This window comes from Myodes glareolus, chromosome 11 (assembly GCF_982192425.1).
Source record: "Myodes glareolus chromosome 11, mMyoGla1.1, whole genome shotgun sequence".
Lineage (NCBI taxonomy): Eukaryota > Metazoa > Chordata > Mammalia > Rodentia > Cricetidae > Myodes > Myodes glareolus.
Genome location: NC_142036.1, coordinates 2,278,383 through 2,422,561, shown reverse-complemented (window position 1 = coordinate 2,422,561; position 144,179 = coordinate 2,278,383). Strand labels below are relative to the sequence as shown.

At 37.7% G+C, this 144,179-nt stretch overlaps 2 long non-coding RNA genes across 2 annotated transcripts; one reads left to right on the top strand and one right to left on the bottom strand.

The window, feature by feature from the left end:
- Positions 1–41,603: 41,603 nt before the first annotated feature.
- LOC146892535 (uncharacterized) lies at positions 41,604–85,685 on the bottom strand. Its single transcript, XR_015004380.2, has 3 exons — positions 85,577–85,685; positions 63,331–63,428; positions 41,604–41,817 (listed from the first exon to the last, which is right to left on the bottom strand). It is a non-coding gene; the product is annotated as an uncharacterized LOC146892535 (long non-coding RNA).
- Positions 85,686–93,504: 7,819 nt separating this feature from the next.
- LOC146892536 (uncharacterized) lies at positions 93,505–131,423 on the top strand. The gene is made up of 3 exons (XR_015739321.1): positions 93,505–93,629; positions 123,584–123,675; positions 128,891–131,423. It is a non-coding gene; the product is annotated as an uncharacterized LOC146892536 (long non-coding RNA).
- Positions 131,424–144,179: the final 12,756 nt, after the last annotated feature.

Sequence of the window (144,179 nt, the reverse complement as noted above, 5' to 3'; positions counted from 1 at the left end):
TTGTTTGTTGAATCAGCCCTGCGTCTCTGGAATAAAGCCTACTTGATTGTAATGGATAATTTTTTTGAAGTGTTTTTGGATTCTGTTTGCCAGAATTTTTTTGAGAGTTTTTGCATCGATGTTCATGAGTGAGATTGGTCTGTAATTCTCTTTCTTGGTTAGGTCTTTGTGTGGTTTTGGAATCAGAGTGACTGTAGCTTCTTAAAAAATGTTTGACATGACTCTTGTTTCTATTATGTGAAACACATAAAGGAGTATAGGTATGAGCTCTTCTTCGAAGATTTGATAAAATTCTACATTGAAACCATCTGGTCCTGGGCATTTTTTAATTTATTACAGCTTCTATTTGCTCATTACTTATAGGTCTATTTAAATTTTCACCTGGTCTTCATTTAATTTTGTTAAATGGTATTTACCTAAAAACAAGTCCATTTCTTTTACATTTTCCAACTTTGTGGCATTTAAGCTCTTGTAGTAAGATCTAATGATTCTCTGAATTTCCTCTGTGTCTGTGGTTATGTTCCCCTTTTCATTTCTGATCTTATTAATTTGCGTGTTCTTTCTCTGCCATTTGGTTAGTTTGGATAGGTGTCTGTCAATCTTGTTGATTTTCTCCAAGAACCAACATTTTGTTTCATTGACTCTTTGGATTGTTTTCTATGTTTCTATTTTGTTGATTTCAGCCCTCCGTTTGATTATTTCCAGTCTTCTACTCCTCCTGGGTATGTCTGCTTCTTTTTTTCCAGAGCTTTCAGGTGTGCTGTTAAGTCTCCAATGTGTGCTTTCTCCATTTTCTTTAATGTGGGCACTTAGTACTATGAACTTTCCTCTTAGCACTGCTTTCATAGTGTCCCATAGGTTTGGGTATGTTGTGTCTTTATTTTCGTTGAGTTCAAGGAAGACTTTAATTTCTTTCTTTATTTCTTCCCTGACCTAGGGGTTGTTCAGTAGGGGCTGTTCAATTTCCATGAGTTTGTAGGCTTTCTGGGGGTAGCATTGTTGTTAAATTCTAACTTTATTCCATGGTGATCTGATAAGACACAGGTGGCTTCTAATATTTTTTGTATCTGTGGAAGTTTGCTTTCTTACTGAGTATGTGATCAAATTTCAAAAAGGTTTCATGAGTTGCTGAGAAGGTATATTCTTTCCTATTTGGGTGGAGCATTAAATAGATATCTGTTAAGTCTATTTTATTTATTTTCTCCATTAATCCCCTTATTTTTCTGTTAGGTTTCTGTCTGATTGACCTGTTCATTGGTGAGCATGGAGTCTCCTACTATTAGAGTGTGGGGTATGATGTATGCCTTGAGTTCTAGTAATGTTTCTTTTACATAAGTGGTTGCTTTTATATAAGGGGCATAGGTATTCAGGATTGATACTTCATCCTGATGAATTGTTCCTGTTGTGAGTATAAAGTGTCCATCTCCATCTCTTTGGATTGATTTTAATTTGAAATCAATTTTGTTAGATATTTGTATAGTCACACCTGCTTATTTCTTATGTCCGTTTGATTGAAAAACCTTTTTCTAACCCTTTACTCTGAGTAGATGTCTGTCTTTGTGGTTGAGGTGTGTTTCTTGTAAACAGCAGAATGTTGGATCCTGTTTTCCTATCCAATCTCTTAACCTGTGCTTTTTTATATGTGAATTGAGTCCATTGGTATTAAGTGATATTAATGACCAGTGGTTGTTTACTGTTTTTTATTTATTTTTTATTTTTTATTTTTATTTTTATTTTTTTGGTGGTAGAGTTTGTGTGTTTCCCTTCTTTGAGTTGTGCTGGTGAAGGGTTGTTAGATATCTGAGTTATTGTGGGCATTGTTGGGATCCTTGGTTTTTGATTTTCCTCTATTTCTTTCTGTAAGGCTGGATTTGTGACTATGTATTGTTTAAATTTGTTTTTATTCTGAAATATCTTGTTTTCTCTATTGATTGTGAATGAAAGCTTGGCTGGGTATAGTAGTCTGGGTTTGCGTCCATGGTCTCTTAATTTGTGCAGTACATTGATTCAAGACCTTCTGGCTTTCATGGTTTCCAAAAGGAAGTCAGGTGTAAATCTGATAGGTTTACCTTCATCAAAAACTTGATCTTTTTCCTTTGCAGATTTTAATATTCTTTGTTTATTCTGTATGTTTTCTGTTTTGAATATTATATGGCAAGGGGATGGTTTTGTTTTCTTTTTGTTTTTTGTTTTTTTCTCTTGTTTTTTTTTTTTTTTGATCCTGTCTATTCGATGTTCTGTATGCTTCTTGTACTTCCATCGGAATATCCTTCTTTAGGTTGGGAAAATTTTCTTCTATATTCGTTGAATATATTTTCTGGTCCTTTGAGCTGTAATTCTTCTCCTTCTTCTACCCCTATTATTCTTTGGTTTAGTCTTTTTATGGTGTCCCAGATTTCCTGGATGTTTTGTGATGAGAATTTGTTGAATTTGCTATTTTCTTTGATCAGTGCATTTATTTTCTCTATAGTGTCTTCAGCATCTGGAATTCTTTCTTCTATCTTTTGTATTCTGTTGGTTATGCTTGTCTCTGGAGTCCCTGTTCATTTACCCAGATTTTCCATATTCAGCCGTCCTTTGTTTTGTGTTTTCTTCATTGCCTCCATTTTAGTTTTCAAATCTTGAATTGTTTACATTATCTGTTTGGTTGTTTTTTCTTGGTTTCCTAGTGTATCTTTTAGGGATTTATTCATTTCTTCATACTTTTTGTTATTCTTCTCAACCATTTCTTTAAGGGAGTTTTTCACATCCTGCTTGAAAGACTCCATGACTTTCATAATGTCTATTTCTTCTACTTCTTCTGGATTATGGTGTTCAAGTCTTCCTGTTGTATGTTCACTGGGTTCTGGTGTTATGTTGTTTTTCAGATTATTGGAGGAATTCTTGCTTTGGTGCCTCCCCTTCAAATGCTGTCTGATAGATCTTCTGATACAGGATCAGGGCCACTTGTTGGCCAAGAACCTTGCAGACTAAAGGGCAGGCTTGCAGAGTGCAGGCTCAGTGAAACAAAGGAACTCCTGTGTCCTTGTATTTCCCACTTTTCCCCCAGATCCTTAGCTCTAAAGCAGGCTTAGTTGAGGGATCCTATGTCCCCTAGGAAGGGAAGGGGTGCCTGAGAGCAAACTGGAATGGGATAGGATAGGAAGAGAGAGGCAGTAGCTGGGGAGAGAAGCCCCTGCTGAATACCCAGATAGTTTAAGATGATACAGGGTGACAGTGCTGAAGTGAATTTCTGCGGTGTCCGCCGGACGTTTGGGAACACACTCACCTCTTGGATGGGTCTTCTAGTACAGGATCTTTTTTGCTATTTGTGAAGGGTGTTGTTTCTTTGATTTCTTTTCCATCCCATCTGTGTACAGAAGGACTAATGATTTTTTTGAGTTAATCTTGTATCCTGCTACATTACTGAAAGTGATTATGAGTTGTAGAAGTTCCTTGGTAGAATTTTTGGGATCACTTATGTAAACTATCATATCATCAGCAAACAGTATGACTTTCACTTCTCCTTTTCCAATTTGTATCCCCTTGATCTCCTCTTGGTGTCTTATTGCTTTATCTAGGACCTCAAGAACTATATTGACTAGATATGGACAGAGTGGACAGTTTTGTCTTGTCCTTGATTTCAGTGGCATTGCTGGGAGTTCCTCTCTACTTAGTTTTATGCTGACTGTTGGCTTGCTGGATATTGCCCTTTATTATGTTTAGATATGTTCCTTGTATCCATGCTCTCTCCAAGACATTTATCATGAAGTGTTGTTGTCAAAAGCTTTTTTGGGGGGCATCTAATGAAATGATCTTGTAGTTTTTATTTTTCAACTTGTTTATATGGTGGATTATGTTGACAGATTTTCATATGTATCTCTGGGATGAAGCCAACTTGATCATGGTGGATGATCTGACGTGTTCTTAGATTTGATTTGCCAGTTTTGTATTTTGTATTTTTGCCTCAATGTTTATTAGTAATATTAGTATGTAATCCTCTTTCTTAGAAATGTCTTTCTGTTGTTTGGGCATCAGTATAATTATAGCTTCATAAAAGGAGTTTGACAATGTTCTTTCTGTTTCTATTTTGTGGAATAATTTGAGGAGTATTGGTATTAGTTCTTTTTTGAAAGTCTTGTAGAATTCTGAGCTGAAACCATCTGGTCCTGGGACTTTTTTGGTTGGGAGACTTTTAATGACTGTTTCTTTTTCTTCATCAGTTATAGGTCTGTTTAATTTGCTTATCTGGACTTGATTTAATTTTGGTAAGTGATATTTATCCAGAAAGTTGTCCATTTCCTTTATGTTTTCCAATTTTGTGGAGTACAAGTTTTTGAAATATGACCTGATGATTCTCTGTATTTCCTCCATGTCTGTTGTTATGTCCTCCTTTTCATTTCTGATTTTGTTAATTTGGGTAATCTCTCTCTGCCTTTTGGTTAGTTTGGATAAAGGTTTGCCTATTTTATTGATATTCTCAAAGAACCAACTCTTTGTCTCTTTGATTCTTTATATTGTTTTCTTTGGTTTTATTTTGTTGATTTCATATCTCAATTTGATTATTTCCTGCCATCTAGTTCTCTTAGGTGAGTTTGCTTCTTTTTGTCTAAAGTTTTCAATGTTCTGTTAATTCACCAGTGTGGGATTTTTGCAGTTTCTTTATGTTTGGTGCTATGAACTTTCCTCTTAACACTACTTTCATTGTGTCCAATAAATGTGGGTATTTTGTGTGGTCATTTTTATTGAATTTTAGGAAGTCTTTAATTTCTCCCTTTATTTCTTTCTTGACCTATTGATGGTTCAGGTGAGAATTGTTTAATTTCCATGTGTTTGTTGGTTTTCTGGAATTAGTATTACTGTTGACTTCTAGTTTTAAACCATGGTGATCTGATAAGATACATTGGGTTATTCCATTTTTTAAAATATTTGTTGAGGTTTGCTTTTATTATGAGTATGTGATCAATTTTTGAGAAAGTTCCACGAGGTGCTGAGAAGAAGGTATATTCTTTTCTGTTTGGATGGAATATTCTATAGATGTCTGTTAAGTCCATTTGAATTATAACATCTGTTAGTTCTCTTATATCTCTGTTCTTTGTTTTTATGTCTGACTGACCTATCTAGTGGTGAGAATGGAGTGTTGAAACTCTCACTATTAGTGTGTGGCATTTAATATATGATTTAAGCTTTAGAAGTGTTTCTTTTACATACGAGGGTGCCCTTGTATTTGGGGCACAGACGTTCAGTATTGAAATTTGAAATTTCCTCTTGATGGATTTTTCCTGTGACTAATATAAAATGACCTTCTTTGTTTCTTAAGACTGATTTTAGCTTGAAATCTATTTTGTTAGATATTATGATAGCTATACCCGCTTGTTTCTTAGGTCCGTTTGATTGGTATATTTTTTTGCTAATCCTTTACTCTGAGATGATGTCTACCTTTGAGGTTGAGTTAGAAGGATGGATTCTGTTTTCCTATTCAATTTGTTAGCCTGTACCTTTTTATATGTGAGTTTAGTTCATTTACATTAAGGAATATTAATGACCAGTGATTTTTATCTCCTGTTAATTTAGTTTTTATTGTTGGTGATGTTAATTTGTGCATTTTCCTCTTCTTTTGGATTTGCTGCTATGAAACCATCAATTGATGGTCTGTGTTTTTATTGTTGTAGCCAACTTCCTTGGGTTGGAGTTTTCCGTCTAGTATTTTGTGTAGGGCTGGGTTTGTGGCTAGGTATTGGTGAAATCTAATTTTGTCATGGAATATCTTGTTTTGTTCTTTTATGGTAATTGAAAGTTTTCCTGGGTATAGTAGCCTGGGCTGGCATCCATGGTCTCTTAATGTCTGTTCAACGCTTGGCCATGACCTTCTTCTGGCTTTCATTGTCTCCAATGAGAAGTCAAGTGTAATTTTGATAGGTCTACCTTTATATGTTACTTGGCCTTTTTTCTTTGCAGCTCTTAATATTCTTTCTTTACTTTGTATGTTTAGTATTTTGATTATTATGTGGTGAGTGGACTTTTTTTTTTGATCCAGTCTATTTGGTGTTCTGTAAGCTTCTTGTATCTTCATAGGCATATCTTTCTTTATGTTGAGAAAGTTTTCTTCTATGATTTTGTTTAATATACTTTCTGTGCTTTTGAGTCAAACTTCTCCTTCTATACCTATTTATTCTTAGATTGGCCTTTTCATGGTGTACCATATTTCCTGTATTTTTTGGGTTAAGCTTTTGTTAGATTTAATGTTTTCTTTAACTGATGAGTCTATTTTTTTCTATTGTATTGAAATTCTCTCCTTCTGCTGTTCATGCTTGCATTTGTAGTTCCTGATCATTTTCTCATGATTTCTGCTTTTATAATTCCCTTAGCTTGTGTTTTATTATTATCTCCATTTCACTTTTCCAGTCCTGAATAGTTTCTTTCATATGTTTCATTTCTTTTTCTTTTTTTAAAAATGATTTGCGCTTGTGTTTCAATTTTTTGTTTTTCTTTTTCTCCATTTTTTCAAGGGAATGCCTCATTTCTTCTTTAAGAGTTTCAAACATTCTCTTTAAGTTATTTTTTTAAGTCATTTTCTTCTGATTTATTCATATTTGGTTGTTCAGGTCTTGCTGTTTTAGGTCTTTATGTTTGACTGGTGTTCTGTTGCTTTTGTGGTGTTGCATGTATTCTTTTATTTTCTCTTCATATTTTTTTCTAATAGGTGTGGTTGGGGCTGTCTGTGATTTTCTTGACATCTTGAACCTTGAATCTTCTAGGTTCCAGTGAATCCAAGGCTCAGATGATTGTTCCTCATGATACATTCATGTCACAGTTGTAGTTACCCCATTTGTTACTCCTGTTCCTGAGACAGCTCAGTGCTCCTGTGCTTTGCTCTGTTTCCATGGAGTTTGCAGTCTCAGGCTTACTTTGGCCTAGGTTGCTGGCTTTGCCTTGTTACTGCAAATCCTGGTCTGGATTCCCTCCTGCAGAAATCCCTGGCTTGGATTTGGACCTGCAAAGGTTTCTGGCTCAGGTCTACTGCCTTGATGTTCCCAGGTTTGGGTGTGTTTAGAATCGTAGAGAACCTGGCTCAGGCTTACTTCCTCAGAGGTCCCAAAATCACACCAGGACCCAAAGAGCTTCCAGATTCTTGCCTATTCTCTTTGATGTCCCAGACCAATTCCCAGACCCACAGAGGTCCTGCCTCAGGCCTTTTCCCTCTGTGGTCCCAGACTCATGCCAGGTTCTCACATGCCTAGACTGGCAGAGGTGCTGGCTCAGGTCTAGTTTCTGGGAGGTCTTAGACTCATGCCCAGACCCACCGGTGTCCTGGCTTAGGTCTACTACCTTGAAGGTTCCAGATTCACAACGGAAACCTCAGCAGTTTCTGGCTCTGGCTCACTCATTCAGCAGTTACTTCCCTGTACCTGTTCCAGTGGAGATCGCTGAGTCTGAATCTGGTTGCTGCTCAGTCCTCATCCACCAGTGTCCAGGGACTGGGTTTGCTCCTGGGACTGGATTTGCCCCTGGCTTCTGCTCTGGTGGAGCTTGCTTACTCAGGCCCTCATAACTGTAAGTCTTTCTTTCCTCACTTTTAAAAATGGAGTTACTGATTTACACCTCACAGAGTTGTGTGAACTGTAAGGGGTAAAGAAGATTAAAATAAAGTCATACAGTGTCTTTCCATTTAGATTCTATGGGGTTACCAGATAAAACACTTCTGCTTCAACTCATTCCAGCTCTGAAATTATGTGGCTCTTTAACAAAAGAAAGGTAGACTCCTGGTCCTTTCAGGGTTTTCCTGGTAATTTATTGCAATTCTTTGGCACCTACTGCATTTTCTTCTACAGACCTGACAAATCTCTCACACACATTGTACTCATCCTTTCCTTTTCTACTAGGTTTAGTAGAACAGCTTTAATTCAAGTGTCTTTTATATTAATGCATTTATTGTAGTATTTTTCAGTTAAACTGTGATTCTTATAATTTACAAAGTCACATGCCTTACATAGGATGAAGACTTTACCTTGGGCCTCTAGTATCCTGCCTTTCACTTGTAGTATGGAGAGTCTTCAAGAGGCTAGAGTTAGGTTACTTTTGTCCTCACCCTGAGTGGTGAGCTTGTTCAGTGCATGTACTTATTTGGAAGCAGGTATGAAGTACAAAGTGGCAAATGTGAGGTAGGAAGACCTGTAGAATCAGTCCATTGTATTCCAATTCTCGAGTCTCTAATTCTACAAACCACTGTGGTCATGGTCAGTAGAATGCATTTCTCCACAGTAAAGAAAAAGAGGATTCGTTGGCTTTGAATTTAAAGTTAGATTTTTTTTCCCCTGTAGTGGAAAGCAAATCCCTTTACAAACAGAAAATGAGAATGTGATCCTTTGGTTCCTCATAACTTCCTAAGCAAGCCTCCAACTTGAAGGTCAGGTAATTCATGCAGTGAAACCACTGGGAAACAGAATGAAAGCAAAGTTTCCCTCATGCAGGTAGAGGAAAGCCCAGCCTGTCACAGAGCAATAAAGCCCAGAAAGAGAAAAATATTTATATATGATCAAATATACCAAAATGAAAAAGCCAAATTAAGATAGATTGTGAAGGTCTAAGACCATCAAACTTATTGATTGCTTCCCCCAGAGTAGAAACAAGGAAAATGTCAAGTTTCAATAAGAGTCTCCACACCTCTGAAATGCCAGATGATAAAGGATGCTGAAGTCTAGCTACAGAATGCATCCACCTTCAAGTGGTAAGGATTTATGAACTCTGAGGTCCTGGAAATGAACTCTGAGGACCAGGCCAGACAATCTCAACTCAGAAGGGCCCTCTGTGTCCGTGTAGCCACCCACTATTGAAGCTACAATGGTAGAGACTGTTACCCAGACAATAAACATGATGGGGTAGATCACCTAGAGACTTGTGTCCTGCTGCCAATTCTGAGGACTTGCTCATTCTACACAGAGTTACTATATCTACCTGAGCACAATAAGACTAAATAATGAGAAAAATGTAATAGTAAGGTTGAAAATTTATATCTATCTTTCATGGAAAGGAGGGATAATGGAGCAGAAATAAGCAGACATTAGCTATGAAAACACAATAATGTTGCATATCTCAAATGGATGACGACACACTGAATACATATGTGTCATATAAGGAAAGGGATCTATGAAATCTGATCACATTGTTTTAAAGGTAAAATTCTTTGAAAACATAAAAAAGCTTATTTTTAGTACATGTTGAGAGCATAGCATGAAGGTCTTGTTCCCACAGATCTCCAGTAGAAATCAGGAATGTTAATTAAGCACACAGGATTGTCTTTTCAATGGTAAAGATGAAAAATCTGTTCTTGGAAGAAATGACATGTACCCTGGGTAAAATTTTAAGGTCATTATGCTTCTCTGCATTATATGAATCCTAAAAAAAAGTATTTGAACTATACTAATGTTCAGATCTTTTATGATTGATTTCCTTTGTTTCTTGAATTTTCAAATGTGCTTTGTTTGATAAAGTCCTGAGTTTTAAAGTATGAACCATTTTCTTCTTGGTTTTTACAGAGTCCATAGTGGAACATCATGAGAATGCTCTTTCTAGAACAGCTCTCTGGAAGCACCTTTGGGATTCTCCATCCAGGGAATCGCTCAGAGTCCTTTCTGCTCCATCTTGAAGAGAGTTCCGTGCTGCTTAATCATGAGGGTCTTCACTTAGCAGTCCCTGTGACAGTGGCAAGGAGTTCCCTTGTGTGTCTTCTTGTCTGGCCTTCTCAGTTAAAGGATGACGAGATCAAGAGCAATTGTTAGAATAATATGCAGCTGCCTTCACATCTGTGTTTACAGATAAAGCTAGGTCCTATGATCTGGTTAGGCTCAGAAGGTCTGGAATCCAAGGTGGTTTTGTTAGGCATACAGAGGGACATCTAGAGAGCCATGCGAAGACTAGGTGAATGATCAAGTTTCAGGGAGGCACAGTCTTTAATTGATTCTACTCTATAAGAGGATTTTTGGATAGTGGGAATAGACTCATACATAAATTTGTAATGGTATCTGATATCAACAGATTAAAAATAACAGTATTTTATTTTTTAGTACTGTGACAGTAAATTTATATGCAATTTTATTTAAGTGGTGGGAACAGATATGTTAATGACCGAATGAAAGCTACTTCAAACTTTTTTCAGAAAGACATTTTTCTGAAAACACAAGTGCCAGTTGGCTGCTTCAAATGTTTTTGTTTGTTTGTTTGTTTTGGGGTTATTTTGTTTTGTTTTATTTCTAGTTGTGGGAGCATAGAAAACAGGAAGTCTTTAGATCTGGTGCTTTCTTACCAGTTTGTGAACAAAACACAGGAGCAAAAGTTAACTGTGAAGAGAGACAATGGAAGACAAGGGAGGGAAAGGGAAGTTGACAGTGGTGTCACCAAGTGAGGAGGGAGAAGTATTAATGGGCAGTTGTGCTGAATTTCCCAGTTTGTTGTGGAAGCATCTAGAGGGGGAATTGATTGGATAAGGAGAGAGAGAGAGAGAGAGAGAGAGAGAGAGAGAGAGAGAGAGAGAGAGAAGAGAAGAGAAGAGAACACTGCTGTATTTGATGCCAGCTTATGATACAAGACTTTATTTAAACCAAGGAAGAGAGTAGAGAACAATACTTATGGCCTATTATGCTATTTTATGGTTTTCTTGTGTGTAATTTTTAAAAAATTATTTATTTTATATCCAACTGCAGTTTCCTGTTCCTCCTTTCCTCCCAGTCCTTCCCTCATGTCCCCTCTGTCTTGCCTGCCCCTATACTCCTTCTCCGAAAGGGAAGGACCTCCAGTGAATATCAACAGAACATGGTATACCCAGTTTTAGTAAGACTAAGCATCTCCCTTTTATTAAGGCTGGGGAAGGCAACCCAGTATAAGGAATAAGATCCCCAAAGCCTGCAAAAGAGTCAGAGACAGCCCCTGCCCCCATTGTTAGGAGTCTTGCCAGAAGATCAAGCTACACAGCTGTAACATATATGCAGAGGGCCTACCTCAGTCCTATGAAGACTCCTTGGTGGTCATTTCAGTCTCTGAGAATTCCTATGAGTCCAGGTTAGTTGATTATGTGAATTTTTTTGTTATGCTTTTTTCCCCTCTGGCTCTTTAGCAGGATTACTAGAGGTATACTGTTTGACTGTGGGTCTCTGCATCTGTTTCCATCAGTTGCTGGAATGAAGCCTCTCTGATGACTATTGGGCTAGGCACCAATCTATGAGTACAGCAGAATATTATTAGGCATCATTACATTGACATTTAGTTTTCCTCTAGTTGTGTTTCATTCTATCCCAGGTCTCTGGACTGTGAAGTCTCTGGGTCCTGGTGCTCCAGGCACTGTCAGGGGTGCTGTACACTGTACACAGAGAATACGTATTGCTCTAATTGGTTAAGAAAAATCTGACAAGCTGGTAGCTAGACAAGAAGTATGGGTGAAAGAGCAAGATATAGAAGATTCTGGGGAAAAGAACGGTAGAATCAAAAGTTGCAAGAGATGTCAGCTAGCTGCCAACCAACTTTCCAGTTTGCATGTCTGCACCATACTCATTGCTTGGTACCTAATGTAAGTGTCTACACGTTTTTCATTCTCCTTTTACTATATTTAAAATGGTAATAACATTCACTTATTTTGAGAATTAAACTGGAAAATATATGGAGCAATTGATGGCACAAGGCAGAACCCCATAAAGGTGGGACTAAAATCCAATTTTTATTAGAACTATCATGTCAGATACAGGATGCTGCTAAAATTGCTCGACAGAGGTAGACATAATATCTGTCCCTTCTCCTAAGGTTTCAACAAAAAACTAAGGCATGATTCCTCTGAAGTTTACTCTAGGGAACCAATGAGTTTATTGGGCTTCTTTATAGAGTATAGCTGAGGGATTATTTACAGGAGTAGGGATGTGCTTTTTCCAATAGATCACATCTAAAAAGCATTTATGAGGGCTTTCCTATAGCCAACTAGATGGAACAAACTCCCTCAAGTTGCACTGACCTCTATAATCTGTTACCTTCAGATACACAATGTAAGAGTTGCATACACCAGGTGGTAGGAAGCAGCTGAATACTTTCATGAGGGTCTTGTGACCTTCACTTCCCTTGATGATAGAATTCAAATAGCCAAAAAGCCCAGATGAAATAATCTTATTGTAAGTTAGTAAAGCTAAAATCCCCAATGTGATGTTTGCTTGATTCAGATGGTCATTCATAACACACAACAACTCCAGTAATTAGAATTTTAACATATGTGATACACTTACCATCTATTTTAAAATATGAAGTTGGCCTAAGAAATAAGACATCATTATATCCTAAACTATTCTTGTGTTATCCAGTTGCTTTCACGCCAAAGATATCTAGATAACAAGAAAGTGGGTAGTCCAGGAACCACTTTAGGATTCTGTCCACCAAAACTTTTCTACCTTGTTAGATTTGTATGTCATCCTAGAATGTGGGAGACAGAATGAAATTTGATGAAGAATTCTGACAGACTGATTACTTCTTTTGACAGCAACATTTCTTTGTAACTTTGTTATTAAGCAGATGTCAAAATAAACTTGAAGCTTGAAGGTCTCTAACTCTATAAAAGTATTCAAAGTGCAAATTAAAATGATGTTGTACATAATGGAAACAATGATATTAATTACTCCACTGGGAATAATATTTTCCAATTTACATATATTATCAAAGACAATATGGATGTATTTATAATCACAGATAGTAACAAAATAAAATAAAGAACAGATAAAACAACTTCAGAATAAATAAAAAATATTGTTTGGAAGCTAGGAAGTAAACTCTAAGAAAATAAAGCATACTAATAAATTCATGTATTTCAGATAAGTACACTTTTCCCTATAACAATGTTTATAGAAACACATCTTCTAAATCCTTGAATAGGAAAATAATGTTATTCATTTCATGGCTTATTCATTTGTGCCTGACACAAAATAGAGCAGGTAATGTCAGCTGAGGGCCTGCATTTCTACATAGAGCTCTTTTTACCTGCAAATGTAATTTATTCTGATTTCAGGATCTGTGTTGGTTGCCAAAATGTGCTGGTACTGCCATGACTTTGAGTTAATACTGCATATGAGAATTTTATTTGTAGGGATTTATTTTATTACATGTAATTTAGGAAATGTTTTTGCATGGTTTTCTCATTCTTGTCTAGAAAATTGTATTGGTTTAATACGAAAGAGCATTATCTAGTTAAGAATTGTCAAGTTAATAGTGTAATTATAACTTTGTTACATAGTAGAAAACCTTTGCTTTGTGTATAGTTCCCAAGTTTTATAATTCCTTTCCAGAGAAAACCCATCTTTATGATTAGGTAATATTTACAGAAGTGTTGCTGGTGTGGGATCATGTGGTAAACTTTGTGCTTACTGAATTATGCCCATTTTGAAACAGAAAATCTATGCTCATCAAATCTTTTTTAGGTACAGATTTGGATCTGATAGGCTCTTATGATATGCTTATGAACATTCATACTGTGTACCTATCTGTTCTATTTGGTTCTAAAATGAAAATGCATGATCTTTGTCATGTTAACATTTTAAAAATGGAGTTGTATCACTAAATTGAGTTAGCATAATGAAGCATCAAACAAAAATAAGGAAAGTTTAGCTTCTACTTTTTTGTTTCTTTTAAAAGCCATTTTTTATTTTTTTCATTGAACTATATATTTTTCTCCACTCCCTTCCATTTCTACCCTCTCCCAAGGTCCCCATGCTCCTAATTTACTCAGGAGATCTTGATTTTTTTCCACTTCCCATGTAGATTAGATCCATGTATATCTCTCTTAGGGTCCTCATTGTTATCTAGGTTCTCTGGGATTGTGAATTGTATGCTGGTTTTCCTTTGCTTTATATTTAAAAGCCACTTATGAGTGAGTACATATAATATTTGTTTTCCTGGGTTTGGGTTACCTCGCTCAATATGATGTTTTCTAGATCCATCCATTTGATGGCAAATTTTAAGATGTCATTATTTTTTTTCACTGTGTAGTACTTCATTTTCCTTATGAATTTTTTGGTTGAGAGTCACTTAGGTTGTTTTCAGGTTCTCGATATGACAAATAATGCTGCTATGAACATAATTGAACACATGTCCTCGGGGTAAAATTGAGCATCCTTTGGGTATGCCCAAAAGTGGTATTGCTGTGTCTTGAAGTAGGTTGTTTCTGAGAAATTGCCATACTAATATCCAAAGTGGATGTATCAGTTTACACTTCCATAAGCAATGGAGAAGTGTTCCTTTTAACCCACATCCTCTCCAGTATAAGTTATCATCAGTGTTTTTGATTTTGGTCATTCTTACAAATGCAAGATGGAAGCTCAGAGTTTGATTTTCATTTCTCTGATGGCTAAGGATGTTGATCTTAAGTGTCTTTCAGCCATTTGAGAGTTGTTTGTTGAGAGTTCTCTGTTTAGGTCTGTACCTCATTTTTTATTGTATTATTTGTTCTTTTGATGATCAGTTTCTTGAGTTCTTGGTATATTTTGGAGATCAGCCCTCTGTCTGATGTGGGGTTGGTGAAGATCTTTTCCCATTCTGTAGGCTGCTGTTTTGTCTTGATCATTTCATTTGCTTTACAGAAGCTTCTTAGTTTGAGGAGGTCCCATTTATTGTTTCTCTCAGTGTGTGTGCTACTGGGGTTATATTTCAGAAGTGGTCTCCTGTGCCAATGCGTTCAAATGCACTTTCCACTCTCTCTTCTATGATGTTCAGTGTGGTTGACTTCATGTTGATGTCATTGATCCATTTGAACATAAGTTTTGTGTATGGCAATATCTATTTTCATTCTTTTTCATGTTGATATCCAGTTATGCTAGCACCACTTGTTCAATAAGCTTTAATTCTTCATTTTATATTTTTTGGTTTTTTTCTTAGTCAAAAATCAGGTATTGATAGGTGTGTGGACTGATACCTGGGTCTTTGATTTGGTTGCATTGGTTCTCCTGTCTGTTTTTATACCAATACCAGGCTGTTTTCAATAATGTGGCTCCTCAGGGATTGTGATGCCTCCATAAATTCCTTTATTGTACAGAATTGTTCTGGTTACCCTGGAGTTTTTCCTATTCTATATGAAGTTGTGTATTGTTCTTTTGAGGTCCGTGAAGAATTTTACTGAGATTTTGATGGGCATTGCATTGAATCTGTAGATTGCTTTTGGTAAGGTTGCCATTTTCACTATGTTAATTTTACCTACCCAAGATCATGAGAGATCTTTCCATTTTTTGGTGTCTTCTTTAATTTCTTTCTTCGAAGATTTAAAGTTCTTGTGATACAGATCTTCCATTTGTTTGGTTAGAGTTTCTCTGAGATATTTTATTATTTGAGTTTTAATAGCCATTTTATGAACCAATCCAACCTTTAATTTTTAAAAATGGCTTTTATTTGTATTTTAAACTCAAAATTAATGAGTTTGTTGTGAAGCATCTGAATATATTTTAAGAATGTAGAGTAAGAACATAGCTGACCATTGTGCTTTGTCTATCCCAGTGTCCCTGTTCTTTTTTTTTTTGTTTTGTTTTTTTGAAAAACTTCATCTTCCCTTGCCTTTGAGCAGCCACCTTCTTTTTATAGGTTCTAGAGGTGATTACCCCACAACTGGATAAGTAACTGTTAGGAAAATGAACCCTTTTATTCGGGGTGGACTAAGATAGAAGAAGCAAGTTTGAATGTTCTGAGGCCTTCTCAATACTTGTGGAATAGACATCCTTTAGAATAAATTAAGCACAGAACAAGGAATGACAAAGATAGAGTGATACGTGTTCTTTGTAGGAGTACTCAACACCAGCTGTAGCCAGACTTTCCTTGGACTTTAGGAAAGTGAGCCGATAAATCGCAGTTTTGTTTGTTTGTTTTTGTTTTAGTCTGTCTGAATTAAGTTTCTGACTTTTACCACTATAGAAAAATTAACTAAACAAGTGGATGGATGATGGAAATTTCACTGTTTCAGTGCCACTGCATACATAATTAGCAACCGTGGACTCTCCTGAAGTTGTATTGAACCTTAAGCATGTACAAAGGCTTTTAATTGTTGCTGTGCCATAATAGTGACTCTTTATTAAATTACTTTTAACTAGATACATGGTTATGTACATTGTGCACCCTTTAATGGATTACATTTTCTGTAACACTAAGCTCAAGGTTCTACTTTGAATAAACTACAAGAGAAATATATTTCTGTGAACAGGTCCAGATTTTTATAAGATTTTATGAGCTGAATCTTGAGGCAGTTTGAGATGTATTCTCAAAGTGGGAGCCTTCCTGTTCAGTATCTGAGTCAATTTTTCTTTCTTTCTGTCCATTCTGAACATTCTTGATGGTCCATTCTGTGCTAAATACTAGCCCAAATGCAATAGTATTGGAAGTAAACTAGTGTCATGTGACTTTAAAGAAGTTTCAAAGTTTTATCGGAAAACAGTTTTGAAAAAACTAGGGAGGTATTCCAGGTATGGTAGTTGGTTGAGAAATGGCCATATAATCTCATGGATTTTAACACATGATGCCCAAATGTTGGGTCAGTTTTGGAAATTTATGGAACCTGTATGAGGTAGAATATTGCTGAGGAAGTGTGTCACTGGAGATGACTTTGAGGATTTATAAAACCACCCACTTTCTATTCTCTCTCTCTGATTATTGTGTGTAGATGCAAACGTCATAGGCCAACATCTTTCTCCTGATGCCATGCCTTTCCCTCCATGATAGGCTTTACTCTTCTGGAATAAAACCCTCTCCTCCCTAAGTTGTGTTTTTCCAGAATATTCTATCACAGTGAAAGAAAAGTCACCAATCAACAGTTTCTTTCATAATCATGAAAGCTTCCTTTCTTCAGGAAAGATAATTTTGTAATTATTTTTTTCTAAAACATAAAGTAGACAATGCAATATTCCACATATATCAGTGTTGGGTTAAGAAGTGGATCTTTGGAGAGTCTTTTTTTTAAAGAAATAAAAATTTCTTTTATCTTCTACTTCTTTGACACCAAGTAATTTGAACAGTTCTGGACCCTAAAAGGTGTGGCACATGTGACAATCAAAACAGATGGGCCTGAAAATATTGCCCAAGTGATACTAAAAGAAAGCATGTGCAAGCTTCTTCAAAAAGAAGAGCTATTCTGACCCTCTCACTACTCTCTTCTCAGTAGATATTTTTGTCTTTATATCACTACCTACTTTACATAAGTTATCAGATGCTGATAAACAAAATCCATGTTGTAGAATATTATTTTAACCTGTGTTACATTTGTTTATGTTGTGGAACATATTTTTAATGATGCAAAGGTGTGTTGGTATAGGAGGTCTTTCTGTCTTTGTGTTGCTTTTATTGGTAAATAAAGAAACTCCTTCAGGCCTGTTGGTAGGGCAGAACTTAGGTAGGCAGGGAAAATTAAACAGAATCCTGGGAGGAAGAAAGCAGAGTCAGGGAGAGGCCATGGATCTGCTGCCAAAACTTAGCCAGTAAGCCACTGCCTTGTGGCGATACACATATTAATAGAAATGGGTTAAAGTAAGATGTAAGAGTTATCCAATAAGAAGTTAGAGCTAATGGGCCAAGCAGTGATTTAATTAATTCAGTTTTTATGTGGTTATTTCTAGGCTAAGTTAGCTGGGAGGCCAAGACAGCTCCTTCTTTGACAAATGATACTCCAATGTGTGTTAGCTAAATCCACAACAAACCTGAGAAAGCTTGAAAAGAAATTCTAGAAAAATATTACAGAGTTTTACAAACAGCTTTTTGCTGTTTGCTGGTGGCATGCTGCAACTCCTTAAGAGAGATTTTTGTTACTCAGCAGCAGCAACAAAAATAAAAAAGCCATGCTGTTTTGAAATTCAGGCTTTCTGGACCAGGCTGCCAGCGTGACCTCTTACTCTTTCAGGCAGGAGATCCAGGGATAGAGCATTTGAGTTGGGTTTATGAGCAGAGTACTGCAGCTTGCTTGATAGTAACATGAATTCTCTATGTGCCTGGAAGTGTGGCAATATGCACAGCTCAGAGGCACAAGTGGCTCAGAGGTGCAAGAGTCTCCACCACTGCTGGACTGGGCAGGGTGGGCAGGCACTACTGCATTTGACCTAGCAATGAAGCAGCTTAAATTTTTAAGAAGCACTTAGTATTTTAAAAAGCATTCCTGTATAGTAACTACCGATTCATAATAGGACAGATTCAGACATAAAAGAACTTTAAATGGGTCACAGTGTTGGATCCAGGCTTGGGAGAGAGAAGAAAAACAGTATAGAGAGTTGGTAAAAAGTAAATCATTTTAAAAGTCTTTAAAGAAACAGAATACAGATATTCATAGATTTAAAGGAGTAAAGAAAAATAAGTCACATAAAAATGGAAAATTCAGAAAGAGTCTGGATTATTGTGTTTTCTTTGATTTTTTTTGACTGTGAAAAAGTTAAGTACAGAGAGGCATTTCATCATATGGGCTGTTAAGCTAAACCAGCACATATATTACAACGGTATCTTGACTTCAGAATTTGGGTCTAAGGATATGGTGCTTTGGAAAAGAGGTTTTTCTTTTGTTTCCACAAAAGATGAGAACCTGTGGATTACTTCCAGGCAAGTATGGTTTGATAGATCACAGTCCCCTGAAAGATTGCTGTGAACACCCTCAGGAAATTACTTTACCCAACTGCTGACTGAGATGAATATTGCACACAGGATACCTGATTAACAGCATGCTCAAACAGCATGAAGGACTATGGGCAGAACTATGCCCGTATTCCCAATATTGTTTATAATCATTTGTTTAAATTTAAAGAGGGAATATGCTATAAAGATGAATATTTTGTTTTGGTATAGATCTTGGTTTATTGATGCAAATTTAAAGTCAAGTTTGTTATATGTATTTCTGTTCTTTATTAAGGTATTGTGATTGTGTAGCTCATTTAAAAATGTAATATAAAATTAAGAAATATATTTTAGCTGAGTGGTGGTGGCATACGCCTTTAATCCCAGCACTCGGGAGGCAGAGGCAGGAGAATATCTGTGAGTTCGAGGCCAGCCTGGTCTACAAGACAGGCAACAAAGCTACAGAGAAACCTTGTCTCAAAAAACCAAAAAAAAGAAGGAAATATAGGTTAATAGATAGTCATCTATAATAGTCAAGTTTGTAGTCATATTAGTTAGATTTTATAGATGTACAGAGATATATTTCAGTTAGATAGGTATTCTTCAAATCTTTCAGAGACCTTCAGAATATGGCACTTCAAATATTTAAGAACTTAAGATGTTTTTGACAGTGAGACACGTCTGTTCCTGGCTGTACCAATTACTTCAAGAGGAATATGAGCATTAAAAAGACTCCTGATGGAGTTTGCTAGTCATTTGGGCAAGAAACTGCTCTTGCCTGGACTGCTTCACTGGACATGCAGGACTTGCAGAGAAATGTCTGCTGAACTTGCCTAAAGGTGAGATGATCCTTCAGGATTCCTGCTTCATGAAAGAGTCTGCAAGACATTCTGCAGAATACAGAAGAAAGTGCCTGAAATTTTGTGCTTCATGGAAATGTCTGCTGGATACTATGGACCTGTAACATGAATATGGATACCCCAATGGTATAGAAGAACTTTGGGTGACTGTCCAGGCAGTGAGATTTCTCTGTCAGTTCTAGAGTTTTGGAAGTTGCTTACAATACAGTTTCTGTGTGGTTATTTCAGGGCTAAGCTAGCCAGGTAGCTGGGACAAGCAAGCAGCTCCTCCTTCTACAGTGTATTTCATTCTTTTATGTTGCATTCATTTAACTCTGTGAAGATGTGTTACTTTGCCTGTCTAAATCACCTGATTGGTCTAATAAAGAGCTGAATGTCCAATAGCAAAGCAGGAGAAAGGATAAGTGGGGGTGGAAGGTAGAGAGAATAAATAGGATGAGAAAGATCAAGGAGCAAATAAAGAAGGGGCTAGTGACCTAGTTACTCAGTCACCCAGCCACACAGCCACCCAGTTACACAGACAGACACAGAATAAGAAGGAAACAAAAGATATAAAAAATATAGTAATGTAAAAATGTTCAGAGATTAAAGGTAAATGGCATAATTTAAGTTAAGGAAAGCTGTCAAAATATAAACCAAGCAAAGGCTGGGCATTTATAAGTAAAAATAAGTTTTTATGTGTATTTATTTGGGAACTGTGTGGCAGACCTCCAGAAAAAGCAAAGAACAAAAAGAATAAAAAAGAACCAATAATAGATTCCCCTGATTATTTTACGGCAAGCCAAAGATGCAAACAAAGAGATATGAACTACCAAGCAAAACAAATAAGACCAGTAGTTGTGTTGGGATTTTCTTCTAATTAATAATATATGCTACTTTTAGAAGGAGTCATAGTAGTTACCATACTGTTTAAGAATAATGGAGAACTGTAATATTAGAGTTTTCATTATTTTCTTTAATGGAATAAGTGATCCCCATATTGTGGTGTAAATCAAAGGTTTCCTGTGGAAACGAAAACCTCTTAAGAATTGATTTCATACCTACTAAATGGAAATTCTACCTCTTTGTCAAAACTATGTCAACTATTTCTCATCTAATCCTGGGTAAGATAGTGTTTGCTGATTGATTTACTTATTTTAAGATTTTTTACCACATTAATCATGCAAATATAAACCTTCAATATACAATAGGAACTGTATATAGTTTTGCCAAGGTTATTTCATCGCTGATTGAGTCTTCCCATGGAATTTCTTAATGCCAACATTTTGTAGACAGTTACTATGATATTAGTTGAATGAGAATTATATTTGATGAAATAATTCAATATTTTCCCTTACAAGTAGTATCAAGAATGTTGCTATGTTTACTTTGAAATGAGTAAAATATTTATGAAAGAAGTGACCGCAGATTCTCAAGCATGATAGATTTAAATAATTGTTTATTGAAATAATAGGTAACAAAATGAAGACACTATATCTAGCCTTAGCTTTCCCTCCAACTTGTTGGCTGGAATGAATACAGAGGATCCCCGAGCAAATACCATTTTGCAAGCACCAATGTAGCTTCATTAACTGCTGCGTGAAAGACCCAGGAACTTTCTTACTTTCTGGAACTTGTATATATTAATTTCTGCTTCCAAACTTTTCTTGGTTTCCCTTTTCTTTTGTCTGTTTTCCATTTCCCCCCTCCAATATCAGCTTGGCCATCTTTTCTCAAGCAATCCTTTCCTGACACTTAAAGATTAGGACATGTGTCTTTTCCCCATGCTTAAGTGACATTTGCTGTAGCCCTTCAGATTCTATTCTAAAGATGTCTTAAGCTCCTGTGAGCAATGGCACTAGTTTTTTGCCCTCTACATAGTACTAACTGCAGTGCCTAGCACAAGACAATAATATTTTACTGTTTTTCATTTTCCCCAGAATTACAGTTAGTGAGTGGCAAATCTACCTCCAGGTGCTCTGTTGAAGATTTGATCCTACTGTGCTGAGAAACAAATCATACTCATATCTAAACATGGTTATTTAAATATTTCCTTGAGTGTATTGCATTGTACATTTCTGTTGGAAAAAGAGTCACAACCCAAAGGAAAAAGACAGAAGTCCTTTCATCAAAGGGTGACAGAAGAACACAACATTTGGTGTTTTTGCTTTGTGGTTTAGTTGCATTTCTCATTTGATGGAAATGCAGTAATGCCTCTGATCCAACCATGTGGAATGATTAGTTGTCAGTGAAGTGCACATCCTTCTCCTCTCCGAGTATAATTATGGGATCCACCACTAACTGCTTTCTGAAATTTGGCAGCCTGTACAGCTGTGTTAGCAAAAGTGATCTGCCATTTGCTGTTTCTCATAATGAAAAGAGTAGCATCTTAGATGGTTTCACTTCAATATATTTTAACTGAATTTTCATTTTGGGCTATGCTCTGAATTGTATTTATGCTACAGGACAAGGGGCCTTTCAGGCTCAGCTGCATTGATGAATTATTCAAGAGTGTCTAAGGATTTTTTTTTAACTTCTTAATCATTTTGATGTTCAATCAGAGTCCTGGCAGAGAGGTACAGATGAAGTGAGAAACAAAGAATGTGACAATAACTCTCACAGCTGTGAAGAAGGTTTGACATGCTTGTGGATGATTCCCACAGCTGCACAGAATTCATCTTCTATGCAAAGCTGTGTGTTTGTAATTCAGATGGCAAGGGCTGCACACGTAATCCATTCATGGTAATTGCCCACTCCAGTCTGAAAACTTTGCTGAATTTCTAGGCTGTCAGTTAAGTTATATTTACAAAGTAATTGAGTTAACATTTTAAGTTAAAGTTTTAGACTAAAAATCCATATATTTGATCTAAAAAAAAACCCCAGGTAGTCTTGATGAGTTACCTACTTACTACAGATTCCTCCTAATAGGTGCTCTTTACAGCTCTTTGCCTCTGAGCTTTTGACATCTGGATTAAAGTATCCCAGTTTGTATACAAAATGGTGGATTTGTTTACAAATCAGAAAAATCCAAATAATGTCCATTCACTTTTTGATTTGACTTTAGTTGAAATCAGGGTTTCATGTATCTCAGGCTGACCATAAGCAGGTTTCACTACACCCAGAGGTTAGTTTTCACAATCAATTAACTTTAGAGGTTTTTAGTACAACTTTTTAAGTATCGCAGAGTGGTATGTTTTGTTACAAAGTAGGGTAATAACAAGATTCAAGTAAGTAAACATGTGGCCAATGTTATTGACTCAGAGCAGTAAAATTTTATGAATGCCTAGGAAGCCCTGGGTCATAGCATCTGCTTTCAAAGAATTAGCAGTTTTCTCTCGCTGGTCATCACCAACTCTGACAATCTAGAAATAGGACTGTGATTTGGGATGCAACGTTTATACAAAGCGTTTGGGGAAAAAGAAATTTTGAAGCTTGTGGTTGGAGAGATAGCTCAGCAGCTAAAGGCATACACTCCTCTTAAAAGTACGTGGGTTCAATTCCCAGTCCTACATGACTATAACAATAGTTCTAGGGGATCTGATGCCCTTCTTCTGGGGATCATGGGAACTAGGTTTGTATGTAGTATATATATATATATATATATATATATATATATATATATATATATATATACACATTTGGGTATTCACACATAGACATAAAAATAAATCTTTAAAAAAGAAAATTAGATACCTAATTAGAATTGTTAGTTTATAAGTAAATATTTTAGACTTTTCACCATAATTTAAAGATGCTGAGAACTTTGCTTATGGTATTTAGGTTTGAGAAATGTATTTTGTGTGTAAACATTTTCTTTAAAAAAAAATTCTATGAAAATTAAGTTTTCACCAGGCGGTGGTGGTGCACACTTTTAATCCCAGAACTCGGGAGGCAGAGGCAGTGAGTTCGAGGCCTGCCAGGCTCCAAAGCTACAGAGAAACCCTGTCTTGAAAATCCAAAAAAAAAAAAGAAATGAAAAAAGAAAATAAATTTAAGTTTTCACATGTTGAAGAGTTGGCTTAGCAGTTACGAGTGTTTGTTGCTCTCACAAAGGACTCCAGTTTGATTCAAAGCACCTACATGGTGGCTTGCAACCATTTATAATTCCAATCTTAGAGCATCCTATGCCCTCTCCTGACTCCTTGAGTGGCAGGCATGCAAGAGGTATACATGTAGACATGCCCACAGAACACTTATATACATACATAAATCTAAAATTAAAAAGAAAAGAACACTTCACTTGTTCTCTCTCTGAGCAAAGAAGCAAAAAGTAGGTCATTATTTTCCTTCATTAAATTAGTTAAATGTGTTAGCCCTTGAACTTAATTCACATGTGAATGCTGGAATGGCCTTGGTATTCTATTTCAATTAGAAAATAACTGCTTTCATCTTGTTTTGCCCATTTTGTTGCTTTGAAATGGTACAAGGCTTCTGCTTCCAGTGAGGAGACTGGTCCATCCTGGCTAAGATGGACATGTGGCACTTGAACTTTGGAATTTCTCATTTGTCCAATCTTAGTTGCTAAGTGGTATCAACACAGGAAATAAATCCAGACAAGTGGATAGACAAAATTATAAATCAGTTACATCTAACTTGACGCCCATCTGTTTTGGGGAAGTGTTCAGTTCCAAAACTGTTTCTTCATCCTTTAAGAAATCTCTTCCTAAGACTAACTTGGCAGTTCTACCTCCACCACTTCACTGGTGCATCTTCTTTGGCTGAGGTCTCTAAGGAGAAACAGCATATTGCTGAATCCAAAAATGTATTCCTCATTCTTTGTCCTACTTAACCTTCGTGTATTACATGACCCTCCTGTTTAAAGTTCTGTTATCCTGTGTGATTTACATGGTTTCTCCTCTTTCCTATCCTACTCAGTTTCTTGCACAGCATTCTCTTCCCCTGCACTTTCTTTAAATAAAATGAAACAATTTTTGGGTGTACTCATTCCTTGGGTGATGTGAGCCTCATTTAGAGCTGAAGACACCTTCCTGCGTCCCCAACTCTCAAGCACTATCTTCACTCTAGATCTGTCTTCTTACCATACATGTTCAAAAGGAAACCTTGAATATATTTTCATTAAAAATGGAGTACAAGTACTTCAAATTCAACAAAAATTTTATACCTAAGCTAGGATTTTCTTTTTGTCCTAGTTTCTTTTTTCTATGCTATGATAAGATTTGGAAAAAGAAGCAAATAGGAGGAGAAAAGGTTTATTTTAGCTCACAACTTCAGATAAAGTCCATCCTGGAGGATAAGTCAAAGTGGCTGGAACTGAAAGCAGCTGGCTACATGAGTCTGCAGAAGGAAGAGAATGAGGGAAGGAAATTAAAGCTTGCTACTGTTCAGCTTCATTTTTCCATGTTATGCAGCCAAGAATCACTTGTGCAAGGAATGGTCCTGTGTTGTTGGATTTTCTTTTACATGTTGTAACATCAGAATGTTGTCTGTTTTTCACTCATTGCTCTTTAGGGAGCCTGCGACCCAGCTCCCAAATAATTAAAATGGAGGCTTATTATTTCTTATAAATGCCCGGCTTAACTTGGTTTATTTCTAGCCAGTTTTCCTTACTATTTTTTTGCCTTCAGACTTTTTCCTTTTATTACTTCTGTATATCTTAATTCATTCGCACTCCATGGCTGGCTGGTGGCTGGCCCCTAGCATCCTCCTCTTTTTGTTCTCTTCTTCCTTCTCCTTTCCTCAGATTTCTCTTCCTATTCATACTCTTTGTTGCCAGTCCCACCCATTCTTTCTCCTGTCTCACTATTGGCCATTCAGCTTTTTATTAGATCATTAGGTGCTTTAGACAGGCAAAGAATCACAGCTTCACAGAGTTAAACAAACGTAACATAAACAAAAGTAACACACCTTCAAATAATTTTCCTAGGACAGTCTTATCCACATTTAATCCACATTAAATTATATGTTTCCATATCAGTTAAAATTATCAAGGCAGTCCCTCACAGCCATATTCAGAGGCTCATCTAGATTCTAGCCTTTGTCTAGTAAACAATGCTGAGCATGTTATCTCCCCTACTGTTTACATTAGTAAAGAAAACCGGGATAAGAGCAGATATTCAAACCAAAGCCTGTGAGTAATTCTGGCATTCTTAATCATAAGTCTAATGATATATTCCTGAAAAATGAGGAAGAGTTTTAATGACCCCCACCTTATATAGCACATTATTTATCTCCTTACTGTATCGTGGTGTAACCCTGGAATCTTTTACTTAGGCAGGATAATGTTAAGACATGATCTCAGGTTCCTCCATTCTGGAAAGCTAGGCATTCACTTCCTCAAATGTCACTCTATTCTTATTAGCTCTACAACAGGGCCCTGTATCTATACAAGAGGTTAGAAAATACATTACCTTCATATGGAAATATATCTTTGGGCTGAGGCCTCTTGGGCTTTCCCCATGTGCTTAGTCATGTCTGTTGTTATTGTCCTTGTTCAGCTAATGTTGGTGAGATTTTATGGATGTTCCTTCTGACATTACTAGGAGACCCAGTCTCACAACAAACTCCCTTATTCTTTGGCTCCTATGATCTTTCTTCTCCATCTTCTGCAATGTTTTGAAGCCTTGTGTAATAGCTGTTTTGTAGATATATTCGCTATAGTAGTGTGGTATTTTGATTGCGTTCTGACAAAAAGTTCATTTTGAAACAGAGGGCAGAACTAGCCGCTAGGTGACCAAAATTAACCTTAGAGTTTTTGGAGGACTGAAGAAGTGGTAAGGCAGGGCTTAGGGAGGATCTCAGCCCTATTGGAATAGGTAGGCCATCACTGTTGGCTGCTCCTCTGCTTCTCTGATCTTTCAGGTTCTTATTTTGATTCCTGATTTTTATTGATAAAGAATAATTAAATAAATGCTTAAATACATGGGGACTGGATTATCTACTATCAAATGGCCAGCCCTGAAAATAAACAAAAAAAGTAACCTTACACAAACTGAGATGGCTCTGTGTGTGTGTGTGTGTGTGTATGTATGTGTGTGTGTGTGTGTGCGTGTGTGCACTCGTATACAGTTAATAACAAAAGAGGCCATTAATTTGAAAGAGAGCTAGAACAGACATATGTGAAGTTTTGGAGTAAAAACTGGAAAGGGGAATGGTGCAATTACATTATAATATCTAAGAAATTAAAATCTTGAAAATATAATGTGGAATTCTGTACAGATAAAGGCTAAGAAGCTTTTACTTCTCAACATTCTCTAAAGCATCACTACTCCTTTTAATTTGAAAAACACTGTGTTATGAAATCTAATTCTTCCAGTCACCCAGCAAGTCCCCTCCAATGATACTATATACCCTACCACATTGTATTCCTGTCTTTTCACAACCTGGTCCCTGTCACTGTTAGCCTTGCAGATCATCCTACTGTTGCTGTCACTGCTTCGAATGACTTGTCACTTGTAAGCTACCTTTAAGATGTGATTTGACTCACCAATCAGAGCCATTGCTCAAGGTTCTCTATGCCCAAACCCTATTCCCATGACAACAGTGGTTGCTTCTAATATTGAACACCACAGTCTTTTTATTTATTTATGTTAATAAAAATCATTTTATTATAAAGAACTTGCAAATTTAAAATAAGTCACACTGCTAGATTAACATAGCCACTCAAGCACTTTTCCAGACTAAAAGTTTACACATCTTTATTTTGTTTTGTTTTTTGTTTGTTTGTTTGTTTGTTTTCAAGACAGGGTTTCTCTGTATCCTTGGAGCCTGTTCTTTAACTGGCTCTTATAGACCAGGCTGGCATCAAACTCACAGAAATCTGCATGCCTCTGCCTCCTGAGTGCTAGGATTAAAAGTATGTGGCACCACTGCCTGGCCACATCTTAATGAATATTTTGAATTTAAAAATTTCATTATAAATTATAGCTTTTATGTACTTACTCATACACATGAAAATGAAAAATCCACAATTGACTTAAAATTCAAAAGATCTTTATGTCATTTTTCACAACTCATGTATCCTTTCGCTGCATTCTGTCTTTTCTTTACTAGTCCCTTATTGTCCTCCTTTCTTTTCAGATACTTTTGTGTGTTTTGTGTGTATGTTACTACTTCTATATGTAATATATATATATATATATATATATATATATATATATATATAATTAGCAGTTAGGCTAGTCTCATCTAGTAGACAAGTACAGACAGGCTTTCTATAAATTTTCATTACTAAGCAAAATGCTTAGGTTAAATTCACTCGTGACTTTTACATGATTTTGTGAATTTACATTTTTAAAATTGATAATGAACAACATCCAAACCTTTTCTAAAGGGACGAATATGTCCACTCTTGCTGCACAGCTCTGCAGTCTTACTGCAGTTTGTTGTGGCTATGTTCCAGTTAAAGTTTTCAATAATTTTATTGTGACCTTTATGCCAGTCATGTTATAAGAAGGCCACTTGATCATTCTGGCCACTTGGCAGCTCAGACCCAAAATAATCACACAAAAACTGTATTAATAAAATCACTGCCTGCCCTATTAGCTCTAGCTTCTTATTGGCTAGCTCTTACATATTAATTTAACCCATCTACATTAATCTGTGTATTGCCATGTGGCTGTGGCTTAACATGTAAAGTTGTGTCCAGCATCTGTCTCCAGTGGAACTACATGACTTCTCCTGACTCTGCCTTCTTCCACCCAGCATTCAGTTTAGTTTTGCCAACCTAGTTCTGCTCTACCCTATCACAGGTCCCTAACAGCTTCTTTATTAACCAATGGTATTCATAGCATACAGAGGGGAATCCCAAAAGTCATTCATTTATTAACACATTTGTTGAGAGTCTGTATTATCCACAGGCACAGAGAAGTAACATAAAATAGGAATCTTCATGTCCCTGTGTTAGGTTTGCTGTAATAGACTTCATTGTTAATACAATGTGGGTCCTTCAAGAAAAAAACGAATCGGTTTTATAAAGCATTAGTTTTTAGGGTCTTGGCAAAATTCAAGAGAGAAAGAAGACTTAGCCATTCTGCCCTTTCTCTTGAATGTGTCTATCATGTTTAAGTCAGTAACATTTCAGATAAGATACATTCAAGAAGCAAAATTATAACTACAATCCATTTCCTGTCCAAAGTTTTATTTTTTTAATTAAAGTTATATTAAGGATATTTATATTTTTGTTTAGATCACAGAGGTAGCTGAGTGAGTTACTTTTTCTATCTTAATGGGATCCTTTATGCAACTGCAAGTCATTAAACTAGAACTAGGAATATCAGTTCCCATAAAAGTATTCAAATTATCATTTCTGAAGAAAAACATCCCCAATAAAAGATTGTTTGTAGTGCCAAACAAAAGTTATTTGTTTTTTCAACTGTTCAAAATTTTATGCAATAAGTGTGGGAAAAAACTTCTCTTTTCTTGTACTGTTTTATAATTTTAGTCAAGAAAAAGGAAATCTAGTATTTACTGAATGTCAGTTATGTGCCAGGATCATGCCAGGTGCGTTTTCTTACTCTCAACATTGAACCTTGGATCAACGGGACTGGTTTTGTACATAGAACAAATGAATTTCATGGGGAGTGAAGCAGTTTGCCTTAAATTCCTGACAAGAAATTGGCAGTCTGACTTAGAATTCAAGGCTACCATATTTGTCTAGAATCTTTCTAACAGAGACAGTGTTTCTCATACAAGTGATCAAAGCCAGAAAAAAACAATGTTATATAAAGAAAGAATCTGGATTTTTTATATTTTCAATGATACTAGCTTAAGTGCACCTCTTATTTGCCCTAGGGACACTTACCATCTATTGCTAACTGTGATTCTCTATGGGAAAGTCATTTCTAGTTCTTTCCTAAGATTGGGACCTTGTCACACATGAATTTTTGTGATGTTATTTATAGCACAGATAAAACTAGTGTATTAAGTCAGAATTAAAGTGATTTTGACTACTGTTATAGCAAACAAGTATTTTACTTATTTAATGGTAGAGAGATTGGACACTTAAAAGAAAATCCCACACTATCTCAGAACTGAGAGATAGATATTTATTTAAGGGGAACTCTGCAGCAGTGTCCAGTATATAGTGTAAGTATATACTGTATATAAGTATAAGTATATAGTATATAGTATAGTATATAGTGTAAGAGGACATGCCCCAGTAGGTAATTACTAGCTATAAACTGGTATAAGAGTTAGCCAATAAGAGGCTAGAGCTTATGGGACAAGCAGTAATTTAATTAATACAATTTCTGTGTGATTATTATGGGACTAAGCAGGCTGGGCAGCCAGGAACCAACAAGTGACCTCCCTTCAACAGATTTGGGTAACTACATCCACATAAAACTCGACAAATCTTAAAAAGTAATCCTAGACACAAAAGAAGACAGTTAAGCATAGTTTTGTAGTGGCATTTTCTTGGGTGGGCTCTGTTTGCTAGAAGCAAGCAGAGGCATGGCTCTTCAAGAGAGGTTTTCCTGATTCATCCATAGCAGAAAAAAAAACTGTGTGGTTTTAAAATATGGTTTTCTGGACCTTGTTGTCAGCGTGACCTCTGGCTCTTTCAGGAGACAGAGCATTTGGATGGGGTTTGTGAGCAGACTGCTGCAGCTTGCCTAATAGTGACAATGGACTGGCTGTGTGACTGAGAATGGGGCTGTGTGCATGGCTTTCAGGGGCACAAGCATCTCTACTATGCTGGACTGGACAGCAAGCAGAAAGTACCATATATACCAAAGTAATGGTGCAGCTTAAGTTTTAGACTGGGCATGGTAAGCAGGAAGTACCCTTCATATCAGAGTAATGTCACAGCTTAACGTTTAAGAAGGACTTAAAAACTTAAAAAGTGCTCCCAGACAGTAAGGAATTACAGATATGCAATAAAGGCAAATCCAGATGAGTCATAGTGTTGGATAAATGTATGAAGGCTTGGAAGAGAGAAGAAAAAAAGTATGGAGAGTCATAAAATAAAGTTAATGCTTTAAAAAAAGATAAAGTCTTTAAACAGACAGAGTACAGATAGTTATAGATTAAAAAAACCACATAATGGAAAATTCACAGAGAATCTGGATTATGTATATTATTGTATTATCTTTGAATTTTTTGACTGTGAATAAGCTAAGTATAGAGAGACGTTTCATTGTATGGGCTGCTAAGCTAAAACAGCATATATATTATAAAGGTATCATGACTTCCAAATTTGGTTCTAAGTATGTATTGTTTTGGAAAAGAGGGTCTTCTTTTATCACACAGAGGGTAGAACCTTTGGATTGCATCCAGACTGGTGTGGTTTAATGGAACAGATCCTCAAAAGGTTGCTGTGAACACCCCCCCAAAATTATTCTGCCCAACAATCAGCAGGAAGCACTAAAGAGAAAACTATACTCATAATCCCAAATATTGTCTATAAATGTTTGTTTACATTTAAATGGGGATATGAAATAGATATGAATAATTTGCATGGATATGGATTTTGCTTTGATGATATAAATTTAAGGACAATTTTGTTATATGCCTATGTATTTCTGATCTCGATTAAGGTATTGTGATTGTGTATCTCATTTAAAAATGTAATGTATAATTAGGAAATATAGGTTGTTAATGGATAATCATTGATAATGATAATAGTCAAGCTTACAGTTATGTTAGTTAGATTTTCTAAATATATAGAGATATATTTCAGTTAAATAGACATTCTTCATATCTTTCAAAGACTACAGAATATGGTATTTATGATGTTTTAATAACTTAGGGTTTTTTGTGACAATGAGACATGTCTGCTTCTGGCAGCACCAGCTACTTCAAGAAGAAGATGGGCATTGAAGAGGCTCCTTATGAAGTTGATTAGCCATTTGGGCAAGAAACTGCTCTTGCCTTGACTGATTAACTGGACATGCAATACCCACAGAGAGATGATTGCTGATCTTGCCAAAAGGTGAGATGATCTTTCAGGGTTCCTGAAAAGAGTCTTGTGATATATTTTGCAGGATACAGAAAAAAATGACTGAACTGTCTTGAAAATTTCCTGCTTCATGTCAATGTCTGATGGATACTATGGGCCTGTAGGCTGAAGATAGATGCCCCAATGGTACAGAGGAACTTTTGGTGACTGTACAACAGGCAGCGGGATATCTCTGTCATTTCTAAAGTTTGGAAGTTGCTTATTTCTTGTTTACTTAGGTAATTTTATATCATTCTGGAGTCTTTGATGGAGCTGAAGAATAGATAGATAGTTATAGTTTTTCTTTGTTATGCTAAAAGATAAAATAGATATAAATAATGTAACTATAATTATTGCTTGATAACTGTTTTGTTATATGTATTTTTACTATGTTAAAGTGAAAACCTTTCTTTTTTGTTTAAACAGAAGAAGGGGAAATGGTGTAGGATGTCCTTCTCAATTTGTATTACTTTCATTGGTTAAATAAAGAAACTGCTTGGCCTGATAGGGCAGAAGTTAGATGGAGAAGATAGAACTGTATTCTGGGAGGAAGAGAGCAGCAGATGGAGAGAACTGCCATGAAGTCACCAGGTCAGAGATGCTGAATCTTTCCCAGTAAGCCACGACCTCATGGTGACATATAGATTATTAGAAACTCGTTGAGTCAAGATGTAAGAGTTAGCCAATAAGAGGCTAGAGCTTATGGGCCAAGCAGTAATTTAATTAATACAATTTCTGTGTGATTATTTCGGGGTTAAGCTAGCCAGGCAGTGGGTTGCAACCTGTCACTCCTCTTACTACAGTAAACCTTCCTGCAGCATCTCCCCATTTTGTTTAAATAAGAGAGTTCTAAACTTAAAACAAAATTATATATGATAAGAACAAATATCTTATTCTGACTAGCTTAAGTCTTGTCTAATAAATAACTTGGCCAAGTATGAGAGGAAAGTAACTACACTTATCTAGTCTTCAACCCCATCGAAGATCCAAGAAGGGAAATAATGTTACTTGAGTGACTAGGAAGTGCAATCAGGCAACCTCAAAAACGTGCAACAAATGATAGAGACAACTGGATACTTGGACAATCACCCAAAGTCTCCTTTGCAACGTTGAGGCAAACAACTTTAGCTAAGGCCTAGAATAACTGACAAACTATTTTCAAAGGCAAGAAAATTTTTAAAAACTGTCTTACCCTGTCTTGGCAAGAATTTGCAGTCCTGCTTATCCATTTCTGGATACTATGTGTTTTGTCAGTGGTTGAGGCATGGGTATTTCTTTGCCCAAAAGCTGGTTTTGCCAAGAAGGAAACAAACTACAAGTGGAGTGTCTTTGGTGCTCAACATTCTCTCAGGAATAGATTGGTGCTGCCAGGAGCAATTGTGTCTCACTTCAACATAACTCTAAGTTAATTAAATGCTGTTTTCTACGGCTCTTGGAAGTGGCTGAAGATTATCTATCTATACAGAATATAATATCTATGTACCTAAAGAACCTGGTTAGTCTAACTCTAAGTATGACAAATATAGGTGACTATTGATCTATATTTCTTAATACCTATATAGCTTAAAGCTAAGACAATAAACAACTGTACAATAAATGAGGACAATGATCTCCAAATGTAAACAATGTATACCTATTTTGATCAGAGGTAGAAATGTACACTGCAATATGGCAAGTATATATCAATTTATAAAAAATGTTTTAAACAGAGGTAGAAACATGGATGCCTACAATATTCAATATTATTTAACTTTGTATCAATTTACAAGAATCTATACCAATGTCTTTAAATAATAACTCACAAACCAATTTTTATCCCATCCAATTTTCCTTTTTTTTAACAAAAAGATCCCTGAGCTTATAAAATTTCCCCCCAACCCTTAACCATATGCCAATTATAATCAACCCCTAAATGATGTCCCTGACCCTGAAGACAAACTTTGCTGGGAGAGGGGACATCATCTTCTAGAATTACTTCCAGCTGTCATGAGTAGTGATGTTTATTCCACAGGATCCTGTGAAAGTAAGATGATGTTTAAGTTTCAAGATTAATGTCTAGTAACATTGCAAATAGTCTCTGAGTATTTTGTAGACATCTAATCAGAATGTTGTAAAAGATGTGCACCATTTCAGCTAACCAAGTTGGAACCATTTTGTGCAGCTGGTACCCAAAACAGGTCTTATGGTAGCACTATCAGTATCATGATGTGGAGTTGTTGTTTTGGGGCCCCATCTTCTTCCTGGAAACTTCAAAGATTACTGCAGGTAAACTTATTGTTCATTGTGGAAACGTAAGCATTATTTATATAGACACATACAGACATATATATTCAATGAAGGATATGATAGAGACAAAAAGAGATATGAGGAAAAGTAAAGATTTTTCCTAAATTCTTTTTTCTTTCTCTCCCATATCATGCCTCCTGACATGAGACAAACTCTGGGCTTTTCTCTTAACAACAGTCTTGGAAATAGAGAGGGACTGAGCCAGTGTCCAACTCCAAAACCAGTTCTATATATTTATAAATATAAATACACACACACACACATAAACATATATTCTCAACATTTATGCTTATGGAACATATTCGGTTTTCTTGATGATCCTTGTTGGGTAGTTATTGTTCCAACTGTCCATAGTCAAACATCTAGGCTCCCTTGAATTCTTTGAAGATGAGTGTTTTTCTACAAATACAAGAACACTTCTGCCTATATGTTGCTTTCATTGGTTAATGAATAAAGAAACTGCCTTGGCCTGATAGGGGCAGAACTTAGGTAGGTGGGGAAGATGGAACTGATTTCTGGGAGGAAGAAAGCAGAGTGAGAGAGGCCATGAATCTTCTGCCTAAGATGGACATTGGTTAGAATCTTGCTGGTAAACCACAGTCATGTGGCCATACACAGATTAATAGAAAAGGGTTAAATTAAAATGTAAAAACTAACCAATAAGAAACTAAAGCTAAGAGCTAAGCAGTGTTTTAATGAATACAATTTTTGTGTGGTTATTTCGGGTGTAAGCTAGCCAGGAGGCAGGGATGAACGTGCCCCCCTCTCCTTGTAACACTTATTGTATGAAATGAAGCAAGAAATATTTATTAAACAATCATCATTTCTACCTTTTTTATCCAAACGCAAAATTAATTTTTAGTTTTCTTATTAATTATTGTGTGGTTTTGGTTTCTAAGCCTTTTAGAAATTTCATTTTCTTTTCTGCTGGTCAAGAATACTGTGCCCAGTTTTGGTCTAATTATGAGAAGTTAGGATTCTAGCAAGGAAAACATTCACACCAGGAACCAAGATAAAGCTAGGTCCTTTCATATTAAGACTAGATTAGATATTATAACTTTATTTTAAAGTATCAAAATGTGTTACAACTGATATTTCAGCATCAAGATTCTATGTAAAAAAGTTGAAAAGATCTCCCATTAGATCTGTCCCACTGTCTCAGTGGGTGATCACACCCCTCTATGTCCTAACTTCCTTGCTCATGTTCTCCCTCCTTCTGCTCCTCATTAGGACCTTGGGAGCTCAGTCCAGTGCTCCAATGTGGGTCTCTGTCTCTATCTCCATCCATCACCAGATGAAAGTTCTATGGTAATATGCAAGATATTCATCAGCGTGGCTGTAGGAGAAGGCCAGTTCAGGCACCCTTTCCTCTGCTGCTCAAGGAACAAGTTGGGGACATCTCCTTGAACATCTGGGAACCCCTCTAGAGTCAAGTCTTGGCAACCCTAAAATGGCTCCCTTAATTAAGATATATACTTCCCTGCTCCCACATCCACCCCTACTTCATCCCAACCATCCCATTCCCTCAAGCTCTCCCCATCCTCCCCTTCTCCTTTCTCTACCCACATCTCCCCTTATCCCCACCTCACCCACACCCCTGTGCTCCCAACCCCTGTCCGGCAATTTTGTCAACTTCCAATATCCAGGAGGACAACTATATGTTTTTCTTTAGGTTCATCTTCTTATTTAGCTTCTCTAGGATCACAAATTATAGGCTCAATTTATGGCTAGGATCCACTTATGCGTGAGTACATACCATATTCCTCTTTTGGAGTTTGGGAGATCACCAAGGCCAGTTGGAATGGGACTGATGGAGCATGTGATCAAGCCAGACTCTCTGAATGTGGCTGATGGTGGAGGCTGACTGAGAAGCCAAGGACAGTGGCACTGGGCTTTGATTCTACTGCATGGACGGGCTTTGTGGGAGCCTTGTCTGTTTGGATGCTCACCTTCCTGGACCTGGGGGGAATGGGGAAGACCTTGGACTTCCCGTAGGGTAGGGAACCCTGACTGCTCTTTGGCCTGGAGAATTAGGGGGAGGAGGAGTGGGGGGAGGGGAGGGGAGGGAAGTGGGAAGAGAGGAGGAGGTGGAAATTTTTAATAAATAAAAAAAAGTTGAAAAGATGAAACTGACATCTGATTTCTACTATTTCTCTCTGGATCATGTTAATTCATGCTTGATTTCTAAATGCTTAAGCAACAACTGAGTATGCTTCATTAACACTTAATCAGAAAGTAACATTAATGGCACATTTATTGTGGGAGAGAAATGTCTATAATCATTACTTATGCAAGCAATATATATACACCTGCAGCTTGTTCTTTTCATTGATCCTTTGAGTAAAGAAAACCAATTATAATCCAAATCAATAGAGAATGGCAGGAACTGAGTCTATCTTCACGTATTGCTAATTTTGTTGCAGTAAGGTATATGAAGAAGCCTAAACTTACAGAAGTTCAAATTAGAAACTGACAACTAAGTTTTGAAAGACTTGTATTTTGAACAACTTCATTATTTCCTAAAATTTCCTTTTTATGATGCCCTGAGGTATTACCTGTTTTATTTTGCAGAATGGAGAATCTAAAGAGAAAAATATGTTCTTCGTTGTGCTTTTCATAACTAGCAGTATTGCTCAGTCTCCTGAATACAGCATGTCACTCTAGCTAAAGGACTTTTGAGAAGGGACTGGATTCGGAGGCCTCTGATTTTATCAATGGATCAATCTCTAAATGTGGATCTAAATGGAGGAAGGGAAGCACTGGAGACATGCCCTGGAAAGACATATCCTGTCCTGCTTCTGATCGACCTGCTTCTGATCTACTTTTTGCCTACTCCGAACTCCCTGCTTTCTGGCTGCCGTGAATTAAACTGTCTCTTCCATCACATGATGCTTCCACTCCATGCAGCTTTGATTCACAAGCAACAAAACAAACAAACCAAGGACTAAGACCTTGAAAACCATGAGCCAAAAGAAACCTTTCAACTCTGTAAACTGTTTCACTTAACTATTATGTCACTGCCCTGAAAAGAGCCATTACTTATCTCATTCCCTTTTCCCCAGAACCCACAAAACAATCCAATTCTTATAATTGTTGTTTGATTATGTGAGAATAATGCTGTTTTCCTCTAAATTTTCACAGTTCTTTGCAGAACCTACATCTCCAGGCTAATTTGTACCACTTAACTTTATTACTTATACTGGACTTCACCAGTGCTTTTATTAGAGTCTATGCTGTGCAAATATTTGTATTCTACTTAAAGATTTTTACAGCTGTCAAATATTGTTTCATCCATAAATATTAAGAAGTTCCTATGTCCTGAATATATGGTTGTAAATGAAGCAATCAATTTCTGTGCTTTCACAGAACTTAAATTCTAGTAGGCTAGGCAACAATTAAGCTGACAGACCTATAATGTGGTTGTACATATTCAAAGCAATGTAATGAAATAAAATATTTTGGATTATAACTATATGTAATATCTGTATTACACTTTCACTTGAAGATTATACTGAGATATTAGGAAGATCATTGATATTACTATCTTTTGTTGTCTCTGGAAAGAGTAATGATGTCTGCATCTGGCTCATTTCACTTGTTATGTTTTCCAGGCACATATCTGGTTTGGAAAATTACAAAAGCTTGTATTTTCTTTTTAAAAAGTGAATAACATTCTGTTGTAATTGTGTGTGTATATGTCTGTATTTATACACTATACACATATCATTTTCCTTATTACCCATAATTTTATCTTTAAAAAAATAACACAAATTCAGAAACAGAGAATGAAACAATGCTTGCCTTGAGTTGGCAAGTCAGGCAGAGAAGAGATTGATGGGAGCTGCTACTGAAAGGAAGCTAAACAGTATGTCTGTAGGATGGACAGCACCAGGGTGGTAACGACATGTGCTGACTTGAGATTTGGATGTCTCAAGGGTTTTGTTTCATGGGAAGATTTTAGTGTTTTTTGTGGTGCAATGATAAATATGTTAATTTGTCTCACTATAGAAATCACATTATTATCTCTATGTATCTCACAATGTTGTATTGTAGACATGAATTGTAGAATATATAATTTGTATTTTTACGTAAATAGCAATTGTGCTACTTAGATCCCCTGAATGACTTCAAGACACAATGTCAACATCCCTCTACTTCTATCACAAGTGTCTTTAAAATAATTCAAGGTTTCACCTATACCTGAAAATATAATTTGATAATAATATATAATAACCAAAGAATAGGAAGGGTTTATTATATTCCAGGCACCTGGCTAAGTACTTTGCATAAAATATTAAATTTTATTTCATTGAGTTTCAGTTAATAAAAAGACAAATGTAGCTGAACATGTAAGAGGGGGTGAGGAAGCAAGTCGAATAATCCCCAGATAACTCCAAAAGATTACAGTTATTATTCTTGGTTGTAAGGGGAAATCTCACAGAACAGGAACGAGAAGTTCAACCTCAAGTTGTTTAATGCAGGAACAAGAGAAAGAGAGCTGGGCAAGCTGGCAATTTTCTCTGGGTACCCAAAAGGTCACTCCCTAACCTGGTCCAGTCTCTTAAAGGTTATTGGCTGACAGAGGTTCCTCATCATACAAATGCCATGAACTAAACATTATAACGTTTGTGTTATGGATAGAATCCCCAAAGCTGTTAGATGTGTTACTCATGTTTATAAATGTATCAAGAAAGTCAGGATTGGGCTCAGGTCTCATCTCTTAAGTATGAGAGAATAACATTTACATCAGATTTTAAGTGGAAAGTAGTGAATTTCAGGGTACAAATCATGAACTGTCCAAGTGTGGTCACTGGGGAAGTATTAAATTTCAGGATACAAGTCATGGATTGTCCAAGTGGTCAGTGGTCTTAATTAGTTAGAGAGAAGTCCAATTTCTCAAAACCAGAGTTCTTGTGTCTTTTTGTTTTTTTTTGGGCTGTTATGAAAGACCACAACCGAGAAGCAATTGAACACAACATTGTATCTTGATACAAACAACATCTGTGAGAAAGATGAGATAACTTCTCTGCCAGAGTATTTTGACAGGACACTCAGTGAAATATCTGCCGGATGTTCCTGGAAAGACCAGAGGAAAGGCATTTCAAATATTATGGACTCAAAAAAGTATTTGTGGTTGGTGGATACCGGGGCTTTAGTCATTAAGGCTTTCTAGTCCTCAATGCTTACCTGTTTTACGACTTTCTGTCTCCTGTGTATGTTAAAAGTAAAATTATTAATGTTTGCTGTACCTTTCTGGTCATCTCTTTATTCATCCAACCAGTATTGATTGAGAATGCCATTTATGCCAAGTACTGGTTAGAGGGTTGGTATGTTAGTCTTGTTACCTAGTGCTCTCTATCATTGTATGCTCTACTATAGTTAATATAATCAAAGGCTGAGTAAATTTCTAAGGAAATTTGTTTAGTTCTACAGGTTTAAGGATGAGATACTGCATCTGGCATTGACCCTGAAATCTGAGCTCTGAAGTGAAATGGGATACTGCATGGCAATGGATGGAAGCCTGTGTGTGCACACATGTGTATATGCACATGTGTCCTGCAGTGCACACATGTGTATATGCACATGTGTCCTGCAGTCAATCTCTCTTCTCCTTTTTATGAATCTGTTCAGTGATGGAGGCTACAGCCTGATGGCCTTATTCAGTTATGACCACTCCCTAGGGCCCCAGTTCTGAACACCATACGTGGGTTAAGCATTCATACCTTCTTAATTTCTCATAATAGGGATGAAACTTCAATGTTCATTTTGGAGGGAGCAAGATACATTTAAGTTGGTATGAATAAAAATTAAGGAGTTAATTTGTGCTTTAAAAGTGTTTTCAGATATCCCTTTTTCTTTCCTATAGTTAATACATATTGTTAGTTTGTGGTACTAAGAACGGAACCTAAGGCCTTACACGTGCCAGGCAAATCACATTATTATCTCTATGTATCTCACAATGTTGTATTGTAGACATGAATTGTAGAATATATAATTTGTATTTTTACATAAATAGTAATTGTGCTACTTAGATCTTCTGAATGACTGAACTGTTTTCTTGCCTCAGTAAGTACGTATGATGATGGAAAACTCTGTGTAACATTGTAGATTGTTGGTTTATAAACCAAAACAAGGGCAAATACCCACAGGAGCTTTTGCAGCCAACAGCCATTCTAAGGCAGAGAGAGGAGAGAGAGAGAGAGAGAGAGAGAGAGAGAGAGAGAGAGAGAGAGAGAGAGGAGAAGGGGAGTTTTTGGTGAGTACAAATATATAATATATATGTTAAGTTGAAAGATGAGATACATACATTGTGGAAGAAAGGGGAAAAAGATGAAAATCTGACCTGGTAATAAGGGAATGGAAGGAAAAAATTATTATCTGATATTTATTATAAAGGTATTATTTGTAAAGTCAAGAATTAATCAGAGTCTTCAAGCTTTTTCTATGCGTTCTCTTTCTCTTTTTTTTGTTATGATACAGTGAAGTGAACAGCAAGGCAACTGAAGAGCTGTAAGAGGTGGGCAGGGAATCTACTGAAATTGAGAAGCTTTTTAAGATTTCAAAGAATGAATTTTAGTTCTAGGGAATTAGTGACTCTCCATAGAATAGCGTAACAAGATAAGCATCTGAGGCCATGAAACACAACTGAAAAGAGGGTAGTTTTCAATAGTAAATTTACACACTGGACACAGATTTATCTGATTTACTCTGAATCTTCAATTAAAGACTTTATTGAAAGTATTTGGCATGACATTTATTGCTTTATAAAATTCACTGCTGAGGTCAACATCAACAAAATAATTATATGATTTTGTGTCAGGTCAAAAAATGTGGAAATATCCTTTTCACTAATGAAACTTTACTTCCTCATTTTGACAAGGTACTTTTTAAAAACTACTGTCAGTCTAGGGTGCTGACACGTTCTTACTAGGCAAATTTGTATGGTTTTCTGATCTCTGATTCATTCAGTGTAATTATTTCCAGAACTGCTTAAAAGTTAAGTTGTGAGGGAACCACTTCCATGTGACTGAAATTCTGTGGTTGGCAGTGAGGTGATCAAAGATGAGTCTAGCGTCTTTTCCAAGACCTCCCCCCACTTCCAGATCATGTTTTCATTAAGATGGCAATGACAGAACATTCTTTATCTATTTAGCCATGTTTTGTGTCCGTTATCCTGAGCATGAGCATAGCTGTTGTACATGAACACTCCAGTAGGGGAGAAAGAGAGGATGCCAGAAGCTTAGTATCCCTGAATCATGTTCTAGGTCACAACATCATTCTCGGTCTTCAAAGAGCATGCTCCATCACTCTGCAACTGCCTAATTCCCAGAAGTTAAAGTGGAGTGTTGTCTAGGATTTGTTCATCTGCACCTCAACTCTCTATGCTGCATTGTTCATTCCATTTTTTTATTTAATACCCCATAGTCTTCATCTGTAAGATAAGATCCTAAATAAGGAGTAACTTGCTAGAAATGTGGTTATAACCCCCCCCCCCACCTCTAGGTGAATCAGAATATGTGAATATGTGATTTTTTTAGTTTTTTCTTTTTCTTCTTTTTTTTGAGATTTTTTTTTAACAAGAAGCGTAGTTTCTATTGGAATCTTCCACATCCACACATGGTCTTGTATCCCCTCTCTGTGAAAACTTTTACCACAAAGCACCTTTGGTTCTGTGTGTTTCCTTTATCTTCTAAGAAAAGACTTTCATATGATTAGTATATTCCAATTAATTTTATACCACCCTGAAATATACCCAGAATTCTAGTTTCATTTCCATCTAGAGTGTACATGTAGGGGCCATTGTCTCTCAGCATTCTTTCCTTTCTACCCTTATTTAGCAGCCTGCCTCTTTTCCTTTTTCTACCCAGGGTGTTAACACTTTTCTGGGCAACAGCTCATGATTAGGGGAAACCAACCAAATAGTTCATCACATTACTTCTGACCACAGTGACTACTTTCCACAAAGAGATGAGCTTGTGACCACTTGGACAGAATGAGAAATGACCAGATTGGTCTGGGATTTCCGGGAAAGAAGATGCTTACTTTTATTTTTGAGGGTTTTGAGATGATAGGTTGTTGGGTTCTGGAGTTCCTCTTGCACTCATTTCCACCTTTAGACCCAGGCAGAAGTGACCTGCTGCTCAGTCGTTTCCTCTGGTCATTTTGCTTCTCATTGTTGAAGAACCTCCATGGTCATGGGAACAGGATAAGATGTGCCCTTCCAGGCCTCTGTAGTGAACAAAGGAAACTTTTAATGACTGTTGTGCTCTAAGCTCAGACCTGCAGACTATGGAAGACCCCCTCATTATCAGGATATAACTGCGATGAAAGAGAATCAGTCCGCACCCACTATTCATCGTAAATAATAATAAATCAGTTAAAAATTGCCTGTTAGCCATGCCCTACCCACACACACTGAGTTGCTTTCTTCTTTGTCCTTCCTTTCCTTTCCACAAATGTCAATACCTAACCATTATGGTATCTTTATTTATTTATTTATTTATTTATTTATTTATTTATTTATTTATTTATTTTGTGTGTTTTTTCAAGACAGGGTTTCTCTGTAGCTTTGGGACCTGTCCTGGAACTAGCTCTAGTAGATAAGGCTAGTCTCAAACTCACAGATATCCATCTGCCTCTGCCTCCTAAGTGCTGGGATTAAAGATGTGCACCACCACTGCCTAGCCAGTATTTTCTTTATCACTTTATTTATCCATCCCTCCATCCACATTATCCACTCACCAACCCCATGGCACCTACAGAGGACTGCTTCCGTGATCTCTATAGATACCAAAGTCTGAATGTGTTGCTCATCTTTTGTATACCATTCCAAAATATTTGTAGACAACCTGGAGCTATGCTGCTTCATACTTTAAATCATCTCAAAGTTATTTATAATACCTTGAAGAAAGTTAGTGATAGTAGTTATATTATTTAGTGGATGATAGTAAGAAATAAAAAAAACTTCATATGTCCAGTTAAAATGAAATTAAAATGTGTGCTATCTTTGCCTGTTGAATCCACAACTGAGGAATCCATGGTCAAGAAAGGCTATCTGTGTGCTGATAAATGTTTAATGCCTCTATAAAGGAAAGGCTTTTGAAAAGTTCTTTCCTTTTAATCTTCCTCTTGACATTTTGTTCTTTTTGTTTTCTAAAATTCTTAGTTCTCTGAATGAACTGTTTTTCCTTTCTTTTTCTCATCTACTTTTTTTGTATTTGCTATAAGATTTTTATCTTCCTATTTCAGAAATCACTTGAACTTCTAGAAGTTGGCCATTTATTCATGAATGATTTTAAGAATATTTGTCTTTAGGACTAACTTAGTGCTTTTCTTGAAAGTGTTTAGTAAGTTGTTTTGATTTGCTTGTCTGTTGGCTTTGTGAGAACCTTACACAACACCGAGAGAGGAAGTAGAGAGGATCAAAGTCTGTGTACATTTTCAAGTAAAGCCTGGTATTTAATTATAGGGAAATTTTCCAACAGCTATGAGTCAGACCTGCTAAACATTTCACTAATGCGAATCTTTTTTTTCTTTTTTTTTTTTGAGACAGGGTTTCTCTGTAGCTTTGGAGCCTGTCCTGGAACTTGCTCTTGAACACCAGTCTGGGCTCAAACTCACAGAAATCTGCCTGCCTCTGCGTCCCGAGTGCAGGCATTAAAGGTGTGCGCCACCACCGCCCAGCCTAGTCATTCAATCTTAACAAGAGTCTTTCAAGGCAGGTAGATTTGATATTTTTGATATTTGTTTTTCCATTTTGCAGAAGAGTCTTGTGAAGCTTGGAGAGAGAGAGAGAGAGAGAGAGAGAGAGAGAGAGAGAGAGAGAGAGAGAGAGAGAGAAAGAGAAAGAGAAAGAAAGAGAGAATTTTATACTAGCTAGAACCAGACCCAGAGTTCTATCATGAACCCATCTCCTTCAACATGAATAAGCCAGAAAGATATATCCATCATGTTTGGCTTTAATAATAAACATTTATTGAAAACTCTACTTCCCCAATTTTTTCATCCAATTTTCTTCAAATAAAGTGGGAACTGAAAAAGCCTTACCTTCCTACGTCTATTCAGTAACTGGGGCCTCTAGGATCTTGCATTGCCTCTTTAATAAACTGCTCATAAGAAAACTTTCCTCAAAATTTAGCAATAATACTTTTATTTTTGTGGGGGTACACTAAATAAAAGTATTCATTAGTATAAAGAGCAAGAAGACAACTCAGCAAGTGGCACAGATAAAATTTTGTTACATGACCTATATTGGTCTATATTGGGTTCCACAGCAGCCTTGAGAAGAGGAGAGTCAGAGATTACATCATCATGGTAATTCTTACAGAAGAGAAACCTATGACCTGAGAATAAGGCACTCTCCTCGGAAAAAGGCAAAGCCAACTGTGACTTCAAAGGTTAGTCATTCCATAGGCATTCCAAAGGTTTTGACCTCTGACTAGATAAGATAGTTTTGATCACTTGTTTCCCTTTAATTTGTGAAAGAAAAATGTAACTGAATTCTTTAGTGGGTTATGATTGGAAATGTCAGGGTGTTTTGCACAATAACAGATTTGGGGGTGCCTGTGCAGGTCTTTGACATATGCATTGTAGAGGAAGTTGTTAGATTGATTGTGCTTTACCAAATGCAGTCTATGCTCATTGCCAACTTTAGATCTGGCTTTCTTCTTCCAAAGAGTTATACAGAACTTTTTATGGATATCTTGGGAATTCTGGAAATTAAGATACTAGGAGTAGAATCTTGACTCCTTGGCTAGATGTACCTTGGACAAACTTACTTTGTTCAAGTGTAGTGGAAGGTGTGAGAAGTACTACTTTGTAGGATACGATGAGGATTAAATAAAAATATCCATGTCAAGTAGATAAAGGAATTGTTTGAGTGAAATTTGGTAGTATTGAGTACAAGTTGTACCGCTGAGGTTGCACTGCCTATGAAATATGAGGTATTAAGAACTTTGCCATGAGTCACATTGGATAATGGTGAATATATTGACTATTGAAATCAATGTAGAGTAAGCCTTTATTAAATATTAACCTTACAATGGAAAAGAATACAAAGAGAAAGTAACCTGAACCCCATTCATATGTCCTTATTACATAATTTTGATCTGTATCATCTTTCTAACTTATTCTTTTTCTGTAGTCATAAAGGCTGCCATAATAATTCTCACGTTTTTTTTTTTTTAAACCAGATTTCTATCTTTCCTTAGTGAGGTAAGGTCTTGGCTGAAGGGCATTTGTGATTAACAGTAGAAACTGCACAGCCACTTCGTAACTCTCATACATCAGCTGACTTTCAGGGGGAGATGGTAGAGAGTTCTAGCTTCTGAAAATCAAAGTTAACAGCTTAAACTCAAGTAAATCCTCAAAATAGTAAAGCCAGAATAGAATCTAAGAACTGCCTTCTGTGTTGGGAGTTTCCTTAGGATCTGTATGATAACTGATTGAAGTGTTGCTTGGGCTAAAATTTTCCATTAAATGTCCTCCCGGCTTACTAGAATAACAAACTTACTCAAAGTGGTGGTAGAGATTGAGCTTTATGAGAAAGTCTGTATATCAATTCATCTGATGTCTGTTAAGACTTAATAGACAAAATCCCTTACAACCCATTGCCCTATATAATCTATTTCTCAGAATGTTCAAAAATTTTTCTGCTCTTATTCCAAGAAGATAGTCTTGTTATTTGCTATAGAGACAAAAGGAAATAGCCATCTTTTCCATAAAATACACTTAATTAAGATCATATCCTTAATGACATTAAATGACTGTGAAAGACAAAGATTCATTCATTTATTAAAAAAATTATCATCAGTAAATAGTTGTATTTAATAGAATGGGTTATGGAACTTAGACATGTTTCAAATTTTGCCTATTCTCTTGTTTAATTATGAGATAGATTAAGTCCCAGTTTCTATATCTGTAGCTTGTGGCTAGTAACAAATAGTACCTAACTCACAGGGTTGTTGTAACCACATGTTGGGGTGGCATGTGTCATGGTCCAGCCTTGAGAGGTTTGTACATTCCAGGGTAGTGGTGTGTCAAATAGAAATGTTAGGCCCAATAAGCTGAGTTACAGAAGAAACAGGCATAGTACTGGGAGGGCAATCCAGTGACTACTGAATGTACCCTTGTTTATTTCTTATGATCTTTAAATACCCTAATCCACAAGAGGGGAAGAAAGAAAAATACTTTTTTAATTGTGATACAAGGAACAATCAAAGTGATTATCATCTTAATTCTCAAATCTCCAAGTAACCACACCCTAGGTCAAGACATTCTGTTAGTAGCCATACCTTAAGTCAAATCTATTAATAGCCTAAGGAGCAAGACTAAACCTGAACTCTCTGACCTTTAGTCAAGGTGGAACAGACCTACTTTTGTGGGCCTTCTTAATATCCAAAACATCAAGTAACCATACCCTAGGACAAGATATCTTTGTTAGTAGCCACACCGTAAGTCAAATCTCATGTCAATAACCTTGAAGGAGCAAGATTAGGCCCGAACTCTCTGACCTCTAGTCAAGGTGAAATGAATCCACTTCTCCGGGCTCCTACACAGGACCATGTTGAAGATGCCTGGCACATAGGTGTTAATGTTAATATATTATTGATTGCCTCCTGTGTGACAGGCTGTGTCTTAAGGATGGAAAACAGAGCAATAGACAAAGCAGAAAAAGATTATAATCTCATAGGGCCTGCACTCAATCATTCTTGTATGGAAGAAAAGTAACAAGTCATCATGACATTGCATACACTGTGGTTTTGCGTTATGATATAAATTGTTTGGTGGCTGTATGTATTTATGTGTTTAATAATATAATACATAATTTTAAATGACACTCAACATTTTTCAATTTCATTCTTGTAGACAGGGTTTTACGATGTAGTTCTGGCTGGCCTGGAACTTGTTATTCTTCTGCCTCAGCCTCCTGAGTGATGAGATTACAGAGATTATAGATACGTATGAACTATGCCCATTTACCTTCCATATTTCTTTCTTACTTACTTTAGATTTTACATTTATGCATATGTATAACCACATGAGGAAGTCAGAAGACAACTTGTGGGAGTCAGCCCTTTTTTTCCATCAGGAAGGTCAAATGATCTTACTTAGGTCATCAGACTTGGTAGCAGAAGCTATTACCTGTTAAGCCGTCTTACTGGCTATACCATCCATATTTATTTTCCCTTTTATTGAAATTATATTGTTTTCTCACATAATATAGCTGGATTATAATTTTCTTTGTCTCTACTCCTTCCAATTTATCTGTACCTCCCCTCCCATCTCTCTACTCCCTTTCTGTCTCTCAATTAAAAAGAACAGGTTTCTAAGAGATAATGATAAAATATAACAAACTAAACATTAGATAAAATGCAAACTATCACACAGAAGTTGGAGAAGACAACAAAAAAATAAAAAAAAAAAAACAGAGAGAAAAGAGCCTGAGAGGTGTCATAAGAAAGAAAGACCCACTCATTCTCATATTCACAAATCCCATAAAAACACTAAACTGGAAGCCATAATAAATGTACAAAGGACCTGGTGCTGATCCTCACAGGCCCTGTGCATGCTGTTTCTGACTCTATGAGTCCATATGAGCCTTGATCATGTTGACTTAGAGGGCCTTGTTTTCTTAGCATCATTCATCCTCTCTGACATCTAATTTAGGGCTGAGTGTTTCATGATCTCTCATGCTTTATGTAAAGTCTGACTGTGTATTTGTTCCCATGTGCTGCAGGCAGAAGCTTCTTTGGTCATGGCTGGACAAAGCACCAATCTATGAGTATAGCAGAATATAATTAGGAGTCATTTTAACATTTTTTTTTCTAACTGGAGCTTTTTGTAAAGCAAGCAATACTAAGTATATATTACTTCAAATTTTCCTTTAAATTGTAAAAGGTTAGAAACAGACATAGAGATTCAATAATATACTGTTATCGAAGACTATACTTGCTTCACTTTGAAGTTCAAGTCCATTAACTGCTCTGTAAACCTTATAGCCATTAGGTGTGACAAAGCAGATATTATTCACACTGCCAGTCATGGAATGCTTAACTCAGATTAAATGTCGTACATAAATATTATGTAGCTCAATATCTGGAAAAACTAGAGTAGGAATCTGGGTGTTTGAATTCTTGCTCAATTTGCTTTTCTGACTATGCAATATTGGAAACATTCAAAAGCACTTGAAGAATGGTTAAAAATATTGACTAAACCCTTAAACTATTTAAACTTTGCTTTATTATTCATATGATTATATGACTCAGGTTATATATACTTTTAATTATCTCTATCATCTCTGTGTGTTGGTCAGTTCTTTTGGAAACTAAATGTTGCTTCCCAAAGAAACAGCTGAAATAGGGACTGGATTCAAGAAGAGCTAACAAAATTTCCTTAACTCTCAGGGCATAGAGATAGAGTTACATGGCTCACACAAATCACTAAATTTAAATTCTAATGACCTTGGTTTTGTGAATTTATGTAAGGAAATTTTCTTTTTGGAACAGTCTCAACTAAAGCAGTAGAAGTGGTGTTCATCTGGAAGAATAAGGAGGCGGGTAACTACAGAGAGGATCACCCCGCTTCTCAGATACATTAGTCCAGCAAGGTGTGATTTTTTTTTATCCTCCTATAATAACTCCACAGCAACATGAGCACTTCAGGTTCCTGAACTTTTTGGGAAACAGTGGCCATATACCCTACTAGATTAACCAAGTACCAGTCTGAATCTAAATCTTGAACACTACAGAGAGTGATTATTTGGAAATCATGCTTGTACCTTTTAATATCTAATATTTTATTGTATCACTGACACAAAGAATGATGCTGGAAAAATATACCAAAAAATGATCAAGGGACAAATTAATATCAACAGCATCAATATGAAAGTAAATTGTGTGGTAATAACACAAACGGCCTTTGTAAGAATCTTAAATTTGTGAAGAAATCTTTTATATTGTGTGGCTTGCCTTTTAGCAAAACAAGCACAACCAAACAAGTCCTGTGGCTCTTTTACATTTCAGAATTCTTATTCTTATCAGCTCAGTAGTAAAAATAAAAGGGACTTTCTTTGTTGAATTTCTTCTTTGAAATCCTAAAACATTTTCCTAAAATATTTTAAATATTTTTATAGTTACACTCCCCACACTAAGTGGTGTAATTAGGCTATTTATAAAAATTATTTATGTTAAAATATACAGAATAACTTCTGGGGTGTTGGACTGTGGGGATCCTGAAAGAAGGTGATATCAAATATCACTATGGTAAAGTGGACAAAATTAGGACTATGATAAACATGTGTCTAGTTCTTTTCATTTACTGAAAACATATATTGGGTCCTATGAGTGTTTCCAGGACAACGTTGCTCATTGTCTGTTTCAGATCTCGGAATACCACACCTCAGAGCACAGGCCCTTGTTGTACTGAGAATGCTGATTGGCAGAAGATAGGAGAGTCTTAAAAGGCAGCTCTCATTGGCCTTCTTGCACCCCTGTTTTCTTTCAGTTTTCTCTCAAGCAGAATATAGAAACTAAAAGTTCACTCCTCTCAAATGGATCACAAAAAATGAAATTCCTTTTCAAAGTTCAACCTATAAAAATCAGAAAGTTCATGTTCTGACTTTCTCTGCCTATAAGTGTTATGTGTGGTTATAAGAGAATACACTAACCTACCATGCCTGAAAGATTAGCTTCATTCATGAAGAGTTTTATAATAGTGAGCGAATGTTACAGAGACTAGCCAGAAATCAGGTACTGCAGAATTCCCCTGGATCATTACCATGAGGTCATACTTCAGGTGTGTTTACTCACATTTCTGCATGACTGGATATTCTTCATGGAATTCAAGAAATGTTCAATGAGTTTGGGTCTAACGTTTGGAAAGATTCTGTTTCAGGTATAAATTTTGCTATTGTTTTCCTCAATGACCTGTTCCAGTCTTGACCTCTGTGATATATGAGGAGACATTACTCTTCACCCCTAAATATCAACAAATATATGCTGTTTGTATTTTAAAGATATTCTTCAGTGAAAAGAAGTTCTAGAAAACTATTCAATAATGATCTTCTCTTTAGAGGAAAAATGTTATGATTAAATTACAATCTCAAAAAGAAAAAATGAATTAGACAGCTTACAAAGTTGATGGGCACCAAATAATTAGCTTAAAAATTAGTAATTAAAAGAAATGAATTTAAAAATGTCTTTCCTTGAAGTCTTTATGCCAGTGTTTCTAAATATCTTCATGATCTTCATGGATATCTAAGAATCACTCTGGCACCATTAATAATTTGTGATCAGAACAATTCTCAAGAAATCAGTGTTGTATAATTTTATGGTTTTGCAAGAAAAGATTTGATAAGAGCAATTCTGTTTTCTAGAATCAGTTAGTGTCTATTTTGTAGATACAGATAATGAGAACATATGATTTCCATGTAGTAACAACAAAATTAATTCACTAGGTGTCTTCTAAAAGTTAATGCCTTGAAAAGATATGGCATATTGAAAATAATTTGACTACTCAGAAAACTTAACGTGATTAGTATTCTTTTTAGATTTAGACTTAGACTTTGAAATTGGATCTTTAATACAATGAAACTTTTAGTCACATTCCTTATAAAAAGCCCCAAATAATCAATATGTGCTTAAAGCACTGGTTTTGATCTTTAAAATTTTAAATTTGGACTGGTGAGATGGCTTAGTGGGTAAGAGCACATGCTGCTCTTCCAGAGGACCAAAAGATGGTTGCTAGCACCCATTTCCAGTGACTTACAACCATGTGAAAGTCTAGGACTAAGAAGTTGATACCTTTTTCTGATGTCTTCATGTGCCCAGGTATAAGTGACATTCACTCACACAGACTCAGACAGATAGATCCCATATACGAGGAAAAAATATGTGATGATTTTCTTTCTAAGGTGTAACATGAGGGCCGGCTTGTTGGGGTTTCTGTCCCACCCGGTACCCCATAGCCGGCAACTCCCAAGGAAAATCACACACAAGACTCCATAAGGTTATAAACTGATTGGCCTATTAGGTCAGGCTTCTTATTAGTCCTTGTAACTTATATTAATCCATTATCATTATCTATATTAGCCACACAGCTCAGTACCTTTCTCAGTGTGACAGCTCACATGTTGTCTCTTCGGTGATCTGGGCAGGAATGGCAGAGGAAGCTTCCTGCTTCCCAGAATACTCCCATTCTCTTTGCTCCACCTCTACTTCCTGTCTGGCTTTTCCACCTATACTTCCTGCCTGGCCAATCAGTGTTTTATTAAAATACATGACAGAATACAGATAATTCTCCCACACCATTTCCCTCTTTTTTTTTTTAAACAAAGGAAAATACCCATAGTCAATCTGTTGGGAATGAGGGCATAGTATTTCAGGCTACTTTCGGCTGGTTAGGGTCGCTGATAATCTTATGGGGACCTAAAGAAAATTTAGAGTTATAATCAAGTCCTGACTGGAGTATCCTGTGAGTCTCAATCATCTCAGGCAGCAGTCTTGAACCTGTTCTGGATGAAGAACTCTGTCATCTGGGCCATCTGTTCCTATCAGAGATTTCTCAGGTGGTCTTCCTTTATCCAACCTGATTTTTCTTAACTCAGAATGAATCCACAGCCTCTCATTTTCTGTGGAAACAAAAGCAAAATCTCTTCTCCAAAGTAACATACCTTTTGACTTCAATTTTGAAGCCAAGGTATTTTCAAAATACCTATCTTGGGTTAGTTCAGCAGCATTTATAAACAAAAGTCTTTTAGCAGCTGTTGCTCCTTCCTCAGCATTCAAACAATTCAAAGAGAACATAATAACATACAGTATCAAGCTTCTCTGTGTGTTTTCCATCTTTATGCAACTTTTTTTTTAACATCTATTTCTTTTATTTTTACTTTTACTTTTTGAGACAGGTTCTCTGTATATCTTTGTCCTGGAATAACTCTGTAGACCAGGCTGTCCTTGAACTCACAGAGATCTATCTGTCTCTGCCTCCCAGGCATTGGGATTAAAGGTGTGTACTACCACACCTTAAACTCACAGAGACTGTACTGCCCAATCTGCAAAGCCCACGCTCTGATTCAGGTGCGCTTCCCGAATCAAGCCCACGAGAATGGATAATTATCCTAGGGGTTGAACAGACACACACAGAGAAACCAGCCTCATTCACCAAAGGAGTAAATGGCAGCTTTATTAAGCACAAGTCGGGTATATATACTAGGGGGCAGAAGGAAAAGAGCCCCCTTCCATCCGGAACAGGGAAAGAGGTTGCCAGGCGCCCGGCGCCACCGGCTAGAGAGTAGCTGCGGTGTCAGACAGATTAGGCGTGCGGTGGGAACCTTGCTTGCAGGTGGAATTACCATAACAAAAGAGGGCCAAGCTCTCTCTAAGCTAATCCCCCAGGCCGGTGCAGCGAGCAGAGAAGCAAGAAAGTCAGAGGAAAAACGGCCCTGCATAACACCTCGAACAAAGGGGAAAAAACCTGGGTACCAACAAGAGACCTGTCTGCTCTGCCTCCCAGGCATTGGGATTAAAGGCATGTACTACAACTTGAATAACCTTATGGAGTCTTGTGTGTGATTTTCCTTGGGAGTTGCCAGTTGTGGGGTACCGGGAAGAACAGAAACCCCAACAAACTGGCCCTCATGTTACAAATGGCACTCAATGTGGATAACTGAATCCACAGAAAGCCTGAGAAAGCTTGAGAAAGAATTGAGTAAAGCATGTTTTCTTGGTAGCAGCAATTTCTCAGGTCTGCTCTGCTTGCTAGAGGCAAGCAAGGCTCTCATCTAAGAGAGGCTTCCTGACTCAGCTTTAGCTGCAAAACTTTGTAGCTCATTAAGAGGTCCTGCCATGAAACACTTAGACGGTGTTGGTGAAAAGCTAAACGCATGCTTTTCGGCTTTCAGCCATAGCAGGAAAAAAAGCTATGCTGCAGTTTTAAAATGCTGGCTTTCTGGGCTGTCCTACCAGGACAAACTCTGACTCATGCAGGCAGGCAGTCCAACTGAGTGTGGTCTGTGAGCAGAATGCTGCACCTTGTTTGCTAGCAGGGACCTTGAAACACTGTAGCGTTGTGGCAAGGAAAATGGCCCCAGCGGTACCTCCACCATGAGGCTGGAAAGCTAAGGAATGGGCTGGATTCAGCTATCAAAGCCATGATAGTCGTTCTCTTTAACGACTCATGTGGTCAGAATAAGAGAGATATACAGTAAAGAGAGATTCAAAGATGAAGAAAACCTCTAAATGTTTTACAGTGTGTTAAAAATATATGCATGCTAAAAGCTAAAGTTAAAAAGAAAGTGAGTAGTTGGGTGTGGTAGTACACACCTTTAATCCCAATGCCTGGGAGGCAGAGACAGATAGATCTCTGTGAGTTCAAGGACAGCCTGGTCTATAGAATTATTCTAGGACAAAGATATACAGAGATCCTGTCTCAAAAAGTCAAAGTAAAAATGCAAGAAATAGAGGTTAAAATAAAGATGGAAAATATACAGAGAATCTTGATACTGTATGTTATTATGTTCTCTTTGAATTGTTTGAATGCTGAGGAAGGAGCAACAGCTGCTAAAAGACTTTTGTTTATAAATGCTGCTGAACTAACCCAAGATAGGTATTTTGAAAATACCTTGGCTTCAAAATTGAAGTCAAAAGGTATGTTACTTTGGAGAAGAGATTTTGCTTTTGTTTCCACAGAAAATGAGAGGCTGTGGATTCATTCTGAGTTAAGAAAAATCCAGTTTGACAAAGGACCACCACCAGAGAAATCCCCGGTATGAACAGATGGCCCGGATGTCTGAGTTCTATATCCAGAACTGATTCAAGACTGCTGCCTGAGATGATTGAGACTCACAGGATACTTCAGTCAGGACTTGAATATAACTCTAAATTTTCTTTAGGTCCCCATAAGATTATCAGTGCCCCCAATCAGCCAGAAGTAGCCTGAAATACTATGCCCACATTCCCAACAAATGGACTATGGGTATTTTCCTTTGTTTAAAAAAAAAGGGAAATGGTGCAGGAGAATTATCTGCATTCTGTCAATCATATTTTACTAAAATGCTGATTGGTCAGGCAGGCAGTACAGGCAGGAAAGCCAGACAGGAAGCAGAGGTGGAGAAAAGAGACTGGAAGTATTTGAGGAAACAGGAACCTCCTCCGCCATTCCTGTGCAGATCACCGAAGAGGCAACATGCAACTTGCCCAGCTGAGAAAGGTACTGAGCCATGTGGCTAATGTAGATAAGGATAATGGGGTTACATAAGTTATAAGAGCTAATAAGTAGCCTGACCTAATGGGCCAATCAGTTTATAATCTTATGGAGTCTTGTGTGTGATTTTCTTTGGGCTTGCCGGCTGTGGGGTACTGGGCAGGACAGATACCCCAACAAGCCGGCCTTCATGTTACACTAAGGTAATTGGTTAATATTATCAAAGTATATTTTATATGCATGTTTTAAAAAGTTGTAGTAAAACTCTTTATTTTATAAAACCACCCTAAGGAAATGGTGATGGCTAATCTGATTGTCAACTTGATTATATCTGGAATTAATGAAAACTCAAGCAATTGGGTAAATCTGTGACAAATTGTTCTTGGCTTCTTTGGGGTGGGAAGACCTATCCTAAATCTAGGCCACATCTTCTGGTATCAGCCCCCACAAAAAGATGCAGAAAAGGAATGCTTTTGCCTTCTTGCTCTCACTCTTGCTGGGAATTTCATCTATCCTTCTGCTGAAACATTCCTTCACTGGTATTAGAACTGACTTATTTAGGATCCCAACATAGACTGAAGGCCATTTGTAACATGTTCACTGAATAAGTATCAGTTCTTGACCTTTCTGTTAGGAGACAGTCATTTTTGGGAATAGCCAGACCACAGACTATATGCTGTCATTCACTCCAATAAATCCCCACTAATTAGATATATGTTAATATGTCTATTTTGTTCCTTTAGACACTCTTGATTAAATTTAAAAAAAGGAGACAATAACCAATTGTCAAAAAGATGTTAAGAATGAGGCACATAGATAATAAAGTTTACTTGAGAGGAATTTAAAAATTGACATTTGTATAGTGGAGGAGGCAGAAGACATGTGGCAGGGAAGGACTCAGGTGAAAAGAAGAAATACAACGAACACTGAGCATTTCTAACAAGTTGGAAAGGAAACACCTGAGAAGTGCTAACAAATTTTCTGGGCAATTTTGCCTTACATGTGACCCTTGGCTCTTTCTAAAGATAATATATTTGGAAAATAAATGATATAAATAAACCTTATACCAAACAATAGGGAAACAGTCACAAAACTTTTACTGTATTTTGGTACAGAATGAACTTCCTTTGCTGTCTCCAACAGTACCTGAAAGCAATGGCAAACTCACTTCCTCTCCATCAGAATGATACCTCTCTCCACTGAGAACCAGTGCTAGTCAATACTCTGTTTGACCACCCTTTTAGCTTTGACATCACCAGTTAAGTTTTCCTTGCTACAAGAGTCACAGTGTTGAAGATGTATGGAAGAGACAAAGCATGGCAGCACAGAATGTTATCTACCATATTGTGTAATCACTCCAGAAGAACTTCCCTGTGACTAAGAAAATAGCACCTTTTGTCGAAAGAAAGTCCCCTAAAGTCATGTGTTTTTATCTCTTTTCTCTGCTGCAGCAAGCTCTGCTCTTTGAACTGTCTCTTGTACACTGCCAACAGCCAAGAAGTTTTTGTTGAACACAAAAGTGACAGTTCAGGTTCAATATATTCTTCCCCTTATAAATTATTGTTCAGTTTTGTCATCCCTGTGACCAAAGTATCACCCATTCTGCTTCATTTCTTTTGTGTGTGGCTGCCAATCACTTATTCCTGCTCTATTGCTTTCTACTCCAACAGTTTCTGGGTATTACTAAAGCTTTTGATGAGTTTGTGGCTTCTTTCATCTTATTGAGATTTAATTAGGGGTTTTCAGTATTCCCTTGCTTATACCTCTATTAGAAAATATTCATTTGTGCACCAGAGAGAAGATTTTATTGTTTAATTAGTGGTTTATCACTTAGTAGAAAAAGCATCCTAACAGGGAATCGATCACATGTTAGATTATTTCATGATAGTACTATCTAACTTGGTAGTTTTCCAGTTTTTCCATGGAAAGGCAATAATTTTATAATTGATCTAAGATTCTTTCACAAACAAAGCATACTCAGAGAGTAACACACATGTGTTAACACTTCTGCATGTATTCTGAGATAAAGAGTTCATGGGCCAAAACTGACCTTATCTAGGACAGAGCAGGCCTGAGGCAGTGAGCTCCAAAGGAGTCAAGCAAACCCCAGGAGCACAGAGTGACCTCCAGTAACACAGAGTGGCAAAAGGGGTAACTAGAACCATGGCACTGACTGTACCATAAGGACAAATATCTGAGTCTTGGAATCACTGGCCCCTAGAAGATTAATCAACAGAATCACAGACAGCCCCAACCACACCTATTAGGAGAAAAGATGACTCGAAAAGGTAAGAACACATGCAACACCACAAAGAGCAACACAACACCAGTAAAACCTGAAGACCCTATAACAGTAAGACTTGAACAACTAAATATCGATGAAACAGAAGAAAATGACCTAAAAAATAGCTCCAGGAGAATGTTTGAAACTCTTAAAGAGGAAATGAGAAATTCCCTCAAAGAAATGAAGTAAACGACAAAAAATTGGGGATATCAGCAAATACCTTAAAGAAAACCAAGAAAAAGCAAACAAATATATTAAAGAAACTTTTCAAGACTTGAAAACTGAAATAGAGATAATAAAGAAAGCACAAGCCACGGGAATATTAGAAACAGAAATCATGAGAAAATGATCAGGAACCACAAACAAGAGCATAAAAGGCAGAATACAAGAGATGTAAGAGAGAGTCTCTAGTGGTGAAAATACAATAGAGGAAATAGACGCAGCAGTCATAGAAAACATTAAATATAACAAAAGCTTAACCCATAATATCCAGGAAATATGGGACACAATGAAAAGACCAAACCTAAAAATAATAGGTATAGAACAAGTTCAACTTAAAATCACAGAAAATATATTTAACAAAATCATAAAAAAGAGTTTTCCAATTTAAAGTAAGATAAGCCTATGAAGATAAGCTTACAGAACATCAAACATACTGGATAAAAAAAAAAGTCCCCTCGTCAAATAATTAAAACACTAAACATATAAAGTAAAGAAAGAATATTAAGAGCTGCAAAGGAAAAAGACGAAGTAACATATAAAGGCAGACCTATCAAAATTAAACCTGACTTTTCATTGGAGACAATGAAAGCCAGAAGGTCATGGTCAGGCATTATGCAGACATTAAGAGACCATGGATGCTAGCCCAAACTACTATACCCAGGAAAACTTTCAATCACCATAGAAGGACAAAACAAGAAATTTCATGGCAAAACAAGATTTAAACAACACCTATCCACAAACCCAGATCTATACAAAATACTAGAAGAAAACTCCAACCCAAGGAAGTTGGCTGCATGAACAAAACATAGACAATTGATGATCTCATAGCATCAAATCCCAAAGAAAGGGAAAATGCACAAATTAACATCACTAACAATAAAAACTAAATTAACAGGAGATAGAAATCACTGGTCATTACTATCACTTAATACAAATAGACTCAACTCACCTATAAAAAGGGACAGTCTAAGAGATTGGATACAAAAACAGAAACCATCCTTTTTCTGCATACAAGAAACATACACTTCAACCTCTAAGACAGACATCGTCTCAGGGTAAAGGGTTAGAAAAAAATATTCTAAAATCAAATGTACCTAAGAAACAAGCAGGTATAGCTATCCTAATATCTACCAAAATAGACTTCAAACTAAAATCAATCAAAAGAGACAAAAAAGAACATTTCATATTATTCACAGGAAAAATCCATCAAGTGGAAATTCTCAATACTGAACATCTATTCCCTAAATACAAGGGTAACCTCATATGTAAAAGAAACACTTCTAAAATCTAAATTATACATTAAAGTCCACACACTAATAGTGGGAGACTTCAACACTCTACTCTCACCACTGGACAGGTCAGTCAGACAAAAAAATGAACAGAGAAATAAGGGAACTAACAGATGTTATCACTCAAATGGACTTGATAGATATCTATAGAATATTCCATCCAAACATAAAAGAATATACCTACTTCTCAGCACCTCATGGACCCATCTCAAAAATTGACTACATCCTCAGTAACAAAACAAATCTCAACAAATACAAAAAAATTTGGAATAAGCCCATGTATCTTACCAGATTACCATGGGTTAAAACTAGAATTCAACAGCAATACAAATTCCAGAAAGCCCTCAAACACATGGAAATTAAACAATGCTCACCTGAATCATCAATGCGTCAAGGAGGAAATAAAGGGAGAAATGAAAAACTTCCTAAAATTCAAGGAAAATGGCCACACAACATACCCAAATTATGGTACACGATAAAAACAGTGTTAAGAGAAAAGTTCATAGCACTAAATGCCTATATAAAGATGCTGGAATAATTCCAGATTAGAAAGAAAGAGAACAATATAAAGAATCAATGTGACAAGAGTTGGTCCTTTAAGAAAATCAACAAAATAGACAAACCTTTATCCAAACTAACCAAAAGGCAGAGAGAGAATATCCAAATTAAGAAAATCAGAAATGAAAAGGGGGGCATAACAATTTTACCAAAATTAAATAAAGTCCAGATAAGCAAATTTAACAGACCTATCATTGCTGAAGAAGCAGAAACAGTCATCAAAAGTCTCCCAACAAAAAAAAGCCCAGGACCAGATGGTTTCATCTCAGAATTCTGTAAGATTTTCAAAGAAGCACTAATACCAATACTCCTCAAATTATTCCACAAAATAGAAATAAAAGGAACACTGTCAAACACTTTTTATGAGGCTACAATTATCCTGATACCCAAATCACACAAAGATATTACTAAGAAAGAGAATTACAGTCCAATCTCACAGTGTAGGAGGTTCTTATGATCATGTGTTGCTTTCATTGGTTAATGAATAAAGAAACTGAATTGGGCCTGATAGGGCAGAAATTAGGTAGGAAGAGAAAGACAGAACTGAATGCTGGGAAGAAGCGCAGAGTCAGAGAAGCCATGGATCCTCTGCCTGAGATGGATGCCAGTTAGAATATCTGGTGAGCCACAGCCACGTGGTGATACACAGATTAATAGAGATGAGTTAAATTAATATGTAGGAGTTAGTCATAAGAAGTTAGAGTTAATGGTCAAGCAGTGTTTTAATTAATACAGTTTCTGTGTGGCGATTTCAGGTGTAAGCTAGCCAGGTGGCCGGGACAAACAGGCAGTTCCACTCCCACCAACATTCTTCCTCATGAACATTGATGCAAAAATACTAAATAAAATACTGGCAAATCAAATCCAAGAACACATCAGAATCATCATCCACCATGATCAAGTCAGCTTCATGCCAGTGATGCAGGGATAGTTCAACATATGAAAATCTGTCAAAGTGACCATATAAATAAACTGACCATATAAACAAACTGAAAAATAAAAACAACATGATCATCTCATTAGATGCCAAAAAAGCTTTCGATAAAATGCAATATTCCTTCATGATAAAGGTCTTAGAGAGAGCAGGGATACTAAGAACATACCTAAACATAATAAAGGCAATATACAGCAAACCAACAGCCAACATTAAACTAAATAGAGAGAAACTCCCAGTGATGCCACAGAAATAAGGAACAAGATAAGGTTGTCCACTCTCTCCATATCTATTCAATATAGTTCTTGAGATCCTAGCTAGAGCAATAAGACAACAAAAGGAGGGAGATCAAGAGGATACAAATCGGGAAGGTAGAAGTCAAACTCTCACTATTTGTGATGATATGATAGTTTACATAAACGACCCCTCAAATTCTACCAAGGAACTTCTACAACTCATAAACATTTTCAGCAATGTAGCAGGATACAATATTAACTAAAAAAAAATCAATAGCCCTCCTGTACACAGATGATAAAATGACTGGAAAAGAAATCAGGGAAACATCACCCTTCCCAATAGCCACAAGTAGCATAAAATATCTCGGAGTAACTCTAACCAAACAAGTGGAAGACTTGTAAGATAAGGACTTTAAATCTCTGAAGAAAGAAATTGAAGAATTCACCAGAAAGTGGAAAGATCTCCTATGCTCTTGGGTAGGTAGAATTAGCATAGTAAACATGGCAATCTTGGTATGATTTGCTTTTGGTAAAAGCAATCTACAGACTCAATGCAATGCCCATCAAAATCCCAGTAAAATTCTTCACAGACTTCGAAAAGAATGGTACTCAACTTCATATGGAAAGCAAAAAACACAGGATAGCCAAAATAACACTGTACAATAAAAGAACTTCTGGAGGCATCACAATCCCTGACTTCAAACACTACTACAGAGCTACAGTCCTGAAAACAACATGGTATTTGCCTAAGAACAGACAGGAGGACAAATGGAACCAAACAGAAGACCTGGATATTAATCCACACACCTTTGAACACTTGATTTTTGACAAAGAAGCAAAACAAATCAAATGGAAAAAACAAAGCATATTTAACAAATGGTGCTGGCATAACAGGATATCAACATGCAGAAGAATTAAAATAGATCCATATCTATCGCCATGCACAAAACTTAAGTCCAAATGAATCAAAGACCCCCAACATAAAGCCAGTCACACTGAACTTCATAGAAGAGAAAGTGGGAAGTACGCTTGAACGCATTAGCACAGAAGACCACTTCCTAAATATGACCCCAGTAGCACAGATACTGGGAGAAAGAATTAATAAATGTGACCTCCTGAAACTGAAAAACTTCTTTAAAGCAAAGGACATGATCAAGAAGACAAAATGACAGCCTAGAGAATGGGAAAATATCTTCAATAACCCCACACCAGACAGAGGTCTGATCTCCCAAATATGCAAATAACTCAAAATATTGGTCATCAGAAGAGCAAATAATCCAATAAATAAAATGGAGTACAGACCTAAGCAAAGAACTCTCAACAGAGAAATCTAAAATGGTTGAAAGACATTTAAGGAAATGTTCAAGATCCTTAGTCATCAGAGAAATGCAAATCAAAACAACTCTAAGATTCCATCTTATACCTGTAAGAATGGCCAAGATCAAAAACACTGTTGACAGCTTATGCTGGAGAGGATGTAGGATAAAGAGAGCACTTCTACATTGCTGGTGGGAACACAAACTGGTACAACCCCTTTGGATGTCGGTGTGATGATTTCTCAGAAAATTAAGAGACAACATTCCGCAAGACTCACTTTTGGGAATATATTTGGGTATTAACCACTTTTGGTTATATATCCAAAGGATGCTCAATCGTGCCATAAAGGCATGTGCTCAGCTATGTTCATAGCAGCATTGTTTGTCATAGCCAGAACCTGAAAACACATACATCTCGACTGAAGAATGGATAAAGAAAATATGGTACATTTACACAATGCAGTACTACATAGCAGAAAAAATAACATCTTGAACTTTGCAAGCAAATGGATTGAGCTAGAATATATCACTTTGAGTGTGATAACCCGATCCAGAAAGACAATTATCACATGTACTCACTCATAAGTGTTCTTTAAACATAAAACTAACAAAACCAGCCCAAAAATCATAATCCTAGGGTACCTAGACAACATTGAGGATCCTAAGAGACCCATATATACATTTAATCTATGTGGGAAATAGAAAAAGACAAGACCTCCTGAGTAAATTGGGAACATGGGGATCTTCGGAAAGGGTTGAAGGGGAGGGGAGAGGCAGGGAAGGAAGCAGAGAAAAATGCAGATCTCAATAAAAATTTTTTAAGAAAAACTGACCTAATTATAGCAATACATTCTGCTTCTATGCAATTCCTTTTACCATGTCTTTTCAGTTCCAAATTATTTATTTCATTTTATTTTATAAAGTTGATAAATTGTTTTATATGCCATGCATTTTTTTTCTAAAAAAAAAAAGGAATTTCAATCTAGTCTCTTGTGGCCAGTCATGTGAGGAGTCAAGGAAGTAATGTCATATGTTACATGGTCTGAAAACTTTTGTCTGTGGCTAGGTTTTTTGCAAATAAGGAAATTGTGGTGTGACAGACAATCCATACAGACTCTCAAGTACAGGGAAACTTTTCATAACTTTACCTCCACTGTAATTTTGCTGTGAGTCCAGCAACAGGAACTCCTCTGAGACATATTTCTCTTCTAACATAATATATTTTTTAAAAAATGACTTTGCTTACTATTGATAGAAATAACTTTGTGTCTAAATCACAAGTCTGTCATGCTAAGAAAATGGATGATTGTCCAGAGGCAGGTAATACTTTAGATACCCGAAGTCTTTGCTCCTAATATTGCTCCTGTGTAAAAATCAAAATATTTTCTGTTGGCACAAGTGGGAAGCCTGTGAAACACCCATCCCCAAGCCAAGAGTTCTATGTGGATAATTTCCCAATTCTAGTATAAATAATCCAGTGTGGCATCTGGAATAATGTCCCCCAGGAAGTCCTGGTCCTCAACCTGACATACAAATGTGTTCATGACACTGGAAAAGGGACTTTGTGGGTATGGCTAATGGTTTGTGCTTTGAGATGGGGGTAATAGGATTAGTCAGATTGTTTGATTGCAATCATAGACCATTTTAAGCCAGGCAGCTTTCCCTCTGTGGTCACAGAGACTTCATGACAGAAGACAGTCAGAGAAATTTCATAAAAGGCTCCCATCTGATTTTTCTGTCTTTGAAGACAACATAGGCACTTGAGAGAAGGACTATGAATATACGAGTGGCCTCTAGAAGAGAGAGAGAGAGTAAAGGACTCTCCCTTACAGTATTCATAAATGAATGTGATCCTGCAGAAATCTTGGCTTTGAATCAATAAAACTTGTACTATTTTCTTGAATTTCAAAAATTATTTTTTAAAAAAATTACATATAGTGATGTAGGAAGCACATGCATACAGAGGTCAGAGAACAACTTGCAAGATGTGTTCCTTTCTTACCATGTGGTCCTCTTGATTGAACTCAGGTCCTCTGGCTTGGTGACAGTTTACTTTACTAGTTGAGCCATCTTACTGACCGAGAAGTTAAAAATTTTAGTTTAAGCCATTAATTTTGAAGTAATTTTATATTGTAATTGTTGACAAGCAATATGCTATGGATGAGTATGTAATCACTAAAAAGAAGTACCCTGCTAAAATGGGCATTCTGGATAGGAATCCTCCTTACAGAGCATTGGATGGGAGATTTATGTCATCCATTGTCTTCTTTTTCACACAGCTCTGGGATTTTTACTAGTAAAGATGTGTATCTGTAGAGTTCTACCTTATGTACTCAAATGATATTTTACAGTTCATAGTGTCACACATAATATTAATTAGGAAAATGCAATATAAGAGATAACATTCTCTGGGTCCTGGGAAGACCAGATAGACCTGTTGCATTGCTGAGGAGTTCTACCCAGAGAGGTGAGTGGGTGCTCGCCTGGGCGGCCTGCCTGTCCGGGAAGAGAGCACAGTCCCTCCCCTCTCAGCTTTTGTGGCAGGGTCTTCGGTGTTCCACGGGACCCCTCCCTGCCCCCACTGCTGCCGCCCTTTTGGCTCCTGGGACCTGGGAAGACCAGCTAGCCCTGTTGCACTGCTGAGGAGTTCTACCCAGAAAGTGCTGAGGAGTTCTATCCAGAGAGTGCTGAGGAGTCCTACCCAGAGAGTGTTGAGGAGATCTATCCAGAAAGTGCTGAGGAGTTTCATCCAGCGAGGAGGAGATGGGCAGGGGCCAATGTAAGAATTCCTCCAACAACCTGAAAGGCAACATGACATATTCAGAATCCAGGGAGCACAAAACTAGAAGAATTGAACACCCTACTCCAGAAGAAATAGAAGAAATCGACTCTAAGCAGATCTTTATGCAAATAATAGAGGAATTTAAACAAGAGGTGAAAATCTGCCGTAAAGAAATGGAAGATAAGTATAACAAAAAGATTGAGGAAATGAGTAAATCCGTAAATGAAATTCTGGGAAAGCAAGAAAAAACAATCAAACAGGTAATGGAAATAGAACTGTGGGACACAATAAAAAAACCAAATCTAAGAATAATAGGAATTGAAGAAGGAGAAGAATTGCAGATCAAGGGTCCAGAAAATATATTCAACAAAATTATAGAAGAAAACTTCCCCAACCTAAAGAACGATATCCCTATGAAGATTCAAGAAGCATAAAGAACACCAAATAGACTGGATCAAAAAAACACATCACCTCGCAATATAATAATCAAAACACAAAACATTCAGATTAAAGAAAGAATATTAAGAGCTGCAAAGGATAAAGATCAAGTAACTTATAAAGGTAAACCTATCAGACTTACAACAGATTTCTCTATGGAAACCATGAAAGCCAGAAGGTCCTGGATAGAGGTACTGCAGAAACTAAGAGACCATGGAAGCAAGCCCAGACTACTATACCCAGCCAAGCTATCGTTCACTATCAACAGAGAAAACAAAATATTCCAGGATAAAAACAAATTTAAGCAATATGTAGCTACAAATCCAGCCTTACAGAAAGTATCAGAAGGCAAATCACAACCCGAGGAATCCAACATTCCCAACACTGCCTACAATAACTCAGACATCTAACTAGCCTTCACAAGCACGACTCAAGGAAGGAAAACACATACATTCTAATACCTAAAAAAATGACCAGAGTCAACAACCACTTTTCATTAATATCACTTAATATCAATGGACTCAATTCACCTATAAAAAGGCACAGACTTAGAGATTGGATACGAAAACCGGATCCAACAATCTGCTGTTTACAAGAAACACACCTCAACCACAAAGACAGACATCTACTCAGAGTAAAGGGCTGGGAAAAGGTTTTCCAAGCAAACGGACCTAAGAAACAAGCAGGTGTGGCCATTCTAATATCTAACAAAGTTGACTTCAAACTAAAATCTATCAGAAGAGATAGAGATGGACATTTCATACTCAAAACAGGAACAATTCATCAGGAAGAAGTCTCAATCCTGAATATCTATGCCCCTAATATAAAGCTACCCACTTATGTAAAAGAAACTTCTAGAACTCAAGGCAGTCATCAAACCACAACCACTAATAGTAGGAGACTTCAACACACCTCTCTCACCAACGGACAGATCAATCAGACAGAAACCCAACAGAGAAATAAGAGAATTATTGGAGATATTGAATCAAATGGACTTAACAGATATCTACAGAATATTCCACCCAAATAGGAAAGAATATACCTTCTTCTCTGCAGCCCATGGAACCTTCTCAAAAATTGACTACATACTTGGTAACAAAGCAAACTTCCACAGATACAAAAAAATATATTAGTAACCACCTGTGTCTTGTCAGACCACCATGGATTAAAGTTAGTATTCAACAACAATGCTACCCCCAGGAAGCCATCAGACTCATGGAAGTTGAACTGTCACTATTAAATCACCCCTGGGTCAAGGAAGAAATAAAGAAAGAAATTAAAGTCTTCCTTCAATTTAATGAAAATAAAGACACAACATACTCAAACCTATGGGACACTATGAAAGCAGTGCTAATAGGAAAGTTCATAGCACTAAGTGCCCAATTAAAGAAAACGGAGAAAACACACATTGGAGACTTAACAGCACACTTGAAAGCTCTAGAAAAAAAAGAAGCTGATTCACCCAGGAGGAGTAGAAGACTGGAAATAATCAAACTGAGGACTGAAATCAACAAAATAGAAACACAGAAAACAATCCAAAGAATCAATGAAACAAAAAGCTGGTTCTTGGAGAAAATCAACAAGGTTGACAAACCCCTATCCAAACTAATCAAACGGCAGAGAGAGAACATGGAAATTAATAAGATCAGAAATGAAAAGGGAGACATAACCACAGACACAAAGGAAATTCAGAGAATCATCAGATCTTACTATGAAAGTTTATATGCCACAAAGCTGGAAAATGTAAAAGAAATGGACATCTTTTTAGATAAGTACCATATACCAAAGTTGAACCAAGACCAGGTGAACAATCTAAATAGACCTGTCAGTCGTGAAGAATTAGAAGCTGTTATCAAAAATCTCCCTCCAAAAAAAAGCCCAGGACCAGATGGTTTCAATGCAGAATTCTACCCGAACTTCCAGGAAAAGCTAATACCTATACTCCTTAATGTATTTCACAATACAGAAACAGAAGAGTCATTGCCAAACTCTTTTTATGAGCTACAGTTACCTTGATACCAAAATCACACAAAGACACAACCAAGAAAGAGAATTACAGGCCAATCTCACTCATGAACATTGACGCAAAAATTCTCAACAAAATCCTGGCAAACCGAATCCAAGAACACATTAGAAAAATTATCCATTATGATCAAATGGGCTTAATCCCAGAGATGCAGGGCTGGTTCAACATCCGCAAATCTATCAATGTAATCCATCATATAAATAAACTGAAGGAAAAACCATATGGTCATTTCACTGGATGCTGAAAAGCATTTGACAAAATTCAACACCTCTTTATGATAAAGGTGTTGGAGAGATTGGGGATACGAGGATCATACCTAAATATAATAAAAGCAATATATAGCAAGCTGATAGCTAACATCAACTGAATGGAGAGAAACTCAAAGCTATTCCACTAAAATCAGGAACACGACAAGGCTGTCCACTATATCCATACGTTTTCAATATAGTGCTTGAAGTTCTAGCAATAACAATAAGACAATATAAGGGGATCAAGAGGATTCGAATTGGAAAGGATGAAGTTAAACTTTCGTTATTTGCTGACGATATGATAGTGTACAAAAACGACCCTAAAAACTCTACCAAAGAACTCCTACAGCTGATAAACACCTTTAGTAATTTGGCAGGATACAAGATCAACTCCAAAAAATCAATTGCCCTCCTATACACAAAGGATAAAGAAGCAGAGAGGGAAATCAGAGAAACATCACCTTTCACGATAGCCGCAAATAGCACAAAATATCTTGGGGTAACTCTAACCAAGGTTGTGAAAGCCCTATTTAACAAGAACTTTAAGTCTTTGAAGAAAGAAATTTAGGAGGATACCAGAAAATGGAAAGACCTCCCATGCTCTTGGATTTGAAGAATCAACATAGTAAAAATGGCAATTCTACCAAAAGCAATCTATAGATTCAATGCAATCCCCATCAAAATCCCATCAAACTTCTTCACCGACCTTGAGAGAACAATAGTCAAGATTATATGGCAAAACAAAAAACCCAGAATAGCTAAAACAATCTTATACAATAAAGGAACTTCTGGAGGCATTACCATCCCTGACTTCAAACTCTATTACACAGCTACAGTATTGAAAACAGCTTGGTACTGGTATAACAACAGAGAAGTCGACCTATGGAACCGAATAGAAGACCCGGATATTAACCCACAAACCTATGAACACCTAATATTTGAGAAGGGAGCTAAAGGTATACAATGGAAGAAGGAAAGCATCTTTAACAAATGGTGCTGGCATAACTGGATGTCAACCTGTAGTAGAAGGAAAGTAGATCCATATCTATCACCATGCACAAAACTCAAGTCCAAATGGATTAAAGACATCAACATTAATCTGTCAACTTTGAACCAGATAGAAGAGAAAGTGGGAATTAGTCTACAAGATATAGGCACAGGAGGCCACTTCCTAGATAGAACCCCAGTAGCACAGACAATAAGAGAATCAATGAATAAATGGGACCTGCTGAAACTGAGAAGCTTCTGTAAAGCAAAGGACACTGTCAGTAAGACAAAAAGGCTACCTTCAGACTGGGAGAAGATCTTCACCAGCCCCTCATCAGACAAAGGTCTGATCTCCAAAATATACAAAGAACTCAAGAAACTAGACACTAAATCTCTAATTAACCCAATTAAAAAATGGGGTACTGAACTGAACAGAGAATTCACAACAGATGAACTTCTAATGGCCAGAAGACTCTTAAGGTCATGCTCAACCTCCTTAGCGATCAGGGAAATGCAAATCAAAACCACTTTGAGATACCATCTTACAGATGACAGAATAGCTAAACTCAAAAACACCAATGATAGCCTATGCTGGAGAGGATGTGGAGTGAGGGGAACACTCATCCGTTGTTGGTGGGAATGCAATCTTTTACAGCCGCTGTGGAAATCAGTGTGGCGGTTTCTCAGGAAACTGGGAGTCAACCTCCCTCAGGACCCAGCAATTCCACTCTTGGGAATATACCCAAGAGATGCCCTATCATACTACAAAAGTATTTGTTCAACTATGTTCATAGCTGCACTATTTGTAATAGCCAGAACATGGAAACAACCTAGGTGCCCCTCAATAGAAGAATGGTTAAAAAGGGTGTGGAACATATACACATTAGAGTTCTACTCAGCGGTAAAAAACAATGACATCTTGAATTTTGCATGCAAATGGATGGAAACAGAAAATGCTTTACTGAGTGAGGTAACCCAGACCCAAAAAGAGGAACATGGTATGTACTCACTCATAAGTGGATTCTAGCCATAGTTAAAGGTCTGTTAGTCTATAATTTGTGATCCTAGAGAAGCTAAATAAGAAGGTGAACCTGAAGAAAATTTTGTAATTATCCTCCTGGATATTAGAACTAGGCAAGATTGCCGGGCAAACTTGGGTGGATGGGAGGCGGGGGGAGGGGGGTGGTGGAAGTAGGGGCAGATGGTTAGGGAGAGGGGAGTGGGGGAGGATTGGGGATGGCGTGGGGGAATGGGAGCGGGGGAGGGAGGAAGGATGGTTCTGGGAGCAAGGAAATTTATATCTCAACTAAGGGAGCCATTTTAGGGTTTGCAAGAGACTTGATTCTGGAGGGGTTCCCAGTAAAAATTAAATAAAAAAATTTAAAACAATAAAAAAATAAAAAAAAATAATAATAATAAAAAGAAAACGCTTTACTGAGTCAGGTAAGCCAGACCCAAAGAGAGGAATATGGCATGTATTCACTCACAAGTGGATTCTAGCCATAATTAAAGGTATTTGAGCCTATTATTCGTGATCCTAGAGAAGCTGGATAGGAGGGTGAACCGGAAGAAAATTCAGGTAGTTTTCCTCCTGGAGATTGGAAACAGACAAGAGTCCCAGGTAACCTCAGGTGCATGGGGGGGTGGGAGGGTTGTTGGAAGGGGAGAGGGTTAGAGAGAAGGGAGCAGGGGAGAAATAGGGAATGCTCGGGGGACTGGGATGGGGGGAGGGAGGAAGGATAGCTATGATATCAGGGAAGAATATATCTCAACTAAGGGAGTCATTTTAGGGTTTACTAGAGACTTGATTATAAATGGGATCCTAGGTCCAAGGTGAAAACCCCAGATTGTTCTCTGGACAGAGGAGAGGGTGCCTGAACTGGCCTTGGCCCATAACCATATTGATGAATAGTTTGCATATCACCATAGATCCTTCATCTGGCGATGGATGGAGATGGAGACGGAGACCCACATTGGAACACTGGACTTAACTCCCTAGGTCCAAACGAGAAGCAGAAGGAAAGAGAACATGAGCAAGGAAGGCAAGATCAGAGGGAACCTTCATCCGACGATGGATGGCGATACAGACAGAGACCCACATTGGAGCACCAGACTGAGTTCCCAAAGGTCCAAATGAGGTGCAGAAGGAGGAAGAACATGAAAAAGGAAATCAGGACCGCCAGGGGTGTAATCACCCACTGAATCAAGGGGACTGATCTAATGAGAGTTCACCAAGGCCAGTTGACTGGGACTGAACGAGCACGTGATCCAGCCAGATTATCTGAATGAGGCCGGATTCTCTGAATGTGGCTGGCCCGGAGTCTTTCTGAAAAGCCATTGACAATGACACTGGGACTTGTTTCTGCTGCATATACTGGATTTTTGGGATCCAGTCTATTTGGATGCTCAGCTTCTTGGACCTGGAGGGAAGGGGGAGGAGCTTGAACTACCCACAGGGCGGGAGACCCTGGCTGCTCTTGGGGATGGAGAGGGAGGAGGGAAGGGAGTGGGGGGAGTGGGAGGGTGTTGGGAGGAGGGGCGGAAATGGAGACTTTTGTATTTTAATAAACTTTGAGAAAAAAAATAAAACCATATGTGAGGTAAAAATAAAAAGAGAGAGATAACATTCTCAGGGCATGACAACTTGTGAAAGATTTAAAAATCTGTAAGAAATAGATGTACTGTTCTATTACTCTATCAAACATTTGACATAGTCATCTTATAAAGACAAAAGGCTTATGGTTACTCATACTTTTGTGGATTTTAGTCCACGATTGGTTGCCCTGTTACTTTTGTATCTACAGAGAGGCAACATACACAGGGTAACCAGTATAGCATAATGCTCACCTTGTGAACCAGAAATCAAAAGGAATAAGTGTTCCCTTCAAGGGAATATTTCAATGAGCTTAGGACGTCCCACTAGACTACCTTTTAAAGATTCTACCATGTTCCAATATCACCACACTGGAAAATGAGACTTTGAGGGGCAGTTACACTCCAAACAATTGCTTATAGTACCGGAGCTATATACACATAGAAATTAGTGGTGTCCAAAGTGTCTTTTCCTATCTTCCAGACTGTGACTTTTATAGAATACAATTATAAGATGACATTCTCTCTCTCTTTTTTTAAAAAAAGCACCTACTATTGATATGCCAGAGAAGAAATTTTCTCCCTATTAGTCTCTTAGTCTCTCTCTCTCTCTCTCTCTCTCTCTCTCTCTCTCTATATATATATATATATATATATATATATATATATATATACAAATATATATATATTTTTTTATGGAATGTACAAATTTGTTTCTTCTTAGAACTGACTGAGAAAAATATGCTTTGGAAATCCTACGAAAATCATAAACTCCAAGTTGATGTGAAAACACATGAAGGACTCTCTCCAAATGGCGATGTTTGTCTGAAAGTGGCAATTATTTGAATAAAATAGAGAGGAATCACCACATAAATTTTTACATCAAACATATGAGACAAGGAATCTATAGGCCTTCTAGTGAAAAGTGCACAGAGCACCATGTGCTGGAGATTAACAGACAAAGAACAGCCTAGTCAACCCCTTTACTTGAAAAAAAATCCTGGAAGAAAATGAAAGGCTGTAGTGTGACTAACAAAACAACCCAGAGATGGAAATTGGGGTTCAACCCAAAGACCATAAAAGCCAAGCCACCTTTACCCAGCTAGCAAAGCAAAGTCTCTCTCTTCTTATATTTTATATTCCCTTTATTACTGGGATTAAAGTCATATGACTCCCTAGTACTGGGATTAAAGGTGTGAGCCGCCATCACCTAGATCTCTTTCTGCATTGTTCTTGTGTAGCCCAGGGTGGCCTTGAACTCACAGAGATCCTTCCGACTCTGTCTCCCAAATACTGGGATTGAAAGTATGTATCACCATTGCCTGACCTCTAGTGGCTTTAAGCTTTGTCTCTGGTTTTCAAGTGAGATCTATTTATCAAAGTATAAATAATAAACCACTACAAAAGGCAAGAGTAATGACTTCTAATCTGCTACTTGCTGGGGATCAGTTTATGGATGATTCATCTCATGAGTGAGTCTGGACCTAAAGAGATAAAATGAAGAAAAATGTGAAATTGTGAGAACTTGACTCACTTCCTTGTTCTAGGAGAATAAGGCCAATTAGGCCTAAATTAACTCAATGCTAACATTTTACAATAATTGAGCTATTCTTATAATTAACTAGTAAGTTAGCCCTACTAGAAACTGTTTTTGGGAAATGTCTAGTGTGATCATGGCTCGAGGACACGGTGGCCCACAAATGTAAGATACGGCAAACCAGAGACTGAGAGTCCATCCATACTGAAACAGAACAAAGAAAAACTCCAAGGGGAACTTTTCTCTAAGCTTCCAAATTTGCCTTCCTCTTTCTAAGATAACCTATTAGGAAAAATAATCATATGGGGGAATATATTGTTTCCTTCCACTCTGGTGCAGCTGCAGTACAAAATGACATTTAACATGTCATTAAGGTACACTTTACTGGACAAAAACTTACTCATTAAGTAGTAGTAAGCAACATCCTGGACATATTCAAACTCCTTTTTAAATGTCTTTGATTTTCCTCAGGGGTGTAGGAAATCACTAGTTCTACCACTTTCTAGACACACAGAAAGAAGAAAGTTTAAATTCTAAGTGATTTTCATCATGAACTGGGCAAAAACATTGCCTCTGTATTAATAAGTAATTTGACATGGTCTAAGAGTTTTGAGAAGTTTCAAGTTAAAAGAATCTTCAAGTAAGGCTTCTTCATTTATTTCTATGTTCACTTTAGGTCAACAAATGTAGACTATAACCAAGCATTTAGGAACTATTAGAGTTTAGCTAATTAATAATATGCTATATATACCCAGTCTTTGATTTAGTAGTGTCTAAACATGGTGGGACATGCAGAGCAGAGGTGACGACTGTGACAATATGGTAAAAGAGGTGATCAATGTTCATATCAAAATCTCTAGTTTCCACCAAGTAAGAGTAAGCAATTAAAGCTGATCTAAATTAAAAGCTAAAATATAAAACTATGGTCACAGGTTGCTTAAAGGGCTGGGCAATCATGCACATGGCTTAAGAAGCTATAGAAGTCGCCCAAACAATGTGCCTTGATAGGTTTATTATTTTTGCTAAACATTAAAAGCCACAATTCTCATGACTCCCCAACATTATGAATCCCAGCTTTGCCCTCTATTGTAGCCACCATCACATCCAGAGCAGGGTGCTGTTTGCACAGCTGCCTCTGTTTACTGAGAGTGGATTGGCTTCTGTGCCTCCTTTGTATTGTCAGTTTTATCCCAGATAGCTGTAACTAATTCACAATATTAAGAGCTTTGTCTCTCTTACACGAACAGACAAGATAGCAAGTTACTAGAAAGTCACTGTCAGTACTGAAGTGTAGAGATGAAGGAAAGGAGTAGAACTTAGACTTTAATGGAGTGCACCAGTATCTTTGGCTTAAATATTATTTTGAGGAACTGTTGTTTTACTCTAACTCTTTGAGTAGTTCATCCAATCTTTATGCAGGGGGGAACCAACATTATGGCGAGGGAAAGAGGTCTGAAGTTTATGTGGTGGATATACATTGTACCTGATCTCTTTTGTGTAAGAGCTAGGCTTCATTGTTGATCAAGAAGCGTTTTTGAGTTTTAAACAGAATGATGCCCTTTGGTAAGTGATTCTTACCATTTACTTTGGGTGATAAAAGAGCAGCATAGTCTGTTTGTCCTCCCCTTTACACCTTGCAGGAACATAAGGCCTCTTGGTACATCATGTTCTACACTGAAGAATGTGGGTATAGTTAGTTCTTAATTGGTCCTTCCACATACTCCTGCACAGGATGGGTACACACTGTGTTGCTAACCACAGAAGTCCTGCACCTGGCACATCTTACTGTACTGTGCATCCTGGTGTGTTTACAAGAAACCCCCTTAAAGTTTTCCAACCTCTGATTTCCTCCTCCTATCCACAGGTATGAAAGGGGCTGGCTTCCCCTATTCTCAGGAACAAGACTATGTCTAGGCTAGGAAGGAACATTTGTCCATATTTTAAACTTCTTACAAGAACAGGAAATTTCATGGTTGAACATGGTCATGATTTTAGTTGAAAAATGAAAGAAGCTTAGAGAAGCATGCATCAACTCATGCACAAATCCATGTCATTACAAGGAGTTACATTTAGCACAATTAATAAATTTGGGGTTCAATCTGAAGGTCAGAAAAGCAAAACAGTCAAGCACTGACTCTTAACTCTACTCAGTCCGAAATGAAATCAGGCCTCCATGAATCTCAGAATGAGACTGCCTGTGAGCTGTCTTCTTCTGTTGTATATTCCTCTCTAGGGATGGGATTAAAGGCTTGCACCATTACTGCCTAGATTTTGTGGGAAACTAGTGTGGCTACTGGAATTAAAGTGTGTCACCACTGCCTGGTCTAGAAGGCTGACCAGGGTGGTTGTTTTACTCTCTGATCTTTAGCAAGCTTTTTATTAAAATACAAATGAAATATCACCACAGTTAGGAAGAGAACATGGAAGGGGTAAAAGAGAAAAAGAGATTTCCTTACTCCCTGTGTATAGGATGGATGGTGGTCTTAATTTAGGTAGCTGTAATTATTGCCTCACAAGCAGACCAGGAGGTCAACAATTGTATAATGCTATTAGAAACATGGAGTTGAATGTTGTCATTACAGCACTACAGCTAACACTCACTTTTATCAGATCATCTTTGTGTCTGATGAGCCACAGAAATGTCACTAAGTGAGTCAGCAGCAGGATCTGACTCATTTCCTCTACCACTGTTGACAGCCAGAAGATGGCTGAGCAAACGAAGACTCAGAGGCCCAGTGCAGAACTAGCAAGTGCTGAGAGTTCTTTTTCCTGGGAGGGGGAGATCAGTGACTAAGGACTGTTTTATTTTTGTTTGTTTGTTTATTTATTTATTTATTTATTTATTTTTTAATTTATAAAAGTTTATTCATTTATTAAAGTTTCCATTTCCACCCCTCCTCCCAACACCTTCCCACTCCCTCCACTCCCTCTCCTCCTCCCTCTCCATCCCTAAGAGCAGTCAGGGTTTCCTGCCCTGTGGGAAGTTCAAGTTCGTTCCCCCCTCCCACCAGGTCAGGAAGGTGAGCATCCAAACAGACTGGATCCCAAAAATCCAGTATATGCAGAGGAAACAAGTCCCACTGTTATTGTCAATGGCTTCTGAGAAAGACCCCTTGCTCCGGTGTGATCCCTGTGATCCGGTTTGATTACATGCTCGTTCAATCCCAGTCCAACTGGCCTTGGTGAACTTTCATTAGATCAGTCCCCTTGTATCAGTGGGTGAACGCACTTCTCACGGTCCTGCCTTTCTTGTTCATGTTCTCCCTCCTTCTGCTCCTCATTTAGACCTTGGGGGCTCAGTCCAGTGCTCCAATGTGGGTCTCTGTCACAATCTCCATCCATTAACGGGTGAAGGTTCCCTCTGATCTTCCCTTCTTTGCTCACGTTCTCTTTCCTTCTGCTTCTTGTTTGGACCTAGGGAGTTAAGTTCAGTGTTCCAATGTGTGTCTCTGTCTCTATCTCCATCCATCGCCAGATGAAGGTTCTATGGTGATATGCAAAATATTCATCAGTATGGTTATGGGCCAAGGGTGGTTCAGGCACCCTCTCCTCTGTCCAGAGAACAATCTGGGGATTTCTCCTTAGACCTGGGATTCCCTCTAAAATGAAGTCTCTTGTAAACTCTAAAATGACTCCCTTAGTTGAGATACATACTTCCCTGCTCCCATATCCATCCTTCCTCCCTCCTCCCGATCCTAATCCCCCGAGCTTTCCCCATTCCTCCTCTACTCCCTTCTCTCTAACCTTCTCCCCTTCCTACAACCATCCCACCCCCCCATGCACCCGAGGTTACCTGGCATTCTTGTACACTTCCAATCTCCAGGAGGATAACTACATGATTTTCTTCAGGTTTACCTTCTTATTGAGCTTCTCTAGGATCATGAATTATAGGCTCAAAGACCTTAAATTATGGCTAGAAACAACTTATGAGTGAATACATACCATATTCCTCTTTTTGGATCTGGCTTACCTCACTATGTAAAGCGTTTTCTATGTCCATCCATTTGCATGTAAAATTCAAGATGTCATTGTTTTTCACCCCTGAGTAAAACAATAATGTGTATAATTTTCCACACCATTCTCCTATTGAGGGGCACCTAGGTTGTTTCCATGTTCTGGCTATTACAAATAGTGCTGCTATGAACATAGTTGAACATATGCTTTTGTAGTATGATACGGCATCTCTTGGGTATATTCCTAAGAATGGAATTGCTGGGTCTTGAGGGAGGTTGACTCCCAGTTTCCTGAGAAACTGCCACACTGATTTCCACAGTGGCTGCACAAGTTTGCATTTCCACCAACAATGGATGAGAGTTCCCCTCTCTCCACATCCTCTCCAGCATAGGCTATTATTGGCGTTTTTGACTTTAGCTAATCTGACCGGTGTAAAATGGTATCTCATAGTTGTTTTGATTTGCATTTCCCTGATCGCTAAGGAGGTTGAGCATGACCTTAAGAGTCTTTTGATCATTCGAAGTTCTTCTGTTGAGAATCCTCTGTTCAGATCAGCACCCCATTTTTTAATTGGGTTTATTAGAATTTTAGTGTCTAGTTTCTTGAGTTCTTTGTATATTTTGGAGATCAGACCTTTGTCTGATGAGGGGTTGGTGAAGATCTTCTTCCAGTCCGAAGGTAACCTTTTTGTCTTACTGACAGTGTCCTTTGCTTTACAGAAGCTTCTCAGTTTCAGTAGGTCCCATTTATTCATTGATTCTCTTATTGTCTGTGTTACTGGGGTTCTACCTAGGAAGTGGTCTCCTGTGCCTATGTCTTGTAGACTACTTCCCACTTTCTCTTCTATCTGGTTCAAAGTGGTCAGATTAATATTGATGTCTTTAATCCATTTGGACTTGAGTTTTGTGCATGGTGATAGATATGGATTTACTTTCCTTCTTCTACAGGTTGACATCCAATTATGCCAGCACCATTTGTTAATGATGCTTTCCTTCTTCCATTGCATACCTTTAGCTCCCTTGTCGAAAATCAAGTGTTCATAGGTTTGTGGGTTAATATCTGGGTCTTCTATTCGATTCCATAGGTCGACTTCTCTGTTGTTATGCCAGTACCAAGCTGTTTTCAATACTGTAGCTCTATAATAGAGTTTGAAGTCAGGGATGGTTATACCTCCATAAGTTCCTTTATTGTATAAGATTGTTTTGGCTATCCTGGGTTTTTTGTTTTGCCATATAAAATTGATTATTGTTTTCTCAAGGTCTGTGAAGAAGTTTGATGGGATTTTGATGGGGATTGCATTACTTCTATAGATTGCTTTTGGTAGAATTGCCATTTTTACTATGTTGATCCTCTCAATCCAAGAGCAGGGGGGGATCTTTCCATTTTCTGGTATCCTCCTCAATTTCTTTCTTCAAAGACTTAAAGTTCTTGTCAAATAGGTCTTTCACTTCCTTGGTCAGAGTTATCCCAAGATATTTTATGCTATTTGTGACTATCGTGAAAGGTGAAGTTTCTCTGATTTCTCTCCCTGCTTCTTTATTCTTTGTGTATATGAGGGTAACAGATTTTTTGGAGTGGATCTTGTACCCTGCCACATTACTAAAGGTGTTTATCAGCTGTAGGAGTTCTTTGGTAGAATTTTTTGGGTCGCTCATGTATACTATCATATCGTCTGTAAATAACGAGAGTTTAACTTCTTCCTTTCCAATTTGAATCCCCTTGATCCCCTTATTTTGTCTTATTGCTATTGCTAGAACTTCCAGCACTATATTAAAGAAGTATGGGGAGAGTAGACAGCCTTGTTGTGTTCCTGATTTCAATGGAATGTCTTTGAGTTTCTCTCCATTCAGTTTGATGTTAGCTGTCGGCTTGCTGTAGATAGCTTTTATTATATTTAGGTATGATCCTGTATCCCCAATCTCTTTAACTCCTTTATCATAAAGGGATGTTGAATTTTGTCAAATGCTTTTTCAGCATGTAGTGAAGTGATTACAAATCCAGCCTTACAGAAAGTAATAGAAGGAAAATCGCAACCCAAGGAATCCAACATTGCCAACACTGCCTACAATAACCCAGACATCTAGAGACCCTTCATAATCACAACTCAAAGAAGAGAAACACACAAACTTTACTACACACACACACACACACACACACACACAAAAAATAATAACCGAAATCAACGACCACTGGTCATTAATATCACTTAATATTAATGGACTCAACTCACCTATAAAAAGACACAGACTAAGAGATTGGATATGAAAATAGGATCCAACATTCTGCTGTTTACAAGAAACACACCTGAACCACAAAGACAGGAGTTCTATCCCGAGAGGTGAGTGGGTGCTCGCTGGGGCGGTCTGTCCCCGAAGAGAGGACAGCCCCTCCGCCCTCAGCTTCTCCGCCAGGGTCTTCGGTGTTCCACAGGATGCCTCCCTGCCCCCACTGCTGCCGACCTTTTGTCTCCTGTGTCCTTGGAATACTGGATGTCCCTGTTTCAGTGCTGAGGAGTCCTATCCAGAGAGTGCTGAGGAGTTCTATCCAGAGAGTGCTGAGGAGTTTCATCCAGAGAGGAGGAGATGGGTGGGTGCCAATTCAAGAATTCCTCTAACAACCTGAAAGGTAACATGACATCACCAGAATCCAGGGATCACGAAACTAGAAAAATTGAATACCCTACTCCAGAAGAAATAGAAGAAATCAACTCTAAGCAGATCTTTAAGAAAATAATAGAGGAACATAAACAGGAGGTGAAAATCTGCTGTAAAGAAATGGAAGATAAGTATAACAAAAAGATTTAGGAAATGAGTAAAGAAATGGAAGAGAATTATACCAAAAAGTTTGAAGAAATGAGTAAATCCGTAAACGACACCCTGGGAAACCAAGAAAAAACAATCAAACAGGTAATGGAAACAGTTCAAGATTTGAAATCTGAAATGGAAGCAATGAAGAAAACACAAACCGAGGGCTTGCTGGCTATGGAAAATCTAGGTAAACGATCAGAGACTTCAGAAATTTTCATAACAAACAGAATACAAGAGATAGAAGAAAGAATCTCAGACTCTGAAGACACCATAGAGAAAATAAACACTCTGACCAAAGAAAACAGCAAATCCAACAAATTCTCATCACAAAACATTCAGGAAATGTGGGACACAATAAAAAAACCCAAATCTAAGAATAATAGAGGTAGAAGAAGGAGAAGAAATGCATATCAAAGGTTCAGAAAATATATTCAACAAAATTATAGAAGAAAACTTCCCCAATCTAAAGAACGATATTCCTATGAAGGTTCAAGAAGCATACAGAACCCCGAATAGACTGGATCAAAAAAATTTATCCTCTCGCAATATAATAATCAAAACACAAAACATTCAGATTAAAGAAAGAGTATTAAGAACTGCAAAGGAAAAAGGTCAAATAACTCATAAAGGTAAACCTATCAGACTTACACCAGACTTCTCTATGGAAACCATGAAAGCCAGAAGGTCCTGGAAAGAGGAATTTGCAGAAACTAAGAGACCATGAATGCAAGCCCAGACTACTATACCCAGTCAAGCTATCGTTCACTATCAACAGAGAAAACAAAATATTCCAGGATAAAAACAAATTTAAACAATACGTAGCTACAAATCCAGCCTTACAGAAAGTATTAGAAGGCAAATCACAACCCGAGGAATCCAACATTCCCAACACTGCCTACAATAACTCAGACATCTAGCTACCCTTCACAAGCACAACTCAAAGAAGGGAAACACATACACTCCACTGACCCCTCCCCCAAAATAACCGGAGTCAACAACCACTGGTCATTAATATCACTTAATATCAATGGACTCAATTCACCTATAAAAAGGCACAGACTTAGAGATTGGATACGAAAACAGGATCCAACATTCTGCTGTTTACAAGAAACACACCTCAACCACAAAGACAGACATCTACTCAGAGTAAAGCGTTGGGAAAAGGTTTTTCAAGCAAATGGACCTAAGAAACAAGCAGGTGTGGCCATTCTAAAATCTAACAAAATTGACTTCAAACTAAAATCAATCAGAAGAGACGGAGATGGAAATTTCATACTCATAACAGGAGCAATCCATCAGGAAGAAGTCTCAATCCTGAATATCTATGCCCCTAATATAAAGCCACCCACTTATGTAAAAGAAACTTCTAGAACTCAAGGCAGTCATCAAACCACAAACACTAATAGTAGGAGACTTCAACACTCCTCTTTCACCAATGGACAGGTCAATCAGACAGAGACCTAACAGAGAAATAAGAGAATTATTGGAGGTATTGAATCAAATGGATATCTATAGAACATTCCACCCAAATAGAAAAGAATATACCTTCTTTTCTGCAGCCATGGAACCTTCTCAAAAATTGACCACATACTCGGTAACAAAGCTAACTTCCACAGTTACAAAAAAAATATTAGTAACCACCTGTGTCTTGTCAGACCACCATGGATTAAAGTTAGAATTTAACAACAATGCTACCCCCAGGAAGCCAACAAACTCATGGAAGTTGAACAGTCAACTACTAAATCACCCCTGGGTCAAGGAAGAAATAAGAAATTAATGACTTCCTTGAATTTAATGAAAATAAAGACACAACATATTCAAACCTGTGGGACACTATGAAAGCAGTACTAAGAGGGAAGTTCATAGCACTAAGTGCCCAATTAAAGAAAGCGGAGAAAGCACACATTGGAGACTTAACAGCACACTTGAAAGCTCTAGAAAAAAAAGAAGCTGATTCACCCAGGAGGAGTAGAAGACTGGAAATAATCAAACTGAGGACTGAAATCAACAAAATAGAAACACAGAAAACAATCCAAAGAATCAATGAAACAAAAAGCTGGTTCTTGGAAAAAATCAACAAGGTTGACAAACCCCTATCCAAACTAATCAAATGGCAAAGAGAGAACATGCAAATTAATAAGGTCAGAAATGAAAAGGGGGACATAACCACAGACACAGAGGAAATTCAGAGAATCATTAGATCTTACTCCAAAAGCCTGCATGCCACAAAATTGGAAAATGTAAAAGAAATAGACATTTTTTTAGATAAGTACCATATACCAAAGTTGAACCAAGACCAGGTGAACAATCTAAATAGACCTGTTAGTCGTGAAGAATTAGAAGCTGTTATCAAAAATCTCCCTACCAAAAAAAGCCCAGGACCAGATGGTTTCAATGCAGAATTCTACCCGAACTTCCAGGAAAAGCTAATACCTATACTCCTTAATGTATTTCACAATACAGAAACAGAAGAGTCATTGCCAAACTCTTTTTATGAGCTACAGTTACCTTGATACCAAAATCACACAAAGACACAACCAAGAAAGAGAATTACAGGCCAATCTCACTCATGAACATTGACACAAAAATTCTCAACAAAATCCTGGCAAACCGAATCCAAGAACACATTAGAAAAATTATCCATTATGATCAAATGGGCTTAATCCCAGAGATGCAGGGTTGGTTCAACATCCGCAAATCTATCAATGTAATCCATCATATAAATAAACTGAAAGAAAAAACCATATGATCATTTCACTGGATGCTGAAAAAGCATTTGACAAAATTCAACACCTCTTTATGATAAAGGTGTTGGAGAGATTGGGGATACGAGGATCATACCTAAATATAATAAAAGCAATATACAGCAAGCTGACAGCTATCATCAAAGTGAATGGAGAGAAACTCAAAGCTATTCCACTAAAATCAGGAACACGACAAGGCTGTCCATTCTCTCCATACGTTTTCAATATAGTGCTTGAAGTTCTAGCAATAGCAATAAGACAATATAAGGGGATCAAGAGGATTCGAATTGGAAAGGATGAAGTTAAACTTTTGTTATTTGCAGACGATATGATAGTATACGTAAGCGACCCCAAAAACTCTACCAAAGAACTCCTACAGCTGATAAACACCTTTAGTAATATGGCAGGATACAAGATCAACTCCAAAAAATCAGTGGCCCTCCTATACACAAAGGATAAAGAAGCAGAGAGGGAAATCAGAGAAACATCACCTTTAACGATAGTCACAAATAGCACAAAATATCTTGGGGTAACTCTAACCAAGGTTGTGAAAGACCTATTTGACAAGAACTTTAAGTCTTTGAAGAAAGAAATTGAGGAGGATACCAGAAAATGGAAAGACCTCCCCTGCTCTTGGATTGGAAGAATCAACATAGTAAAAATGCAAATCTATAGATTCTACCAAAAGCAATCTATAGATTCAATGCAATCCCCATCAAAATCCCATCAAACTTCTTCACAGACCTTGAGAGAACAATAATAAGTTTAAATGGCAAAACAAAAAACCCAGGATAGCCAAAACAATCTTACTCAATAATGAAACTTCTGGAGGCATTACCATCCCTGACTTCAAACTCTATTACAGAGCTACAGTATTGAAAACAGCTTGGTATTGGCATAACAACAGAGAAGTCGACCTATGGAATCGAATGGAAGACCTGGATATTAACCCACAAAACTATGGACACCTGATTTTCAACAATGGAGCTAAAGGTATACAATGGAAGAAGGAAAGCATCCTTAACAAATGGTGCTGGCATAATTGGATGTCAACCTGTAGAAGGAAAGTAGATCCATATCTATCACCATGCACAAAACTCAAGTCCAAATGTATTAAAGACATCAACATTAATCTGACCACTTTGAACGTTATAGAAGAGAAAGTGGGAAGTAGTCTACAAGATATAGGCACAGGAGACCACTTCCTAGGTAGAACCTCAGTAGCACAGACAATAAGAGAATCAATGAATAAATGGGACCTACTGAAACTGAGAAGCTTCTGTAAAGCAAAGGACACTGTCAGTAAGACAAAAAAACTACCTTCGGACTGGGAGAAGATCTTCACCAACCCCTCAACAGACAAAGGTCTGATCTCCAAAATATACAAAGAACTCAAGAAACTAGACACTAAAATTCTAATTAACCCAATTAAAAAATGGGGTACTGAACTGAACAGAGAATTCACAACAGATGAACTTTGAAAGACCAAAAGGCACTTAAGGTCATGCTCAATCTCCTTAGTGATCAGGGAAATGCAAATCAAAACAACTTTGAGATACCATCTTACACCTGTCAGAATAGCCAAACTCAAAAACACCAATGATAGCCTATGCTGGAGAGGATGTGGAGTGAGGGGAACACTCATCCATTGTTGGTGGGAATGCAAACTTGTGCAGCCACTGCGGATATCAGTGTGGCGGTTTCTCAGGAAACTGGGAGTCAACCTCCCTCAGGACTCAGTAATTCCATTCTTGGGAATATACCCAAGAGATACCCTATCACACTACAAAAGCACTTGTTCAACTATGTTCATAGCTGCACTATTTGTAATAGCCAGAACCTGGAAACCACCTAGGTGGCCCTCTATAGAAGAATGGTTAAACATTAGAGTTAAATTAATTAATTAAATGGTTAAACATTAGAGTTTTACTCAGCGGTAAAAAAACAATGACATTTGAATTTTACATGCAAATGGATGGAAATAGAAAATGCTTTACTGAGTGAAGTAACCCAGACCCAAAAAGAGGAATATGGTATGTACTCACTCATAAGTGGACTCTAGCTATAGTTAAAGGTCTTTGAGCCTACAATTCGTGATCCTTGAGAAGCTAAATCAGAAGGTGAACCTGAAGAAAATCTTATAGTTATCCTCCTGGATATTGGAAGTAGACATGATTGCCAGGTAAACTTGGGTGCACGGGGTCTTGGGGTGTGGAAGTAAGGGGAGATGGTTAGAGAGAAGGGAGAAGGGGAGGACTGGGGATGGCTTGGGGGAATGGGATGTGGTGGAGGGTGGAAGGACGGATATGGGAGCAGGGAAGTATATATCTCAACTAAGGGAGTCATTTTAGGGTTTGCAAGAAACTTGATTCTGGAGGGCTTCTCAAGCCCAAGGAGAGGTCCCCAGATTGTTCCCTGGGCATCAGAGAAGAGGGTGCCTGAAGTGACCTTGGTCCATAACTATACTGATGAATATTTTGCATATCACCATAGAACCTTCATCTGGCGATGGATGGAGATAGGGACAGAGACACATATTGGAACACTGGACTTAACTCCCTAGGTCCAAATGAGAAGCAGAAGGAGGGAGAACATGAGCAAGAAAGGCAGGACCAGAGGGAACCTTCATCTGACGATAGATGGAGATAGAGATGGAGACCCACACTGGAGCACTGGACTGAGCCCCCAAGGTCCAAATGAGGAGCAGAAGGAGGGAGAATATGAAAAAGTAAGTCAGGACCGCCTGGATTGCGTTCACCCTCTGATACAAGGGGACTGATCTAATGAGAGCTCACCAAGTCCAAATGGACTGGGACAGAAGGAGCATGTGATCAAACCGGATTGTCTGAATGTGGCTGACTTGATGGTTGACTGAGAAGCCGTTGACAATGGCACTGGGTCTTGTTTTGTCTGCATGTATTGGCTTTTTGGGATGCTAGTTTGTTTGGATGCTCACCTTCCTAGACCTGGAGGGAGAGGGGAGGAACTTGAACTTCCCACAGGGCAGGAAACTCTGACTGCTCTTAGGACTGGAGAGGGAGGAGGAGAGGAAGTGGGGGGTAGAAGGAGTAGGGGGAATGGGAGGGTTTGGGGAGGAGGGGAGGAAGTGGAAATTTTTATAAACAAATAAATAAATAAATTTAAAAATAATAAAAAAATTAAAAAAAGAATTTAGAAAGTCAAGTATGTACATTGCAGGAATGGAGCAGGAGAAACAATGGTGATCCACAAGAGCTTAAACACTCTCAGGGGAAGCATTACTTTATTAAATACTATGAGTTTTTGCAACCCAGTGTTGTAGAGGCTAGCATGATTACGCTTTTCTATTGCCCCAGTAGCCAAGAAACTAAGGTAGAACCAGGATGACATAGTGAGACTCTATATTGAAAGTCAAGAGCTAGAGGCTGGGGACGTGATTTTGTTGAAGAAAGTGCTTGCTACACAAACTTGTGAATCTGAATTCAATCTACAGCACCCATGGAAAGAGACAATTGCAGTAGTGTGCATCTATAACCCTAACACTGGAGGACAACACAAAAGGATTCCTGGGGTGGCTGGCCAGCTTCAGGTTCTTGTGCCAGGTACTGTCTCAAAAGAAAAGGTGGAGAACAAGACAAGAAGACACTAACTTTGACTTCTGATCTCTGTATGTGTACCAGTAAGTGTGCATGTATAAGTGTACACACACACACACACACACACACACACACACACTCAGGGCTGGGAATGTAGTTCATTTGTAGAGTATTTGCCTCTCATGTGAAAAAGTCTGATTTTGAACTTTGATATTATGAGAAAAAAAAAGGAAAGAGAAAATTTCAAAAGTTGTGAGAGCCACAGTACAGACTGGATTCTGATAGCAGTATTCCTTGTAGAAACTCACTGGGTGGAACAGAAATGGTAGTGAGCATTAAAATCCAAAGGTTAATATTGCTATTATTTTCTGCATTGAGTATTTGCTTAACAGAAATATCTGTGTGTGTTGCTAAGTCAATGACATAGGAATGAAATAAAGTCCGGCCTTCAAATAAAGATAAGGGTGCTTTGAATATATATACCTCCATAAAATAAAGACACATGATATAAAAGTATATTAGGGAATTTACTAAGCGGGAAGGGCTAAATCAGGGGAAGGCAGATGAGAGGTCGAAGAGCATTCCTCATCGTCCAGTGAAAGGAAGCATCTTATCTACTTGAGGAAAAGTCAACATTGCGACAGTGGAAATTCTCAAGCCATTCCCAGCGAAGCAATACTGATGAAATGGAAGAAAGTTAGCTTCTAATCAGGAGTCAGGATTAGCAGATGACTCAAGGTTAGACCAGGTGACTTCAGCAGCTAGTTACAGAGGCAGGAGTTTGAAGAACTCTGAGACAGAGAGAGAAGAACAGGGAATGGAAGATTCTCTTCTTGGTCTTCCCTTGGCTGCCTGTTCACTTTGATGAATCCTCAAGTTAAGTTTCTAACCCAGACCAAGGGTTATGTTTTCCTCATTTTCTGTGGTGTATCTCACAATGAGGAAGAGGCTTAGACAGACAGCCTGTAGGAAGAAAATGAGTAAAACACATTTCTTCTTTTTAGATTCTTAAATACTTTCCTATTACTAATACTGCATATGTTTTATTAACCTACACTTTTACCTGTTCACTTTCTTTCTCCTGAATTATGAACAACTGGGAATAATACTGGCATTTACAGAAGGCTAAATGGATCCCAGAATGGAAACGGAGGTTCATTTCACTTACAGCTTTAAAAGCACTTTGTAAGTGAAGTGTTTAAAGAAAGAAACGTAAGAAAGTTTTGGAAAATAAGGGGTGAAAACATTACCACACACCTGCAGTATGTCTGCTCAACAGGGAGGATGCTGATGTGGAACGCCCCGAGGCTGGCTGGCTTCTCTGCTTTTCGGTTCACCTGTTTCCCTAGGCACAGAGGTGCCCACAGTTCTGAATCACCGAAAGAGAATCCAGCCAGGCGGGTTCCACAGCTGCAAGAACATTCATTGCGTAAAGAATTTTCATTTCCTGCCAATACTGAAGAAGTCTTTAAACTTTTTGGCACACATCAAACCTCTTTAATTTCCTTTTATGGAGAGACATCCATAGGTCCATTTTTTTTTTAAAGTAAGTTTTATTAAATTATAAAAGTTTCCATTTCCGCCCCTCTTCCCAACACCCTCCCACTCCCCCCACTCCCTCTCCTCCTCCCTCTTCATCCCTTAGGGCAGTCAGGGTTTCCTGCCCTGTGGGAAGTTCAAGCTCCTCCCCCCCCCTCCAGGTCCAGGAGGTGAGTGTCCAAACTGATTTTTTGATCCCCAAAATCCAGAATATGTAGAGGAAACAGGTCCCAGTGTCATAGTCAATGGCTTTTCAGAAAGACTCCGGGCCAGCCACATTCAGAGAATCCGGTCAAATTCCGAGAATCTGGTTATATCACTTCCTCGTTCAGTCCCAGTCCAACTGGCCTTGGTAAACTCTCATTAGATCCGTTCCATTGTATCAGTGGGTGATAGCATCCCTCGCAGTACTGATTTCGTTTTTCATGTTCTTCCTCCTTCTGTTCCTCATTTGTACCTCGGGGGGCTCAGTCCGGTGCTCCAATGTGGGTTTCCGACTTTAGCGCCGTCCTTCGCCAGATGAAGGATCTATGGTGACAAGCAAAATATACATTAGTATGGTTATGGGCCACGGCCGATTCAGGCACCCTCTCCTCTGTCCAGAGAACAATCTGGGGGATCTCTCCTTGGACCTGGGATCCCATATATAATCAAGTCTCCTGTAAACCCTAAAATGACTCCCTTAGTTGAAAAATATTCTTCCCTGATCCCATATTCATCCTCCCTCCCTCCCCCCCATCCCAGGCCAACGAGCTTTCCCCATTCCTCCCCTACTCCCTTCTCTCTAACCCTCTCCCCTTCCATCAACCCTCCCACCCCCCCATGCACCCGAGGTTACCTGGGACTCTTGTCTATTTCCTACCTCCTGGTGGATAGGTAAATAATCTTCATCAGGTTCATCTTCTTATTTAGCTTCTCTAGGATCACGAATAATAGGCTCAAAGACCTTTAATTATGGTTAGAATCCACTAATGAGTGAATACATACCGTGTTCCTCTTTTTGGGTCTGGCTCACCTCACTCAGTAAAGCGTTTTCTATTTCCATCCATTTGCATGCAAAATTCAAGATGTCATTGTTTTTTACCGCTGAGTAAAACTCTAATGTGTATATGTTCCACACCTTTTTTACCCATTCTTCTATTGAGGGGCACCTAGGCTGTTTCCAGGTTCTGGCTATTACAAATAGTGCTGCTATGAACATAGTAGAACAAATGCTTTTGTAGTATGTTAGGGAATCTTTAGGGTATATTCCCAAGAGTGGTATTGCTGGGTCCTGAGGGAGGTTGACTCCCAGTTTCCTGAGAAACCGCCACACTGATTTCCACAGTGGCTGCACGAGTTTGCATTCCCACCAACAATGGATGAGTGTTCCCCTCACCCCACATCCTCTCCAGCATAGGCTATCGTTGGTGTTTTTGACTTTAGCTATTCTGACAGGTGTAAGATGGTATCTCAAAGTGGTTTTGATTTGCATTTCCCTGATCGCTAAGGAGGTTGAGCATGACCTTAAGTGTCTTCTGGCCATTCGAAGTTCATCTGTTGTGAATTCTCTGTTAAGTTCAGTACCCCATTTTTTAATTGGGTTAATTAGAGATTTAGTGCCTAGTTTCTTGAGTTCTTTGTATATTTTGGAGATCAGTCCTTTGTCTGATGAGGGGTTGGTGAAGATCTTCTCCCAGTCAGAAGGCAGCCTTTTTGTCCTACTGACAGTGTCCTTTGCTTTACAGAAGCTTCGCAGTTTCAGTAGATCCCATTTATTCATCGTTTCTCTTATTGTCTGTGCTGCTGGGGTCCTACTTAGGAAGAGGGCTCCTGTGCCTATATCTTGTAGACTACTTCCCACTTTCTCTTCTATCAGGTTCAAAGTGGACGGATTAATGTTGATGTCTTTAATCCATTTGGACTTGATTTTTGTGCATGGTGATAGATATGGATCTACTTTCATTTTTTTACAGGTTGACATCCAGTTATGCCAGCACCATTTGTTAAAGATGATTTCCTTCTTCCATTGTATACCTTTAGCTACCTTGTCAAAAATTAGGTGCTCATAGGTTTGTGGGTTAATATCCGGGTCTTCTATTCGATTCCAAAGGTCGATTTCTCTGTTCTTATGCCAATACCAAGCTGTTTTCAATACTGTAGCTCTATAATAGAGTTTGAAGTCAGGGATGGTAATGCCTCCTGAAGTTCCTTTATTGTATAAGATTGTTTTGGCTATCCTGGGTTTTTTGTTTTGCCATATAAACTTGATTATTGTTCTCTCAAGGTCTGTGGAGAAGTTTGATGGGATTTTGATGGGGATTGCATTGAATCTATAGATTGCTTTTGGTAGAATTGCCATTTTTACTATGTTGATTCTCCCAATCCAAGAGCAGGGAAGGTCTTTCCATTTTCTGGTATCCTCCTCAATTTCTTTCTTCAAGGACTTAAAGTTTTTGTCAAATAGGTCTTTCACTTCCTTGGTTAGAGTAACCCCAAGATATTTTATGCTATTTGTGGCCATCATGAAAGGTGATGTTTCTCTGATTTCCCTCTCCGCTTCTTTATCCTTTGTGTATAGGAAGGCCACTGATTTTTTGGAGTTGATCTTGTATCCTGCCACGTTACTAAAGGTGTTTATCAGCTGTAGGAGTTCTTTGGTAGAGTTTTTGGGGTCACTTATGTAAACTATCATATCGTCAGCAAATAACGAAAGTTTGACTTCATCCTTTCCAATACGAATCCCCTTGATCTCCTTATGTTGTCTTATTGCTATTGCTAGAACTTCAAGCACTATATTGAAGAGGTATGGAGAGAGTGGACAGCCTTGTCGCGTTCCTGATTTTAGTGGAAAGGCTTTGAGTTTCTCTCCATTCAGTTTGATGTTAGCTGTCGGCTTGCTGTATATTGCTTTTATTATATTTAGGTATGATCCTTGTATCCCCAGTCTCTCCAACACCTTTATCATAAATGGGTGTTGAATTTTGTCAAATGCTTTTTCAGCATCTAGTGAGATGATCATATGGTTTTTTCTTTTAGTTTATTTATATGATGTATTACATTGATAGATTTGCGAATGTTGAACCAGCCCTGCATCTCTGGAATGAAGCCGACTTGATCATAATGGATAATTTTTCTAATGTGCTCTTGGATACGGTTTGCCAGTATTTTATTGAGAATTTTCGCGTCGATGTTCATGAGTGAGATTGGCCTGTAATTCTCTTTCTTGGTTGTGTCTTTGTGTGGTTTTGGTATTAGGGTAACTGTAGCTTCATAAAAGGAGTTAGGCAATGACTCTTCTGTTTCTATATTGTGGAATACGTTAAGGAGTATAGGTATTAGCTCTTCCTGGAAGTTCTGGTAGAATTCTGCATTGAAACCATCTGGTCCTGGGCTTTTTTTGGTAGGGAGATTTTTGATAACTGCTTCTAATTCTTCGCGACTAACAGGTCTATTTAGATTGTTCACCTGTTCTTGGTTCAACTTTGGTATATGGTACTTATCTAAAAAAAGGTCCATTTCTTTTACATTTTCCAACTTTGTGGCATATAAACTTTCGTAGTAAGATCTAATGATTCTCTGAATTTCCTCTGCGTCTGTGGTTATGTCCCCCTTTTCATTTCTGATCCTATTAATTTGCACGTTCTCTCTCTGCCGTTTGATTAGTTTGGATAGGGGTTTGTCAATCTTGTTGATTTTCTCCAAGAACCAGCTTTTTGATTCATTGATTCTTTGGATTGTTTTCTCTGTTTCTATTTTGTTGATTTCAGCCCTCAGTTTGATTATTTCCAGTCTTCTACTCCTCCTGGGTGAATCAGCTTCTTTTTTTTCTAGAGCTTTCAAGTGTGCTGTTAGGTCTCCAATGTGTGCTTTCTCCGTTTTCTTTATTTGGGCACCTATTGCTATGAACTTTCCTCTTAGCACTGCTTTCATAATGTCCCATAGGTTTGAGTATGTTGTGTCTTTGTTTTCATTAAATTCAAGGAAGTCTTTAATTTCTTTCTTAATTTTGTCCTTGACCCAGGGGTGATTTAGTAGTTGACTGTTCAACTTCCATGAGTTTGTTGACTTCCTGGGGTTAGCATTGTTGTTGAATTCTAATTTTAATCCATGGTGATCTGACAAGACACAGGTGGTTACTAATATTTTTTTGTATCTGTGGAAGTTTGCTTTGTTACCGAGTATGTGGTCAATCTTCGAGAAGGTTCCATGAACTGCAGAGAAGAAGGTATATTCTTTCCTATTTGGGTGGAGTGTTCTATAGATGTCTGTTAAGTCCATTTGATTCAATACCTCCAATAAATCTCTTAATTCTCTGTTTGGTTTCTGTCTGATTGACCTGTCCATTGGTGAGAGAGGAGTGTTGAAGTCTCCTACTATTAGCGTGTGTGGTTTGATGACTGCCTTGAGTTCTAGAAGAGTTTCTTTTACCTAAGTGGGTGCCTTTATATTAGGGGCATAGATATTCAGGATTGAGACTTCTTCCTGATGAATTGTTCCTGTTATGAGTATGAAATGTCCATCTCCATCTCTTCTGATTGATTTTAGTTTGAAGTCGATTTTGTTAGATATTAGAATGGCCACACCCGCTTGTTTCTTAGGTCCATTTGCTTGGAAAACCTTTTCCCAACCCTTTACTCTGAGTAGGTGTCTGTCTTTGTGGTTGAGGTGTGTTTCTTGTAAACAGCAGAATGTTGGATCCTGTTTTCGTATCCAATCTCTAAGTCTGTGCCTCTTTATAGGTGAATTGAGTCCATTGATATTAAGAGATATTAATGACCAGTGGTTGTTGACTCGAGTCATTTTTTTTGGGGGGGGTAGTAGAGTGTATGTGTTTTCCTTCTTTGAGTTGTGCTAGTGAAGGGTCGCTAGATGTCTGAGTTATTGTAGTCAGTGTTGGCAATGTTGGATTCCTTGGGATGTAATTTTCCTTCTAATATTCTCTGTAAGGCTGGATTAGTAGTTACGTATTGTTTAAATTTGTTTTTATCCTGGAATATTTTGTTTTCTCCGTTGATAGTGAATGAAAGCTTGGCTGGGTATATTAATCTGGGCTTGCATCCATGGTCCCTTAGTTTCTGCAGTACCTCTATCCAGGACCTTCTGGCTTTCATGATTTCTATAGAGAAGTCTGGTGTAAGTCTGATAGGTTTACCTTTATAGGTTACTTGACCTTTTTCCTTTGCAGCTCTTAATATCCTTTCTTTAATCTGAATGCTTTGTGTTTTGATTATTATATGGCAAGGGGATGTTTTTTTCTGATCCAGTCTATTCGGTGTTCTGTATGCTTCTTGCACCTTCATAGGAATATCACTCTTTAGGATGGGAAAGTTTTCTTCTATAATTTTGTTGAATATATTTTCTGGACCTTTGGTCTGCAATTCTTCTCCTTCTTCTACTCCTATTATTCTTAGATTTGGTTTTTTTATTATGTCCCATATTTCCTGAATGTTTTGTGATGAGAATTTGTTGGATTTGCTGTTTTCTTTGGTCAGGGCATTTATTTTCTCTATGGTGTCTTCATAATCTGAGATTCGTTCTTCTATCTCTTGTATTCTATTGGTTATGCTTGTTCCTGAAGTCTCTGTTTGTTTACCTAGATTTTCCATATCCAGCCGGTCCTCGGTTTGTGTTTTCTTCACTGCCTCCATTTCAGTTTTCAATTCTTGAACTGATTCCATTACCTGTTTGATTGTTTTTTCTTGGTTTCCCAGGGTATCATTTACGAATTTACTTATTTCATCAAACTTTTTGTTATATTTGTCTTCTATTTCTTTACTCATTTCTTCCATCTTTTTGTTATATTTCTCTTCTATTTCTTTAAGTGAGTTATTCATACTCTGTTTAAGAGACTCTATTGCTTTTATAATGACACTGTTTTCCACTTCTTCCGGTATAGGGTGTTCAAGTCCTTCTGTCATAAGATCGCTGGGATCTGGTGTTTTCGTGTTGTTTTTCAGATTGTTGGAGGAATTCTTGCCTTGGCGCCTGCCCATCTCTTCCTTCAGATGCTCTCCAATGGCTCTTCCCTCCGCTGGGTCTTTTGCTACTGGATTAATGCCCCTTGCTACACCAGGAATCACTTTGCCTGCAGCCTTAGGTTGCTGCAGGCAGACTATTAGAACAAAGGGATTTCCGTCCCTTTGCACTCACCGCCTGTACATCCCGCGGTGCCCACCCCGGCTGAGATGGAGGAATTTAAGCCCCGAAAAAAGGAGAGGGAAGGGTATGGGTTCCAGGCAGAGAGCTGGTATGGTTTTGCAGGAGAGAGGGATTTGCTGGGGAAGCTGCCCCTTTGGAGTAGTCAGGGAGATAAGGGTGGCGGGAGTATTGTGTGTTCCCTAACCGGCCTTGTGTGGCGGTCAGGAACAATACACTTACCCCTCCACAGGATCAGAGCCCCTCGCTGGTCAGAGGTGCCCCTGCCTGCAGTCTTGGCTTGCTGCAGGCCGGCTTTGGAACAAAGGGACTCCAGTCCCTTTGCACTCACCGCCTAACCTGGCCTGCGGTGCCCACCCCGGCTGAGATGGAGGAATTTAAGCCCTGAAAAAAGGAGAGGGGAGGGTATAGGTTCCAGGCAGAAAACTGGGATGGCTTTGCAGGAGAGAGGGATTAGCTGGGGAAGCTGCCCCTTTGGAGTAGTCAGGGAGATAAGGGTGGCGGGAGTATTGTGTGTTCCCTAACCGGCCTTGTGTGGCGGTCAGGAACAATACACTTACCCCTCCACAGGATCAGAGCCCCTCGCTGGTCAGAGGTGCCCCTGCCTGCAGTCTTGGCTTGCTGCAGGCCGGCTTTGGAACAAAGGGACTCCAGTCCCTTTGCACTCACCGCCTAACCTGGCCCGCGGTGCCCACCCCGGCTGAGATGGAGGAATTTAAGCCCCGAAAAAGGAGAGGGGAGGGTATGGGTTCCAGGCAAAAAGCTGGGATGGCGTTGCAGGAGAGAGGGATTAGCTGGGAAAGCTGCCCCTTTGGAGTAGTCAGGGAGATAAGGGTGGCGGGAGTATTGTGTGTTCCCTAACCGGCCTTGTGTGGCGGTCAGGAACAATACACTTACCCCTCCACAGGATCGGAGCCCCTCGCTGGTCAGAGGTGCCCCTGCCTGCAGTCTTGGCTTGCTGCAGGCCAGCTTTTGGAACAAAGGGACTCCAGTCCCTTTGCACTCACCGCCTAACCTGGCCCGCGGTGCCCACCCCGGCTGAGATGGAGGAATTTAAGCCCCGAAAAAAGGAGAGGGGAGGGTATGGGTTCCAGGCAGAAAGCTGGGATGGCTTTGCAGGAGAGAGGGATTAGCTGGGGAAGCTGCCCCTTTGGAGTAGTCAGGGAGATAAGGGTGGCGGGAATACTGTGTGTTCCCTAACTGGCCTTGTGTGGCGGTCAGGAACAATACACTTACCCCTCCACAGGATCGGAGCCCCTCGCTGGTCAGAGGTGCCCCTGCCTGCAGTCTTGGCTTGCTGCAGGCCGGCTTTTTCCAGGTCCATTTTTTTTTAACATACCCTCTTCTATCTGTCTGAAACCCTACCCAGCCCTCATCCAACCCCTCATTGCTTTTCCAACTTCCATTTTCTTAGAGTGAAACTCTAGCCAGCTCTCTGAGTGGACAGTTTTGGGTGTGGAGCATGAATTGTGGGTATTGTAGTCATTTTGCCTTCCAGGGTTTCTGATTGGGCAGCATCGGTGTCACATTGGTAGGGATTTGAGTCCCAGGTAGCTGTGTCAGGAGAAGAGCAGGTGATCCCTGAGACAGGCATGTACCTGAGATGAAGACACTTGGACTCATTTCTGCAGATGTAAGTCTAACTTTTTAAACATATTATTCTGTTCACCGCTGTTATGGGCTACACATTGGGAAGTTCATACGTTTCAGAAGCTTTAACTAGTGGATTGATTTTTCTTTTCTAAGCCCTACTTGAAAAAAACAGGAAGGAAACTTAAGCAACAAACTTGTAGGACAGAGTTAGAGCAACATTTTGAGATACAGTCTTAGGTAGATTGTTTTAAAAAGAATGAACATGTACAACATGCAAATCAAATTATTAAAAAAGGGAAGAACTCACTTTTACTTGGCTGGGGGGATACGTGGTTTTTAAAAAATCTGAAAATACTATTTCAGAAGGCTTCAGATGTGTTGAAACGATTGAACTTTGGAAACTGGTGAAGCTGGATTGACCCAATGTAACAGGGTGCTTCCACTTATGAAGCCCCCATTCCTTCATTTGTGAACAGAACTTAGGCTACCACACAAAATCATACTGTACTTAGCACGTGCTAGACAGGACCGGACAGAGGGAATTACCCTCATCTACATTGTCAATTAAGCTTCAGAAGCTGATCAAAAAGACACTTCCATGAGGTGACTAAGTCAGTCAGTTTTCACAGAAACGGAAGGTAGAGTGGTGGTGGCCAGGGTCCGGGAGAAAGAGGAAGTAGGGGATGTTTTATGGGTACAGAGTTTTCGTTTTGAACAATGAAACCATTCTGGAGACGGTTTCTACAACTGTGTAAATTTACTCAGTGCTATTGGACTTTATAAATAGTTAGGATTGTGTCGTTATGGTTTTCCACAATGAAATGACCAAAAAGAATGTAGTAAAAAAACATGATGCCTTCCGTTTATTAAGGTATCAGTAATTCTTTAAAGCATATCTGAATCTGTATTCATTGTGCCTAATTTCAGATTAATATTGAGTTGCCCATGCCAGGGTCTTGTGTCTACATCATAATAGTTAGGAGTAGATGTTGATGTACATTAAGCATGTTTTTAAAGTTGTCTGGATCTTAGTGGTAATCTTTCCATGCCCACCTTTATATAACTACATGATTAACTCATAATGATGAGTTTTTCAGGATTTCCTAGGTACAGAGTCTACAAATTGTGAAGTGAGTTTTATTAATTGCTACAATGGACTTGGAACTTTAATTATAATTCATTCAGAACACTTAAATACGTTATTTATTACAGCTTCTCACCTTCCCTGTAGCTAATTTTAAGTAGAATATTTTTAACTGCCTATGTCTAAGAAATAATTAGGAATATTAAGCCACAGCTTGCTAAAAGTCATCTTATGTTTTTATGTGCTATCAAAATTGAAAGACAAAATATACTTTGAAATTATATTGAACTTGAACATGTGATATTTTAATTTTCAGTAAATCCTTTCTCAAAAAAACCCAGGTATGTCCCGTTATATGTGAACAGCATTCCCTATGGTATTTGGGGACGACTGAAGGCAAACCAGTATTTTCTATGAGATATGCCATCCACATGTGAACTTTTTAGAAACTATGACAGTGCAGAATGAAAATATAACTGGTGGGATGTTTCAGAAGTACCGAATATATGGTGCTTAGTCCCTAATAGCTGAAATTGACCTATAGTCTGGCTTCTGGAAAAAAAGTATTTTTTATTTGTTTAATAAAGGTTTTGAGCCTTTATTAAAGGCACTTTATTCATTGCCTTCAGTAGGGCTGTAAGAATGTCTCAAGTAAACATTTTCTTTGTAATTTAATTGATTTTTATTGAACTCTACATTTTTCTCTGCTCTCCTCCCTGCCCCTCCATCTCCTTCAAGCCTCTCCTAAGGTTCCCATGCTCCCAATTTACTCAGGAGATCTTTCCTTTTTCTACTTCCCATGTAGATTAGATCTATATATGTCCCTCTTAGGGTCCTCATTGTTGTCTAGGTTCTCTGGGATTGTGATTTGTGGCTGGTTTTCTATGCTTTATGTTTAAAGAACACTTATGAGTGAGTACATGTGATAATTGTCTTTCTGGGTCTGGGTTACCTCACCCAAAATGATGTTTTCTAGCTCCATCCATTTGCCTGGAAAATTCAAGATGTCATTATTTTTTTCTGCTTTGTAGTACACCATTGTGTTAATGTACCATATTTTCCTTATTCATTCTTTGGTCAAGGGGCATTTAGGTTGTTTCCAGTTTCTGGCTATGACAAACAATGCTGCTCTGAACATAGTTGAGCTCATGTCCTTGTGGCATGATGGAGCATCCTTTGAATATACACCCAAAAGTGGTATTACTGGGTCTTGAGGAAGGTTGTTTCCTGAAATTTCTGAATTTTCTGAAAAATCACCACACCGACATCCAAAGGGGCTGTACCAGCTTGCATTCCCAACAGCAATGCAGGAGTGTTTACTTTTTCCCACAGCCTCTCCAGCGTAAGTTGTCATCAGTGTTTTTGATCTTGGCCATTCTTTCAGGTGTAAAATGGAATCTCAGAGTTGTTTTGATCTGCATTTCTCTGATGACTAAGGATGTTGAACATTTCCTTAAGTGTCTTTCAGCCATTTTAGGTTCCTCTGTTGAGAATTCTCTGTTTAGGTCTGTACTCCATTTTTTTATTAGATTATTTGTTCTTTTGATGACCAATTTCTTGAGTTCTTTGTATATTTTAGAGATCAGAACTCTGTCTGATGTGGGATTAGTGAAAATCTTTTCCCATTCTGTAGGCTGTCGTTTTTTTTCTTGTTGACTGTGTCCTTTGATTTACAGAAGCTTTCAGTTTCAGGAGATACCATTGTTTCTCTCAGTGTTTGCGCTACTGGGGTTATATTTAGGAAGTGGTCTCCTGTGCCAATGCATTCAAGTGTACTTCCCACTTTCTCTTCTATGAGGTTCAGTGTGGCTGGCTTTAGGTTGAGATCTTTGATCCATTTGGACTTGAGTTTTTGTTTGGTGATAGATATGGATCTATTTTCATTTTTCTACATGTTGAAATCCAGTTATGCCAGCACCATTTGTTAATTATGCTTTCTTTTTTCTATTTGAATTTTTTTTTTTTGCTTCTTTGTCAAAAATCAAGTGTTTGAAGGTGTGTGGATTAATATCCGCGTCTTTGATTTGGTTCCTTTGGCCTTCCTGTCTGTTTTTATGCCAATACCAGGCTGTTTTCAGTACTGTAGCTCTGTAGTAGAGTTTGAAGTCAGGGATTGTGATGTCTCCAGAAGCTTTTATTTTTTTATTGTACAGGTTGTTTCAGCTATCCTGGGTTTTTTGCTTTTTTATATGAAGTTGAGTACCATTCTTTTCGAAGTCTGTGAAGAATTTTACTGGGATTTTGATGGGCATTGCATTGAATCTGTAGATTGCTTTTGGTAAGACTGCCATTTTTACTTTGTATTAACTTTGTATTAACTCTGCCTACCCAAGAGCATGGGAGATCTTTCCATTTTCTGGCCTCTTCTTAAATTTCTTTCTTCAGAGATTTAAAGTTCTTATCATACTAATTTTCCATTTGTTTGGTTAGAGTTACTCCGAGATATTTTATGCTACTTGTGTCTATTGTAAAAGATGATGTTTCTCTGATTTCTTTCTCAGCCCTTTTATCATTTGTGTACAGGAGGGCTACTGATTTTTTTTTGAGTTACTCTTATATCCTGCTACATTACTGACAATGTTTATGAGTTGTATAAGTTCCTTGGTAGAATTTGTGGGGTTGCTTATGTAAACTATTATATCATCAGGAAGTGGTGAGAGTTTGACTTCTTTCCCGATTTATATCCCCTTCATCTCCTTTTGGTGTCTTATTGCTCTAGCTAGGACCTCAAGATCTATATTGAATAGATATGGAGAGAGTGGACAACCTTGTCTTGTTCCTGTTTTCAGTGTGATTGCTGGGAGTTTCTCTCCACTTAGTTTGACGTTGGCTCTTGGCTTTCTGTATATTGCCTTTATTATATTTAGGTATGTTCCTAGTATCCCTCTTCTCTCTAAGACCTTTATTATGAAGGGATGTTGTATTTTGTCGAAAACATTTTCAGCGTCTATTGAGATGATCATATGGCTATTATTTTTCAGTTTGTTTATATGGTCGATTACTTTGACAGATTTTCATATGTTGAACCATCCCTGAATCTCTGTCATGAAGCAGAATTGATCATGGTGGATGATGGTTCTGATGTGTTCTCGGATTTGATTTGCTAGTATTTTATTTAGTATTTTTGCAATAATGTTCATGAGTGAGATTGGTCTATAATTCTTTTTCTTAGTAATATCTTTCTGTTGTTAGGGTATTGTAAGTCCTGGTCTCTGGTCTCCATATTTAGAGGCCCTTTCTCTGTGCCTGCTAAACCTTGACCCCTCCCCGGAGGAGGGTCAAGACAGCACAACAAAATCTTGACCACTCCCCCAATCTTAACTGCTCTCCAGGAAAGTCCTTTCATGGTCTCCCTCACCCTATGGTCTCATTGGCAGGGCCACCTGAGAGTAAAGGAATCCCATTAAACTTGGATATTTTTTAATTTTGCTTGTTGTGATTTGATTTGATTGGGATTTTAGTGTTGGCAGAGAGCTTGTATTATGAAAATTCCTAACAGGTATCAGGGTAATTGTAGCCTCATAAAAAGAGTTTGGCAATGTTTCTATTGTGTGGAATAATTTGAGGAGTGTTTGTATTAGCTCTTCTTTGAAAGTCTTGTAGTATTCTGAGCTGAAACCGTCTGGTCCTGGGCTTTTTTTGGTTGGAAGACTTTTGATGACTGTTTCTATTTCTCCAGCAATAATATGTCTGTTTAATTTGCTTGTCTGGATTTGATTTAATTTTGGTAAGTGATGTTTATCCAGAAAGTTGTCCATTTCCTTTTATGTTTTCCAATTTTCAGGAGTACAGGTTTTTCAAATGTGACCTGATGATTCTTTGTATTTCCTCCATGTCTATTGTTATGTTCCCCTTTTCATTTCTGATTTTTTAATATGAATATTCTCTTTTTGCCTTTTGGTTAGTTAGATTAAAGTTTGTCTATTTTGTTGATTTTCTCAAGGAAACAACTCTTTATCTCATATATTCTTTGTATTGTTTTCTTTGTTTCTATTTTGTTGATTTCATCTCTCAATTTGATTATTTCCTGCCTTCCCTAGTACTCTTGGGTAAGTTTGCTTCTTTTTGTTCTAAAGTTTTCAAATGTTATGTTAATTCACTAGTGTGGGATTTTTCCAGCTTCTTTAGGTAGGCATTTGGTGCTACAAACTTTCTTCTTAACACTGCTTTCATTGTGTCCCATAAATTTGGGCATTTTGTGTGGCCATTTTCATTGAATTTTAGGAAGTCTTTCATTTCTCCCTTTATTTCTTCCTTGACGCATTGATGCTTCAGGTGAGCATTGTTTAATTTCCATGTGTTTGTGGACTTTCTGGAATTGCAGTGGAATTCTAGTTTTAACCCACGGTAATCTGGTAAGATACATGGGCTTATTCTAATTTTTTTGTATTTGTTGAGATTTGTTTTGTTATTGAGTATGTGCTCAGGTTTTGAGATGGTGCTGAGAAGAAGGTATATTCTTTTATGTTTGGTTGGAATAGTCTATAGATGTCTGTTAAGTCCATTTGAGTGATAACATCTGTTAGTTCCCTTATTTCTCTGTTCATGTTTTGTCCTTTCCCGTCAGACCTTTCCAGTGGTGGTAATGGAGTTTTGAAGTCTCTCACTATTAGTGCAGGGGTTTAATGTATGATTTAAGCTTTAGAAGTGATTTTTTTATATATGAGGTTATCCTTGTATTTGGGGCATAGATGTTTAATAGAGATATTTCCTTTTGATGGAATTTTCCTGTGACTAATATGAAGTGTTCTTTTTTTGTCTCCTTTGATTGATTTTAATTTGAAGTCTATTTTGTTAGATATTAGGATAGCTACACCTGCTTGTTTCTTAGGTCTATTTGATTAGAATATTTTTTCCTAACCCTTTACTCTGAGATGATGTCTGTCTTTGAGGTTGAAGTGTATGTTTCTTGTATGCAGAAGAAGGATGGATTCTGTTTTCATAGCCAATATGTTAGCCTGTGTCTTTTTATAGGTGAGCTGAGTACATTTATATTAAGGATACAAATGACCAATGATTGCTATCTCCTGTGAATTTAGTTTTTTTGTTGGAGATTTTAATTTGTGCGTTTTCCCCTTCTATGGAATTTGCTGCTATGAGATCATCAATTGTCTATGTTTTTGTTCATGTAGCCAACTTCCTTGGGTTTTCTCTCTAGTATTTTGTATCAATCTGGGTTTGTGGCTAAGTGTTGTTTAAATCTTGTTTTGCCATGAAATTTCTTGTTTTGTCCTTCTACAATGATTGAAAGTTTTGCTGGGTATAATAGTCTGGGCTGGTGTCTGTGGTTTCTTAATGTTTGCATAATGCCTGATCATGACCTTCTGGCTTTCATTTTCTCCAATGAAAAGTCAGGTGTAATTCTGATAGGTCTGCCTTTATATGTTACTTTGTCTTTTTCCTTTGCAGCTCTTAATATTCTTTCTTTATTCTGTATGCTTAGTGTTTTGATTATTGTGTGGCGACGTGACTTTTTTTTTTTTTAATCCAGTCTGGTTTTTGTATGTTTCTAGTATCTTTATAGGCATATCTTTCTTAGGTTGGAAAATATTTCTTCTATAATTTTGTTAAATATATTTCTGTGTTTTTGGCTTGAACTTCTCCTCCTTGTTCTATACCTATTATTCATAGGTTTTGTCTTTTGATTGTGTCCATATTTCCTGGATATTTTGTGTTAAGCTTTTGTATTTAATGTTTTTTTTTATGACTAATGAGTCTATTTCTTCTATTGTATCTTCAGCGCTTGTGATTCTTTCTTCCATCTCTTGTAGTCTGCTGTTCATGCTTGCATTTGTGGTTCCTAATTGTTTTCTCATGATTTCTGTTTTTATAATTCCCTCAGCTTGTGTTTTCTTTATTGTTTCTATTTCATTTTTTAAGTCTTGAACAGTTTCTTTCATCATTTGATTGCTTTTTCTTGGTTTTCTTTAAGGGATTGTTGATGTTCCCTATTTTTTGTTTTGTTTTTAGCTCTATTTCTTTGAGGAAATTTTTTGTTTTCTCTTTAAGAGTCTCAACTCTTAAAGTTATTCTTTAGGTCATTTTCTTCTGCTTCATCTATATTTGATTGTTCAAGTCTTGCTGTTGCAGGGCCTCTAGATTTTCCTGCTGCCCTGTTGCGCTATGTAGTGTTGCGTGTGTTCTTATCCTGTTTCCTCATCTTTTCTTCTAATAGGTGTGGTTGGGCTGTCTGTGATTCTGGTGATTAATCTTCTAGGTGCCCGTGAATCCAAGGCTCAGATGGTTGATCCTCGTTGTACAGTCAGTGCCACGGTTCTTGTTACCCTGTTCATTACTCTGTGTTCCTGACTTCCAGGCTTTGCTCTGCTCCCATGGAGTTTGCAGTCTCAGGCCTGCTCTGGCCTAGGTAGTCAGCTCAGACCTTTTTCTGTAAATGTCCATAGTCTTTATCCGTTCCTGCAGAGGTCCCTGGCTTGTGGTTGGTCCTGCAAAGGTCTGGCTTTGATCTACTCCCTCAGATGTCCCAGACTTGGGTGCATCCAGCCCGCAGAGAACCTGGCTCAGGCTTACTCCCTCAGAGGTCCCAGACTCTCTCCTGGAACTGTAGATGTTTCTGGCTTCTGCTTATTCTTTGGGTTTTTGAGACAGAGTTTCTCTGTAGCTTTCGAGCCTATCCTAGGGCTAGCTCTTGCAGACCAGTTTGACCTCAAACTCACAGAGATCTGCCTGCCTCTGCCTCCCGAGTGCTGGGATTAAAGGGGTGTGCCACCACCGCCTGGCTTTTTTGTTGTTATTGTTGTTTTCAAAGTTTTAACATTTATTTATTTTTTTTACATATAGAGTGCTCTGCCTGCAGGTATTGTGGTAGGTCAGAGGAGGACACTAGATCTTATTTTAGGTAGTTGTGAGTTATTATGTCCTTGCTAGGACTCGAACTCAGAACCCCTGGAAGAACAGTCAGTACCTTAACCACTGAGCCATCTCTCCAGTTCTCTGCCTATTCCTTCTGAGGGCCTAGACCGAAGCCCAGACCCACAAAGGTCCTGGCTCAGTCCTACTCCCTCAGAGGTCCCTGACTCACGTCTAGACCTGAAGAGATCTCTGGTTCTTGCCTACTCCTGCAGAGGTCCCAGACTCATGCCTAGACTCACAGAGTTCCTGGTTCAGGCCTAGTTCCTGAGAATTCCTAGACTCACTCCCAGATCCACAGGGGTTCTGGTTTAGGTCTACTCACTCAAAGGTCCCAGATTCACACTTGGACCTGCAGCCATCTCTGGTTCTGCACTTGCTCATCAGTTACTGCCCTGTACCTGTTCCTGTGGAATTTGCTGTCTCAGGTCTGCTCTGGCCTATTTCGCTCACTCAGTCCTGCCTCTACAAATGTCCCTGGTCTGGATCCGCTCTGGTGGAGCTCATGCCTGCTCTGGCCTAAGTAACTGGTTTAGTCCTGCTCCCATGTAGCTTGTTGCTGGCCCAGTCCTGCTTCTGCCAATGACCCTGGCCTGGATCTGATCCTGCTCCCATGGAGTTCAGTGTCCCAGGCCCTCTCCAGCTCAGGTCTCTAGCTCAATCCTGCTAGCTCAATCAAGAAAAAAAAAATCTAGCTCAATCAAGCAAACGTTTTCTAACCCAAAAGATAAATACTGAAAATAATTAGCAGGAGGAAGGGTCACTAATTGGTCACCGAGGGGCTGCTCAGGGAGTCACTACTGCTAATCTCACAGTTTAAAAAGTGTGATGGTGGAGCTGGAGAGATGGCTCAGAGGTTAAGAGCACTGACTGCTCTTCCAGAGGTCCTGAGTTCAATTCCCAGCAACCACATGGTGTCTCATGGCCATCTATAATGAGATCAGGTGCCCTCTTCTGGCATGCAAGCATACATGGAAGGAATGTTGTATACATAATAAATAAATAAATCTTTTTTTAAAAAAAAGTGTGATGTCTGAATGGCAGTGACGAGATTAAGAAGCAGCTTTTCTAAGTCTTTATTTTGAACTAAAGGCACTGGGAGTTAGAGAAGTGAATGTATAGGAGTTAATCAAAAGCAAAACAAAAAGATACTGGCAGGAGGGCAGTGACAGTGTAATGAATTTCCCGAGGGTAATGGGTAAAGTAGTGGACCTTTAGCTGGGCCTAGAAGAATGGACAAAGCTGGGCTCTCCAGAGAAAGATGGGAGATTATTGGGTGCACAGCAGCAGTTTTCAGACTTTGAAGCTAAAAGGCTGACAGCAGCACTTTGGGCATTGGGAATAGAAGTGGACCTATAAGCAGAGAGGGAAACTACATTGGTCACCAGAAGCATAGTAGGAGAGCAAGTGCTGTTCGCAACAGTAAGACCTAACTCCCACTTCAGCCTGCGCCACTCATTCTCTTCGGAGTAAAACTAAGAGCCTCCAGGCATGGAGGGGAAAAGAAGGCAGTGGAAAGATGCCCACTTTATCTGTGAAGTGACGTTCTCTTGGGGTTTTCTCTTGATTACTGTAGGACCACCTTTCTCAGAGGTATACATCAGAGATAAAATATTCATTTCTGAGAACAAGCAGAAATGTTTTCATGTCTAACCAAGAGATGGGATGGTTTTTTTGCTGCTGTTATTTGTTTGTTCAGGAATAAGAGAAATTTTGTACATTTAGTTTTGCTAATATAGAAATAATTTTTTCCAAAGGAAAAATATAGGATAATTGAATATAGTTATTATGCAGATTTGTGTATTTGTCTCAAATTCACGAAAAAATAGTATTAAAAAATAAGGAAAAAAGGTATTCCTTAAGCGTAGGTATCTCCAAACTTAAGGATCTTCTCAGAGTATATTTTTGTTTTACAATCTTTAAAGGTTTTTATTTATTTATCTATTTATTTATTTATTTATTCCACTGCTGTGAGAGCATATCTACAGCAGATCTATTGCTTTGGATGTGTAGGCATTTTATGTAGACATTAAAGTATACATTATTTATTTGTAACTCCATCTTTTCTCTCAACATATTTTCAGATTAATCTATGTTGATTCTACAGAATGGCCCATTAATTCCCACAACTCCATTTTGTTATAATGAATAGAACTGTGAGATTCTCCATCTCATTCTCTTACAAACTTCAGAATAATCCTAGAGAATTTTTCTAGGAGTGGTTTTGCTGATCCAGAGGTATATTTGTCTTGTTTTATAAAATACTGAAGAAATGTGTTCCAACATGTTTATACTACACTGTTTCCCCAGACAAAATCAGACTTCCTCTTTATTCACGTTATGGGCAGGTTTGTTGGTAAAACTGGAATAAATTATCTTCCTGGATATAAAGGAAAGTGTGGGTACTCCTGTCATTTTAGAGATTTTGGTATTTTTGAAACATTATAATCTCTAAAGTATGATTAACTATTTTATTTTAAATTATCTCGTTTCTTTCCTTGTTGACTGTGAAAGAGATTGACTAACTGTTCCTTTTAATGATATTTAGTTTTGTTATAATTAAATTAAAATCAATAATAATAATGATATTAATAGTAATGCCTAACATTACTAGAATACTTTCTTATGTCAAATAATGTATTAAATTTACCTCCCTTAGTTATTTTTTAGAGCCATATGATAGTTTTTACTTAGATAACATCAAAGAGGATTAAAATTCTTGAAGGATTAAAATAAATGCTATTTTTTTTTAGCTGAAGCTTTCTTCAGTTTAAATTTGCCTAATAAGTACCAAATTTCTTGCTTACAATGTGACCAAACTTTACAAATCTTTGTACACTTGAGAGAGGAAATTGAAGAGGTAAACTTGGAGGGAACAGCTTTTAGATAATATGAAAGTGGGGACTGCATCTGGAAAAGTTAAGCAATTTATTCAAACATTAATTCAACAAATAATTTCTGAGTATATACTATATGAGAACTGAGCTATTTAGAAATACAGCAGTAATTAGGAAAGACAGCACCACTCCTCACTACCGACTAAGCTTGGGATGGGATATTTGGGGAGAACAGAGAAAAAGCACATAAAATGAGAGAAAAGGTGGGGATCCTGTAAATGTCAAGGTTTTCCAGTGTCAGCCTAAGGAGTGTGCACATTTCCCCGTGAGTCAGCACAAGGCAGTTGGCCACAGCCGTTCCTTATTCATTAGATATTTGTCCTATCTGCAGCTCTCTTAGCACTGTGGACAGAGGGAGTAAGGCAGTCTTTATTAGAAGTGGCATAGAAGGTATAAAAATTATAATAGAGTATGAGAATGAAGTCATGTGTTTGTATCAGGTAAATACCTAATTCTGGGTGTGGTAGTGTGGCCAGCAGAGAGAAGACCAGGTAGAAGAAGATATACCAAGGTATTTGGGGGTATCATTTTCATTTTTAAGTTTAATATAGAAATACGTTGAGTTGGTCCATTTAGTGTTAATTGCATGTGTATGATTTCAAACTGACCACTTGGTACTGGATAACCAAATAGGCTCTCGTCTCTGGGGAAAACTTTCTTCAGCCCTCAGCATTCCTTAGTTGTAGTTCTTTATGGGAAACTTCGTATGTTTCCGTATAAACCTGTCTATCAATGTTTTACTCATTCAGGACTTGTTTAAGCAGTTAGATTGCTGAGGTATTGTGGATGAAGCCTCCGTTTCATTTTTAGGAGGCCCAATTTCACAACAGATTTCCTGCCCTCCTTATATTTCCTGCCCCCTTTATAGTCTTTGTACCCCCTTTTCTGAAATGTTCCCTGAACCTTGGGTACAGGTGTTTTTGTGTTGTTGATGTGTCAACTGGGGTATCAAGTGGGGTAGGGTACCCTATGTTCATTTGTGCTCTGTATTTTAGACAGTTATGGTTTTCTGAATCATCTTCATCTGTAGCAAAAAGGAGTATTATTTTTAATGAGGGCAAGAGGTCCACTTACTTGTGCATACATGAATAAATATTGGAACGCAGTTAGAAAGTATACTGGTTTAGTAAAGTGGTGATAATATGTTCTCCTCAGGAGACCAGATAGTTGGTTAGGTTCAGAGTGCCAGCCATGGTTTTTCTCCTGTTGAGAGAGCTTTAAATCCAGTTAGAGAACTGTTGGTTACTGTCAAGACATGAAGACATGAGGACCACTATAGTACCCTTAGAGATATCTTGCAATGCTGGTCTTTGTGTGGTTCACAGGCATCAATCCTGTGTGGTTCTGTTGGTTGCTTCCTTCCCTTGGAAGCTTGCATGGAAACTTAATGTACTATGAAAGCTAATCCTCAAAAAGGAGATTTTCAGATTAGATCCATCTCAGATTCTCAAGTCCTGTGTCCAAAGTACACAGTTTCTTCAGAAATAGGCATTTATCTTCAACATCTGGGAGGTAACCAAAGGCAACATTAATTGCCTATGTTGTTTTAGAAGTTTCATGGACTCTCCTGACCAGAGTATTAAATATTCTTAAAGAAGATAGATTAAACATTTTATAAAAACAATACATGGTTTTTTTTTTGCAAAAGCATTGTCTGGTTACTGTAATAAGTTTAAGAATCATAATCATATTACCATGAATGAACTTTTTTAACTTTGGGTGTGTGTATCTTAGTGTGTTTGTACCTAAAATAGATATCCAGAATGCTAAGTGACAGAAAAAGTGTATGGCCTTTTCATCTCGCTTTGCTACACATTACTAACTGTTATATCACCATTACAACTATTTTTCAATAAAGGTTTTGATTAAAGGCAGTGGGTGGTGCACTTATTGCAACAATTTCTTGAGAAAAATAGAGGACATTCACAAAAGAAGTGAAACTAGTGATGGAGAGTGATGGGAGTGATAATTGCATAGAATTTGCTTGTTGAGGAACATGCCTGAAGAGCAGGGAGGGTCAGATTGATTCTGGGTGATCTCACACTTTCTCATACTGGTAGCTTATTGAGTGGGTAATAGTGTGTTTGTTCCTTTAGATAAGAAGACAGGCGCAACAGGTTTAGGGAGAAGGTGATTTGAGTTGATTTGGGTGGACTTTGACATGTGTGGTCTTCCATACAAGGAAGTAACTGGGCAAATTTTGAGTCACAGTGTAAATGGATTAGATATGGATATGGAAGGTGCAGTTGCCGTCATTGGTGTGATTGTCCCTTCTAGTTGGTGTCTCTGACAGAGCAACAGCCAGTCAAGAATGAATACGAAAGGCCAAAGAAATGGGGGAAATCCCACTTAGAACAGAGTCAGTGAACAAAAAATGAAAACTTTTCAAGAATGGAGAAGTTGGAAGTGTGTGTCACAGAGAGGTCAATGAAAAATGATGTCGTGTAAGTTTCATTACAATTCTTGTCCAGAAGGATTTCTCCAAGTTTTGCAGGGACAGTCTTATGTTTCAGAAAAATTACATTTGGGGTAGTGGATAGAATGTCTTACAGAAGAAAAGATAAAAACAACAAAAGGAGGATTGGAAAACGATCTAGAAGGGATAATAAAGACTAAACCAGAGCAGAGATCACAGCATAAATAGAAAAAGGCTGGGTCATTTGGATTTGTTACCTTGATTGCTGTGGGATATGAGAAAAAATGCTGAGCATCAGAGGGCTCTAAGATTTTAGTGTAAAATGAATGAGAAGACTGGAAACAGTCAACGAAGGCAGAGTGACATGGGAGTGTCTAGGGAGAGCTGTGGCTGAAGGGTATTTGTATGTACACACAAGTGTGAGGAGCATTCTCAGAGACATACTGAGGTTAACTTCAAGGTTCTGCATCTCAGGAGAAGGATTTACATGAGACTCAAATATCAATTAACTTTTTCTATAAAAACTGATATTTTGAATGAGGAAGAAAACTGGGGCCTTTCAAAGAGATTAATGGACGTGAGAAGAAAATAAATAAGACAAAATTTAGAAATAGTTAAATATGTATTAGAGGGAACCACTGCAGGAAACAGGGAAGGAAATGGTCAAGTAACTGCAGGAAAAATTACTGAGACCTTAGCTCAAGAGAGCAGATGAGAGCTCATTAGACAGCCAAGGTCAAGGCCTAAACGGACAACAATCCCAGAGAAGCAGGGAACGAACCAAGCAGATAATCTGGACTTCTTCCAGTGTTCATCTCACTTGGGAAAGCTCTGTGATGCTGTGATTTACATCCTCTCCAAGCAAAGTTTTCCAATTTCTTCCTTTTTTTTGGTGCATACTATTAAATATTTACAGTGAAGTCTGTAAAGTGGATTTTAAATAATTTTCTTAATTAATGAATTCATAGGAAATATTTTATGACTTGACTACATTGCTCAGAAATTACCTGCTTTGACACCATGCCCATTTATGACAGGTAAAGCTTATGTGCCTTATAAAAATTAATATCCTTGCACATTTTCTCTTCTTAAATTAGTTTTTAAGAAAATAAACTATTTTTAATGTCAGAAGTGGTATTGGGCCATATAAATGTACTTGAGGAAAAATTTCCCCTTGACAAGCATATCATATATAGTGTAATTCTAGATCTATCTATTGGGGTCATGGGGAGAAACTCTTAAGGCTTCGATAGTTAGAAGTAGGGAGTTTTCATCAGTGTCTGCAGTGTTACTAAGTTGGTTTTTCTCTTTTTGGATAGTTATAATAAACAGGAGAAAGAAACAACTATTATTTGCTATTAATATAACTAATGCAATCCAGTTTTTAAGTAAAATGGCTAAATCTTTCTTATTATCATATTACTTATGAAATTACATGTTGTATTAGGATACTGATGTTTCAATTCATTTTCTGTCTTCTTGTGTATAAAGAAAATCTTACAAATCTTCTGTTTACTTGAAAACACAAACACCCTTGTTCATTCATGATTTTAGAGGTTGGTGTTATTAAATAATTGGTTGATTATGTGTGTTCTGCTTAGAATTGGGTTGAAGTTATAATATGTTAGGCTATCAAAATTGAAAAACAGATGCTGGGGATATTATAAGAAGTGAAAGACTTAAAACACACTAAAATATAGCAAACAAATGTATGCTTCAATATATTTCCTAATATCCATGTACAGATAAAAGAAAAGTATGCTGTTGAGCCAGTGAGATGGCTGAGCAGGTCAGAGAGCTCGGTGCTGTCAAGCCTCACAGATTGAGATCAATCCTCAGGACTTATGTGGTAGAAAGAGTGAACCAGCTCAAGAAGTTGTCTTTTGGACATGGACAGTGGCATGCATGAATTCATATGTGTATACACATACCACATTATCACACAGACCCACAGATATACAAAATAAATAATAAAGTATTAAAAAATGCTTAATATTGCTTTGTATTTTTGGGTGTCAAACTATACCAGGCAGGTATCACTCATCAGTGTACTCAAAGTCATTTTTACATACAAAACAATTCCACAGATTATAGAAGCACACACATATGTTTATTTTATATTTCATTTTGCAAATGTAGCATATCTCATTTCCACTACTTTACTATTTATATCTAGTGATGGAATCCTATTGCATATTAAGGTACACTAATGCATTTACCTTAGTTATTCTAATAGTAATAAAATCTCAAGGGTAAAAAATTGAGATAAAAATCAGATAAATCCAAAGAACATTGGAAGAATGAACATTTGACCCCACTCTCCACACTTCCCAGATGGAAAAGCCCACAAAACCATCCCAACCTCCTCTTAATTTCTTCCTGTACCCTTTGTCCATCTTCCTAGGTCCTCCAACAGATCTTTGGCTAATTCTGGTCAATCAATCACTCACTCTGCCCTTCGATTCAAGGTTTAACTTTATTGGCATAGTAGAGTGGCAGTGTGAACAATCCTCCCACAACAGCACACCTTTCTTTAACCATGGTGGTCCTGCATTTCCCAGTATCTGATAGTTACCAGAAAGCCAGTTTTACCAGTTTTAATCATTTTTGCACAGGAACAAAATGTAAAGGGGGGAAAGTTAGCTCAGAGTCTAGAACAATTGATTTCAGATACCTTAAAGTGAGCTGGCAAAAATCCCAGCTGGAAACATTTCCATAGCGTTTAAAATTAATTTCACCTCCAACTAAACTCAAACTGGGAACAGACATGCTGAATTTGTGAGAATGATTTCAGAAGGCTATCCCAGTTCTGAGAGGCAGAGAGGGGTGGTGCTGTTCTTTCATGACAGTTTATAGGATGTGGCTGCCCCTGAAAGGCTGATATGTTGCTCTGCTAGCAATCAGAGCTCTAAGAGGCATGGCTAATTTAAGAGTTGGATGCCTCACCTGTGTCACAAACATTGCTGAAAGCTTCTGTGCATCTCTTAAACTGAGGGCATGGTGATATATAGGGGACACACACACACACACACACACACACACACGACACATTTGCAACAACAGTTATAAACATCAGCCAGGTCCATAATAGAGGACCAAACATAACCTTGTTTTTTGTTTGTTTGAAAGATGGTCTCTCTACATAGCCCTGGGTGTTCTGAAACTCAATGTGGAGACCAGGCTGGCCTTCAACTCTTAGAGATCCACCTGTCCCTGGTTTGTGATTGAATTAAAGGCATGGGCCACGACATCTGGCCTCAAAGGCAATTTGAAATCATTCAAGTAGAATACAAATGTTCTGTTCTACTTCTTCTCTACCTTCCTTATCCTCAGGCTGTGGAATCATCAATACTCCAGCAACTTGAGGCCAGGTGGTGGGAGAAGTACTGTAGCAGAGGGTAGAAGCAGGCTGTATCTTCTTCTGAACTCCAAAGTCACTGATGGTGGGGAGGTCGATCTACACCAGGAGCTTGGCATGCTGGTGGGAAGTTTCCTGAATGACAGACACATAGAGGTAGAGAATCTACTTTAATCTATTTACAAATTTCAAAATAAAATACTTTTTGATATTTAAGTTCTTAATTTGCTTACATATATCATAGTAATGAAAAATTCATCCTGTCCACTACCTAATAATTCTGGTCTCAGAAACACGCTATAGGTCCAGGGTATAGTCAGGTCAGCATGGCCATCTTCATTGCCAGTTTAATTAACTTTGGATTTTTTTGGAAGCTGTTATTTTCTATAAAGGCTTTTTGGTGTTTTTTTGTTGTTGTTTGTATCAGAGAGCAGTGTGATAAAAAAAAAAAAACACTTTTCCCTCCACTTGTTTTAGTCAGAGCAATTTATCATAACAATAGAAAAATTTTACAATTTACAAATGAAAATAAATGAGATTCATCAAGAAAAATACTGCTTTGTACTAAATATTTCATACTCTGAAGCAAACTTCTTTATCTTGTGGGGGAGGGAGAGTAGTACAAGAGCCAATTGGAAGAAAATAAAAGGCAGGCATGAGGATGCAGCCCGAGATCCCAGCACCAGGGAAGCTGAGGCAGAAGGAAATGAGTGTGTCAGTCCTGGCTACATACTGGGTTCAAGGTTAGATCTGGTGAGATTCTGTCATAAGAAAAGGCGGTTAATTTACTGTAAGATGTGAAATCTGCTTCCTTTCCAAGATGACAGACTGAATCTACCTAATTAATTTCCCCCACCATATGAGACTGTGACATTTTTGTAGTTGAGAAATGGGTATGACCTGATTCATCTCTTGCTTACCACATCTCTCCTATTACTCAGCCTCTAACTGATGGACTATTGATGACTCCAAAGTCTGAGGATAAGGATAAGATGAAGGAAAATAGAATATTTTTATCCTACGTGAATGATTGGAAAAAGCCTTTATTCCTTAGTCAGGTAGGTAGCATAGGTTGGCATTTTTGGATGCAGAATGTTTGTGAAAATATTCAGCTATTGACCTCAACCTCAGTGGATCTCTGAAACACAGGCTGAAACTACACAGAGAGGACCAAACATGGGCTGTGACTGCACAGGGTCAACCAAGAGAAAACACCAAGAGAGCACAAAAAGAGAGCAGGCCATGGGAGACCTCAGTGAAACCCTGAATCACAGGTAGCAACAGTATAGATCAAACCAAGAACAGTTCCCAAAGGCACAACAACTGCAAGGATTTGACCAAGGGGCAAAAGCACTGCTGGCACCAATTGGAGGAAGAGATAGGTAAGCGCCAATGCAAGAATTCATTCTACATTCTAAAAAGCAAAATGATGACATCAGAACCCAGTGGTCATGCAACAGGAAGACTTGATCATCCTAACCCAGAAGAGGCAGAAGAAAACAATTTTAAGTCTAACTTTATGAGGACGATAGAGACCTTTAAACAGGAAATGAAACATTCTATTATAGAAATGAAGGAAAAGACAAACAAAAAATGGAAGACATCAGTAAATCTCTTAAAGAAACCAAAGAAAACCAAGAAAAAATAATTGAACACATGAAACAAACAGTTCAAACAGTTCAAGACTTGAAAACTGAAATAGAGGCAATAAAGAAAACACAAACTGAGGGAATTCTGGAAAGGAAAATCTTGGTAAATGAAAGGGAGCTACAAAGGCAAGTATAACCAACAGAATACAAGAAATAGAAGAGATAATCTCAGGGGTTGAAGATACTACAGAAGAAATAGATTCATTGAGCACAGAAAACATTAAATTTCCCAACCTAAAGAAGGTTCTTCCTATGAAGGGACAAGAAGCTTACAATACACCAAACAGATTGAACCAAAAAGAGAAAAAGTTTCCTCCCCAATCCTGAACATCTATGCTCCAAATACAAGAGTTCCCACATATGTAAAAGAAGAATTACTCAAGTTTAAATCACAATTAAACCCCACACATTAATAGTAGGAGACTTCAACACCCCACTCTCCCTAATGGATGGGTCAACCAGACAGAAACTTAGCAGAGAAATAAAAGAAATAACAAGTGTCTTGATTTAAATGGTCTTAACAGACATCTACAGAACATTTCACCCAAACATAAAAGAATATACCTTCTTCTCAGCACTTCAAGAAAGCTTCTCTAAAATATTTGGTAACAAAGCAAAACTAAACAGATACAAAACAATTGTAATAAGCCCCTGTATCTTTCGGATTACCATGGTTTAAAGTTAGAGTTAATAATAACACTTATTGCAGAAAGCTTACAAACTCATAGAAATTGAACAATGCTCAACTGAACCACCCTTAGATCCAAAAGGAAATAAAAAAAGAAATTAAAGACTTCATAGAATTCTACTAAAATGAAGGCACAACATACCCAAACCTATGGGACACTATGAGAGCAGTGCTAAGAGGAAAGTTCATAGCACTAAATGCCCACATAAAAAAAGAGGAGAAATCTCACATTAGAGATTTAACAGCACACTTCAAAGCTCTAGAACAAAAAGAAGCAGACTCACCCAGGAGAAGTAGTCAATAGGAAATAATCAAATTAAAGGCTAAAAATCAATAAAATAGAAACAAAGAAGACAAGATAAAGAATCAATGAAACAAAGAGCTGGTTCTTCAAGAAAGTCAACAAGATACAAAACCCTGATTCAAACTACTCAAAGGGCAGGGAGACAACATCCAAATTAACAAAATCAGAAATGAAAAGGGGAACATAAAAACAGACATCCAGGAACTCTAAAGGCCCATTAGGTCATCCTACAAAAACCTGTACTCCACAAAATTAGAAAATATAAAAGAAATGAACAATTTTCAGATAGGTACCACATACCAAAATTAAATCAAGACCAGGTGAACAATTTAAATAGACCTATATAGCCTGTAAGAAAATAGAAGTAGTCATCAAAAGCCTCCCCAAAACAACAACAACAACAACAAGCCGAATGCCAGATGGTTTCATTGCAGAATTCTACCAAAACTTCAAAGAAAAGTTAATAACTATACTCCTCATAGTGTTCCACATAACAGAAGCAGAAGGGACATTGACAAACTCTTTTTTTGAGGCTACAGTTACTCTGATACTGAAACCACACAAAGACTCAACCAAGAAAGAGGATTACAGACCAATCTCCCTCATGAACATTGATGCAAAATTAATAAAATACTAGCAAACAGAATCCAAGAACACATAAAAAAAATCATCCACCATGATTAAGTTGGCTTCAGCCCAGGGATTCAGGGATGGTTCAACAACATAAGAAAAATCTCTCAATGTAATCTACCATATAAATAAACTGAAAAAAAACATGTGATCATCTCATTAGATCATAAAAAAAAGCATTTGAAAATCCAACACCCCTTCATGATAAAGGTCTTGAAGAGACCAGGGATACAAGGAACATATTTAAACATAACAAAAGCAGTACACAGCAAGCCAACACCCACTATCAAATTAAATGGAAACTCAAAGCAATCCCACTAAAATCAGGAACAAAGATAAGGCTGTCTACTCTCTCCATATCTATTCAACATAGTTCTTGAAGTTCTAGCCAGAGCAATAAGACAACAAAAGGAGATCAAGTGGATACAAATTAGAAAGTAAAAAGTTAAATTTTTGCTATTTGTAGATTATGTGATAGTATACATAAGTGACCCAAAAAACTTTACCAAGGAACTCCTACAACAGATAAGTATCTTCAGTAATGTAGCAGGATACAAGATTAAGTAAAAAAAAAAAAATCAGTAGCCCTGCTATATACAGATGATAAAGAAACTGAGAAAGACATCAAAGAAACATCACCCTTCATAATAACCACAAATAACACAAAATATCTTGGGGTAACACTAACCAAAGAAGTGAAAGACCTGTAGGACAAGAACTTTAAGTCTTCAAAGAAAAAAATTGAAGAAGATATCAGAAAATGGAAAGATCTCCCATGCTCTTGGATAGGTAGGATCAACATAATAAAAATGACAATCCCACCAAAAGCAATCTATTGATTCAATGCAATCCCCATCAAAATCCCTACACAATTCTTTACAAATCTCAAAAGAATAATATTAAACTTTATATGGGAAAAAAAATCCAGGATAGCCAAAACAATCCTGTATAGTAAAGAAACTTATAGAGGCTTTACCAGTTCACGACATCAAGCTCTAATATAAACCTACAGTAATGAAAACAGCTTGATATTGGCACAAAATCAGAGGTTGACCAGTAGAATCAAATCTAAGACCTTGATATCAATCCATACACCTATGAACACATGATTTTTTACAAAGAAGCTAAAATTATAGAAAGGAAAAAAGAAAGTATTTTCAACAAATGGTTCTGGAATAACTGGATATTAGCATGTAGAAGAAGAAAATAGATTCATATATAACCCCATGCACAAAACTCAAGTCCAGATTCATCAAAGACCTCCATATAATCCAGTCACACTGAACCTCATAGAAGATAAAGTGGGAATTAGCCTTCAGTGCATAAGTACAGGAGACCACTTCCTAAATATAACCCCAGTAGCACAGACACTGAGAGCAACAATAAATAATTGGGACCTCCTGAAACAAAGAAGCTTCTGTAAACAAAGAACATGGTAAACAAAACAAAATGGCAGCCTACAGAATGGGAAAAAATCTTCACCAACCACACATCAGACAGATAACTGATCTCCAAAATATATGAAGAACTCAATAAATTAGACATCAGAATACAAATAATCCAATCAAAAATGAGGTGCAGATATAACAGAGAATTTTCAACAGAATAATCTCAAATGGCCAAAAGACACTTAAGGAAATGTTCAATATCCTCAGCCATCAGGAAAATGCAAATCAAAATGACTCTGAGATACCATTCTATACCAGTCAGAATGGCTAAGATCAAACACCAATGATAGCTTATGCTGGAAAGGATATGGAGTAAGGGGAACTCTCCTCCATTGCTGGTGGGAATGCAATCTTGTACAACCGCTCTGAAAATCAGTATGACAGTACCTCAGAAAATTGGGACTCAACCTACCTCAGGACCCGACAATACCACTCTTGGACATATACCCAACAAATATTCAATCATACTACAAGGATGTTTGTTCAATTATGCTCATAGCAACATTTGTAATAGTCAGAGCCTGGAAACAACCTAGATGCCCCTCAACTGAAGAATGGATAAAGAAACGGTGACACATTTACACAATAGAGTACTACTCAGTGGTAAAAAACAATGATATCTATCCTTCCTCCAGGAAGGGAGGAAGGGGACTGAACTAATGAGAGTTCACCAAGGCCAGTTGTCTGGGACTGAGCGAGCACGTGATCCAGCCAGATTCTCTGAATGTGGCTGGCCCGGAGTCTTTCTGAAAAGCCATTGACAATGACACTGGGACTTGTTCCTCTGCATATACTGGATTTTTGGGATCCAGTCTGGATGCTCACCTTCCTGGACCTGGAGGAAGGGGGGAGGAGCTTGAACTACCCACAGGGCGGGAGACCCTGGCTGCTCTTGGGGGTGGAGAGGGAGGAGGGGCGGAAATGGAGACTTTTGTATTTTAATAAACTTTGAGAAAAAAAAACAAAAAACAATGATATCTTGAAATTTGCATACAAAGAGGATGGAACTAGAAGAAAACCATCTTGAGTGAGGTAACCCACACCCAGAAAGATGAACATGGTATGTACTCACTCTTAAGTGGATACTAGCTATAAACAAAGGACAATGAGCCTACAGTTCATGGTCCTGGAGAAGCTAAGTAACACAGTGAACCCTAAGAGAAAAATGGGAAGGGGAAATAGACAAGATCTGACATAATTGGGACATGGTGGGAGAATGGAGGGCAGAAGAGGAAGAGGAGGGCAAGGGGAAGGGAACGAGAACTTGAGGGAATGGGTCAGTCAAGATGGGAGAAGGACAGAGACAGAAATCAAGAAAAGATATTTTGTTTGATGGAGCCATTATGTGGCTAGCAAGAAATCTAGTTCTAGAGAAATTCCCAAGAATCTACAAGGATGACCCCAGCTAAGATTCAAAGCAATAGTGGAGAGGGTGCCTGAACTGGCCTTGCCCTGTAGTCAGACTGATGACTATCTTAAATGTCACCATAGAACCATCCAACAACTGATGGAAACAGAAGCAGAGACCCACATTGGCGCACTGGACTGAGCTCCCAAAGTCCAGTTGAAGAGCGGAAGGAGTGAGAATATGAGCGAAGAGGTCAAGACCATGACGGGGACACCCACTGAAAAAGTTTACCTGAGCTAATGGGAGCTCACCAATTCTAGCTGAACAGTAAAAGGAAGTAGCGTAAGACCAAGCTAGACTCTCTAAATGTGGGTTTCAGTTGTATAGTTGGGGCAGACTGCAGGGACACTGGCAATGGCACCAGGATTTGTCTCTGATGCTTGTACTGACTTTTTGGAACCCATTCTCTTTGAATAGATACCTTGCTCAGCTTGGATATAGTAGGGAGGGCCTTGGTCCTTCCATGGAGCAATGTGCCTTATACTCTCTGAGGAGTGGATGGAGAGGTAGGGGGGAGAAGGTGGAGTGATGGAAGGAGGGGAGTGAATGGGAACTGGAATTGGTATGTAAAATGAAAAAAGGTAGTTTGTTCTCTTCTTTAAAAGATAAAATATAATTAAAAAAGAAAGTATTCATCAATGATGTGGAAATGATCTCTGGGCCCATCAGAATGGATGCTGGTTAGAAAATGGCACATGCCTACTCCTACTGAACATTCATTTTCCTAGAAACAGAAAAAAATAGGAAAGTATTTCCTGGTCCTTGTGAAATTTTATTAGTGTATTGCAGCATGTTTTTAGGCTGGAGTGTCTGGAAACGGCTTAGGAATTTGATTGCTGTTGCTCTCATGGAAATGTTTTCCCTGAACTGAACAAAGAGAAAATTCGGTACTGACTGTTGATACATTGCTTCAGCTGCCCTCTTAGGCAAACAGCACTGCTTGATTTGTTACATCTTGGGCTAAATATGGCTATTTGCTAAACTCATAATTCCCTGTGATTAACCTATGCACTCTTGCCTGTTGCAATTTGACAACAATTTCCTTTTCTTCCAGGATTTGTTCTTGTGAACTGTATGTTGTTGAGATGACTAACACAAAAGGTCTTTCAGTAACTTCTTGTTTCTTTGGTGCCATGGGGTTGTTTTCTTCAGTGTTTATTATTTAGAACTGTAACTTCATACTGTTTGCTAACAAAAGAGGTGTTTTCTTCTGTAGCTATTTCTTAGTTTTTAGATGGGCATGAAATGGGTGTTCCTGTATGCATGTTTGTGTTTGTAGGATGTGGGCAATGGCTTTTCTTTGTTCTTTTTGTTCTTGTTCTTGCCTGCACGGCAAACTCATTGGATCTTTAAAGCTAAGTTTTCATGGGTCTCTTTCTTTTATGAAAATATGTACAGCTCATTACTTTCTACTTGATTTATCTTCTAGAAATAGTTTGAGTTATATTTGTCTTACAAAGTTTCTCACGGGGAAAGTAGGAACCACCAGAGCAACAATCCCAAACAAAGGGTTAACTGTATCCAGAGGGCACGTGGGAGAATATGAGCACTACTTGAGGCAACTCATCCTAGGTTGTGCCTGGGAGAATATTTAGTTTGAGTTATATTCATATCACAAAATCTACTTTAACTTTTTTAAGCAAAGTGAACCAGATTGAAAGCAGATCCCCTGATATTCTCTGAATGGTGGTGTGTGCTTTGCTCTTCTGTGTGAGTAGTGTCTCTTCATCAGTGTTGGAGTTCAGTTTTTATGGTAGGAATGGTTCTATCTTCTCCCCGTGTTTTACTTCTTAATTTGAGCAGTTTTATGTGTATAATTTTCAGAGCATGGCTATATAAAGAAATTGTTTCTTGATAATTATGGGATGATCTTTCTGCTGTTGTCATATGGTGTGGGTCAAGTCAGGTGGCTGACATCAGACCAAGTGGATACCAAAGTGTCCATTTCTCCAAGCATGGCCGGGGTGCTTCTTCTGACATCTCCCTGGCATCATCTAGGTTGAACTGGCTCAAATATTGCTCATATTCTCCCACGTGCCCTTTGGATTTAACTAACCCTTTGTTTTGGATAGTTGCTCTGGTGGTACCTACTTTCTCTGTGAGACTGGACAGGAAAAGGTCACATTTTGCTAGTTGTTTATATGTTAACCTATTCTCCCCTTTAGCAAATAATTTTCCATTCTACTCAGTTTTCTTATACAAGCCTTATATGAGCTGTTTCTCCTCTGTGTCTTAGCCACATATGGTACAAATAACATTAGCTGCTTCTTTTCTAAAACATTCCTTAGTATGTGTTAGATAACAGACCATCCACAAGTTCAAATTACTATGGTTAGCCCCCTCCATTATACTGCCACTCAAACAGTAGACCTCACAGAGAATTCAGCATTGAAAGTAAGTAAGCTTTGCATTTTAAGAAGTGTTTTATAGTGCCTGTTTATTTAGTTTCTGTTTCTGCACAGTCTCAGGATAACATTCATGTGGAACACTTGTTAAATGTCCTTGGTAGTATTTGCTTTTCCATTAACTCTTCATTGTTTGTCTGTTCAAACTATTTTTTTTACCCTTATTATGTCTTCATTTTGAAGGGTTTGTCCTGGGTACAGTCTATCAGGGTTCATGGGATTTATTGTTTAGAGTGAATTAATTGGATATTATATATGTAATTTATCTATATATTAATAATATCTTAAAATAAAATCAGGACTGGGGTCAGGTTGAAGATAGGTTAAAGTCAGGAGAGAGAGCCTGAGAGTGAAACCTAACCTGGAAGTCAACTTTAGGAGCTTATCAAGACACAATTGGGTAATCAAAGTATGGAGCCCATACAGAATGTTTACTGGTCCGGATAAACCTGAAATATATTTACATTGGCCAATGTCTCACCCTTCATCCATTTTACCCACTTTTAAGTTCTTATCCTTGGCTGTGCCTCTTTCTTCATTGTTTACATTATGAGCAAGCATGATAGACTTGGCTCTTTATCCTTCTGAGATCTCCCATGCTGCCTTTGTGTTTGATTCCTTCCTAGAGCTGTTCCAAAATCCCCTGGGACTTGACTCAAATATTGGCTTAATTAATGTCAAGTTTCTCCATCCTAGAGAAAAAGAATCAGACATTACTTTGATAGATATCTTTAGAGTAGTGGGTTTTTTTTTTTGAGTGGCATCTGTTTAATAAGAAAAATTTTACCATTAATATCTCTCTGTTCATTTGTCATATTTAAATGCTGAAAATAGCACACCGAACTCAGTTCTTTTATACAGTCATTGAAAATTGTGTCTCTCTGTGTATTAGTCCATTATGACCCCGATTTTTTTAAAAAAATTATTTATTTATTTATTTATTTATTTATTTATTTAAAATTTCCACCTCCTCTCATCCTCCCATTTCCCTCCCACTCCCACCACTTCCCCTTCCCCTCGCTCTCCAGTCTTAAGAGAAGTCAGGGTGCCCTGTCTTGTGAGAAGTCCAAGGCCCCCGCTCCCTCCTAGGAAGGTGTGCTTCCAACCAAACAGATGGAAGAGATGGGCAGGCATCAATGCAAGAATTCCTCCAACAACCTGAAAGGCAACATGACAACACCAGATTCCAGAGAGCATGCAACAAGAAGACTTGAACACCCTATTCCAGAAGAAGTAGAAGAAATCGACTTTAAACGTAACATTATGAAAATAGTAGAGGACCTTAAACAGGAGGTGAAAAACTTCTACAAAGAAATGGAGAAGACAAACAAAAAGGCAGAAGAAATGAATAAATCTCTCAAAGATACCCAAGAAAACCAAGATAAAGCGATCAAATGGGTAAAGGAAACAGTTCAAGAGTTGAAAAATGAAATGGAGGTAATGAAGAAAACACAAACCGAGGGAAAGCTGGATATGGAAAATCAGGGTAATTGATCAGGAACTACAGACACAAGCATAACCAACAGAATATAAGAGATAGAAGAAAGAATCTCAGACACCGAATATACTACAGAGAAAATAAACTCATTGATTAAGGAAAATAAATCCAACAAATTCATAGAGTAGTGTTTTAACTCTGTTCTTCTTACTCCACCCTTCCCTGGGGAATCAGCTCTTCTCAGGACGTTCAGGGGTGGTGATCTTCCTGAGATGTCTAGCTCACATCTAAATACCAGGCCTTACCCCTATTTTCTTCTTCACCTGGGTTAGCCAGCGTGTTGACCAAAAGGCACCCCAGAACTTTGCTGCTTAAGGGTTTCACCGCTAGAGGTGGCATCTTCTTCTTGTAGTCATGGAGGCTGTTGAAATCACACAAACCTTTCCCCAGTGAAACAGGTATGTTTCCAGAGAATTTAATAAACTATATTATAAGGAATAAAGATAAAAACATCAGTGGTAGCTTTAGGAACATTCTTTCAGAAAGTTGTGGTGTTAAATCTACTATTAAGTGCCAAAGAATCCTTTAAAATTTACTGTTCTATTTAAAATTCAGTGTGCAGAGTTCAGACTTGGAACTTTTAAAATGATGCTTCTTAATTTTTCTTTGACATGCTTAAATCTTGCCAGGCACCTCTGTGCGTCATCCACAGGTATTTTCATGTTTATATTTATAAAGTGAAACATGCCCCAAGGCTATATCAATAGCGGTTTATTTTCAATAAGACCTTGGCAAAATGCCCAAGGTTTAGTCAATAGATAGAGAACTTCCCATGCATGTGTCAAAAACCAAAGGCAAGTCAACATTTGCAAATGACTGTGAACAAGACAAGTGAGATGATTCAGTAGGTAAAAGTACTTGTCACAAAACTGAAGGCCCTTCTTTGATCCTGGACACACATGGGAGAAAGAGAAAACTGACTGCAATGCCTTGTTCTCTGACTGCCAAACACATTCTGTGGCAAATTAAATTGACGCACAGGTACATTAATATGTAAATGTAGTTTTACAGTTCAGTTTATTTTTACTTCTATGTATGTGTGTACCTATATGTGTACATAATCAGTGTGTGTAAAGAGACCAAAAAGACCAAAGCGGGTGTTGAATCCTTTGGATAGGCAGTTTTGACCCACTAAACATGGGTGCTAAAAAAATTCAGATCCTTCTGAAGAGCAGTAAGTGAGCTTAACTATTGAGAAGCCTCTAGTCCCATATAAATACAATCTAAAATCAACATGCACCACAGACGAGTGAGTGACTTCAAGGTCTTGCTCTAGTGTAGCTACAAACAGTTCAGGGGCTCTGGGGGAAGCAGAAAAGTGACACCAAAAGCTCTATCTGAACTGAAAACAGAAATGCACAAATGTCCATCAATATTTGAAGATGTCATGCTAAGACCACCTGGATCCAGAGACTGCACTAAGTGAATACTGAACATAGAAGCATGAACATAACTACCATATTTGGGGCCAGTTTTAATTTGAGGTGAATATTGAAATGTCAACAAAAATGTATACTTGGTATTCAAGGGGTCCACTTTGGAGGAGCCCTGGATTCTGAGTAAGCAAGTACTTATAGATAAATCACAGTAGTTCTGTGCTTCATTTTTCATTCTACAAGAGACTGCAGACAAGTTAGTATTCACATGTATGCTTTGGGAACCTTTAAGTCCTTCAGATGACTCCAGAGCTCCCACCGCAGTGAAACAGAAGGGTTTAGATAACAAGAATAAGTTTTTCTCCTCCTGCTTTTCTTATTTGTTTATCTTTTCAATGTATTCTTTAATTTTTTGTAAATATTAAATTTGAAGAAACAGATACTCCACACATGATAGATGCATATTTAAATCACTCAATTAAATTATTAAGCCCTTTTCAATCTTGAAGATAGATATTTCTATGAAAATTAACAATTATATATTTTTTGTATAATGCAAATACACATGTCTGCATATACCTAAGCACATTGCTTTACATATATGTATTATTTTCTCGAATATGCTTGATGTATATATTCACAAAAATACATAATCAATAGAACTCGTCTCATTATAAACAAAATTTGATTCTCACATAATAATAACAAAGGATAGCAGGTTGAGGAATGTTATTACATATACTTTTACAAACCAGGGATATAGAAAATTATTTATGAGGACAGAAATATAGGCTGAGCTGCCTTTTTAGCCAGGGTAAACCCCAAACATAAAGTCATATTAGGTTTTTATTAAGAGCAAGTATTAAGATTAGGAGGAAAAATTTTTTTCCTGTCCAAATCCTGAAAGTCATTGGTTATACATAACTCTATGGAAGGAAAACTATGTGGAGTAAGTTCCCTGATAAGAGTTTTGTAAAAGTAGAACAAATTCCATATATGGTCAACTCATCTTCAAGATGAGTAGAAAGCCAAAGAAGCGGCTTTAAGCCTTCATGCTGTAAAGACAATTTTGTTATTAAGCTGACTTTTATAATGAATATTTGATTGAAATTGACTTAGATAAGATTAGGTATACATCCATGTCATGAATGGTGAACAGGCTCTTTAGAAAATGCATGTAGACAATTTTGAATTCATACTGTGTGTATTGCATATGTAGACTCAACTATCACTGCCTGAAGATAGCAACATAGATGTTTGTGTGAAAAATAAAATTTCTGCATGGTTTTTGTTGTCCATGTGATTACTGTAAGGTAGGATCTGAGATCAAGCTGGATTTTGTTTTGGAATGAGTTAGGTTTTAAGGATACTATGAAAAAAAAAATGAAGCATACTCTTCATACCCCTGCCATGCAAGCAACAATGAATGCTTTCCCTAAGTCTCCCTATTTTTGCAAATTTAAAAGCTTCTTTGTTTGATTTCTTTCACAGATAACATTTTTATTGATTTCTTGAAAATTTCATAAAATTTATTTTTATTATATTTACCTCCCACTTTTCCCTTAACTCCTCCCAGATAAACCTTTAGCTCTCCATCCCCTCCCAACTTTGTGTCCCTTTCTTTTAATAACCTACCAAATCTAATTTATGCTCCCATAAATATTCGTGGATGCAGAATCTTCCCCTGGAACATGGCTGACCTATCAGAAGGCACACCTTTAAAGAAAACTGACCTGTCTTCCTTCAGAAGCCATCAGCTGTCAACAGCTCCTCATTTGGGGATAAGTCCTGAGAGCTCCTTCCTTCTTTGTGTTAGAATGTTGATTGGTTTCATCTTGTTTAGATCCTATGTGGTTAACCACAGCTGTTGTGAGTTCTTGAATGTAGCAAAAGCCACTGTATTTTTTTTTTCTGATCTTTTCTGATCTCTGACTCTTACAATCTTTCCATTTCCTCCTCTAAGGTGACTATCTGAGCCTTGGAAGATGATGAAGAAGATGTTCTGCTTGTACTTGAGAGCTCCATTGATGCTTATTTTCTGTACTTTGATCAGCTGTGAGTTTTTGCATTCATTTTCTGATGAGGATTACCTATATAATAATCTATAGACAGAGAGATAATAGTAGTAGGTTCACCTACAGAGCCCATGAGCTGCCTAACCCTGAGTTCTTGGTACAATTTATGGTACCAGGCATGTTTCCTCCAATTTAGCAGATCTTGAATATTTTCAGAAAGTGATATTTGTGCCACTGTTGTACCCATGTCATAACTGGTTATGCTGGCCGTGATTATACCTCACAGGTTTCCTATGAATTGATGATCTTCCACCACAGTCATGCCAGCACCTTCCAGCATGCTGAAAGCTAGCCAACAGGGAGGAACTCTCTGATCAGAATTATTTTGACTTTTTATATCCCATGGCAAAAAGTGTGTGTTGTCTTCAGCAATTTGTCTTATCAATTTTGCCCTGGTGGGAAACTTAGAGGAGTGATAATAGTGTGTATTGACACCCCTGATCAAGAGCAAGTAGCTGATTCTTGGCACTAGGTTTTTCATTTGGCAACTTATGCCTTTAGGGAGGCCATTTTCTTCTCTTTAGGAGGATTCCGATTAAACTCTTTTATATGAACATATTTGTGTGTACATTTGTATATATATACATTTCTTTGAAAATGGTTAAGTAAGAGAAAAGAGATGTTGTTTTTTTTATTTACTCGCTCCTAATGGCCTTATTTTGCCACTGGAAACAGAAAGGGCCAGACTTCCCCCAGATCCTGAGTTTGCCTTCCTAATGACAATTTGATTCTTCCACATTACATACAACAAAGCACATGCCTTGTTAGCTTGAGTATTATGTGGTTCCCTTGGTCTAGGTTCATCTTTCGCAGAATGTATCTTATAAACATCAGGGACTGGCTTCTGAGAGTGTTGGCATCACTCCAGCATCACATTGCTGGAATTGGGAGTAAATAGAAGAGAAATAAGAATTAGAAAGAAGTTGAGGGCAAAGTTGTATCTTCTGACCATTGCCTCCGCCTAACAGTTTCATTTCTCCAAATTTCCATCCAGTTCTTGTTTGTAATTTATGCAATGTATACTTGCAACTGTGAATTATGTAGACTTTCAGTATGATCTTTTCTATTAGACTTTATAAATTTTTCGCATAGTTAAGGACTTTGTGACTTCTTTTTAAAAGATGACATTATATCATAAATTAATAACTTACAATTCATTTAATTATTCCTCTGTTGTAGAACATTTGCATCATTTTCAATCATATATAAAATGTTCTGACAAAGAGATTTATAAAAACACAGCTGTCCCACTTCTGAATTATGTTTTTGGAGAAATGACTGATTACTGAGAATATTCAAATATTGATGTATATTTTCCAGCAATAGATTTTATATGAAGTCTGACATTTATACAGTATGGTGAGTGGCTCTCTTTGGAAGGATATAAAATTGCAAACAGACTTTTAGGTAACCCCCTACTTTGAGGTGACTCTACAGTGAAAAACCATAATCTCAGCCTGTATCTGGATATTGTAACAGTTGTCCTTTATCAGTAGGAAAACAGTGAAAATTTCTTCTCTCTGAGGATTAATGAATACTCAGTGTTGTATTTTTAATCTGCCAGTTAATTCAGCCATATTTAGAGAATCTGTTTTTGTGTGTATCTTTTAGTTGTTGGGACAGCACATTTTACTATTTGTTATTACTCCATAGCAAAATATTCCAAAGCTCACTCTTCAAAATAACAGCCTTATTGTGTTTGAAATTTGGTGGCCAAGATTAGATGAGGATTGGCTGTCTTGTTCTTCTGTTTGGCTTTCTAATTGGAGCTATTATTTCCATCTTCTGCAGTATACAGATTGTCTCACATTCATGTCTGATATTTGGAGGGGAATGAATAGAGCCAGTATTCAGTTAAGATTGCCATCAGATCATCTTTATGAGCTTTCTCCTACATGGTGCTCTTGGGACAATTCAACTTATTACAACAGCTACTAGACAGCTGTTTCTGAGTAGGCCAAAGTTTCAAGAATCTTTGAGCAGAAGATACAGATTTTTTTTTTACTGCTCTAGATTTGAAAACCCCTAAATTCTTTCTTTTTAATTAATATACTTTTATTTGTCTCATGGATAATGCAGATACAAAGGAAATCTCAATAAGAAGAGTAAATAATCAAAGGCCATCTGTAACCTACTTCAGGCTGATAGTGTTTCCCTAGATGTTTCCAATTTGTATAAATTATCCATTTCATAATATCATGTACTAGAACTGGAAGAAAATAATATGCAAGCTGAGTATTAATGAGTTTTAATGAGAAGAAGGAAAATAGATATGATATCAATCTGTAACTTGCATGAAATTATTTATTACACATGCTTTTAAGAAACTATAAAATATTTTTTAATAGTAAGCTTAAATAACATCACTAGTTTATTGTTATATGGTGTGGGAGAATTGTATAAATGGTGTGGGAGAATTGTTTGTATTCTGTCAATCATATTTTAATAAAACGCTGATTGGCCAGGCAGGCAGTATAGGTGGGAAAGCCAGACAGGAAGTAGGGGTGGAGCAAAGAGACTGGGAGTATTCTGGAAGCAGAAGCTCTCTCTCAGCCACTCCTGCACAGACCACCGAAGAGGCAACATGTAAGCTGTCACACTGAGAAAGGTACTGAGCCCATGTGGCTAAAATAGATAAGGATAATGGGGTAATATATGTTATAAGAGCTAATAAGTAGCCTGACCAAATGGGCCAATCAGTTTATAACCTTATGGAGTCCTGTGTGTAATTTCTCGTTGGGATTTGCCGGCTGTTGGGGTACCGGGCGGGACGGAAACCCCAACAAGCCGGCCCTCATGCTACAGATGGCGCCAACGTGGATAACTGAATCCACAGAAAGCTTGAGAAAGTTTGGGAAAGAATAGAGTGAAGCATGTTTTCTTGGTGGCAGCAATTTCTCGGGTCTGCTCTGCTTGCTAGAGGCAAGCAATGCTTTCATTTAAGAGAGGTTTCCTGACTCAGCTTTAGCTGCAAAACTTTGTAGCTCATTGAGAGGTCCTGCTGTGAAACACTTAAATGGTATTGATGAAAAGCTGAACGCATGCTTTTCGGTTTTCAGTCGTAGCAGGAAAAATGCTGTGCTGTTTTAAAATGCCGGTTTTCTGGGCCGTCCTGCCAGGGCAAACTCTGACTCTTTCAGGCAGGCAGTCCGACTGAGTGTGGTCTGTGAGCAGAATGTTGCAGCTTGCTTGCTGGAAAGGACCTTGAAACGCCATAGAGTTGTGGCAGTGAACACAGCTCTGGCTGATACCTCAGCCATGATGATGGAAAGCAAAATAATGGGCTGGATCTAGCTGTCAAAGCCACGGCTTTAGTCCTACCGATATTGCTTGGTAAATTAAAGGCTCATGTGGTCAGAAAAAGAAAAATATACAGTAAAGAGAGATTCAAAGAGGAAGAAAACCTCTAAATGGTTTACAGTGTGTATATGCAGGCTAAAAGTTAAAGTTCTTAAAGTTAAAAGGAAAGAAAGAGAGTAGTTGGGTGTGGTGGTACACACCTTTAATCCCAATCCTGGGAGGCAGAGGCATATTGACCTCTGTGACTTCAAGGGGTAGAGGTAGATTGACCTCTGTGACCTCAAGGTGTGGTAGTACACGCCTTTAATCCCAATGCCTGGGAGGCAGAGACAGAGCTCTGTGAGTTCAAGGTGTGGTAGCATACACCTTTAATCCCAGCACTGGGGAGGCAGAGACAGGAGGATCTCTGTGAGTTCAAAGACAGCCTGGTCTACAGTGTTATTCCAGGACAAAGATATACAAAGATCCTGTCTCAAAAAGTAAAAGTAAAAATAAAAGAAATAGAGGTTAAAATAAAGCCACATAAAGATGGAAAATGCACAGAGAATCTTCATACTGTATGCTATTATGCTCTCTTTAAATTGTTTGATTGCTGAGGAAGGAGCAACAACTGCTAAAAGACTGTTGTTTATAAATGCTGCTGAACTAACCCAAGATAGGTATTTTGAAAATACCTTGGCTTCAAAATTGAAGTCAAAAGGTATGCTACTTTGGAGAAGAGATTCTGCTTTTGTTTCCACAGAAAATGAGAGGCTCTGGATTTATTCAGAGTTAAGAAAAATCCAGTTTGAACAAGGGAGGCCACCTGAGAAATCTCCGACAGGAATAAATGGCCCAGATGTCTGAGTTCTACATCGATAACGGATTCAAGACTGTCGCCTGAGATGATCGAGACTCACAGGATGCTCCAGACAGGACTTGATTATAACCCTAAATTTTCTTTAGGTCCCCATAAGATTATCAGCGCCCCCAACCAGCAGGAAGAAGCCTGAAATACTACGCCCACATTCCCAACAAATGGACTATGGGTATTTTCCTTTGTTAAAAAAAAAAAAGAGGGAAATGGTGTGGGAGAATTGTTTGTATTCTGTCAATCATATTTTAATAAAACGCTGATTGGCCAGGCAGGCAGTATAGGCGGGAAAGCCAGACAGGAAGTAGGGGTGGGGCAAAGAGACTGGGAGTATTCTGGAAGCAGAAGCTCTCTCTCAGCCACTCCTGCACAGACCACCGAAGAGGCAACATGTAAGCTGTCACACTGAGAAAGGTACTGAGCCCATGTGGCTAAAATAGATAAGGATAATGGGGTAATATATGTTATAAGAGCTAATAAGTAGCCTGACCAAATGGGCCAATCAGTTTATAACCTTATGGAGTCCTGTGTGTAATTTCTCGTTGGGATTTGCCGGCTGTTGGGGTACCGGGCGGGACGGAAACCCCAACAAGCCGGCCCTCATGTTACAGTTATATTTTACATTGTTCTATCTTTATTGTATATTTAAGTAGCTTATTTATCTTTCTGTTAAAATTTTATGAAATTTATTTTGCGTGTGTTGGAGTGCACATGCTGCAGTGCACACATGGAAGCCAGAGGATGACTTTTGGAAGCTGGTTCTCTCATTTCATCATGTGGGTTTTTGAAATAGAATTCAGACTGTCAGGATTGGGAACAAGCACTTTTTTCTGCTAAGTCATCTTGCCAGCTGAGGAAATAAAAATAACATAAATTTTTAATAATTGTCATTATGGCAAAAACAAGCAAAAAAACTGCATAAAAGTTATGACTGCAGATAATGTTACATGATGTCCCAATATCTACGTTCTTTCTTTGTGTTCTTCTATGTATTGTAGGCTTCAGATACCCTCCAATTTACTCTTCCAAATTTCTGTTGCAGGATTTCAGTTGGATTTTGCCCAGAAGAGGTCCTGAAAAGAGACTGAGAAATTTAGAAGGGAGAAAGTGAGTCACCTGTTTTTCCTGTTTCTGAGTCGTCTTGAGTGGGAAAAGATAGCTATGGACCCAGCGCCCATAACTAAAAAGTCTTTCTGGTACATAGTTATTAATGTTTCTGCTCAGTGGTACTCCCCGACCTAATTCAGGACCTATATGCAGAGGCTGTGTATCAACTCCCATGAAGTAGAATGCCTGTTCTAGAAGCAGATAGCTCAGGCAGGCTATATTTCTAGATTGGCATGAACACACCTCGCTCTTGACTGTCCCAGCACCTCACCCATGTTTCCAATGCTTTTAGGGGACCAGCTTTCTTTGAGTTTCCAAGATCTTTTAAGTCACCTTTGAATAGCATTAATAAGTGAGCCTAGAAATTTCCCACCACCTCCTTCCTTTTGTTTTTCACATCATGGGGATATAAGATGCTTTCTATGTTTACTAATATACCTCGATTAACTCACAAGCTGTTTTTCCTCTTTCAGACTTCCAAATACCTTTTAAGTTAATTCTCTCTGTTTGAAATAGTTCACACAGTTTCTATCTTCCTTACTGAACCTTGACAATATGGTAGTGCTGTGTTACTAGTCATTTGTTGTTAGGAGTGGAATGTCCATTGAAGAATACACAGAATACTATAGTTGGTATGGCAAAAGGATGACTGTATGAGCAAGCCATTTATAAAATATGGTTGCATATTTTTCATGTTTCTTTATGCCATTTCTCATTTATTGGCTCTGTATACAAGAGTACCAATTGTTCTTCTCTAGGGATTATGGCATTTTCACAAAACAGAGAGCAAACATTCTTAGGAACACTACTCATTCTTTCTTGTCAATGCTGCATTCAATTTTGAAGAAGTTGAAGTCACAGAAATGTATCCACTGGTTTTTCTGTCATTAGCATTTCATGTACAGACTCTCACATCAAAACGTGGGTTATTGTTAGGAAAAGACACTGCAGTGAAAACACTTCCATGTTTCTTGATTTGGAAAATTAGAAATAGAATTCTATAAGTTGCCCCTTTGAAGCCATGAACTGTTCCAGAATTTTCATTCTTGTAATTAGCTGTACAAGTATTAAAAATGAGAAAAAGGTAGTCACTGATTTCTTTGAACAGAAAAATTAGCAAAGAGAAATCTTTCTTCTTATGCCTTGGCACTTACATTAATTTTTTAATTCTACAAAATTTATATTGAAAAAATTATCTCATATTATCAGATAATAATTTATTAAGTAATACCTGTATATCAAATATTATGAAAATACTTAAATGTTAAAATAATAAAATGTTTTAACTAAAGAAGAAACTGTTCAAAATTAAATATTTATTTATGAAAGATAACAATAATTATTTTTATATTGAGCAGATAAAATAGCATAGTATATTTGAATAAAAATATAAAACCAGGTTTCTTTTTATGCCTGATCCTGTGGTTCTAATAGATGTGTTCTTATGCTAGATTTGATCATTTTCTTTTTATTTTTGTAGGACCACTTACTAATAATCAATTATTTCTTAAGTCCCCCCCTTATTGTTAAATAAATACTGTATTTGAAAGATTGGTCTTAGAGAAAGTAGAAGATTATCCACTGAAGTCAGTGCTGCTGATTTTCTAAAATGCTATTTCATGTGACTGCCTTTGTAAGCTGAGGTCAAGTGCTGAGACTTGATTTGCAAGCTAGGTCAAGAATAGACTATTTCATTTGTTAGGGTGGGCCTTATGAAAAATGAAAGGGCTAGAAAATCATGTTACCAAACACTGAGTCTCGAAATCATTTAGGCAAGAAAGTGCCTGTGCTTTTCATCTCTCAGAACTTTCAACACAAATATCACCGTTCAAACCAGAATTAAGGAGCACAGATTTGTACACTATGTACATCAGAAACAAACCTAGCATGGTTTTAATTTTATTTTGATATGATGTTACCCATGTTATCCTTGGTGACCAACCACTTGGGGATATGATACTTTAGTGGACATTCACATATATCACTCTGTCTCAGAGCAAAATAATAGGACAGGGTTATTCAGTCACAAAAAAATGTATTTGAGTCATATAAATATTAAATAATGTCATACTGTATTACAAAAAGAACATATCTGTAGGGGATTTATTGTAGGATTGTGTGGGAAAATGACTCATATGGCATTTGCTATAGCTATTTATATGTTGAGTCAAAAGACACTGAGTTATGATACTCCATTTATGATCTAGGTGTAGTTTAGTTACAGTAGTCAATATTCTCCATGACATTGAATTAATGTACTTACTTTGAAAATTATTTTGTAGCTTTTAAATTTTCCTTTTTGCCTGGTGAAAGTTGCTGTAATGTATACATATAATATCAGCATTTTATACTTCAAAATTTGTATATTATTTAAAATTGAGAAATCTGAAGAACAAGAGCAGGCAATGGAGTACAGCTATGTCACTCCGGATTTTATACTATAATAAAATCAACTCCTTAAAAATCTGTGACTTTGTTTATTGCTGCTTTACTTCACTTTTTGTTGGTTTTATTGGGAGGCATGGTGAAAGAACTTGTCTTTGACACCTATAAAAGCCAAGAATGATTGAAAAGCATAAATTTTAAATGTTACCCATTTCAGGACAAAATATCTGCCAACCAGCCTGTCATCTACTCATATGTTCTTGGCTAGAGATAATGACAAAGTCCTACCTGGCTGCTGGAAGAGGTAGAACATTTGTTTTTGTCAAAAAAGGCAAAGAGGTAAAAATGTTTGCTAGAAGGCACGGATGACTGCCTTCAACAACTTTAGACACATAATTATGTGGAGGTGTACATTTTCAAGGAATTTAAGAATATTCTTTAAGATTTCTACCCTGAGGAATCTGCACTGAACTCATTCTTTCTTTTTTTCTTCAAAAATAACAATTCAAGTTCCTCAAACCAGTTACTTGACATTTTTATTTTTGTTGTATGAATTCTCCCTAAGTTTCCACATAGTACTTAAATAATGCTCCCAATAGAATTAAATATAATGAATGACTCATCTTCCATTTTCAGTATCTTTGACTCTTATTTATTATTTGCCTTTTTATTCACTATGATGCTGTAGTTCACATGCGTATATATGTTCCCTCCTACCCACAGCCATAACTTCAGTCAACCTGACTGTTATTGGGTTGATTAAAATAACAATTTATTTTAACTTTTAATTATTTGGTATTATTTAGTAAATGTCTTAGACTTTTCGACCAATTTTCCTATTGAAGGTTCCCTAGACCCTTTTTGGTGCTGCTGGTATTAAATTTTTCATACTTTATTGAAAATTTCACAAAACATATAAACTATTCTTTCGTACATCATCCTAATCAAAATGTTCTCAGTCTATGAGAGTTTATGGAAAGGCCACACAGGAAGTAAGGAAATAAACAACGTAAGAAGTCAGAAAATTAGGCTTTACTGACCTGGAACAATTACATCCTGTGTTCTACAGTGGCTGAGGTGAAATGGAGGTAGCTCAGGTGTCATTCCTTCAGAAGACTCAGGGCTCTGAGAATCCAAAGACTCACAAGTGATTCTGTGTGTATCGTTGAGAATGTGGACGGGGTCAGGGATATTAGGATTTGGCTCCACTTAAGTTCTTTCTCAGAAGTAGGATGTTGGGTAAGTAACTAGTCTTTGTGCACTGCAACTCCTAAACTAGAAAGTATTCAGACCTGTGTATCTGATCGGTCCCACAGTGTTGCTGGGAGAGGAAGAGGTACAACTGTAGTCAGCGTTTTCTTGAAGAGCTGTTGTGAGACACTGCTCAAAGGAAGTAGTCTGCCTTACACAGCCCCTTCCTTACTCCTGCTGGACTGGTCTCGTTTACAATCTAGTCTCTATTATCTCAAATGCTAACTGCTTTAAAACTTAAAGGTTTTAGTTTTTACTTTGTTCTCTACTTCCATCCTACACCCTTTCCATGAAAACAGACCCCATTTCATGTTTCTTCCCAGATTAAGGACAGTAGAAGAAACATTTCTGCTTCCATCTGAGAACTTCGGAAACACCATTTGTCCTCAGCTAGGATAAGCCAAACCGGTGGAAGAGGCTTTCTTAGTTCTTGTCTTTTTTTTTTTTTTCAGTTACTTGACATTTTCCCTCAGCTTGTTTCCTTAATTGAGTTTAATTTGAGGTGTTTCTTTTGGATATCATTCAAACGCCGGAAGCTGTATATTTGAGAATAGTAATTATAATATGATCTCTAAGGCTTATAGTGGGCAGTTCCCTAGGATGCTGATAGAATCGTTTAAGTGACTTCCTTCTGTTCTCACAATATCAAGTGGTAAGTAAACCTTTACTTAAACAATCACTTCTTGGTGACTCAAATCCTACTTTTTAAATACCAAGACTAATTAATGATCGTTCGTAATTTTGACAAAAGGCTGAAAATGATATGTGTTGTACAGTCAACTAGTGAAGAAAATGTCTGCTGATCATATTTGAAAGGCTTCTGAATGTCTAAATTCAAATTGATGGCATTTTGGCCTCAAGACTAACATTTAAATGTGCAGCCAAGTATTGGCCATCATTATTATAATGCTGCTGCTCATAAAGTTTTTGAAGAGAATAAAAAAGAAGGTTAAGTATTAGTTAAGATATTTAATTTTCTTTCTTTTTGACCTGTTTTCTTTGATTGACCTTGGTTCTCATTCAAAAAGTAATTTGTTGCTTTAGGAGAGAGAGTAATATAATTTTCTCAGAATTTAGTCTATGTTTTCGGAAACTACACTCCATATGAAAAGTTTTTTTTTTTAATTAAGAGAAAGCATGTTGGTGAACCTGTAATTATATAAGCCACAGATGTCTTGTATGCCTCAAGTGTCTCTAATATGTGAGGAAAAGATCTATTTTTCCTCTCTGCAGATGATTCTTGTGAGCAATTATTCAGGAAATGTCATGGGAATAATTTTTACAGACAGAATGACATAGGCCAGACAGATGGTGTTAGAAGCCCATAAGCTCTCTTTGCTAGTTCCTATCCTACCATTTTAAGCAAAGTAAGTGTCCAGGGGTAGAAAAGAAAGATGTGTGGTTAGTAGAATGATAAATAGAAGAAAAAAATTGCTTTAGAGAATAAAGATATGGTTAGGTTGAAAGATATGTGATTTGTTATGTTTTTTCTAGAGCATAATGAAAGGTTATGGTCACATAAAACTATTGTCAATTTTAGTGTTAGGTAGAGGGCTAGATACTATCAAATTTAGATTTCTTTTTATTAGACCAGTATGCTAGAGCAAAAGTGAGCTTGAGATTTGCAATCAGATGCACATGATGCTTGGTGATTAAATGAAAGCTGAGGAGGGGGCAGGTGAGGACATTTGGGGATATAAAACAGTGTTGGAAGTTAGAATCAAGTATTTAAAGCCCCTGACGTAAGTAATTGTTGGCACTGGGCTGTTACAAGGAGACAGGGTTGGGGTGAGGTCAAATGGAGCCTATAAAGAAGATGTAGATAATTTCTCTTCTGTGTGAATTCTATAGTCATTTATTACTCCAGGATAAATTCTACCAACCTAGATGCCTAAAATGAACAACCACCTCTCAGTTCACTGTGCTATATGGCAAGTCTAGCACAATTAGGTGGGTCTCCTCTTTCAAAGGCATCTTAAAACTGACATAAAAGTTTCACTTGGACTAAATTCTCCTGATAGTTTTAGTGAAAACACTCTAAACTTATCTATGGACTGTACAGAGTTAGTTTGCAGGAGTAGAAGGATGCCTGGAATATTTGTTTTTTTGATGTTTAGTTTTTGAGTTATTTGTATATTCTACATATCAATCCTCTGTTTAACAGAACTGGCAAAGGTTCCTTTATTTTGTAGGCTGCCTTTTCATTTGATTGACCTTAATATTATGTAATAATTGTAATCATGAACATACACACACACACACACACACACACACACACACAGTTGCTGTGACTACCAGTATGGGCCTTGGAAAGACAATAAAAAGAAAACAAGGACTTGAGTGGCAAAGGGGACTAGTTAGGAGGAAGAATGGGATCAACAGGGGTGGTGTGTGTGTGTGTGTGTGTGTGTGTGTGTGTGTGTGTAGTATGGCAATGAGTGACCATGAACATGATGCCTTGTATAAAAGTGCAACACTCAAAAAGAAAAGTAAGAGAATTTTCTAGTTATAGCAAGGGGCCATGCACAGTTCCAAAAGCCTGCCTACATCCTTTGATATAAGGCCCCCTCAATTCTGCTGCCAGCATTCTGTTTAGAAAGGGCTCACTTGAGTCACATGCACCCATAAGAATTTGTTTTGGTCACATAATATAACAGTTACACATACTCTTACGAGAACAGAAGACAAATTCTCTATCAAGAGAAGATATCCCAGATTGGTGAAAGTCGCTAGAATGAGACCATCTTTGAACTCAGCTTCCTACACTAGTCATACTTAGTTAAATATTTTTTCTCTAGTATAGACAAGCTGACAGTTTTACCAAGTACAAGCTTTACAATAGCTCTGCGCAATTTGTTTCTTAGATTTGCAGCATCTGCCTTCACAGGTACTCTATTGTTGATGGATGCTATAAAGTAGTACCATACTAGCTCAGAACCGAGTATAATAAAGGGTTCTTTACTTAGGGGTAGACTAACAGATCACAGTCCTCTGCGTGAGCAGAGAACAGAAACTGAATCTAGCGGGGGGTGGGGAGGAGAAAGAGGAAGAGAGAGAGAGAGAGCAAGCTTTACAGCTGTATTTATAGTATAAGAGACCATGCCCAATTGGGCTGGTATCTTAAAGGCTATTGGCTGATGTAGTTTTCACAGCACCTCCCCCTTTTGTCTAAATAAGAGAGTTCTAAGCATAATACAAAACTATATACAATAAAAATATCAAATATAAAAATTAGAATTACAACCTCTATAAATAATATCAAGCAAGAAACATATGCTAAATGGTTCAATAATTATGCTATCCTAGAAATGACTTGGCTAAGTCACGAGAGGAAAGTAACTATGACTATCTAGTCTTCAACCCTATCAAAGACCTGAGAAAGGAAATAATATACTTGAGTAAACAGGAAGTGCAATCAAGCAACATCCAGAATGTGCAATAAATGATAGAGACAACTGACTATCTTGGCAATCACTCAAAGTCTCACTTGCAACATTGAAGCAACCAACTTTGGCTAATGCCTAGAGTAACTGAAAGACCATTTTTAGAGGCAGGAACATTTTCAAAACCATCTTACACTGTCTTGGCAGGGGTTGACAGCCTTGTTTCTTGTATCCTGCTTATCCTGTCGAGACACCCTGCATTTTGTCAGTGGTCAAGGCATGGGCAGTTCTTTGCAGAAAGGCCAGTTTTGCCAAGAAGAAAACAAGTTTCAAGTGGAGTGTCTTCTGTGCTCAACATTTTCTCAGAAAGAGATCAGTGTTGTCAAGAGCAATAGTGTCTCACATCAACAGAACCCTAAGTTATTTAAATGCCATGTTCTACAGTTCTTTGAAGTGGTTGCAGATTACCTGTCTATACAGAATACAAATACAATCTCTATGTATTTAAAGAGCCTGATTAGCCTAACTATACATTTGACAAACATGAATGACTATTGACTTATAGTTCTTAATACCTATATAGCTTAAAGACTAAGACTCCGTATTAGTATTAAACAATCTTTAAACAACTGTGCAGCAAATGAGGACAATGACCTCAAAATGTAAACAATGTATAAGTGTCTTGATCAGAGGGAGAAATGTATAGTGCAAAATGATAAATACACCCTAAAATTGTATCAATATATAAAATGTGTTATGCAGAGGTAGAAACATACAGGCATACAATATGACAAAATAACTTTGCATGGGTGTACAAATATCGTAAACAGAAAGAGGAGCGTATTCAATATAACAAATATCAATATACAAGAATCTATTCCAATATAAATTATCTATAAATAATAGCTCACAATTATTCACTCTGCTACTCACTGTCATTATTAGTGTGAGTAAGCTCATATTCCTCTGCCTATTATTTCATCTAATATCTCCCCCTTTTCTTAAAAGAAGATCCCTGAGCCTATATAATTTCACCCCAGCCCCCAGCCCTATACCAGTTATTATCACCTGTAATTGATGTTCCTAACCCTGAGGAAAAACTTTGTTGGGAGAGGGGATGTCATTTTCTAGAATTACATCCAGCTATCATGGGGGCAATGTTCTTTCTGTGAGATTCTGTAATTCTAAGATGATGCTTAAGTTTCAAGATTACTTTCTGGTATAATTGCAGATAGTCTCTGAATAGTTGATAGGTTTTTTTCTGAAGCTCTTATTTGAAGTTCTTGCTAGAACATATAAAAAGGTCTACCATTTTAGCTAACCAAGTTGGAATCATTTTGAGCATCTGGTACCCAGAAATGATCTTAAAGTAGCACTATCACCATCATGATGTCATAAAAACCAGGTAAAATCATTGTTGTGAGACCCCATCTTCTTCCTGAAAATGTCAAAGATTATTGCAGGAAAATCTCTTGTTCATGTGGAAAATTTAAACATTATTCACATAGATATAAATTCAAAGAAAGCTATGATAGAGACAAAAATAGGTATGGAGAGAAGTAAAATTTTTCCTAAATTTTATTTTTCTTTTAACATCTATCTATATCTATATCTATATCTATATCTATATCTATATCTATATCTATATCTATATCTATATCTGTATCTATCTATCTATTGTTCAATTCTAAAGGCATCTTTACTTTTAATATATACATGTTCAGTAATTAAAGTTTTATCTTGCAGATGATACAGCAAGATAAATCAGATTTCTTTTTGCTTGGTGATTTTTTTTTCTGGATTGTTATCTTTTCTTCTTTAGGCATCTAAAAAGTCCAAGGTCTCTCAATATTTTGAAGATGAGTACTTTCCTGCAAACATGTCCCAACTTTTACAAGGTTTCCTTACCACCTGTATAATTATCACCTCTGTGGATAAGCTGTTATGTCTGTCTCAAGAGGATTCTCTTTTTCAAACAATTCTTTATTAATTTTCATGGTATCCATAGCGTTTTTTCTCCTGCGGAAACAAGAGTGAAACCCCTTCCCCAACATAACACATCTTCTTGTTTCCATTGTGAAGTCAACACATCCTTGAAATACACCAACTGATTTATTTCAGAACTTTTTTCCATTATCTAATGCCTCTCTGGTGCCATTGTTCTTTTTCTCATTAGTGTTAAGAAAATTCAAGATTAATAAAGCACTGTGTAATCCATTTCTGAGGGTATTTTCCATACCTTTCTGTTTGTTCAGCATAGCCTTTATAGTTTGATTTGATCTTTCTATAACTGACTGACCTGTAGGATTGTTTGATATAATGTTTTATATTATAATAAACAAAAATGTTGACCCTGCAGTGGTGACTTCACCCTGCTAAACTCTCCCATCTCCCATCCCAGCTTTCATCCAGGTACACCTTTCTCAATTCCTCGCTTCCCCCTGGGGCCATAAAATTTCCCCAACTCAGCTGCTTTGTGCTGGGCCTGGGCAGTAAGCGCAACCCTGCAGGAGGCAGTTCCTGTGTTTCAATAGCCTGCCTGAAGACAGGTGGGCCCTGTGTCAGCTCAGCGAAATTCCGGGCTAGCAAGGGGCACTGATCTTCTAGCAGACATCCATCGGAGGGATAGGTTTGCTCCTGGCATGCAGCAGAACCTCAGCAAGGAGGAGTTCAGACTTTCTGCAACCCACTTGACTACCTGGTCACCCTGCAGTGGTGGCTCCACCCTGCTAAGCTCTCCCACTTCCCATCCCAGCTTTCATCCAGGTACACCTTCCTCTATTCCTCCCTTCCCCCTGGGGCTGTAAATATTCCCCAGCACAGCTGCCTTGCACCCTGGGCCTGGGCTGTAATTGCAACCCGGCAGGAGGCAGTTCCTGTGTTTCAATAGCCTGCCTGAGGAAAGGTAGGACTGCTGTCAGTGAAGTCTCTGCCCAACAAGGGAACCTGACCCGATATCAGAAGATCCAATAAAGAACATTTGAAAGAAGAGATGGGCAGACGTCAAGGCAAAAACTCCAACAATCTGAAAAACAACGTGAAAACACCAGATCCCATCGACACTACAATAGAAGGACATGAACACCTTAATCCAGAAGAAGTGGAAAAAAGTGCCATTATGAAAGCAATAGAGTCCCTTAAACAGGATATGAATAACTCCCTTAAAGAATTGGATGAGAAGTATAAGAAAAAGTTTGAAGAAATGGATAAAGAAATGGAAGAGAAGTATAATAAAAAGTTTGAAGAAATGAGTAAATCTGTGAATAATACCCTGGGAAACCAAGAAAAAACAATCAAACAGGTAATGGAAACAGTTCAAGAACTGAAACCTGAAATGGAGGCAATGAAGAAAACACAAACCGAGGGCAGGCTGGCTATGGAAAATCTAGATAAACGAAGAGAGACTACAGAATCAAGCATAACCAATAGAATACAAGAGATAGAAGAACGAATCTCAGATTCTGAAGACACCATAGAGAAAAATAAACGCTCTGATTAAAAGAAAAACAGCAAATCCAACAAATTCTCATCACAAAACATTCAAGAAATCTGGGACACACATACTAAAAAATCAAATCTAAGAATAATAGGGATTGAAGAAGGAGAAGAATTACAGATCAAAGGTTCAGAAAATATATTCAACAAAATTATAGAAGAAAACTTTCCCAACCTAAAGAACGATATTCCTATGAAGGTTCAAGAAGCATACAGAACACCGAATAGACTGGATCAGTAAAAAACAACCCCTCACCATATAATAATCAAAACACAAAGCATTCAGATTAAAGAAAGGTTACTAAGAGCTGCAAAGGAAAAAGGTCAAGTAACTTATAAAGGTAAACCTATCAGAATTACACCTGACTTCTCTATGAAAACGATGAAAGCCAGAAGGTCCTAGAGAGAGTTACTGCAGAAACTTAGAGACCATGGATGCAAACACAGAATACTATACCCAGCCAAGCTGTCATTCACTATCAATGGAGAAAACAAAATATTCCAGGATAAAAACAAATTTAAACAATTTGTAGCCACAAATCCAGCCTTACAGAAAGTAATAGAATGAAAATCGCAACCCAAGGAATCCAACATTCCCAACACTGCCTATAATAACTCAGACATCTAGCGACCCTTCACAAGCACAACTCAAAGAATGGAAACACACTAACTCTACTACACCTCAAAAAAATAATAACTGGAGTCAACAACCACTGGTCATTAATATCACTTAATATTAATGTACTCAAGTCACCTATAAAAAGGCCCAGACTAAGATATTGGATACGAAAACCGGATCCAACATTCTGCTGTTTACAAGAAACACACCTCAACCACAAAGACAGACATCTACTCAGAGTAAAGGGCTGGGAAAAGGTTTTCCAAGTAAACAGACCTAAGAAAGAAGCAGATGTGGCCATTCTAATTTCCAACAAAAATGACTTCAAACTAAAATCAATCAGAAGAGATAGAGATGGACATTTTTACTCATAATAGGAAGGATTCATCAGGAGGAAGTCTCAATCCTGAATATCTATGCCCCTTATATAAAAGCAACCACTTATGTAAAAGAAAAACTTCTAGAACTCAAGGCAGTCATCAAACCACACACACTAATAGTAGGAGACTTCAACACACCTCTCTCACCAATGGACAGGTCAATCAGACAGAAACCCAACAGAGAAATAAGAGAATTGATAGAGGTAATGAATAAAATGGAATTAACAGATATCTATAGAACATTCCACCCAAATAGGAAAGAATATACCTTTTTCTCTGCAGCTCATGGAATCTTCTCAAAAATTGACCACATACTCGGTAACAAAACACACTTCCACAGATACAAAAAATATTAGTAACCACCTGTGTCTTGTCAGATCACCATGGAATAAAGTTAGAATTCAATAACAATTCTAACACCAGAAAGCCTACAAACTCATGGAAGTTGAACAGTCAACTACTGAATCACCCCTGGGACAAGGAAGAAATAAAGAAAGAAATTAAAGTCTTCCTTCAATTTAACGAAAATAAAGACACAACATACTCAAACCTATGGGACACTATGAAAGAAGTGATAAGAGGAAAGTTCATAGTACTAAGTGCCCACATTAAAGAAAATGGAGAAAGCACACATTGGAGACTTAACAGGTCACCTGAAAGCTCAAGAAGAAAAAGAAGCTGATTCACCCAGGAGGAGTAGAAGACTGGAAATTATCAAACTGAGGGCTGAAATCAACAAAATAGAAACACAGAAAACAATCCAAAGAATCAACGAAACAAAAAGTTGGTTCTTGGAGAAAATCGACAAGATTGACAAACCCCTAGCCAAACTAATCAAATGGCAGAGAGAGAACACTCAAATTAATAAGATCAGAAATGAAAAGAGGGACACAACAACAGACACAGAGGAAATTCAGAGAATCATTAGATCTTACTACGAAAGTTTATATGCCACAAAGTTGGAAAATGTACAAGAAATGGACTGGTTTTTAGATAAGTACCTTTTACCAAAGTTAAATCAAGACCAGGTGAACAATCTAAATAGACCTGTTAGTCATGAAGAATTAGAAGCTGTTATCAAAAACCTGCCGACCATAAAAATCCCAGAACCAGATGGTTTCGAGTCAGAATTCCACCAGAACTTCGAAGAAGTGATAATACCTATACTCCTTAATGTATTTCACGATATAGAAACAGAAGAGTCATTGCCAAATTCTTTCTATGAAGCTACAGTTGGCCTGATACCAAAACCACATAAAGACACAACCAAGAAAGGGAATTACAGACCAATCTCACTCATGAACATCGACGCAAAAATTCTCAACTAAATCCTGGCAAACTGAATCCAAGAACACATTAGAAAAATTTTCCTTTATGATCAGGTAGGCTTCATCCCACAGATGTAGGGCTGGTTCAACATCAGCAAATCTATCAATGTAATCCATCATATAAATAAACAAAAAGAAAAAAAAACATTTGATCATTTCACTAGATGCTGAAAAAGCATTTAACAAAATTCAACATCCCTTTATGATAAAGGTGTTAAAGAGATTGGGGATAAAAGGATCATACCTAAATATAATAAAAGCTATTTACAGCAAGCCAACAGCTAACATCAAACTGAATGGAGAGAAACTCAAAGCCATTCCATTGAAATCAGGAACACGAAAAGGCTGTCCACTCTCCCCATACTCTTCAATATAGTGTTTGCAGTTCTAGCAATGGCAATAAGACAACTTAAGGGGATCAAGGGGATTTGAATTGGAAAGGAAGAAGTTAAACTCTAGTTATTTGCAGATGATATGATAGTGTACATAAGTGACACCAAAATCTCTACCAAAGAACTCCTACAGCTGATAAACTCCTGTAGTAATGTGGCAGGGTACAAGATCAATTCCAAAAAATCAGTTGCCCTCCTATACACAAAGGATAATGAAGCAGGAAGGGAAATCAGAGAAACGCCACCTTTCACGATAGCCACAAATAGCATAAAATATCTTGGGATAACTCTAACCAAGGAAGTGAAAGACCTATTTAACAAGAACTTATGTATTTGAAGAAAGAAATTGAAGAGGATATCAGAAAATGGAAAAATCTCCCCTGCTCTTGGATTGGGACGGTCAGTATAATTAAATGGCAATTATACCAAAAACAATCTACAGATTCAATGCAATCCCCATCAAAATCCAGGAAAATTCTTCACAGACCTTGAAAGAACAATAATCAACTTTATATGGAAAAACAAAAAACCTAGGATAGCCAAAACAATCTTATATAATAAAGGAACTTCTGGAGGTATAACCATCTCTGATTCATACTCTATTACAGAGCTACAGTATTGAAAACAGCTTGGTATTGGCATAAGAACAGAGAAGTCAACCTATGGAATCGAATAGAAGACCCAGATATTAACCCACAAACCTATGAACACTTGATTTTTGACAAGGGAGCTAAAGGTATGCAATGGAAGAAGGAAAGCATCTTTAACAAATGGTGTTGGCATAACTGGATGTCAACCTGTAGAAGAATTAAAGTAGATCCATATATATCACCATGCACAAAACTCGTCCTAATGGATTAAAGACCTCAACCAATCTGACCAATCAATCTGACCAATTTGAATCAGATAGAAGAGAAAGTTGGAAGTAGTCTACAAGACATAGGCACAGGAGACTACTTCCTAAGTAGAACCCCAGTAGCACAGACAATAAGAGAATCAATGAATAAATGGGACCTGCTGAAACTGAGAAGCTTCTGTAAAGCAAAGGACACTGTCAGTAAGACAAAAAGGCTACCTTCTGACAGGGAGAAGATCTTCACCAACCCCTCATCAGACAAAGGTCTGATCTCCAAAATATACAAAGAACTCAAGAAACTAGACACTAAAACTCTAATTAACCCACTTAAAAAATGAGGTACTGATCCGAACAGAGAATTCTCAACAGAAGAACTTCGAATGGCCAAAAGACACTTAAGGTCATGCTCAACCTCCTTAGTGATCAGGGAAATGCAAATCAAAAAATTATGAGATACCATTTTACATCGTTCAGATTAGATAAACTCAAAAACACCAATAATAGCCTATGCTGGAGAGAATGTGGAGTGAGGGGAACACTCATCCATTGTTGGTGGGAATGGAAACTTGTGCAGCCACTGTGGAAATCAGTGTTGCGGTTTCTCAAGAAAGTGGAAGTCAACCTCCCTCAGGACCCAGCAATTCCACTCTTGGGAATATACCCTAGAGATTCCCTATCATACTACAAAAGCTTTTGTTCTACTATGTTCATAGCAGCACTATTTGTAATAGCCAGAACCTGGAAACAACCTAGGTGCCCCTCTATAGAAGAATGGTTAAAGAAGGTGTGGAACATATATACATTAGAGTTTTACTCAGCGGTAAAAAACAATGACATCTTGAATTTTGCATGCAAATGGATAGAAATAGAAAACGCTTTACTGAGTGAAGTAACCCAGACACAAAAAGAGGAATATGGTATGTAGTCATTCGTAAGTGGATTCTACCCATAATTAAAGGTCTTTGAGTCTATTATTCGTGATCCTAGAAAATCTAAATATGAAGGTGAACCTAAAGAAAATTATGTAGTTATTCTCCTGGATATTGGAAGTAGACAAGAGTGCCAGGCAACCTTGGGTGCACGGGAGTGGGGGGTGGATTGAAGGGGAGAGGGTTAGAGAGAAGGGAGTAGGGGA